The 144179-nt window shown below is 41.3% G+C and overlaps 5 protein-coding genes across 8 annotated transcripts in view; 2 read left to right on the top strand and 3 right to left on the bottom strand.

Moving 5' to 3' along the window:
* Positions 1–43862, top strand: part of frem2a (FRAS1 related extracellular matrix 2a) — a 69817-nt gene extending 25955 nt beyond the window's left edge. Inside the window, exons 4-24 of the mRNA XM_084374529.1 lie at positions 11133–11363; positions 16244–16369; positions 17623–17874; positions 25234–25383; positions 25493–25702; positions 26615–26812; positions 27235–27399; positions 27591–27773; positions 29298–29428; positions 29867–30025; positions 31501–31804; positions 33521–33652; positions 34022–34353; positions 38329–38521; positions 38615–38740; positions 38841–38968; positions 39060–39194; positions 39280–39406; positions 39871–40058; positions 40162–40308; positions 40822–43862. Coding sequence (XP_084230655.1) covers positions 11133–11363; positions 16244–16369; positions 17623–17874; positions 25234–25383; positions 25493–25702; positions 26615–26812; positions 27235–27399; positions 27591–27773; positions 29298–29428; positions 29867–30025; positions 31501–31804; positions 33521–33652; positions 34022–34353; positions 38329–38521; positions 38615–38740; positions 38841–38968; positions 39060–39194; positions 39280–39406; positions 39871–40058; positions 40162–40308; positions 40822–41370 — 4166 coding nt within the window. The 3' untranslated portion in view covers positions 41371–43862. The remainder of the gene's footprint in view (positions 1–11132; positions 11364–16243; positions 16370–17622; positions 17875–25233; positions 25384–25492; positions 25703–26614; positions 26813–27234; positions 27400–27590; positions 27774–29297; positions 29429–29866; positions 30026–31500; positions 31805–33520; positions 33653–34021; positions 34354–38328; positions 38522–38614; positions 38741–38840; positions 38969–39059; positions 39195–39279; positions 39407–39870; positions 40059–40161; positions 40309–40821) is intronic.
* Positions 43863–47276: 3414 nt separating this feature from the next.
* trim47 (tripartite motif containing 47) lies at positions 47277–56623 on the top strand. The gene is made up of 8 exons (XM_084372763.1): positions 47277–47528; positions 47899–48110; positions 51236–51281; positions 51468–51563; positions 51763–51987; positions 52331–52353; positions 52435–52556; positions 54238–56623. Exons 1-8 carry the CDS (start codon positions 47346–47348, stop codon positions 54765–54767), a joined length of 1437 nt encoding a protein of 478 aa, XP_084228889.1. The 5' UTR covers positions 47277–47345; the 3' UTR covers positions 54768–56623.
* Positions 56624–62145: 5522 nt separating this feature from the next.
* Positions 62146–92135, bottom strand: trim3b (tripartite motif containing 3b). 2 transcript variants are annotated; one of them, XM_084372724.1, is made up of 17 exons: positions 91890–92135; positions 74863–75038; positions 71948–72077; positions 71263–71373; positions 71002–71153; positions 69869–70049; positions 69525–69626; positions 69242–69340; positions 68093–68245; positions 67474–67852; positions 66771–66874; positions 66481–66648; positions 66181–66349; positions 65506–65547; positions 64764–64834; positions 64488–64628; positions 62146–64264 (listed from the first exon to the last, which is right to left on the bottom strand). In XM_084372724.1, exons 2-17 carry the CDS (start codon positions 75006–75008, stop codon positions 64112–64114), a joined length of 2301 nt encoding a protein of 766 aa, XP_084228850.1. In that variant the 5' UTR covers positions 75009–75038; positions 91890–92135; the 3' UTR covers positions 62146–64111. The 2 variants fall into 2 exon arrangements, with proteins under 2 accessions (XP_084228850.1, XP_084228851.1); XM_084372725.1 differs by lacking the exon at positions 65506–65547 and having other exon boundaries at positions 91890–92134.
* A 7628-nt stretch (positions 92136–99763) lies between these two features.
* fhdc3 (FH2 domain containing 3) lies at positions 99764–108181 on the bottom strand. Its single transcript, XM_084373578.1, has 12 exons — positions 108061–108181; positions 106503–107030; positions 106143–106204; positions 103934–104036; positions 103480–103565; positions 102901–103001; positions 102700–102770; positions 102457–102564; positions 102234–102304; positions 101973–102090; positions 101711–101875; positions 99764–101016 (listed from the first exon to the last, which is right to left on the bottom strand). The coding sequence occupies exons 2-12, from the start codon at positions 106968–106970 to the stop codon at positions 99973–99975; spliced, it is 2397 nt and encodes a 798-aa protein (XP_084229704.1). The 5' UTR covers positions 106971–107030; positions 108061–108181; the 3' UTR covers positions 99764–99972.
* Positions 108182–109029: 848 nt separating this feature from the next.
* arfip2b (ADP-ribosylation factor interacting protein 2b) lies at positions 109030–125126 on the bottom strand. 3 transcript variants are annotated; one of them, XM_084374626.1, is made up of 10 exons: positions 124829–125126; positions 122361–122471; positions 119407–119463; positions 116945–117053; positions 114703–114789; positions 114186–114301; positions 113863–114084; positions 113564–113721; positions 113133–113307; positions 109030–112655 (listed from the first exon to the last, which is right to left on the bottom strand). In XM_084374626.1, exons 2-10 carry the CDS (start codon positions 122457–122459, stop codon positions 112500–112502), a joined length of 1179 nt encoding a protein of 392 aa, XP_084230752.1. In that variant the 5' UTR covers positions 122460–122471; positions 124829–125126; the 3' UTR covers positions 109030–112499. The 3 variants fall into 3 exon arrangements, with proteins under 3 accessions (XP_084230752.1, XP_084230750.1, XP_084230751.1); XM_084374624.1 differs by lacking the exon at positions 114703–114789; XM_084374625.1 differs by lacking the exons at positions 114703–114789; positions 119407–119463.
* Between the last annotated feature and the right edge of the window lie 19053 nt (positions 125127–144179).

Below are 144179 nucleotides of genomic sequence, written 5' to 3'. Positions count from 1 at the left end.
AGGCGAACCCAAGACACTCGGTTAAATTTGTGGCAGCAGTGTTTTTTAGACACAGTTTTCGTAACTTAGCTTCCTTGGCTGGTCTACCACCATTGTTTTATGCATATGGGGCTGAACAAAGTTAAGTTACGGACATGTGGTGCGGAGGCTTTTAAACCTGGCACAGGGATGTAAGTCGGTCAGAACGGAAGATTATTTCCTCTGGTGGAAAATAGCGGCGGCTACGGACACGCTGCCTCAAATTCATAAACAACGACGTCGTCATCCATCACAATGTTTCACTGTAGACATCGTCGTATGCCAATTCGGCAGACATCATCCAACCCTAGTCAGCACTGTCCACGGGGCTTCATGATTTTATTTTGGGTTACGATACTATTTTGGGGTTTACATGCTTTAATGCTCAAAAAACACCCACAACAAAAACAACAAGTGCTCTGTTTTAGCTCCTGTCTCTTTAAGGCCTGCCATCCTGAATACCCAGTCTGCTCGGATTGGTCAGCTCACACATGCCTGATCCAACACCGCTAACAACAACAGAGCAGCTGTGCTAAATCAATTCTCATGTGCCAAACTAGCTTCTAGGCATAAGTAATGCAAATGTGTGACACTGAGACGTAGTGTGATGTCACAGAGTCAGGGAATTGAAGGCGGGTCTACTGACGAGGCGTTTCAGGAGCAGTGTTTCCTGTGGGAGAGAGGAGCTTCTGTCGGCGTGGACTTTGACCTTTTTAACTTTCAAGATCTTTTACATGCACAAGAACAGAAAACAAAAAAAGGAAAGGAAAAATAAATACATAAATATATAATAAATTAGTGAGTTACAGACAAATGTAATGTGATTACAGTAATGTGTTACTTTTAATGTGTTGCCCTCAATGCTGGTCTGTAGACGGTGAGCAAAGCAGGCCAGTGTGTCAGTCAATCTATGTCAAGCGGTTTTTATGTGAAGAGAAAGGTAAAAAGATTGAGATGCCATCAAATCAGATCAAATACAAATCTACATCCACAAATATACTGGTCTAGTTTGTGAATCATGCTTATTCAACTGTTTTCCTTCCTCAGACTTTAACTAGAAGAAACAAAGCCGCTGGTACATTTCGTTCCAAATTTGACGTGTTTTTAAAATTCAGCTCATCATCAAAGTGATTGTTCACCAAGTAGACTGTCTCAACATTTCTAGCGCACTGACAATAAGTGAGTATCCGGCAAACTTAAAACCAAAGTGAGCATCATGCCGGCTGCAGCTCTCATCAGTGCACAAACACGAAGTGGGCAGAGAACACACTGCTGGCTCTGTGCTGCTCAAACTCTCAAATCCAGCCAGTTACACATCACTGCCAGAGCTTTTAATAAGCTTTTTGACCAGCAGATGGAAGTGATTTTGTGTTGGAAACAACAGCCCAGCATGTTTTCCTGCTTATGCCTGAGCGTTTGAGGGGTTCGAAGGTTAAACGGATGATGATGATGGTGTTTTCCCTGGACGCTCCTCTTAGCCCTGACTTTGTCATGCTTCAGCGGGTTCGCTCTGGGAGAAGCAGCAGCTGTAAGCAGCTTTTGACTCTCATCATCATTCTGATACTTGTTAATCTTTGGGTCAGGTGTGAGAAGCAGTTTATGTTAGCTTTGAGACTTATCTACCTGTGTGTGATTCCTCTTGAAGCACATGAAAGCTTGACTCTCATCTCTTTGCACAGTTGGCGTGTGAGCACCTGGTTATCTCTGACCATACACACACAACTCAGACACACACGTTCACTTTCAAGCCCTCTTTTTGAACAGCGCCTTACATGATATGCCGACGTGGTGCTTAAACGCATCAGTGCAAAAGTGCTTTCCATCTAGGCCGACGTAGCTACATCCTGTTGAGCTGAGGCAGTTTTATGCATAAGTGAACGGTTGAAGTTGAAGATTAAAGAGGAGGAATATTTACTCGTAACAGTCAGAAAAAAATTTGATCTTTCTGCACGGCAACAAACTTAAGTCGCTCTGACCACAGTACTTCATCTCGTAACCCAAACAATATGTGTATATATGCTATTACGTACTTATTTCTGTGTATTTGTGCCTCTAAGTGCCCTGTGTGTTGAGGCCTTGATGATGAAACATGGTGAAGGGCAACACAGAATGAAAAATTGAAACTGATAAAAGTCGTCTAATAACTTTCATAGATTTCAATTTGCTGGGCTGGTGAACAGAAGAAAGGAGTGAATGAACCAATAACAGAGTGGCGACATACTTCAGGTGGACAAAATAGCGGGAACACCACACAGTGCAATGCAATCCAATACAACCCTGCCACAGTAATGGTCCCTTTGATTGATGTTTGCTGTGAACTCGTTTTAAGGCTGTGGTTTGTGTCGCCGTTATAAAAATGTCTCATTAAGCAGCAGAGTTGTTGAGGCTCTGCGCTCCCTCTTGCCACAGTGCATACCTTTGCTGTGATCTTGGGGGACGCACTCGACTAGCCCTCCGCTTCGCCTTGACATCGGTGATTGTCAGTCAGTTAACACATATTACCGATGGCACTCAAGTTGTAACATGACTCGTGTGTCATTGCCTTTGTAATTTTGATATACAGGTTAAGGACAAAACAACAGAAGCACATTTTGAGACAGTATGTTAAATATACTACAAGGAGTTTTTAACTGGTTCATGAGCCTTTCTATGCGCTACACAAGCAAACAGGGCCATTAACAAGAAGAATGGCCATTTCTAAATAGTTGTTATAGTTGTTCTTAATGCCTAAAGTTTGAAAATTTAAATATTTTTTTAGACCACTAGAACAAAGTTGACTGTGTTTCAGCATCATTACTGCATCCTGCAAACAGCTGTGATAGCCAAAAAAATCTGATTTCCATAATGTTCGAATACACCTCAAGTTGTTCTGTGATGTGAAGGAAATGTGAATGCTACAAACACATTCATGTAACCACTGACAGAGACACATTGTAAAGCACACTGAATGTAAAATTAAGCAATAACTATGAGCTGTCAGAGTCAAGTGCCAACCCTTAAATATTACTATTTATAGACCCACAGCAGAAGAACAGTGTAAGAACTGCAACCCTGCAGTCATAAACGTTGGGAAAGTCATCACATATGATCTTAGGTTGAAAATCCCTTTCAGTCAATGACTTGGTGTCTTGCTCGTGATGCCCCTCCAGGCTCACACTGCAGCTGTTTTGTTCTTTTTCACATTTCGGGGTTTTCTTTCCTCAGTCAGCAGTGAAGCACATCACCAGTGGGACTGAAGTCAGTTGACGGATTTGTCCAGTTAAAATCAGTCCACTGTTTTACTATGAAACCTCCTCGGCTGCCTGGTGTGTTTTTGTTAGGATTCTGCAACCAAAAGTGAATAAGATGTGAGAAAATAGTCAAAAAATGCCCATCACACTTTTCCGGAGCTAACTGACATAATTCAGTCACTGTTGTTGTCCTGCCAGCAGTCTGAAAGCCAAAGATGTTCAATTTACAATGAAGTTAAACTGAGAAAATCAGCAAATACTCACATTTCAGAGGCTGCAAATGTTTGTTCAACAATTAATCACTTACTAAAATTGTTGCCAATTAATTTTATGTGGATCGACTAACTGTTTAACCAGCTAATGGATTCAGCTCTTGATAGGGCTGCATATCTGCTCAGCCAGTGTGGATATCAACCCACAAAACACCTTCAAAGCTCAATGTCAGCACTTCAGAGTCGTTGTTTCGTTTCAAATCCAATATGCTGAAGTTGAACGAAAAAATAAAAAACATCAGTTCAGTAATGTTTCCTCACTCTATGTGCAAGCGTGTGTGTGAGGTGTGCTAATGGATGGGAGTGAGAAAGATCACAACAATACCGGAGCTGCAAATGAAAAGATAATTGAAAAAGAAAAAGTAAATATTTAAAGAGAAGAAAATTAGGAGAAGACAAGTGAAGGACAAAATGAGGTAGACACACTGCAGATAGATATATAGACAGATAGATAGATAGAGATCATTTGGATTAGACAGGGATGGAAAAGCAGGGAGAGAGACACCCGCCGATGTTGTCAGGGGCTTGCCGCCGTTACAGGGGCTAGCTGATGAAAGCCGCTGTGATGCCTGGCAACAGTGGAGGAGAGCTGTAACACATGCTCCGTCACAACAGGACGTGCAGGTAGAGAGGATCAGCGTCGGAGGAACGCGGAGATAAGATCAAGGTTCAAAGATGCCCCCGCCAAGCAGAGCTCAGGCAGAACGGGGCTGGAGAGCATGAGGATCAGATTGGATTCTTTTACCACTGTGTTCAAGATTACGCCTCACTTTCTCACTTCTTGAGAGACAGAGAGACAGAGCAAAAAAAAAAAAAAAACACGACTAATTCTTCATGGGTGTGTGCCCTCTCCCTCAACCTGCTGTGTCGTCCTCTAATTGAGTCCTGTCACGTCTTCCCGTCTCCTGCGACACTGTCCCACTGACTCGCCGGGCCCACTTAACCTGTCTCACCCGCTTTTTCTTTTCATCCGTAATCTCTCCTCACCTCATCTCACAGTGCACAGCGTTCGGTCCTTTTGCTCCTAACCTGCTTTTCCTCATCAAAGACACCATCTCTCCTCTTCCTGCTCCTTTACTGCCTCATAGCCCACGGTCTGTGCCATAGGCTGTGTCTTATATCCTTCCTTCCACCCACTCTCCATTTGTCAGTCGTCTCCTATCTGCCGTCTCTCTCTCTGTCTCACTCCGGTGCGGCGCTCATTCGCTGTTTGTTCTCGCTCTGTCTTCTTTTTCCTCACATCCTCTGTTTGGTTGTCACCCATTGTGGTGTATCGCTGCTGGTTCCTCTCCATCTTTGTCTTGTCACATCGTCTTGCTCTGTTCCCCACACCCCACACACAGTCCACGTATTTCCTCCTTTTCCATTTCTTTTCCTCTCTTCTTAGCTCTATGAGGACTATAAGGAACCCCATGGAGAAAAATGATGGAACTGAATTGTCAGTCTTCTTTTTTACTCCTTGCATAAGTCAAAGCTCACTTTTTTTCCTTCCTGCAGTGTCCTTTTCTGGTCTGTCCTTTCTCTGGGAGATAAATCGAGGATTGTTAACAAGATGTACATTTACCAGGTTAATCATCTCCCGTGGGACGTATTCCAGTCTCATTATTGTCACCGTGCAGGGTAGATGGAGATGTCATTTAATTTCGCCAGGAGAGAATAGAAACTTTTGCTCCCTCCTCCTCCCGAACCCTCCTTTCTGCAGCTCTCCACCTCAGCTGCCTCGATGTGAAATGACCTTTATGGTATAATGAGCAGAAAGGTACCTGCAATCATAAATTTTACGACGAACTGTATATTTTACATTCAGCTCATGTGGAATAAACTACAGTACAGAACAAAAGAAAGGAAAGTATGCAGCTATAAACAAAGTGTGTGTGTGTGTGTGTGTGTGTGTGTGTGTTTGGGATAAGCCTCGTTTGTATCTGCGAGTTTGTGTATGTGTGTTTTATGGAGACACAAGCACAAAGAGACTGTAGCTCTGAGGAAAAGCTCTATAGAGATCAAACGCCCCCAGGTGGGTATATATCTCCACCTGCTGAGAGGCAACCCCAATGCGACCCCCGGCAAGGCGAGTCTCTTCCCTCCAGGGAGTCCAGCAAAGGTGGCACAATAAGGGCTCCACCCTTTTAAGATCAACTCTTCTTCTGGCCGGGAGTGTGTATGTATGTGTGTGTTATATTTGATGTGGATCATCTGATCGTCAGGATGGAAAGATAAGATAGATAGGAACCATCTGCCATGAGGAAACTTTTCATAAAGTTGGGGTCTCTCATTATGTTGAATCATGTTTTTCAGACTACACACGTCTTGTTGAATGAAATTCTGGAGTGTGCGTGTGTGTACCGTTCAAGGTAGGAAAGAAATGCTGCTCACTGTGGCTCCGTATGCATTTACCTTTTACTCGGACAGGGTCCCTCAAGGATTTTTCCACTCAAATTTAAGACTTTTTAAGACCTTTTAAGACCACGTCCAATGAAATTTAAGACCATGAAATAATGCAAAAAAAAATCTGTCAGAATAACTAAGAATAACAGCATAACAAATAACAATCACTTCTTTTAATAAACAATACAGCGAGTGCGTGCGCACGCCTGTGTGCAAAAGTATTACAAATGGAGCATACAGCCCTATTAAACCCTGCTGCAATCTCTCAACACTAAGAAACAAAACAACTGTGTGAGGAGTGTGTGTGTACAGATACATTACACAAAAGAACAATGTCTTAACATATTAGATACAATCATATACAAAACACAATAACTGCAAGGAATGTGTGAGTGTGTGCGTGTGTGTGAGTGAGTGAACGTCTGTGTGTGCATGTATTACAATGGAGCTGGAACAGTGCCAACACTGTATTAACAATCAAAACCATAAAAACAACACAACTACAGTGTGAGAAGTGTGTGCATGCACCTGTGTGTGAATGCATTACACAAAATAACCATTTCTTCATCAGACACAATCATATATTAAACAGTAACTGTGCAAGGAGTGCGACTGTGTGTGTGTGTGTGTGTGTGTGTGTGTGTGTGTGTGTGTGTGTGTGTGTGTGTGTGTGTGTGTGTGTGTGTGTGCGTGCGTGCGTGCGTGCGTGCGTGCGTGCGTGCGTGCGTGCGTGCATGTATGTATATATCTGTGAGTGTGCCTGTTTGCGGATGTAATAGAGCCAAAATATCTTGAGTGGACGTGGTCACCAACCCAGTTGTGCAGATGAATGTCCAGCTGTTTAGTTTTTGTACTTTTGTTTAGACTTTCGTCAAGCATGACCACAAATCCAGACGCCTTATTGACCTGCTCGGTCAGTTGTTTGGTGATGAAAGGGGTCAGACCAAACTTAGTAATATAGGCAGTCTTGTTGCTCCCACATGTGAAAGTAGCCGTGATCTCTGAGTCGGGGAACATGACTTTGAAGGCCATATGTCCCATTGTGCCGAGCTTGAATTTTTTACGGCACAGGCTGCACTGAGCCTCCCACTCATTCCCTGGTACAGCCTGAACCCAGTCATATTTTAAGTCACTTAGCCACAATGGATTAAATCTGCACTTGCCCATCCCAAAGTTGCTGCGCAAGCGACGACCTCGGTGGGTCAGCGGCTGACTGTGCACGCTCCAACGTAATGCTGCGTTCTAGAAAACTCTGAACAGTGCATGGAAACGCCACCTCATGTCGGAGAAAAAAATCATTTTACAACGCAACGTTCCATGATTTTTTTTTGTTAGTTTGCTTAGTATACAGTTATGTTGTTGAGCTGTATCATGCAGATAAGAAAGGGAAAAAATAAGTTTGAGAATGAAATTTAAGACTTGTAAACAAAATTAAAGACCTTTTCAAGGCCTTAATTTACGATTATCAAATTTAAGACTTTTTCAATTTGCAGTATGTCGTAATTTTTGTTTAAAACATTCAAAAATTAACTACAAATATTAACAGAATGTGAAACACAACAGTTTTGCCAATATTTCAAAAAACATCTAAGTATTTTGTTACGGGGATATGGATTGAAGTGAACCAACTAGCCCATAGCCACATTCCACTTGAGGAGGGGCCAGTCCTATAGTAAACTACACCAATGATCTCCCGGTACTCCGAGCTCACAGTCTGGCCAGAGTTAGCTAATACGACTTCTAGCTGCACGGTTAAATGAGCTTGCTAGCTGACGGCAGCTACAGACTGTCAGCTGATGACTGGTGAGATGTTGCTGCCCATTTGTTTGAATTCAACAGGTGGCCAAGTCTTACACGCTGCTCATTTAACTTCAATCCAGCCCAGTTGTACGTGAATATCAGACAGAAACCGACTTAACATACTTGCGGTTGGGAGTTTCAGCTGAACTTGTGGAAGCCGTTGCTGTGTGCTATAGGGTCGGACTTGGCGCGGACCTCAAGTCCACAGGAGGACTGGACTTGAGGACAACCAGGACTTATCTCCAGCACCACAGACGAGATGAAATTTAAATCTCCACAAGAGGAATATGAAAATCCAATGGCAGATTGTCATGGAATTTACTAAGCACATTTACGCTTCCCATGGGATGAATGTGTTGAATCAGAACTGGATGTTTGACAAAACTTCTTTAACTTTATTTCAGTTTGAGGTCAAGAGAGAAGCAGGATTTTGAATTCAGCTGATGAACAGCATCGGTGGCCTTTTTTAAAAAAATTTTAACTGTGCCTTTTCACTGACCATACCAGAGGTTTGAGAAGTGAAGTGGGAGGCGGAGCGCACCAGGGGAGCTCAGTGAATGGAAGTGAAAAAATATTACGCACATAGCATTGCCCAAATGTGTGGGATTGGTTAAAGAGATGGTAATGGACTACATTTAGATAGCTCTTCGCTCGTCTTTCAACCCCTGGAAGCGCTCTATGTCACACGCCACTTTACCCATTCAAGCAATACAGCACTTTATATCCAAGGAATATAAAGGAAAGACTTTTTTGATATACTTGGTGTAGTCCAAAGTTATGCCCAACAACATTACAACAACATATTTTCCTCACTGAACTACTGTGTCTTAAGATTTCCCTGAAATGCTATTTTTTTTACATGTATTAGTTCAGCTGCATTTCAGAGTTCAGGGTGATAATGGCATTTCTTGAGAAAAAGCAGAGAGAATGAGAGAGTTGAGAAAACAATGCCTTGGTGCGCCACGTGAGGTTGTTGACAAAAATGTGAAGGAAAATGAAGTGAACGAGGGTAAATGGACTGTAATTATGAAACGCTTTTCTAGTCTCGCCGACCACTCAAAGCACTTTACAGCAGAAGTCAGCATTCACCGCTGGGTGCAATTTGGTGTTCAGTATCAGTAGCTGAAGGGCACTTCGACATGTTGACTACAGGGGCTGGGGATCAAACCACCGACCCTACGATTGGTGGGCCACCACTCTACCCCCTGAGCCGCGGCCATCCAAGGGTGTCATATTGAATTTACTGCAGGTTGAATGTGAGATGGTGCAGCATTGCATTAAGGTGGGCTCTGGTGGAAAAAACGGGTTGTTAATGGGACTTTGATTTGGTCCAAAACAGTGAGTCAACAGAGAAGTTTTTGCTGGACTGTTGATGTTTTGGTGTTTGGCTGAAGAACTTACCGCAATCAAACCAAACATCCAGATACTCAGTTTACTCTGAATCGTATCTGGCCAGTGACTCTTGACAAAAAACAAAACAAAAAACTGGCACAATGATGGACCCAGAAATCCAAGGCTTAACTCCAAAAATAATTCATAACCACCTTGAGGCTTCTAGTTTCGTGTTGTGGCTCCTTAATGAATATAATTGGTGAAAGTAGTGATGTGCGATATGGATTTTTTTCAGCCTGTAGCATTCAAGTTGAAAGAAGTTAGCCTGGTAGTCTAATGACGTGTCTTTTCTTTCTCTTGCAGGTCATAAACCAATGCAAGAGCTAAACAGAAATTGAACAGCAGAAGAAAATAATACATTAGCTTGCTCATTAGAGAATACATCAACTCGATACATTCCTCTGTATACACAGAAAAGTGAGCAAAATAACAAAACACAAAACATTTGGACCGAAATACTCGACTGAAGCTGAACTCCTTTTATTCCAGCCTCCCTGTATTTCTTTTATCACCGTTAGATTGCTGCACTGTATCCACCAGTTTCACTTTTTACATGCGTGTACTGTAAGTCCTTCCAAAATCCAGTTTTTACAGAAAGTAACAAAATAAAAGCATATACAGCTGCATCATAAACGTAAACTTTGCATGGGGGTCATTTACACAGCTGATAGCTGAACACAATAATCTCCTGCTTCTCATGGTCAGTACCAATAAGTTAACTGATAATTTAGCATTGTGATTTTATTAAAATAATTTAAAACCTGTAATTTATTCACACCTGAGGGTAAAGATGTAGTGAGCAGAGATGGATGATTTCATATTCCTCAGCTATAATAATACGTGTTGTGCTAGAACTTTTTCCTTCCTCTTGTAGAACATGTGTCGCAATTGTGTTGACGTCCTCTGAAACTGTATAAACCGTCCACACCGGTGACTGCATGCTTGTCTCTCTAGTCTACTAGTCACAGCAGTTCGACGTCCTCTCGTTTTCCTTCCTCGTCTTCTTCTTCTTCAATGCACCGCCTACTGTATCTTGTGTAGATGCTGCGCTTGTGAAGTCAGTGAACGCAATTTGGCTTCACACTATTGGCTCCATTTATCGCCTGTAATCTCACTGATACAGTATATAGCCAATAGTATAGATTTTTTCCAATAAGGTGTATGTATGACTGTGTAAAAATGTGTATTCCTTTGTGTACAATGATTTTCATCTTATATTTTTGCATACAGTACTCACCTCTCAGGTCTTACTGCATGTTTGATCTAATGTAACCGGTCTCATCTGCATGCGTTTGTCACATTCTCTTTTTCTCCGTCAGAATAAAGACAACAACAAATCCTTTTTACTTACAGCCACGTGCATCGGCCCGGCGTGCCTCCGCTCAGCTCGTTCTCATGAGGCGCCGCGAATGTAGACAAAGGAATATGAACAGCATATTTCCAGCTGTAATGCATTATTGTATGGCTCCTGCCACCTGGGTTTCCTTGATGTGTGTTTGATGTAAAACCCAGTGGCACCAGTAAGCTCTCCGACTTTGAAGGAGGTGTATCGATGAGCATGAATGTTAGATGGATTGTTGTAAAGTGGATTCACATGAAAGGGCTATTATTAATGAAAGAGACACTTGAAGAGAAAAGAAGGTGGTGCACACACACACGCAGACACACACATGCATGCATACCTCACCCTCGGGAAATAATCATGGTGGCTAATCCATCTCAGTAAGGTGGAATATGCTTATTTAAACGCTTCAGTCACAAATTCATTTCACACATTCCTCAGGCTCTGTAAGTGATCAGTGAAGAAAAATAGACGCAGCGCTCTTTTTCGCACCACTCTCTGAACAACATTAAAGGGTGTGAATATCTAATCTGTTTTTCATCTGTTTCTCTCCTGCCTGTCATCCCTTTCATGGTCGCTTTCTTTGTTTCATCTCCTCTTCTTCCTCTCTGTCACATTTTTTTAATCATCTGGCCCGCGCTCCATCCCTTGTATTTTTTATCCTTACGTCTGTCAATGTCTCTGTTTCTCAAGGCATCAGCACCAAGGATGGCAGCGCAAAGATGGAGGAGGATTTCAAGGGTAAGTCCCAGAGGCAGGTCCAGTTCAACCCGGGCCAGACCAAAGCCACGTGGCGGGTTCGGATACTGACTGATGGGAAGTACGAGCAGGCCGAGACCTTCCAGATTCTGCTGTCCGAGCCGGTGATGGGAGTGATGGAGTTCCCTTCCACAGCGACAGTCGAGATCCTGGATCCAAATGACGGTCAGTACTGCATTACTTACTCTACGCTACATAATGCAGAGATGGAATTTTACTGAGTATATTCACTCAAGCACTGTACTTAAAGTCCAATTTTGATGCGCTTGTACTTTACATGAGTATTTCCATTTTCTGCTTCTTTTGTACTTCTCCTCTATTACATATTGGAGGCAAAAATGTGTTAACATTTTTACTCAACTACATTTGTTTGATAACTTGAGTTACTGGTTACTTTGCAGATGATCAGAGAAAATGCTGAATATCAACCAGGCTCATCATAGGTTGACCCAGTGTATACAGTAGCTATATGCATACATTTAAATCTATGTATAATTTACTTTAACTTTTGATACTGAAGTACATTTGATTTCAGATACTTTAAGACTTTTACTAAAGTGCAATTTGTATGGGTTACTCTTACCAAAGTAAGATTTTGACAAAATATCTTTACTCAAGTATGACTTTTGGGTACTTTTTACATCTCTGTTATATAAATAATTATTTTCACTCAACTACATTTAACTGAAAGCTTTAGTTAAAAGATTTAAATTGTAAATAGAAAATATAATCAACATAATGATGATATAATGAGGGATGATTATGATATGATATTGTAGATTTAGCTGCTAGCACTATATAAAGTAGTAACATTTTTAGCTTCCCCTTTGCCAGCTGTAACATTCAAGTCATGCTGACACATTAATGCAGCCGTGGTTATAATCCAATTAAAATATATTAATCTGAAACAGGCATGATTTTGAGTACATTAAGATTGTGAGATTGCTTTTACTTAAGTCAAATTTTGTTAAAAAAGTACCCAAAGGTCATTCTTAAGTAAAAGTAAAAATATTGTGCTAAAACATTACTTTGGTGAAAGTGAAAGTCACCCTTATGAACAGTACTTGAGTAAAAAGTCCTGTTTGATATGAAATGCATCAAAAGTAATTCTCTGGCATGATGAATGTGAAAACAGCATTCTTTTGTCAAATTCTGCACATACACCTTTCTACACAGTGAAAGGCAAACATTCAGCTGTGGGAACAAGAGAAAAAACTTAAGTTAAAAGATCTGAGTAATTGTTGTGGTGACAGTATGATGGAGGTATTCTTTTCCACGGATACAAAATCCGAAATGTAGTCAGAGCATTCAGAGGATTGTTGTATCCTGGAAGAAATCTTTTCTAAATATTGAATACAGATGGAGAATACCAAGTGTTTTCATCTATAACAAGTTCAAATGAGAAACTTGATTGACAAAGATTGTGAAAAATGTGTTGTATCAGGAAATAACTCATCATAAATATATTTTTATTCAGTTTACTGTCTCTTTTCAATGTGGAATCCATTGTTAGAAATGATATTCAAACGCAATCTCTACTGACAGACAGAGCGGGAGATTGAACACACAGGTTAATAGAACCTATAGAAAGCAGTTGTGTTTGCTTTACCCACCTGACGGGAAAATAAGACTGCAGCTACGGCGAAGACATTCATAATGCACATCGCACAAAGTCCCAACTGCCACTCAAGAAGGCTATTCCTGTTACAACGCAATGAAAAATACATCACCCTTTACAGCATATCACATTTGTTGTGCGAGGCATCAGTCAACTTGGCACAAAGAGACTGAGCAATAGTCAATATAAACATTGTCTACTGTAGATATAGAGTCATGTCAAATCTGCCTCCTGGCAAGGAGTGGAAACACAGTTTTAACATGACAGCCAGTAGAGATTCATGATAGCGTTGGGTTTTTACATCACCGGAAGTGCTGCGGAGAATGCTTACTTCTTCTTGAAACCCATTCAGAAAAAGCAATGCATGTGATTATTGTTTTTGTCTGTAGTCATCGGACAAATGAAAGACAAGGGAGTGATTCTGCTGTTCAGTGATGGTAAACATTAGTCAAACTAATGATTAACTCCTGAAACTTCTTCTCTTTTGCCTTCTCTCATAAATAGTTTGTAGTCTGCCGTTTTCACAGGCCTCGTTCTTTGTGTCTGTGCCTGCAAATTGAAATGTTAATGGAATATTGAGCAGCGCGACAGACTGGCTGCTCCGCTCAATCAAGGCCAGACTTACTTCTCCTGCACTTTTTTGGTATGCATTACTCCACTGCTCGGTGCAACTTTTATGTAATTATAGATGTGCAACAAAGATGGAAACACTGAAACCTCCATTATGGTGACACGCAACAGCTGCTCTCATCGCTCTCCCCCTCTTATTTATCTTCTCTCTCTCTCTTCCACTCGGTCTTGATCTCTCTCTCTCGCTCCCCCTCACACTCTCGCTCTTCAATCTATCCTCCCCTGTGGGTTAATTATGGTGTGTGTGTGGAGGGCAGGGGCTGTTTTGTTTTCTGTCATCTCCGGGGATTGTCTAATGTGACAGAGATGTGCCACTCTGTACTCTAATGGGCTCTAGCTATGATTGTGGTGTGAGCTGTACTCCAGCTTCGCTCTCTAATGATGAAAACTGGCTTTGTCTGGTCTTCTGGTTAGCCCGGAGATTCCCTCCCCGGAGGATGTGTCAGCTAGGCTAATGGCTCGAGAGAAGGCGAGAGGATCGCTAAGCTTCAACAGAAAGCGTTCCAGAATTAAGGAGAGCGTAATAAGCTGAGTTTCTTCTAACAGAACGGACAGTCTCTCGGTGCTTGGAGCTCTTCTTTATTGTTTTCGTTTTGTTTTAGTTGTAAAAATGTGTACGCTATGCCATCATTCTCTGTTGGCCTGTTGCTACTTTGATTAATAGTAAGGCCTGGGCTTCTTCTGCGTTCGTTTGCTCGTGGTACACCCACTTAAAGTGCTGCAGCAGACACAAACTCTGTTTAATTACAGAGTGTGATAGCCCAGCATTCCTCCTGCAAAACTTTATGGCTGTCTTTCATATATAATCCATGCACAGTGCTGACTAAAGATGAAGGTGGCAGCCTGCTGTTTGAGTGTTTGCTGCGAGCAGCCCCTGCATCTTGCCACAGCGATATCTTTCTTGCTTCCTCTACAGCGAGGATGCTATACATCAGTAGAGCTTTTACTTAACTGCATTTTACACCAAGGTCATTTGCTAAATGATGAACTGTTTTCTGTCTCGTCATTTATTTTTTTTTCCCACTGATGGAATCGCAAGGCCAGCTGCATTCAAGCACATCTCTGTGTAATTATAAAAGCTTTGTCTCAGTTAGGATGTAAAATCTCCTGACTGCTATAGGGCACGTCAGATGGAGGACTGTGACCTGTGAGGCTGCCGTTGCGCTGTGTTTAGGTTGATAATGCCATCCGCTGGAGGTTTCTAGAGGCCTGTTTGTTTTACATTTGCACTTTCATTTTAGGGGTGTAACCGGTTTTACAAGCTGGTGTATGAGTGAAATGCACAACTATCAGAGCAACAACCACAGAGTAGAAACTGTTCCATCGAATATTCATGAAATTATCATCAATAATGGAGAAGTTCTAGTCATAAACATAAAAGCCAAACAGATTTTTTATTGTTTTTGCCAAGAACCCTAGCAAGATCAGGTGCGACTATACTCTATTTTAACACCGTCTGTAGTAGCACGTGTGGTTTTTTTCACCCTCCCTATGAATGTTTTAAAATGACTCTGTGTTTTCCTCTAGGAGGGTGAACTTGACCCACTTGGCTGAAAATGTGCTTTTCCTGAATCTTGTGTGGATTTAGAGGCACTGCTAGAGCCAAGTGTGAGGTGAAATGTGAAAGTACTGCGAGGAGAGGAGGTGTGCGGTGTATGTGTGGGGAGAGAGAGAGGAAAATCAAGGTATAGCAATGTGTGTATGTATGTGTGTGTGTGTGTGTGTGTGTGTGTGTGTAATAGGTAAGCAGTGGACCCCAATCCCCTGCTATGAGTCCCTGTACCCCCCTGGGGAGTGACAGATTGTAGGCAGTGACAGAAAAGAGAACTGGAGGAGAGGGGAGAAGATTGAGAGGAGAGAGAACAATTTAGGGAGAGTTACCGTGCGAGAAGAGAAATGTTTGACCCCCCGCGGTGCGTAAGATTGTCTTATGTTGATGACTCCATCCCAAAGAGTCATCTCAGGTGTTGATTTCTTTTTTTTTTCTTTTTTTACGCCGGGTGTTGAATCAAGCATCCAAATCTGTCTGGTTGTCGCCTATTTATCACGCTCCGGCACTTGCCGTTTTAATGCAAGTTCTTGTTGCGCAAGCAAAGCCACAAGTGTTTTTGAGGTTCCCATCATTCACTCACAGAGAGAGCGCGGGAGGGGGGACAAAGTCACAAGAAGATCTGGGACGAGCCGGAGCACAGTCCACTCTTTTAGTATTTTTATTGGTCCCTGTGCGTCTGTGGAAAATAGCTCCAACACTTATTGTTTCTATAATGGCAGTAAGTTCCTCGCTTTGATAGATGATGCTTTCACTGGCTCTCAGTCTCTCTCTCAATCACAAACTCCTCTCAGAGACGGAGAGAGCAGTTGGAAGTAGAGAGAAAGAAAATAAGAGGGATGGTCTGGCTGACCCTTTGGAGTACAGAGGAGTCGTCGATATGTGAAGCTCCCAGCTGATTCACTCTGAGGAGCTTGCATGTGTAATTGTCTGCGACACACCAGGCAGTGAGAAAAACTTCCTGAGGGGTCTCTTTGAAGAGCACCTCTGGTTGCATCAAACTGAAAACTGTGATTGGGAGTTATTTTTGAATATGAATAAGCACGCCACAGGACCACCACTTCAATAGATCCGAATAAAAAAATGTCAGCTGCGGCTCGCTAATGCAGAGCGAGAACAAAAGCCCGTATCAGTCCTTGATGGCCTAATGTACTGTGGATTTTTGCAGATTGTTATACATATCATTACCCTTTTCCTTTTTTCCCCCCTCTGACTCCCTCTGCTTGCTCTCGTCTCTCTTCCAAACAGAGTCGACGGTGTTCTTCCCGGAACAGATCCACTCAGTGGAGGAAGATGTGGGAGAGCTTTTCATCCCGGTGCACCGCAGCGGAGACATCAGCCAGGAGCTCATGGTGGTCTGCTACACACAGCAGGGTATGGACTAGCCTTTTTTCACCTCATCTAACCCGTTAACCCTCAGTGTGCCCTGCCTGCCTGCTGCCTTGCTGGCAAGACTGTTCACGTCTGATGGTGAATGTTTTTAATTTAAGGCTCAGTGAACAATGTTTGACCACATTTGCTGAATCAAAATGTTACGCAGGTTGTGCAAAGAAAGCAAAACAGCAGCTGAAGAACAGCTAACTGAGATGTATGTTTGGACCACAGATTGTGCCCTCTAACTATGCTAACCATGTTGTTTTAATGTAATGTTAATGCTTATCCAAAAGGCGATTTGAGGGGAGATGTGCTGGGATATCATCAACCTTGTTAACCTGGCATCCCCCCTCTTTCTTCCCTCGAAACAGAGAGCGTACCAGGCAGAGGCGTTGTTTAGTTATACATGTTAGTCATTGATCCGTAGACGGGGCCATAGATTAGTTAGAATCTATGGCCCTGACCATGGCTCTGAAATATCAGTAGCCTTAATTATGCCGCGTATTGATAAATCCATGGCGCCGTGTGTGGTGATGAAGTAGCAGACAGATTTGTAGTCGTGCCTTTATCTCACACTCCGATCCTTCCGTCAGTTTTGTTACTCAATTCTTTGCTGTTTTGCAGCCTGTGTGGTCCGTAGCATAGTGTCACCGTTATGATCAAAGTAAGAGTAAGAGGATTATGTAGACACACTGCTGCCTGTAGTACTCCTATGTGATTTCTATGATCATGAGAATACACACCCACCGAGCCATCCAGCCAACATTCAAATTGCTCTCATTTTCCGATCAGGTGAGAGTGACAATGTGTACGTGCATCCTCATGCAGATAAATGCCGGGAAATAGATTTAGACAAACACGAAGGCGTAATGCATAAACTGATAAGCCTAATGACGGCACTGTTGTTAAATGCCAAGAGACTGTAGTGGCTACCGCAGGTTTGATTTTGAGAAGACCTGTGGGGGTGGTCCGTTCCCATGGCGTTCTGGCATTAAAACTAATCCGCTGACTCATGCGATGGTCTTACTGTAATTAAAGCTTACATTTTCACAAACCGTAATAGCTACATTAACAGTGTGAACGAGATTAAATTGAAAGGAAGTGGATCCATTACAGGAAAAAAATTGCCTGTCATATTTACGGGGGGCTCAAGTATTCTGATGCCTTTTCACGAACACGTTTTAATCGTGTGTTTTTGATAATTAGCACATTTTAAAAGCACGTTTCGCTGTCCTCACCTGTTCCCTCTAAAGGTTCCGCCACGGGGACAATTCCCACCACCGTCCTGTCCTACTCGGATTACATCTCCCGCCCAGAGGAGCACGGCAGCATCCTTCGCTTCGACAAGGGCGAGAGGGAGAAGCAGTGCCGCGTGATGATCATCGACGACTCTCTGTACGAGGGAGAAGAGAGCTTCAACGTCACCCTGTCCCTGCCTGTCGGGGGGCGTCTGGGAAGGCACTACCCCACGACGAAGGTCAACATCTTGGAAGATATGGATGATGGTAAGACGGGGCGATTCTTCGCTGCTAATATGCACGTATTAATGTGTCCGTTTTGGCTGCAAAGAGAGGCTGAGAAGATTTCGTCAACGTTTGCTTGGTGTGTGTATGAGTAGGGCTTTCAGGTGAAACACCACATGCATATAGACGCGGACAGAGACACGTAAACACAGCGTGCGGGTGTGAATTCACAGTGCTAGACGTTCTGCCATTCCAAAATTGTCATCAGGGGCTTTATATCGCAAAAGATCTCTCAATTAAAGTTGTTTACAAACTTTCTGGCTGTTGAGGCATACAGGATGCAAGGAAACACCTTGACAAAGACAGCACGCCGGCAGCAGACAGATGGAATCAAAGTCCCGTCTCGCTGTCAGTCAGACAGGTTTTAATTACAATCGAGACTCACGCGGCAGTCCAGAGGGACTACATTATCACTCATGTCCCTGGTCTGCTTTCATCCTGTTAGAGCATCACATGGACAAAACAGATTACATCCTCTGAAAGGCGGAGAAATAGAGTAGAGGATTTATCAGGGGAAGGAGAGGCCTGCTGGGAAATACCTATTCCAATCTGCAGGCCCTCGCTAACATTTCATTCATACTCTGCATTGATTTACTTTGTAGACTTAGTGAAATTGAATGTCTCCGCTCCAGCTTTTTTTTGTTAAATGCCATGCTATAGACTGTTACAGTGAAAGTTTTTCAAGGGAGCACTAGTCAAATACCAGCGATGCAGCGCTGCGTCTTTAAGACAATATAGATGGTGTCAAGGAATTCTTCCCTGTCCTTACATCCACTGTGGAATTCATTGTACAGGCTTCTAAGCTCACCCGCCATTCTGCCGTCTTTACTAGGAAAATGCAAACTGTAAAATATGCCCTGGTTGTCTGTGAGTAGACTCAGAGTAAGACTTTAAGCCCCACGGTGCTTGGCAATATTCTAAGACGAGTTCTGAGGAAGATATATCAACAACAAAACAAGATCTGGTTGACCTACATCTATTCCAACTGGGCGTAAATGACTTGTTTTCACTGACTACACCGCTCCAGATGGATGTTTAATTTTAATTTTTCTATTTCTACGCACCTTGTTTAGTGGAAATTTACTTCATTACTTGTCGTATTCTGTAGCATCTGCAGTTGGTTGCCATCCAAAATAACTTTACAGAACAGAAGGAGAAAAGTTTTTCAGGCACTCTAGGGGAGAGCGAGGAGAGGAGTGATATTAAAAGCCACTGAGTACTGTGCTCAAGTACAATATTAATGTTTTAATGTAGATGAGTATTTCTGTTTACTGTTTAAATATACTCTATTACATTTCAGAAGGAACTAGTGTACTCTTTACTCAGTTTGCTCATTTATTTGATAACTTAAAGGTCATATTGAACACTTGTAGACAAATAATTGTTTTTTTTTAAATACATCTACAGAGCTTGCAGAAAGGTGCAGAATAAAAGTATTTATTTTCCTTAAAAACATTATTATGATTGTTAATCAATAATTAAAAAAATGTTCGTCAGGTCCAAAATGATTGTTTTGTTTATGTCTGTGTAAGAATTCTGACAGTCGGTCTCTCAGCCGACAGTATCACACAGTTGGTATCACGTGGTATCTGTGTGCGATCAACAGCCTTGGTCGTTGCCAGTTTGTGGAAATAATGTAAGAATGGCTGTAGTATGCGCCCAGTATACTGTACTGCCCTAACATTAGCTTTACCTAAAGGTTAACTCCACCAATTTTACACATTAAAGCGTGTTTACAGGTGTTTGGGAGTACTCTATGTGAAAAAAGTAGTATGAAGGTTTGTGGCTCTAGAGAAGGCTTGCATCTAATCTGTGAAATTGGCTCCAGTGATGTCACTCAGTGGCTGGTTGCATTGTGGGTAATGTAGGCGCCAGAATTTGATTCGATTTCGATCATTTGTTTTTAAACTCCAACGGTGTTATAGGACTGCTTCTCACAATATGGCAGCTACATTACCCACAATGCAACTCGGCCACTGAGTGACATCACTGGAGGCAATTTTATCAGATTACATGCAGCTTCCTATGCACCTATGTAGTACTATTTCTCGAGACCTGTAAACACACCTTGATATATAAAATTGGTGGTGTTGCCCTTTATGGGAAAGATCTGAGTACTCCACCACACCACAGCTTTTACCCCTTCTTCAGATTGGAAATAGGAAAAGCAGATTCATTACACCTGGTACACCAAAATTAAACAATATTGCGTTGGTTAATAAGGAAACCGACAGCTGAGTACGGAGGATCTGGTTATCACCAAAATACTAGTTCAGTCTTCAGCAACACATGTTTTGTTGTATGTGGGCCAGGCTGTATTTCCAAGTTCGGATAAAAATCTTTGAAAAGTAAGAATTCTTTCACAGACATTTGATCCTCTTCCTGTCAGAGTCTTGCTTTTTGTCAGCTCTTTCAATCAGTTCTGAATTGTTTGTAGCGGAAAGAACAGTGTCAGAGAGGGGCTGTCATGCTAATGCCAAAACTGCAGACTGGAATAAATAAAACAATGACAACTTACTACCGAGAACTCATTTAGGGATACAAGCAATTGTGCCAAATTGGATGTGTGTGTGTTTGTGTGTGTGTGGACGCATCTTGGGGCTAGTTAACAAGAAACATGACACACAGTCTGATTGTTAGTAAATTGTCAGAAGACTTCATACGTGATGCTGAGTTCAAAGGAATGGAAATGTGTTTGTGAACGCCCAGCTCCAGTGGGAGATGATGTGTCATTTTTAGCCTCCCGGAGGATAATACACTGTCTGACAGTGCTCTAATACCTGCACCCTGGCACTCACACCGCAGCCTCCTTCACATTGGCGCTAACCGAACTCGCCCAGGAAAATAGCGAAACAAGAGTTACAACGCACTGTGTGTGCTTGTGCGTGCGGCTGCCTGCGTCTGCCGCGCACGTGTGTTTACGTGCATGCACGCCGAGGTAATGTTAGACCTCGAATTCTAGTAAGTGGTGAGAAAAGCACTTGTGTGACTGCTGGTGCTCTCTCTAGCCCCATTTTTCCTTCCCCCAGGTCAAAGTCAAGTTCAGTCTGCTGTTCTCCTTCCATCTATTTCACCGCCACTACCACTTACTCTCCCTCACACGCACACACACACACACACACACCACACACTTTCTCTCACTTTGGATGAAAAAAAGACCCAGGGGTGTCTGCTAGATTTAGTGCTTTATCAGATTAAAGTCTACAGTACCTGTCTCCCTGAGTGTTGCGCTCCGCATGGCTGCACAGTCTGACTCAAAGTGAGTGTTGTCATCTCCTTCTGCCCTGCCAGGGAGAGAGGACAACTCAGGCCCTCTCAGCCCAGTGCATATGGCCACAGCTGAGTTTGTAGAATTGTAGATTAGCTCAGAGTATTTCTTGGAAGCCCTGTCCTTCATCTCAATGTTAGGCCAGCTTTACTGTTGGTTACACTTCCCAAAAGCGGCAGATTTGCTCACTCATTGCTCATTTGTACATTTTGTACCCGCTGTAGATTGAAAGTGGGTTTTTTTTCTACTCCAGGAGGTAGATTAGAGCGGTCATTGTATGGCAACACATTACATACTGAAACCAAATTATTTAAATTTTATATTATACATGCATGGCATCTTCCACCACACATCCTGAATTGGCTTACAGGCAGCAAAAACGTTTCTTCATTTTCTCCCTTAATTTGGCCTCCTGTTACATGCAGCATACAAATTAAATTAGAAAGAGACAAGAAAATTAATAAGCCAAGGATTTGCACATTACCATGCAGTGAAACAAAAATCCATCCATCCATGATAAGCTTACCGATATCAACACATCTAAGAGTGTTGTTCCAAACCTGTTTGGCCTGTGACTTTTAAAATGAAGAAGTTTCTATTCATACTGCAAATGTAATCATGACAATCAGTGAGGTTTCATTTGAATATTTGAACAAGGCCTAAAGAGGTCAAACTGTCCAGGATTTAACACCAAAAAGCAAAGATCAATAAAAATAAACATGATATATGAAGCATAACAGATTTTGAATGGGGAAAAAACTAACTTATATACAGTATATCTCTATGAAAGTTCCCCAGTGCCTCACGTTTAGCGATATAGTTGTTTAAAACTGCAAATAAGCCTCATCTAACAAAAATGCACTTGTGTTTATATTTTGAGAAAATAATTGTAAACCTTCGATAAAGCCAGGTTCGAAATTATTTTTGACATTTTAGAATCGAAACTTTCTACAGAGTGAATTTTGGATTCACTCTGTAGATTTTTGGATACTTTTTTTAACTCCATAAATCAGGAAATACTGTCAACAGCCATAAAAATCAATTTTTTCGACATGTTGTCACGAATAAAATGCTCAGTAAATGAGGCAATGAATGAAATATGAGCAAACTCCTCCTTAAAAACCTTCAGAATATAGATTGGGGTAAAGCTGGAAAGTTTGGTGCATGAATATAAGCGCTACTGAAGTGGAGATTCTGGCTCAGAAAAGACATTTAAGTTAGAATGGCATTCAGTAGACATATTTAAATCTGCGAGATCTGGATCTTATTTGGATATGCATCATTGTACTCACTCATAGATACCAGCCACCTAAACACACCAGATTTTTGTCATCAGAATCCATGCATTATTCCCTGAGAAGCTACTCCTGAATCCATCCCTTTATCTGATCTGCACCAAAGGTTAATGGGGTCTACTCTCGGCCGAGGCCCACCATCCATCCATGTTTTGCAGAAATCCATTCAGTAGTTTTTGTGTAATTCTGCTGACAAACCAACAAACAATCAGACACGGATGAAAGCATAACCTGTTCGGCGGACGTAAAAACTTTAAGGTAAAATTTCATGAATTTCAGACTAAAATTGGTGAATAGGGTACAATTTTTAACTAGTAGATATCACAATGAACCCTCTGCAGTTGATTATTTACATTAAGGCAATTTAAATGTTCTGTGTAAATATGCACATGAGGCCATTCAATTAAAATGCACTGATTTGCTAAAACTTCCAGAGCAGAATTCTGAACTGGAGCACCTGAAGGTTCATGTTTGATGTTTCCTGTTTCGACATGTCCTAACCCAAAATCTCAAAATTGACCAGTGCGTGAAAAAACCAATGATTCCCTGTCGCGTCTCGTCTTAATCATTGCCCAATTCCTTATATGTCTGTATTTGTATGAGAGTTTATAACATAAAAAAGAAAAGCTCAGGCTCAGGGTGATATTTTCTTTTCCTTCTCCAGAGGACAGCTGAGAATGCTGTGTAAACTGTATTTAAAGGCGCAGTGACACACAAATGGCTACAGACACCCACACATAGTAATTATCACAATTTGGCTTTACACCTTCCTCAGACCTCACACATGCTTCAGAGTGCTAAACCGCAGACATGGCCCCCGAGGGGAGAGGGGACGCAGTTTTCACTCATCAGACATCACTCAACGTGGTGTCAAGACTTTGTTGTCCCTGGGCGCTGTCGGGACACGTGTGAATGCAGACATGTGTATTAGCACTCGAGCAGAAGTTTTTAACACGCGTCCTACATGTTCCTCTGTTATTATCGTAGCATGTATTAATGCAATAATAATCTGCCAAAACAACACACTTCTCAGCTCCCTCACTGTTTGGAGTATTTTTTTTTTTTTATCCATTTGTTTTTCCCACCTACACAATCTGTAATTTTCCTTTTACTCTGCCTTTGTGCAAACACACACATTCTATTTGCATTACAAACCAGCGCTGCATCTGTTAGGTGAAGTGAGTGTGTAGGAGGGGAACATATGCGGGGAAGACTGATAGATGCATTGAGAAAACAAGTCTTTGGATGCAGAGAGAGGACTTCAGGCTGCATTTGATCTGTGATACTCGCTGAATAGATTTGCCCTGGGCTGTCACTTATTTAAGTTCAGTTGAGAGTCAAAATGTAGCTGCACTAAATTTTCTCATTCCTTCGGTTGTGTTGTGTTCTTAGCCTTTGTTATCCGGCCCAGTTAAAGTATATAAATAAAATATGAAAGCATATATATATATCAGTAATGTGAATGAAAAGGAGAGGAAATATCTCTGGACTGCTGCAAGTGTTTGATCATGACACAAAAAAATTACAATACGCTTGCTATTTTTGGATTATGTGCCAGAATATAAGAAAGGAGCTGAGTAAAAGAGAGGCAGCTTAAAACAGACACAGAAAAACTTTTATTCTGTCAGTTTTTTTGGACTTGACGGCCGGGGGGGGAGGGGGAGGGGTGAGACAGATGAAGCTGTCAAATACACATTGGACTGCCTCCACTTTGCTGCCTCAGGAAACAATGCCAGTTCAAACAAGCCTTTGAGCCATCTAGGGGGCCTCTTTCTCTCTGTCTTACCATCTCACTATGCCACATTCAGCGAAAGACACACACGCACACACACACGCACAGACCTTGTTTTTCAGTGCTAACAGCATCCTTTTTCTGTTGGAAGTAGTTAGTGTTTCCTGTCAGAAGAATGGTAACAATGAGGTGGGATGAAAGGCCAGGAAAGGTTGAAAGGTCACGCCTCCCTGCAGTTTAACTTCAGACTAATGGGCTGTCGCTGTTTGACCTCTGTGTCCGGCTGCTGGCTTTTACTAGCGAATCATGTCAGACTGCGGGTGGCTGCTGACTGCTCTAATGCTACCACAGGTGCACACGTAACGAGAGGAGACAAGTAACATTAACACTAAACAAAAAAGTAAAGTAACACGGTCGCAAATATGAACCCTGCTTAAAAGGTGGGTCAGATGAGGTTGAATTTCATTAATAAGAGTCGTCAGGTGCAGAAGGCAACATGAAACTAAAAAGGCCACCAGTTCCCAAATGTGTACTGATCAATGTAAGCTCCAAAAAATTTTTAATGTGCTAAATAGTCCTGAAATTCATGGCAGGATGTCGGACAGTTAAAACTGCATCAACAAAGAACAAGCACGGATATCACAAGATGAAACATGATGAACATGTAATGTAGAACCAGATTACAAGAATTAACAAATATTGCTAATTTAGAAATATAATACGTAAAATTTCTGCATTAAATTAAAGGTGCAGTATGTAAGACTTGGCCACCTGACGAAGTCATACTCCAAACACATAGGGGGCAGCATATCACCAGAGTAACTGCTACTAACAGTAGCTGCTGTTAGCTAGTTAGCTCCAAGGCCCCAGGAAGAGTGCTAAGCTTTGAAGACAGTTTTTGTAGTGGCCAAACCGTGTTACTTATACCCAAAAGCTAACATTGTGAACAAAGTTTCTGTACAATGGTAGATACATTTATGGACGTCACAAGCCTCATGAAATGACTTGTGTCACTATCATCCTTTTTTGATTTCTTTGCCCTCCAGCTCCAGTGTTTTACTTAGGAGAGGTAGAGTATCATGTAGATGAGAGTGATGGATATCTGGAGGTCAAAGTGTGGAGGACTGGAACCGATCTGTCCAAGACTGGCACCATCACTGTCCGCTCTCGCAAAGCTGAGCCTGTCTCTGCAGAAGGTAAGCTCCAGGTCATACAGTCAGCTGTTGCTTTTGCTTGATTCCAAATGATTAATCATCTGCTGGCCCTTCGTACTCACTGTCATCCTCCTCTCTGTCCTTCCTGCAGCTGGCATCGACTACGTGGGTATCAGTCGTAACCTGGACTTCGCCCCGGGAGTCAGCATGCAGACGTTCAGGGTCACCATTCTGGATGACCTGGGACAGCCAGAGCTGGAAGGGATTGAGCACTTTGAGCTTGTCCTGCGTATGCCAGTGAACGGCATCCTGGGAGAACCTGGGAAGGCTGCAGTTTTCATCAATGACTCTGTGTCTGACTGTAAGTGATGTGATTTACTTTTACCTTTCAGTATTTTATCAGTTTATTTAGTTTTGAGCATGGCTGTTGGGATGGCAATGTCAGTCTTTCAGTCTGTTTGTTGTTGGTTCAGATGACTTGACCAGATATGACTTTTTCTTTAGTAATATCAGCAGGTTCCCATTTTTGCTGCTTTTAATGGAAAGTCTTGACAATTTTTGGATGATACACCACAAAATTTGGTAAAGAAAATTTGCCACTAGCAGTTTTCTGAAATACATCAAATCTACTGAATTGTAATAACTTCATTCAGCGTCAGAATTGCAATTTGTCCGCTTCTTCTGTATGTATGCGTCATTACGTTACTATCATCCTCATCAGTACTTTCATTTTAGCACTAATTAGCACATTCTACCATGCTATCACGCTAAACTAAGGTGCTGAGTGTGTTAGCATTGTCACTGGATCCATGTTAGCATACTGATGTTATTACTTAGCTCAAAGCACAGCCTCGAGCTGTAAGTTTGGCTGTTGATTCCTGTTTCTCCTTACTGTTCATGTTATATTTGACTGTTTAATTGAATATTGTTGTTTCAGATGTCTTATGTTTGAATACGGATTATTGTAATTAGGGAATATAACTTCCCTAAGTGTTGAAAAGGGTCGACGGCTTAGATGTTTTTCTAGCTTTTCATGGCAGCCAAACATAACACAACAATTTATTTGTCACTTTTCTGTCACTGTGTATTCATAGTTCCAAAACATTAATCACCAATGTTCGGTCAGAAAATGCTTGCGACAGCTATGTTATTTGATTTGCTTTTAAAAATCCATTCAGCCAGTTAAATTCAGCCCAGACAGCACAGGAGACATGATTACTCCCTTTGTCATACTGTAAGGGACCATTAAAACCCTCTTGAATTCTCCTGACAGTGCCAAAGGTCCAGTTCCGCGAGGCGGTGTACACCGGAGAGGAGAGTGACGGCCAGATCACAGTGACCGTGTACCGCAGCGGCGACATCAGACACAAATCCACTGTTCGCTGTTACACCCGTCAGGGCTCTGCAGAGGTCGCCTCTGACTTTGATGAGCGACCAAACACGGATGCATCTATCATCACCTTCCTACCAGGTGGTTCAGTAATCACATCACACATGTTTTCTCTCTCTCTCTCATGTTTTTTAAAGATTTACCTTCTGTCTTGAAAGTGATACCTTTACACCTTTTTAATGCAATAAACAGCTCCAAACTGTTTTTGGTCACACTATTTTTGCAAAGTCAATAGTGTCTTGCAGACATTGCAGGCGCTTGCACGATTTTTCCACACATTACCTACCGAGCTGTCATGTTCAGTATTCTTTTTACACAATATGTGCAAACAGCTTCCAAACACTCTGGTGGAACAGAATAAAGAGAGACAAAAAATATATAAATAATATGTTATATGCTGTGTAAAGTAAAAAAAAAAGAATTATTGTGGAATTTATTCTATCCTCTCTTCCACTTACATTTTTTGACATGCCCCGTCATCACCATCTCACTGTGCGCTCCAGGCGAGGCAGAGAAGCCGTGTGTTCTGTCACTGGTTGATGACACACTGTACGAGGAAGGAGAAGAGCTGCGTTTGGTCTTAGGGAACCCGAAGAGCGACTCACAGTTTGGCGCATCAGTGGGAGCTCTGAACGAGACCCTGGTGAAAATCAAGGACACGGCTGACAGTAAGTGAGATGAAGAGGCGGGAGACAGAAGTGGAAAAAGTAGTTAATCCAGCTTCTTATTTGTCCGAATACTTGAGCGGCTTTGGTGTTAATTTATAATTGTCGTCAGCAGTGATTATTAGGGAAGTGATATTTAAAGGTCAGTGTGTTCGCACTGTATTACATTTTTTCTTCCTTCCTGTGCACTTCAGAACCCATCATCCGTTTTTCTGAAACCAAGTTCAGCGTAAGTGAACCGAAGGAAGCCGGCGCCGTGGCAACTGTGAGGATCCCTGTGGTACGAGTGGGTGACACATCAAAAGTGTCAGTGGTCCGCGTTCACACCAAAGACGGGTCAGCAATCTCAGGAGAGGACTACTACCCCGTGTCTCAAGGTAAACATTCACATGTCCTCCTACGGCTCTCAGGGTTACAGGTACATTGTAGCAGTTTACTGTTAAAAAAATGAGGAGATACAGACGTTTTAAATCTTTAAATCATTGCAGGTTTTGAAATGTAATAGGTTACAGATTACTAGTTAACCTTTTAAAGATGTAATAAGTAAGATAACCAAAATAACTGATACATATTTTTTCTCAGTAACTGTACCAGATTACAATTACATTTATTTACATAACAGTGTTACATGTAATTAGTTACTCCCCAAACTGACCGTGCCACAGTAAAGCAACATTATGTAGGAATTGGCATTTTGTGCGATTTGGCGCCCCCTACAGTTTCTGAGTGCGACAACACTGTCGTGAATACAAATCCCAGGTCTGTAACAGTAAGTCAGACGTAATGTACTACAAACAAAACTCATTACATCATAACAGTTTTATGTGTATGTATGTGTATGTCAAAGTAAACATGTATGTAACGCTGTGAGCCGACCCTCTCAATGAAGTTACATAGTGCAGAAACAAGTGATAGCAGGGCGGAGTGGCTGACACAGAGACACCCTTCACTCTATAACAAGACACTGTACCATCAAAATGATTTTCAAGCTGTTATTTTAAGGTGAAAAAGTTAAAAAGTGTTGCTTAAAAATGTTAAATTCATGTCCTTCCTCATAAAACAGCACCACTTGTGGTCAAACACTCCACATGACACATTACCTCTACTCTATTACTGGCCTGCAGATATCCCCTGATATATTCCTGTTAAGCATTTGTGTCAGCTAACAAGAGAGGTTTTAAAACAAGGCTCCCCATAGGAATGTGAAATTAATGAAAGCAGGCATGGGGATTTATTTGGGCGAGGGTCATTGATTTCTAATTTCATCCCAAATGGGGAAAGGTATTTTTTGCAATAGTCCAGTGGAGGGTCATGTAATTTTTAATTGAATTTCAGTATTTTTCATGCTTTGTCAGCAGGGTGAAATCTTCCTCTCTATCCACCCAGCTTTCAGGGCAGTGAACCTTTCTTGGCTTCATCAAGGCTTGAAATATTTATGTGAATACTTTCAGTCTATTCAAATCATACCTGCCCACCCACCGTTCAAATAGTGGCAATTTCCCAGCAGTTTTGAATCACACAGCGTTGAATTTCTCATTTTTTGCCCAATATTTTCTCAGCGCAGCACATTTCCAATGCAAAGCTCTGTTACTTATCTCGCAAGGAGATAAAGCCACCTTTAACACTATGCAAATGGAAACCTGCAATGCTTTTTAGCTAAGTGATATATTCCTCTGAAGCAATAAAACATGATTTGTGCGAACCTGTGAGGCTTTTTTCATTTCTTTGTGGAAGCTCAATTCAGCAAAAAAGAGGGAAACTTTATTTTTTATTTCACCTGACAAAAGTTCATCAATCATCAATGCATTGCACTTGTTCTAATGATGATCTCTTTAAAGGTGTATTGTGTGTTGTATAAACATGTAGTCACCTTTTCCCCACGTGTGTGTTTGTGTGTCCAGACATTGAGTTCAAACAGGGGGATAAGGAGCATGTGGTGGAGGTGGAGGTGCTCTTTGACGGTGTCAGAGAGATGAGGGAAGCCTTTACCCTCCACCTGAAGCCTGATGAAAACATGGTGGCTGAAACTCAGGTCAGGAATGTGTTCATGTCTCATCATCACACAGCAATCGCGTGAAAATCCCTTTTATGGAAGGTCAGCGTGATGAAAAAATAATGAGATGAAAAGCTTTCTTATTTCTGATTTGACCCAAATTTATCCAGGTCATTCCCTCTGAGATCAGGGATCTCTTTTACAAGGGTGTCTTGGCCCTGAGAACAGCAGCACTTTACTGTAGTTGCAGCCGAAAAAGCGATGAAAACATTTCTCAATAAATAATAGATTATCTATGAAAACAAAACAGCATGCAGAGGAAAAGGAGGCAGCGTGAGAGAAATGAGAGCGAAGGGTGAATAGGAAAGCCGAGAATGAGCCTTGACTGTGAGATTGTAAACACATCCAGCTCTGTGATCACCTTAATCATTTTCCCGCCACGTCTCATTAGTCTTCTAACCTCCTTTTATGGAACAGGTAACTAAAGTGATCGTTTACATCGAGGAGACCAACAGCATGGCTGATGTCACCTTCCCCTCCCTGCCTCATGTGGTGTCGCTGCTCCATTACGACGACGTCTCCAGGACAACAGATAATCTCCACCCACCAGCTGGCTACCCCGTCATCTGTGTCACAGTGAGTCAAACTTAAAGGCACGCTATGCAGGATTTGTCTTGCTGAGTCTCATTCCCGCATCATCGTTTACCAAAGCTTTGGCTTGGTGGCTTGCCAGCGCTCTGTGTTTCTTCAAACCACTCACAGTCGTCTTGGGTGGAGCAAATAGTGGAGCATGAGGGAATTTGTTTTGCAGGTGGGGAGGCGAGCCATGGCAGTGAAATGGCCAAATCTGTGCAAAAGAAAAGGTCAAAACTGATAGCTTGTTTTGGCTTGTACCGTTAGCGACAAGGTCAGGATAACTTGTCATTTTCAGCATGTCAGTTACTAGCTCGGAGGTTGCTGTTGTTGTTTCCCCTTACCTTAGACTGAAAGCGGTAACACGCAGATAGTGAAAAGGCAAAGAATGTAGACTAAAATCGACTTAAGGCTCCTTTATGCCCCCCGACGTACAAAATAGATACATCCATAAATTACTTCCAGGCATCCTGGCATGGATAATGTCACTGATAAGAGAAAGTCAAAAGCGGAGGCAGCGTTGTAGACAGAGATGTACTGTGGGGACGTTAAATACATCACGACATGTGGACACAACAACATAGTAAAATACTAAGAGAATAAGGCATAGGGCAGTGTCTCTGTAGACACAGACACCACCACACAGTTCTTGTGGGTCAAAAGTGATGATAGAGAGGGAATTAAGGGAAATCATGAATAGTATACCTTTTAAATGATATCCAAGCACTCAAGGGGCTCAGGAAATATCTTTGAAATTCAATTGCTCGCTGTACAAAAGCAGTGCACTCGACAGACCACTGGTAAATGTGTAGGATTTCTCTGTAATGAGGAGGCAGGCCCTAATCAGGACCCACATCCTCTGGGAGTGAAGGGCACATTGTAATCCCTCAGGACCCATCCCTTTTCTTCTGCCAAAGTTAAACTGTCCTTCCGGAGTCAGCCGGTCCGTCCTTAAAAGACATATGACACAGTTTAGTAGGCCACAGTCCTCATGCTTTCATACACAGAAGAAACACTACAGGCTCGGTGAGACATTCAAATGGATTTTCGTGATGTGTTGAGACGTTTGCTTCTCAGGTGACTGCTGTGCGTGGTTTGTTTGTTTGTCTGTGTGTGTGTGTGTGTGTGTCCGAAACAAACAAAAGGAAGTAGTCTTTTCAAAATTGAAGTGTCGAGTGCTGCATCAGGAGACACAGTGTCAACAGGTATAAGAAGGATATTCACGGACACCCGTCAAAAGCTTGCAGCTCAAACCGAGATCCCTGTTTATGTAATTCTAAAAAAGCATTTTGAAGATCTTAAATATGAAATCATGACGCCCTGAAACATCTGGATGTCCTTGGCAACAGTCACAGAGTGGTTTTTGTATTCTGCTCCTCTCTCTCCTTTTGTCCTCTGGCATCTGCTGTATCTTTCCCATCTCTCTGCTGTCCTGCCCACCCACCCACTCCTGCTCTCTTTCCTTATCCATCCTCTAGGCTTGCAACACAAAATACCCAGACTACGACAAGACGGGCTCTATCTGTGTCAGCGAGCACATCAACAATACCTTGACCCGCTACCGCTGGCTCATCAGCGCCCCGGCTGGCCCCGATGGCGTCACCAGTCCCATGAGGGAGGTGGACTTTGACACCTTCTTTACATCCTCCAAGATGATCACATTGGACTCAGTCTACTTCCAGGCAGGCTCCAGGGTCCAATGTGCTGCCAGGGCTGTTAATACTAACGGAGATGAGGGTTTAGAGCTCAGCAGCCCCATTGTCACTGTCAGCCAGGGGGAAGGTGAGGACAACAATGAATGAATGAACAGCCATTTCTGTCATATGTTGCCAGTTTTCTTGGGGGGGAATTAAACAGAGCTTTGGCCTCTTGTAGCAATGAGAAACAAAAGGGCTTTGTTCTTCAAGCATCATGAATGGTGCTTCTGAATGAAGAGTACCTACTGTAGGGTACAGCTGCACAGCATTATAAGAAAAATACACATTAATCACTGGAAAACAAGTAATGATGATGCAGCCTTTTTGTCTATTAGCTCTGTAAGACTTCACTGAATTCAGTGATTAAAAAGTGGTGTATTCAGTATTCAGGTCCTGCAACAATGCCACAATGTAAAAATACTCAATTACAAGTAACAGACCTGCAATCAAGATGTTACTTGATATAAGTAATTAAGTGTTATAAACAGCACTGCAGAAAATTGCCCCCTTTAAGTGTAACAGTGATAAATATCCTTTTTACTTGGATTAGGCATTAAAGGTGCAATATGTAAGCAGAGATATCTACTGAAACTAGCCCTGGCTTTGGCCGATCCAGAGCTCCTTTGTTAGTTACTACAGTACAGACGTCCCCGTCATGATTATTAAAAAGGGAAAGTAATGGATTCACAGTTTTTCAGGAACAACTCATGAAGAAAGAAGTTAAAGATGAGGACTGACTGAGAGATACTATATGAATGAATCATTAGGTAATGATGAAGTACTTAATGAGTTGTTTCTGATTCACTGTCAATCAGCCACTGAGTAGAACTCATCCATTTGTACTTATTGGGTAACTCCAGTGTGGCACATGTTCAGGGGAGTGCGACTGCATGTGTGAAACAAGTAGTATAAAGCCTTTTGTGGCTCCAGAGGAAGCTGCATGTAATCTGATAAATTGCTTCCAGTGATGACACCCAGTTGCATTGTGTGTAATGTAGGCACCAGGTTTTGAAAGCAGTTTCTTGTCTAGCATTGCACTTTTGGACTCGATATGGACACTTAAAAAGATCAAAATGATCAAATGATCAAAAATGAGACAGCAAAACCAGAGACATGACATTTTTTATTTACCTACATTACCCACAATGCAATTTAGCCACTGAGTGACATCACTGGAGGCAATGTATCAGATTACATGCAGCTTTATAGTATAGGCTTTATACTACTTTTTCAGATATGCAGTAGGACCTGTAAACACTTTAATGTGTGAAATTGGTGATGTTACGCTTTGACTACAGTACTTGAGTAAATGTACTTAATTACACTCCACTGAGGATACATTTAGTGTCAGGCCCTCAGACTGAAAGACCAACAAAAGCTTTGTAGACCATTTAGCAATTCAAAACATTATAAGAAAAGGCAGAGACACCATTTTCATTTCATAATCAAACGACGCTACAAGCTAATTACATTAAGAAAGAGTCAGACTCTCAAACGAAGAAGTAAAAGCTCAGTCGTTTGCCGTTGCCATGTTATCACTTCTACCGCGCTCACTCCACCTACACATTTTGAATGCACCAGACACACTCTCTCAGGGTGGTCACTAGGTATTCTTAGAAATGTGGATATCGCTACCTCACTCAGTAATAGTTCAGGGAAGTCATGAGAAATATGTATTTAACGGTGTATTACAGTATAACTTCAGGTGGATTGCTTAAATTATAATCAACTGTGTGGACATTCAGTGTGTCTTTTTCCCTCCAGTCTGTACCTGAGTTCAGTATCTCTCTGTCGTATAAAGGTATGTGTCAACCACGTAAGATGGGGACTGTTGGAGCCGAGCCTTTCTCTGCCAAGCTACGCTACACTGGAGCAGAAGACCCGAAACACCCCAACCTCATCAAAGTGACTGTCACCATGCCTCACATAGATGGTAGGTAGGAGCTGGAAGCGGGGCTCGTACCAAAGATGAAGTGAAGTGTAATGTAGTGTGTGTAATATTCACGTCTGGGGATCCTCAGGAGCATGACAGCCAGAATATAGATCTCGCCACGTCGCATCGAACCCCGCTAGAAACCCTCCAGCAAACCCCCCTACTTAACATTCCCTGCTTGATTTTTAATCAGTTTCCTTCCTCCTCGTCTCCTCCAGGTTTCCTTCTTCCTTTTTTCTCTTGCTCCCCTGCTTTTCTTTTTACCGCTCAACAGTTTCTTTCCTCCAAGTTTTTGAAATAATAATTCATCTCGGTATCAAAGGTAGTCGGACACAGCCAGAATCACATCGTTTTCTTCTCGCCCTGCAGGCATGCTTCCGGTGATCTCCACTCGTCCGCTCATGAACTTTGAACTGACTCTCAGTCCCGACGGAACTCGGGTCGGGAACCACCGCTGCTCCAACTTGCTCGACTACAACGAGGTCACCACAGGTCACAGCTTCATCACCGCTTCCACGCGCAGCCCCGAAAGCATGGGGGATACGGCGCCCTATCAGTTCAGCAGCTCTCTGCGGGGGAACAGCACATTGCGCTTCTACAGGAACCTGAACCTGGAGGCCTGTCTGTGGGAGTTCACCAGCTACTACCACATGTCTGAGCTGCTCACTGACTGCGGAGGCACTATAGGGACTGATGGACAGGTGCGTGTGTGCCTTTTTGTGTGTTTCTGTCTGCATATGTCCACAACGTATAAATTCCAATCAAGGGTTTGTATGTACATCTGTTTGCCTGTGTGTGTGTGTGTCCGCCAGTCTATTTACAGCCCTCTGAATGAGGGGCTCGCACAGACAGAACGGCACCGCGTCTGTTTGCTTGCGTTTTACGTCTCATTCATCGCATGTTTGTGTGTGTGTGTTTGCCGGCTCTGTGACTGACAGCTTTTAGTGTGCGTGCACACATACGCAAGCGGAAACGTACGCAGTCAAACAAAAGCACTGCCAACCTGTCAGCCGGCCCCTCAGTGCTCACCGGTGCTATCAACGTTGAGCATTAAAGCTTAGATTAACAAGAAACGTGTGAAATCCTGAAAGGAAGAGTCACTTTTATTCTTTGATATCTTGAGCACACCTACATCCTGTCAAGGTTTGGAACAGGAATCTTCGTTCTCTATCAGGCAGGTTTCTCAGTTTTTCTTTAACTGACTTGGTGGTATGACAGTTGAGCTCACCAGAGAAGTCAGACTTTGCTGTTAAATGTTATATCCGCCTGTCAGTTAGATACTAACAACTGCCAGTAGCTGTTTGCTGTTGTTGCATCATTCCAGCTGATGTTGAAATTGCTGTTTGTGTTGTCTACTGTACAGAGCCGCTGTATTCTCATGCTCCTTGTTGTTATTGTGGATCAGGAGACCGACCCTTGCTTCTTTGCTCGTGTCCTGCTGCTCCTTTGTGTTCCTCCGGCCTTTGATCCGAGAGCTTCTTGTTGACGATCGGACCGCTGAGTGTGTGTGTGTGTATGAGAGCGATGGGGTTGGAGAAGAAGAAGAAGTAAGAGATTAATTTACTTGTCCCTGGTCACTGCGAGAACGGCTTGCACACAGTTGCACATAACGCCCGTCATCCGCAAGACCTCAAGTCCACTTCGTTAGGGGACATCACTGTCACACTGTCACGTAGGTTATGGCGAGTTTCTTTTTTTTTTTTTTTTTTTTAACAAGGGCTGCCAAAAGAAAAAAAGGAGCTGTCAGAACCGTGCAGTGGCACCGGGGTGCACGTATCAAAGAGCACAGAAAGAATTAAACAATTCAGCTACCTCTGAAGTACAAAAGACCATATTTAATGTTAAAAAATATTCTTCTGACTGCAATGTCAAGATGATCACAGTTTTATTTTTTGTCTGGAGAGTACATGCACTAATTGGAGGCTAAACTCAGTTGAAAATACCAATGATCGTTTGAATCTGTGAATATTTGCAATCTTTACTCTTTTTTTCTAGTCAGTATACGTTTATTTTATGTAGTAAAATTATGGCTTTGTCAAACCCCAGGGCTGAGTGTTTGTCGCAGCTACCAGTCATTTAATTTCTCATTTGGATGCTGATTCAGCAATTTCTACAACTTACTCTACTGAGACCTCACAGCCGCTGAGATGGATGGGGTGGATTTCAGCTGTGTGCAGCGAATTGCAGGAGTTGAGATTCTCTCTGTTTGCAAATATATATCACCAGACTCGTGTTATTTTAGAAAATGAGTTTGGATGGTACAATATGTGTAATCAAGTGATAAAAAACATCTTCTGCCAAATTGCTTTTCTTAGTTTCTCTTGCCAGTTAATCTCCTAGCCAGAATTCAGTTTGATAATTATGAAAAAAGACAGATGTTTTCATTTCAAGCAAAAACAGAGATAACACAGTGCCTTTTCAATCTGTTTTTAAGACAAACTCTTTGGCTTTGTCGAACTTGTATTGGCACAAAACTGTTGAAGTAATGTTGGCAAACAGCGACACCTGGTGGCTGCTTTCTGGAAAGACATCCAAGATGACATGGAAAGATTTGTGCAGTTGCGTACTCACATTTCTCTACGCTGAGTTAACTTTTTTAAAGACTGTTCACCCAGTTCTATTTACTGACATGCAGCTCAGCACAGCAGTTCATCTCTCATCCAGGATACACATCTCAGAATCAACCAGTCAATCACCATTTGTCTGGCAACGGCAACACTGTCATTCATACGATGACTATAAAACCAGCAACAGCAGGTAGCATTAAAATATGTATCATTATTGTCTTTGAAATATATTTATTTATGTATGATTTTATGTATTCAGTAACTCATTCATTCATTCATTTATCATGAACCAAGATTACAGTATAACAAAAAGAATTGCCCTTCTTTACTGCTTAGATTGCTCAATCTTACAGGACATGCCACAGAAACTCATCAGAAATTCTGCAATTAGATTTTTTTCTCTTTTGCAATTTTTGCAAAATCATTCCAAGTGCACAAAATGAAACTAAAGTAATCCCAGTTATGCAAAACAAACTACACATATTTACTTTATATTGGTATGTACTGTTTCTTTACATATCTTTTTGGGATAGCTGCTGATTCAGGAATAATGCTTGTCAACCCTTCTTCTTCTTCTGCATTTGGCCACGAGTTCTCATCAACATCACACCGTACGCTCTCTCTACAACACACCCGTGACAGAATCTTTTTACATGCCTGATACATCCCTGGCAATCCTCTTCACACATGGTCAGACATCCAGCTTTCATTTTATCCAAGAGGGACGTCTGATGATGTGGCTGGAGGTCTTAAACTTTCCACCTCCATGAGGAAAATCATTTCTCTGTGATGTTGAGGAATGGATAGTAAGGTGGAAGGAAAAGCGACGCCATCCTGTGGACCAGTGAAACACTACACCGTCACATACGGTTTTAAAACGTGCAGTATTCTTCCTTCCTCATTTTCTCACCTGACACAAATCTTTCATAGAGGTCTTCAAGGCGCTCAGTGTTTTATGTCCCAATTAGGAGTTGAAGCGTTTTTATTTTTTAGATATTGATGTATTATTGTTATTATTATTATTCTAATCAAACAGTTGTTACATTACTTAAATTATCTGCATAAGGGGTGGATGGAAAATAATTACATGACGTCTCCTGAATACCATGAAATTTAACACAGTGACACAGTCCAGTGCGGAGAGAGAGAGAGGCTCCTCAGCCGGGTTGTCCTATGCTGACTCCAAGGAGGAACAGATTGTCTGAGAAAACTCTTTGAGGGACTCCTCCTCATTAAGTGTAATACCTGCTTTAGTGATAAGCATACCAAGTATGCTGGACTCGTCTGGTATAAAGCCATAGTTTGGTGATGAGCGAGTTTGTTGTGACATGGCTGATTTGTGGGCGTATGTAAGGTTAGCGTTAGGTTATATTCTTAACTGGCAATTACATGTCAGTGCATCTCAGGGGATGCAGCGATGTAATGTGACAAGTACTCTTACATATTACATAAAGTAATATATTACTTTGTTATAAAAGTAACAAGTAATTACTTTTTTTGAGCAACAACTCAAAAAGATGTAGTCGTCGAACACATTTTGTGTGAAAACAATGAAAACTGATCCACGCTTTCGACCACGCTGACTTCCGTTGTGCTGACTGTGTCAAAAGTTTTGAAAAAGCGAACCAAAAATGTTTTTGGTTTTTTTTGTCAGCTTACCAGATCAAGGTGTGTGCATATTTTGTAGATTACACTTCAGTGCTTCAGGGATGGTCAACACCAATAATCGACTTTTTAAATACTTCGAAAACAAAAAAAACTGAAATCAAGATAGAAGAGAACAATACAAGCCCACATCACTGCCCACTGTGGTTTGTCGTGTACAACACGAGAAGACTTCTCTTCATCTTTGACAACACTGAGTAGGAGTGAAAGAGTTCAGGCACCTTGTGGAGGAGAACAGTGTGTTCATGTGGTACATCTTCTCAGTACTTATTATAGCTTATCGACCTGCAGTCACCCCTTAATCTGACAGGATAACACAGTTGTTGCTCTACATACTGAGCTTACAGCTTCAACCATGATATCAAATAAATGAACATTTTACCCTGTCAATGCTGACTTTTACTTTCTAAGTACATAATGAGCCTAAAGTTTCCTTCTTTACAGGTGCTCAACCTGGTCCAGTCCTACGTGACCCTGCGTGTGCCTCTTTATGTGTCTTATGTGTTCCACTCCCCCGTGGGAACTGGCGGCTGGCAGCACTTTGACCTGCAGTCAGAGCTGCGCCTCACTTTCGTGTACGACACTGCCATTCTGTGGACGGATGGCATCGGCAGCCCCCCTCAGGCCGAGCTCCAGGGTAAGTTCCCAAGAGAGAAGAGAGAAATGAACATGAATAATAAATCAAAACTCTTTGTGTTGAATCCAGTGTGTTTGTGTGTGTGTCTTTCAGGTGCTTTGTATCCGACCAGCATGCGCATCAATGAACAGGGACGTTTGGTGGTAAACTTCCGCACGAAGGCACGTTTCAGGGGCCTGTTTGTGGAGTCTCACTCTGGAGGCAGAATAAAAAGAGCTGGTGAGATCAGTTGTAATAATCCTCAGTAGTATCACCAACACTGAAGACATGTATACATATAAGTGATCAACTTCTCGCTCTCTCAACATCTGTTACCAAGCTACCTCCATGTCATCCATGGTGATGAGTGTGGACCACCCCGGCCTGACCTTCAACCTCACCTTAGTGAGGAGTGAGCCCACCTACAACCAGCCAGTCCAGCAGTGGACCTTCACCTCTGACTTTGCTGTAAATATAACCGCATACACTGAAACATCTGTATATGTACATCTGTGTGCTCGACTGACATTTGAGTATCCGTCACTTCTGCTCCATTCAGGTGAGGGACTACTCCGGGACCTACACGGTGAAGCTGATCCCCTGTACGACAGCCCAGAATATGGAATACACCATTCCACCTGTTTGCAGTCCCAGAGAACCGGTCACCTTTGATCTGGACATCAGATTCCAGCAAGTAAGGCGATCTTTGTTTGACCCTTAAGATCCAGTAGAAGCATGTTTCTTTGTTACTGGATGTTTTTCTTTATTGTATTCTGTAGGTGAGCGACCCTGTTGCAGTGGAGTTCAGTCTGAACACTCAGATGTTCTTGCTGTCCAAGAGGAGCTTATGGCTCTCTGACGGCTCCATGGGTTTCGGACAGGAGAGTGATATTTCCTTTTCTGAGGGTAAGTGCCCTCTTGCCAGACTTAAAGACTTTATATTCTGTGTACAGAGAAGATTTAAAAGACTATACCAGGAGTTGTAGATGGTTTTATCACCTTAACTACATTACTGCTGTCGATATTGCAAAGCATGCCGATATGAAAGTCAACTTGCGAAAAATATAGCCCTTGCCAGGGGCCATTGAAAATCTTGTGGTGGCCAACAAAAGGTGGTAGGTCAGACAACAAATATGCAAACATTGACGTGAACTTGGTACTTCTTGTTTCTACATGGAAGGCAGAAAATAAATTGAAAAGCAACGGTATGGTATCAACATACAGATTTGTAGTTCATTGGCTAAAACATAGAAAACCACCAGTATGGGCATGGCATTTTAAATTAATTTCCATTAACATATTTTCTATATTTACCAGATACCCTGTCCTTCTAGGATTTATGAATATAATGTTTTCTCCCTTCATTCCAGGTGATACGATCTATGGTCGTGTGATGGTGGATCCTGTGCAGAACCTGGGAGACTCTTTCTTCTGTAGCATAGAGAAGGTGTTCCTGTGCACCGGTGCTGATGGATATGTCCCCAAGTACAACCCCACCAAGTTTGAATTTGGCTGCCTGGCTGACTCCCCGTCATTGCTCTATAGATTCAAGATTCTTGTGAGTTAATTCAGGTTTTTGACGATAACTGCGATTTCAGTAAATACAATCGACACAGAAAATCATTTTTCTTAATTCTCCTCAATCTAACACACCTCACCAGGACAAGGCTCAGCCGGAGACCCAGGCACGCGTGTTTGGTGATGTCAGTTTTAATGCTGCGCTGGCAGTGGACGATCCATCAGCCTTGTCCCTCGTCAGACAGCCGGGGTCTGATGGATTTAGGTTGGACTCTACAGCCATGTTCCAGGTATTCTATCTCTAACTGCTCCTCAGAGCCAATGACTGTTAATTGTGAACCAGCAGCAGAGTAGTAACTAACTAACTAACTGTCATTGAATATATGGAACTTCAGAAAGCTTTATTGTGTTATTGTGGGTTACTGTTGCAAATCCAAACAGATTTACAGCTATATGGAGATACCTTGGAACATGCCACTCCATCATTGGATGTACAGTGCTGCATGTTTCGCTTCAATGTTATGTTATTATCTTATGTTATTTTGTGCCCTTTGTTGTGTGTTGGAGGACCAAAATGGAAGAGAGACATTAAGCTTTAATGTTATTTAATCCTCGATGATTGATTACTACTTATTGTATTTTTAATCATCACACAAATTCAGTCAATTCCAGTTTCCAAAGAATCCAAAGTCTATTAATGAGTCGGTTTAGCGCCCTCAGGTCCATCTTATCAAAAATGTATTCTTTTTGCAAGATTTACTCAATTTGGAGAACAGATATTCATAATTTTGTGTTTTCCTCAGGTTGCTGCAGGACGTGAGTGGTACATTCACACCATTTACACGGTCCGCTCCAAAGAGAATGCAAACAGAGGCATCGGAAAGCGCAGCTTAGAGTACCACTCCCTGGTTGCCGCAGGCAACGAGCTCGCCTTGACCTCATCGAGCGGCAAAGGTCATCGCTCCAGGAGGTCGGCTGGCGATGAAGCCCCACAGGTCGCTGAGGATATCGGAGAAGACAACAACCGCGGCACCAATATCATGCACATCGCTCTGGACCGCACCAAGCGCCGGGCCGGGGGGTCGAATGAGTTGTTTACCGATGGGCTGGAACCAAGCGAGCTGAACGCAGAGGAGGAAGAGGAGGGTCTGGTGACTGTTGTGGGGGCGCTGGTGGGGCTGCTGCTGACTGTCCTCATTATTGTCACCATTATCCTGGTGCTGAGATCCAGACAGAAGGATGGGAAGGAGGGATGGAGGGAGGGGGTCCAGGAGGTGGTGAAAGGGTCCGTCAGTACAGAGCCCATGTTGGTGGTGAGGATGCAAGACTGCCACAACAGCTCAGAGGTCTGAGCGATGGATGCGTGGATGGACAGATGGACAAAGGGATGGAGATGTGGGGGCTTTTGTAAAACTTTTCATTTTTTTTAAAACTGGTATTGAATTACTTTCATAACACCAAAAATCTGAGATTGATCATATGCGTTATTAAGTGTGTGTGTGCTTGTTAGTGGGGGGGATTTCTACCGTATCATTTACATACCTTGGTCACTGCAACAGGAAAACAGCACGACAGTCCTGTGCGCTGTCTCCACTAAACATTCCACCTTGTGCTGCTAGTAACGTGGTATTTCCTTTCTCTCTCACACTGGCTTTGTGGTGTTCAAGTGCCTGAAGCAGCTTTATCCCTTCAGGACAGTCCCAGTCACAAGGAGCATATTTCTCATAAAGCCAGTGTCACACAGGCCAAGTCTTAGATTTATCTCGGGTAGCGTGGGTGTATCTCGGGTAAAGGTGACGAGATGATGTCAATGTTCATACAAAATCGCACGGATGTTATCGACCTGCCCCAGTGTCAGTCTAAAACTTCACTGAAGTTTCTGAAGTTCTGTCTCCCAAAAAGATTATTAGTAACAAGACCATCTGCGCTACAGCTCGAAAAGGATTGAATAGATTTTTGCACACATATTGTGCAACATATTACAAGAATTTATTTCATTATGGATGCAAAATCATTTCCATTTTAATCACCAATACCACCTGCTTTCCATCCATTGATAATATCATTTAGGAAAATATTGGGGATTTAATGGTTGATATTGGACCTTTTATAAATCTTGAACCTACAAAACATTTAAAGGTCCAGAGGGCAGGATTTAGGGGCATTCACATGTTTTCCTTTAGTGTGAAATCACCTAAAGCTAAGAACTGAAGTGCTTTTGTTCCTTTAGAATGAGCCTTTTATATCGACAGAGGGAGCAGGCCCTCTTCCACAAAGTTGCACCGCCATGTGTCTACAATAGCCCAGAATGGACAAACCAAACACTGGCTCTAGAGGGGACCTTTAGCATTTTTCACCTTTTTTTAGCAGCCACCGTAGGGAAGGGTGAAACAAGGGGCGATCAATTGGTTGCATTCTGCAAACACACCCCCAGATGCCACTAAATCCTGCACACTGAACCTTTAAGACTGCGCCGCATTAGGTAGATTAATACTCATTGTGAGACGAAGCGTGCCTTTAGGCCTGCAATTTTGTCTGGGAATACTTGCTGAGACAGTCAATCTGGATTTCACATTGTGTAATGAAAAATGTAAACCCCACTGGTTTCTAATGTGGGAATTCAACCTTCAGAGCTCACTTATCAGAGTACAGGAGATGAACACCACTGCTGTCAGAATTTACATTTATGTACCGGCTCATCATTTTATTCATTCACTGTGTCTACTCTTCTTTATTCTGTATCCCATAAGATGAGGAATGTTTTCCTGTATGTATTGAGCATGTCTGTTGCTGCTGAGTTTGGGTTGTTCCCACTGTTTTTTTTTGTTTTTTTTTCTAATATTATTTCTATTTTTGTATCTCAGTTATTTACATTGTCATGTATCACCACAATGTTTACCGCTATCCATCCTCGCAGTGTTGTTGCTCCACTGTGTATTTCTGTGTAACACTTAAAGCAAAATGATGCATTTTTTAAGTAACACTGGTTAAGGTACGTGTGTATAAAGACACTCATCTCAGGAGTTATTTCTTTTACAGCGAATGGACTGCGTGTTGTAACACGATTTACTACTGTTGACTGAAGCGAATCTCTGCAGAGCCACTTTTCACTTCTGTGTTACACTGCTAATAAGTGTGGTGCTGTGAACATGCAAATGCTGTACTCACATCCAATGATCCAATGACCCGTATTCTTCTCACATTATGTTCCTGTAAGCTTTATTTGTCACTAGTGCTGTGTGGGATTTCAGTGTTCTTCTGAGTCATGTTTTTCGAACAAAGGATGCAAACAAAATAGCTGCTTACAAATCAGTATGTCACCACGAGAAATGTTACGTTCGAAGCATTGGATATAATCTTGCCGTCTCGTTATTTTGTTGATATCACTGGTGAAATTTCTTGTTTACATGTGTTGTTAAACCTGTGTCTTACTCTGCTTTGGATATACAACATGCTGAGATCAGTGTTCCTAAATATTTGTCTTAATATGGTGTCGTCAGTCATCACTGTATTATTATTTCCAGTATTTATCAGGGCTAGCTAATGTAATGAACATCAGCTGATGTGTGATTCAGCGAGGAATGTGATGCTGAAACCCAGGCTGGGGCTTTTTTTTTCTTTTGGCCCTGATGAATTTGAAAATAACACCATATCTGACATCAAATGCACTTTTTGAGTCACATCCCTCACATGCCAATCCGAGCTATGCAATGTAATGTATACCCCACAGCCAGTTATCCCCATGTATATGACAATTTTAGCACAAACAATCAAACTTGATATTCAGTTTGTGTCTTTTTATGAATGGGTTTTTATGTATATGTATTTAAGAATAAATATTGTTGCTTAATGGTTGTTGTTGATTGACTTATGCAGAGCTCTAGAGTTGAGATTTGAGGATTTGAGTCAGACTTTGCTTGAAACTGGAAAGCAAAAACATCCTAATCTCATGTTTTGACCTGGTAAATTCTTGGATAAATGAAAAATAAATAATGCACAGACAGGAAATGGGCAAGCTTTGCACATCAAAACAAAGACCTTTAATATTTGATATGTTGCCTGTTGAAAGCACTTGGTCCAGTATTTCCATTTTAATGGTCAGCCTTGTTATTGATATGAAACTTGCCCTGGAGGTCATGAGACCTGACTTGTCTGAAACAAGTTAAAAACATCTGTGATATAATCTCACCATCTGATTATTATGAATGATTTGCCTACATTTAAAATGTGTGCTTATTTAAGGTATTACATATCTGTTTTATATGTGCTGTAGGCATAACATTTTTTGATTTACATTCATTGGCAAATCATAATAATCAGTTGGTGTGGTTATTAGGAGATGAAAGAAAAAGACAGAAATGGTATTCAAATTAATGAATAAACCAATCCTTTCTCCTGATACAGAAACGCACCAGGAGACAGCTACCCTCAACCCATGACGTACATTTGAAAACGGGCCTCCCACACTCTACACTGAGCCCAATCAGTGACTTGCATAGGGAGACTAGTTCAGCCTGGCTTCTCTAATCACCAGCTGTCCTTGTAACACATTTCAGAGCTTATTAATGTTAGTATATCTAATTGCTCAGTTAACAACAAAGTGTGTGCAATATAGGTGGTGCGGCATTAAATGAACTATCAGAACGGCTTTAAAGGGTCAGACTGAAGAAATTCTCCCTCTGTGAGCTGAGAGAGCAGCTTCAGATCCCCTTGTACCCTAAAAACAAATTAAAGGCCTACTTGTTTGCAATGAGTTGCAATATGTAGGAATTTTAGCTCAACCATTCAAAAATCAACCAAAATTATCGTCAGAATGTAAAGACATAACATTTTTGACATTATGAATAATACAAAAAGTAAATTACAAAATTGAGGATTTGTTGGTCACAAAGGCAAAAGCTCTAAGACGAAAAGAGGGAGCCCCTAATGTCACTCTCTTCTTCCTTTATATACCTTCTGTCTTACAGCCTCCTCACTTTCTCCATCAGACACTAAGTTCATTAAAATGATATGAACAAACAGAATTTGTCAGTGAGGCACTAAACCCTCAAAGGCCTTCGGACAGAGTGCACCGGTCTCAGAACAGGTGCCACACAGGAGGTAGTGTAACAGATAGTCAAACCACAACTACCCGTAGGTGCAGGCATGCAGTCATCCAAGACATTTTGGACGCGAGGCCCCAGATTTCCTGTTGCCCTGTTGATCAGTAAGGGTGTTTCGAAGACATACTCTACTCTCTTTATCAGGTTGAAATAAAATGTATAAAGTTTTAAGGGAGGTGGGCTTGGTTGGGTCTGAACCTGCCAAAATTAAAATGGATATCATTTTAAGACACTAAATTAAAGAGTAGAAACAATGCATTGTGTCAGCAGCCCATGTAAACATCACAAAACAAAATTATATTATTTCACTGCCCTTACCAGATATTGGGCTTGTTACTGAAAATGTTCCCTACTAATAAAGAAAGTCACACCAGCGACATCAGACTACCAAAAGCTTCACATAAAATCTTAAAACGGATGTGAGAATTTCTTAGAACTGAAAAGAGACAGTGGACTTAACCATGTTATTTCTTCATAGTTCTTCAGGAAATAGGTCAAAAGAATCAAAATGATGTCATCAGTGTGATTTTTATTTAAAATTAATAGACTTCTACCACACAGTAACACCAGTGATGCGTTTTATAATATTTATTTGCAATTTGATTTTTTATGTCATGTCTATCATATATTTGAGTTGTGTATACGTTATTGCATTTCAAATGGTGGGAAAGCATGGTTTTGAACTCATAATTGATTAAAAAACAAATCTTCCATCAATCCAGACTGATGGCCCAAGAGGCAGAAATTGTTGTTTTGTTGTGGTAGTAACAAAATATATCATTACCATTCACCTCACATATAATCGTTATCTTTCCATCTAGCATATTATTACCATCCAACAGTCATCTTACATGTTATTACTGCTTTGAATATGTGTGAGCTATGGTCTGACCTGGGCATGAACTTGTGTAGGTTACAATCCGACATGGGTGAGCTGTGACCTCGGCTAATTTACGAGACCTGTGTGGGTACAGAATAAACCTTCCCTTCTCAGGACACCTGTGAGTTCAAGGTAGGTACTGAGGTATTTTCAAGGCCATCTCATCTTCCGCTCTGAACATCCTGAAGTGTATGGGCTGTCGTCCTCCAAAGGTGTCGGCGTGTAGTATGTTGATAAAATAATTCTGCGGAGGCAAGCTGGGTGAAAGATAGAGCAATCTTTATTGAAACAGATCTCAAGCCAGCGTCCGAACCAGAGTGTGCACCCCCTGGTATTCTCAAATCTCGGCAAAGTGATGCCCAAAATGCTCTGCCCTCTGCTCTATCAGAACTCCTCTCGAACCCTCAGTCTTAGGAGATCAACCAAATTCACCCCCCGTTCTTTGGTGTGCGGGTCCTTTTTAGAGTCTGTTCACTCATACCTGCCTATTTCCTCTAATTGTTCACTTTTGGGAAACTGAGAGCCCCTCTATCCTGTTGGAAAGGGATTGGTCTGCATAACACCTCTATATAATATCTTTCAAGGGAATGTGTTGAGGGACTATGTAGATGTTATCTAAAGTTGACCTGCTAGTCTCTCTATACTTAGATGGAAATGTATACATTAAATCAAACCTGAACCTCTGAACTGGTCACTTCTTGGTGTGGGCCTCTTCCTTCAGCTACTCTCTGACGCACACTACAGGCTAAGGAGTTGTTGTTCAGGACATAAGACCTTTACGTCGTCACCTTCCCACATATACTTTAAGGGAAGCATCTGGTCCTGTCCCATCCTGTCTTGTCACTCAGCGCTCAAGAGGTATAAGAAACACACAGACACTACAATCCCTTTTTGTCTTATTATCACAGTATTATTCTATACACTTTGACAGAGTTGTCAGAGCGCTGCTTTTTGAGCTGAAAAAGATTGACTCTGTTATTCTCTATTTTTCTATTTTTTATTAAATAATACAAAGACGCTCTTTTGTTGATCCATCCTTTATTTGTTCACCTCTCTACAAGGGTAAAATATGAATATACAGTGTGGTATTAGTACCTTTAAAGGGAGACAATACAAGTTGATTTTTGAGTATTACCTCCACATGAGTTAATTATCACCAAAACTACTGATTATTAGCCTTTAATACAGAGAGAGAGAGGGAGAGAAAGAGAGAAATAGAGAGAGGAATCTGATTGGTTAAGAGGGAATATGACGCACCACAAATGAGGCCGCTTCCCTCCCACCTCCTCCTCCTCCTCCTTCACTTCCTGCTGCGGAAGTGTTGTGCAGCTCTCGGCTTGTCAACATGGCTACCGCTGGAGCAACTGGAGACGACCTGCGGAAAGAGCTCACATGTGCCATTTGTTTGGATTTCTTCAAAGACCCGGTCATACTGAAATGCGGTCACAATTTCTGTCGGTTCTGCATCTGCATGCACTGGGATGAAAATGGCGGAGACTACGGCTATCAGTGCCCCCAGTGCCGCACGGTAAGTTTATTTAGGTTGTCTGTGTTTGCCACCATGTTTTCTTCGAAAATTATGTCGGTGCACCTGCGACAGTATTACCTTGAATTGTATGGCAGTGAATTTATTGTAGCCGGTTGACGACCTTTTGAACGGTCTTAAATAAAAATGACATTAGCTACGCAGTGCATTTTGGGGCTAACGTTGCTAGTAGCTAACGGTAAATTAACAGCAGGTCGGCTACGGTAGCTAACTATCACGGACTAACTTTGTATTTCAGCGAGTAATGACACTGAGCAAGAAAAAATCTACTGCAAAGAGTGTGATGCTGACTTTGGACTCGGTTACAAGCAGATTTCTGCGTCTTTCTCCGTTTCTTTCTTTGTTCTCTCAGGTGTTCAGCAAAAGGAGTTTCACCAAAAACTACCTGGTGCAGAACCTGGTTGCCAAACTGGACGATCTGGACTGTCTGGGGTCTTGTCCCGCACAAGCTAAGCCCGTTAAAGTCGATGGAAAGTGTGAGCAACACGGAGAAGAGCTGAAACTGTACTGCCAGACTGATAAGAGGCCCATCTGTGTAGTCTGCAGGGAATCCAGAGCACACAGGTTGGTCGTGTACCCGCCTTTTTAATGTAGGAGAAGAACATTGACCAATTTTTGGGTCGGCAAATTCATCATTCACCTCTTCAAAAATCAGAATCAGGTGTAGCTACTACTAGCAACCTCGGTGGTTGCATAGAAACCAGGAGATCTGATGTCTTAAGAAGCAGTGTTTATTGACTTGCTTGATCAAGGAGAATAATAGCAATCAGTACAGTGTGCAAATCGCTACCATTCTGACGAGCATCCCGATCAGTGGCCTTCTTAACTTATCGCTGGATGTCCAGATAAGGTAGTCTAATCTGAAAAAGGCTGCTTTCCATAGGCCAGAGTTACTATGTTTACTTAAGAGTGACCTGGGTCAAGCTGTACGCTATACGATATCTTTGTGTTGATGCACATAGACTTCTTTAGTGAGAGGGACAGTGAAACCTAAAACAGTTTCTCATCAGGTTGACAAGTTGGTGTGATGAACACTGGAACTTAAGCATCAGCAGGTTTCTGACCATGCCAAGTAGCTATTTTGGTGCATTACAAGAAAGCATATTGTTTTGTCATGCAAACACCCACACTTGAACGTAAATGAGATAACTTGGTCCAAGTCTAATCTCTTTGCCATGACATTTTGTCTTCGTGAAAAAGCCACCATTGTTCTGATGAAGAGATGCCAGGATTTGCCATCATTTATTAGCCTTACCTAAATCACTTGTTTTCTCTGTTCCACAAAGCATAGCAAACTGAATTAATCTCACGCCATTACAAATCAGCAACAGCAGGACAAACAGCTGTTGATGCACATATTGGATTTTGAGAGGGTCGAACGTGCCCCTTTATCACTTCATAATTACATCAACAAAGTAAATGTTACAGATGTCAGTGTTTGTAGAAAATGAGGAGGAAGTTTGAGTAATGGTGCAGTACACCAGAACAATCACCATGTCTGATAAAGAAAAAAAATGTCCAGAGGGGTTAGATATGGGATGAGGAAAATAATGACATAAAAGTGACACGGATGTTGGAGGTTGGATGGAAAGTTCCACTACAGTGAATTTTTCTAATAGAAGATATATTGTTGCACCTTCACATGATCAGGCCACAGCTTTAACAAGAACATAAACACTGTTGTAGCACCAGATGTAGCTAGCATTGCTCCTGATCTATGGGTTTTGTCAGTGTTGGTGTCCGGTTGGAATTAAAACCCCAATCCAAATGCACAAATGCATCCTACCTACTTGTTGCTAATTTCTACCAGCCACTAGGGGTGTAACAGTACACAGAAGTCATGGTTATTTAAATGAGTTGACAGTTCAAGGACATTGGTTTCAGGTATTCAGGAAGCTTGTTCCACAGGTGTGGAGCATAGAAACTAAATGTTGCCTCACCTTGCTTGGTAGTGCATTAAGCAGCTTCTATAATGTCTTTGGCCCTGTCTCTCTTCATATCTACAGGCTGCTTTAAAACAGCAGGGGTACATTGTTTTTTTTGTTTTTTTATGTGCCTCTCTCCGGTCATTAACATATCTGGGTGATGCCGTCTAAAAAAGCATGTTTCATGTGCCACACAGCTGATATGAAAGAAGCAGGCGAGTCCTTTTAGTCCGGTGTCTAAACTGGACTTGCCATGCTTGGTGCACAACAGTATTCTTTGTCTTGTTTCATTGTCTTCTTCTGCTTTGTTGTCTAACGGTGGTTAGAAAACAGCTTTTAGGCGCATTACTGACACTTTCTGGCTTGGGTTATAGATTAGAACTGTTCCACACATCCATTGACATACGCTTTTAGCCATATGACAGGCGGTTGTGCTTGTGAAAAATGCGAAAGGCACTCTCTAGATCCAGGGTTTGGTTTGTTCGTTCTGGGCTACCATAGAAACATGGTGGTGCAACATGGCAGACTTGTGGAAAAGGACCTGCCCCTCCTTTTGATAAAAGGCTTATTCTAAGGAAACAAACACTACAATTCTTATTTTTAGGTTATTTTTCAAATATTATATTACATTTCTGCCCCTTAATCCTACACACTGTACCTTAATCTTATACATCTCTAAACCTCAACAGTTAATCACAACATTGTGCTTTAGTATGTTGCCTTTAGTAAAATTTCCAGATTGTATTAAACAACTGGTCATGTAAAGTTGGTTTAAAATCCTCCTTAAATTAACTGCATTGTACTTTTTGTCTGCCGTACATATCGGCTCTTAAAATCACTTATCCTCAGCCAGACTGCAGCTTGATACACAACACAGGAGCCAGAATCGGCTTCATCTTGAAATATCTGTGTAGGTGTAGACGTTGTATAAATCTTGCCATTTACTGACATCCACATCAAAAACGGGGAACATGCTCTTACTTGCGTCTAGATATTTTCCTTTGTAAAAGAGTTGGCTTGTTGAAACTACAATAATGTACAGTATGCTTTCAACCCATTTGAATCCATACACAACATTATTGACTGTCTTCGGCTTTTCACTATCATGTTTAAGAAATGTGTCCTGGACTGCATTGTGGCTGTCTGATTGGGCGAAAAATGTTTTAAAGATACAGATATTTTCCAGAGCAGAGGTTTTTTTGATATATCTAAACAAATTCAGATGGACAATACTGGAGTTTTAGCAAATGTCAGGGCTGGTGAAATTTTGTCAAGGGTGAATTGATTGCTAAGCAACCAGTCACATGGAGTGTTTTTTACTCGCATTTTTTCATCATGCACCCACTGTTGTTAAAATGGATCTTGGGAAAATTACTCCTGTGTGGTACCCTGTGGAGTTTTTACCACTAATGGTAGCAAAGTTTCCCTGCGTGGGCCCCCTTTTTGTTTGTATTGTGCGTAAGGACGCACATGCTTGACTGTACAGTTCACATCTTTTTGGTGGTTTCACACAAGGTGTTGGGACACTAACAAATGTAGCACTTCACCAGCATAGACGCCAGATGAAGAACACTGCAACTTAACTTCTGCTTTTCAAATGTTTTACGATGAAGGAAATGCACTCAACTCTGGTTGTTGGACTTCAAGGATACACACAATGTTGTCTTGCAAGAAACACTGAAGGGCACTTGAGTGTTTTGGGGTTGGAGAACACATTGTTCTGTAAACCACTAACTGCCTAGCCATTTGTTTTTATTATTTCAGACACCATGAGGTAGCACCAGTACCAGAAGTTGTGAATGACATGAAGGTAAGTCTAGATGCAACCGTCTGTTATGTGTACATGTGGGATTAGAGATGGTATGGCCTTTGCTTCACATCTTAGTCACTACATCTAGAATATTTACTTTTTTTTTTTTTTTTTGTTGTGGTTTTGTGTTATCATGATTCATTATGTCTTGTTTGCATGTGTCTTGATGTACATGTTTTGTTACAGATGGAGTTGAAACTGAGGCTAATGGAGCTCAACTGGCAGAAGTCTCAGTGTGTGAAGGTTATAACGGCTGATGAGCGCACCAAAAGTGAAGTCAGGGTAGGTGGCCTTTTTTTGTTTTTGCTGGTGATGTTAACATGTTTGTGGGCCAAGCTTTAATTTACTATATTTTTGGTTCAAATGATCATTATTTCTATTTTCCCTGATATTTGCACTGAAATGTTAAAACTGAACACACACGATTAGCACTACTCATCAAATCCTTCATTCTAATCCCCTGAACCGCTTTGTCCTCCAGATGAAGAAACAGAGACTCAAGGAGAAGATAGAGGCGGATGTCGGTGCCTTGGTCCAGTTCTTGCTTGATGAGAGGGACTCCCTGCTCGAGAGCCTCGATGCCGAGGAAGTGGCCACTATGGCCGTCATAGATGACAACTTGAAGATTGTGGAAACGGAGGCGGCAGATGTGGACAAAGCTATAGCTAATATCCACAGCCACATCAGTGGGAAAACTAGCTTTGAGGTCAGTCTAACATACCTGCTATCTGATTCAGAGGTGACTTAAGTCTCACATCACCATACCTCTACTAGAGCTTTACAGTATGGATAACCCTTTTCTGTTAGTGTTTATATGGCAATGCATTGATTGCTTTCTTTCAAAATATCTTGTAATGGTAGATGGGAACATTTGTATTTGGCATTTCTCTCTCCCTATTGGCATGAATTAAGGCTCCATTATCATGTTGCTGTTTGAATTGCATGCGAAAAACCACCGTGACTGTATGTAAACAATATTCTCTTGAGACTATAAGAATGATATAAAGTTTGTTCAATTGTAATCAAAATGCTTTTTGTTCCTCTAACAGAGCCTTGCCGACACATTCAATGAGTAAGTAGCTTACCATGTATTTAATGTAGACTGATAAAAATCCATTGGCTTTTAAAAACTTCTAACATTTTTCTTCCACAGGGCCATCCATTGCAAGCCCTTCACATCTCTGGAGCCAGTTAATTGTCAGACTGAATTTACAGACTTCTCAGGGCCCTTCCAGCTTATCATGTGGAAGAAGATGATGCATGTGCTGCATACCAGTGAGTTTACTCTTCATACAGAAGCATGCATTGAACACACAAGTGTTGCCATTTGAAGTCTAAGGCTGTCAATATACAGAAAAGTTTTTGTCTGTAGCATCATGGTGCAGTCATGAGTGCTGTTGGGGGCGGCATGCGTGTGTATGTGGAAGGAGGTGCACCCACGCTTTCTTAAATTATTAAATAATATCATACAATAGGCCTATATACACCTCCACTGCTTCACTTTGTGTCGTATACCTTCCATCCTTTTTGGCATCGCCAGGAAACCATAAAAGTGCAATGGCATGGCTCAATTTTGGACAAATTTGTGCGGTTGTGTTCATGATACTAACATTCATGAACCCATGAATTTGGCTGGCTGTCTTCACTGCAGGGGAAAGCCAGCAACGATCCTTTCCCAGAGTGTTCAGAGAGGATGGGCCATACACAGATGGTTCTATTGTCAATGTGTTTGTGAGAGGAAGGCAAAGGAGGGCCTGAACGAATCAGTGCCCTGCGACCAGCTCAGCAATGTTATTGTCGTGTCTCGATTTCTTATTCTTTGTTGTTCAAAAAGGTTTTTCAGAGTTTCAAAAAGTCCCCAATAAAAAGGAAATAATCTCCAGGAGTCCTCCAAAGCTGAGTGCAGTAATGTTTAATTGTCGACAGTTAAAACATGAGATCTCTCAGACAAAAGCTCATCAAAAAAGACCCAAATTCTCAATACAAAGTTTCCTTCTTATATTCACTAAGATGAGGGTTGGGCACCATGGTCTATCCAATCCTTGCCCTTTCCTTTGTTTATGTATCAAATTTTGCTGACTCAGGTATTTCCCTGCACGAGGCTAAACATGTGCCCACCTCCATTGGTCAAGACAACCTCCTCACTGGGCATACGCTTTGAAGTCCCTTTGCAGCTAGTATCCTGGACTTCCCCACATCTCATCTACTGTGCTGCCACTTCGTGGCCTTGTACTATCTGTGCCTCCACTGTGCTGCGGCTGTGAGAGGCTTTTTTAAAAAAAAATTTAACTTAAGTCTCCTCCTTGACATGTTCCACTGCCCTACTGACTGCATTTCTTTTAAAAGTAATAATAAATATGTGGTATATTTGGTTACATGATTTCACTCTTACATTTGTGGTTATATTTCACTCCAAGTTAACACAATTCAGTAGTTTAATCATCAATTCGATCAATAGGTGCATGTTCAATCAACTAATGCAGAGCAATACATGTTTTAACCATTCGTTTAGGATTCATTCACATTTTGATTAGATTCTTTAACATCTCATTACTTGTTACCAGTTGTCATTAACCACTAACTACTTACGGTTATATTACACTACATTATGAGATTTCTTTTTTTCTTTTCTATGTAGATATTGTGGTGAGCCGCCACAAATAAATCAATGTATGGGAAATGCTGTTGAATTGATTGCATTATGCATACAACACACACATACTATATTCTACATATTTATACTAGGCACATTTGCATGTAGAATTTATTATATATTTTGGATGCACTAATTCATATGCAGTCATTAGCTGTACTAGAAGTAAACCGGAAACACGCAGCCCCAAAGAACATGCATTCAGTCGAATCAGATAACAATAGTTTTGTTTTTTATTATAAATGCACTTCCAGCTTGGCCTAATGAGCAAGGTGAACTAATCTCTCCCTGTCTGTCTTCTAGTGCCTCAGAACCTCACCTTAGACCCAGACACCGCTCACCCAAACCTGCTCATCTCAGACTTTGACACAAAAGTGGAGGAGGGCCGTGTTCGCAACCAGGAGCCAGACCTGCCAGCCCGCTTCAACCGATTCTGTGGTGTCCTCGCCACAGCCCAGTACGCCAGTGGCCAGCACTACTGGGAGGTGGATGTGAGGGACAAAGGGGTTTGGTACCTGGGAGTCACCACTGAGTGCAGCAACAGGAAGGGCTTTGTCAGCCTCACTCCCTCCGCAGGGTACTGGAGCCTGTGTCTGCAGGACCGGCTGTATGCCAACGGAGAGCACGGGCGCATCCCTGTCGCCGACTACTGGAACTCTCCTCGGGTCGGCGTGTACCTGGACTACGACAACGGGCGTCTCAGTTTCTATGACGCCGTCACAATGAAGAGACTGTACATGTTTGACACCTGCTTCGAGGAGCCTGTTTACCCTTTCTTCAGCCCAGGGAAGAATGATCCTGGCAGCAGGCTGCAGATATGCCACTATTACTGAGAGAGAGAGAGCTGTTATGGGTGTTTAAATTTACTCATGTATTCCAGTGTTGTTCAGATTTACTGTTCGCAAGGTTTAATCTCACAGACCGGGCTGCGTGCCAGGGTGATGTTGACCCTTGGAGCCATGTACTGTATGCATTTGAGCTGTTACTTGTTGGTCTTACTGGTGTTAGAAAAATAAGAGTTACACTGAATAAGATTTACCAGGTGTCTCTGAGGTTCTGAGGTTGAACATTTTAAATTTGGTATCTTATAACCTAGACACACTCACTGTAGGCTTATACCCCTGACTACTGTGGCTGGGAGTTAGGTGAGGTGCTTTCCTGTTACTATCACTGTGTCTGCTGGGATGCAGATGCCTCAGATGCTCTTGTTGATTAGAGCATATACAGCCCTTATCTTATTAGCAACTGCTATGCCATACTACTGTACATAAACTACGTTTTTGCAGGGCAGGGTCAGTGCTGGACATATGAAGGACATATGACATAGTTATCACATTGATAGCTGTTGACAGTTAGGTTTCCCTCAATAATTCAAGACTGAAGAACAGTCAGTAGTTGCTGATAGTTATCAGAATTATTTGACTGAAATTGTCCGGTTCGTACTGGGATTTCAGCTCTCAGACAATAGTTCAACTTCCAGGAACAATTTGCTTGGGGTTGTTTGTTTTGTTGACGTCAGCGCAGATGATTTTATCTTCAGCCTTTTTTAAAGTCATCTTTTATTTTAGATTCTGTATATTGTTGACAGTTTTTTTTTTTTTTTCCTCTGTATATTCACATTTGCACCTTATTTTATGTAAGCAGTGATACTGAAGCTATAAATTCATGTCGTTTTGCTTTTTTCAGGTATTTTAGCCTGAAATAAGCTGATATTAAAAAGTGAACAGTTACAAATAAGCTAATTGCAAACAGTAAAGTTTACAGCAACGTCTTTCAGTGAGTAAAACTGTAGATGTGCTCTACCTTTTTTTTTTTTTTTTTTTTTTTAAAAGATATTCCATCAACATTCTCAGCCAAGAGCCTGGTGGACTTAAACAAAACCCTGTGGAAAGCTGAATGATGATTCTGTTACATCCTCATCCCTTTTCGGTTTGCTTTTTTTCCACAAATTACCTGCTGCATTTCTTAATTATATTCTTTTAAGTAATCTTGCTTTAGATTATGAATAATTGTCGAGTTGATCTTCGTGCTGCAAGTTGGTCCTGGCATTTTTTGATTTATTTTTTTTTATTAATCAATGCTGTTTTTACTTGATTTATGAATGTAAAAGAAATACATGTGTCTGGACAATTATATATATTTTGTTCTGCCTTCATAAGCTTAGTTCAAACATTCTTATTTGAGGTTATAATCTTTATGGATTTTAATTTTTGTTTGTGCAGTTTGCACAAGTAAGATGCCTACCATTTCACAGTCGTACAGTGACTTTTTTTTTTTTTTTCCCCTTTTCAAATCTTGTATCGAGGAGCACAGCAGAAGCATTTACAGCATGGTCAATGATATTTTCTCAGAATAGTGGTCCCCACAGCCAAGCTCAAGTTGCTCCATTTTCAGTTTAATTTTAGGCGTCTAAGGTGTTCTTGTGTTTGGACTTAAACTCTGTGCTCGTTAACTTTGGCGTATTTGCTGATAAATGTTTTGTCTACGACTGCATACCTCATTTAATAGCTATACATACTTAAATTGCAAAATTCCGTTCATGTATACAGCTTAGCAGTTTTTGGGCTCTGTCTTAACAAGTGTGACCTAAAAAATTAATCTTGGTAGTTCCTGTTTGTGGCCCTTTCACCTGCTATGACTGTGCTCTGTGTTTCTCCCACTTTACAGTGAGATTAAAAGAGGAAAAAGACTGGTGTTTTATTTCCCTTATTGAAATAAGACCGTAACAAGCTCAACATTGTCTTTAGGAAGGCGTTATGTTATTTTTTTTTATGCTTTACAGCATCCAAATATTATAACTTCTACCATTTCCTTGTTCTGGCTATTAGATGGTCTATTTTGTGCAATATATTAACTAAGCCCTTAACCTTTTTGATATGGTTGAGTACCTGGTAGTGGCTCCTTTTGTGCAAGTCCAAAATTATACCTGTCAGAAACACAAAAGGAACTGACTCTTTGCAGTGAGCAGTAGCTTTCTCAAGAGGACTATTGCTCCCTGTTTGCTATTCTGGTCCGACATCCTCATTTAACCATCTGAGACAGTTTGGCGTTAATGATTCAGTTTTCTTACTGCGGGAACATTTAAGGAGGAGGTGAGAAAACAGCTCTCTCCATCATCTCCTCCTCCTGCTTTGGTAATGACTCAATAGTGACTGTTTTTCCAGTCTCATCGCAGAGATGTGGTGTTAACAAAGGGCTGTATAAATAGTCGTCCATACAATGTGATACAAATACATGAATGTGAATGATATGTCTACTTATTAGACAGATTGAAACTAAGTTTATAAGCTGCAGCACTGTCCTCGCAGTGTAGGACAGGAAAACATTTCTGCATTATAATGAGCACAAACTGTAATAGCTGCTTCTGACCTTATGCAACAGATTTTGAGCCTCAGTCTTTTATGACTCATTTGGTTTACAGTTAGGAGTCTGAAGATAGCTACTGACATTTTTTAAACGAAGATGCAAAATATGAGGAAGGAGTCTTACCTTTAATAAAATAGTTTTTTTATGGTTACACTAATAACCACCATTAATAAATTGTAAACTTATTGTTAATCAAACTTAAGGTAATAGTTATTTTGCTGTTAACAATGAAATGCTTTATAAACCATTTATTAATCAATTAATCATCATGAAGTTGCAACTAATGTTTATAAATCTTCACACAGAATGGTTTATAAAGCGTTTCAATGTTTAACTATTGACTAAAGCCTAATTAACTACACATTCATCATTTATTAATGATGTTGATTATAAAGTGTTTATACAATTTTAATAAACAAACTGACCAAAGAAAATTAAAAGCTTAAATGGCCACTCATGTTTTGCAAAACATTTAAATGTATATAAAATATATTTAAAATGACCATTACTTTTTCAGTGTCTACAGCTTGGAACATGTTTGCAGCTAATTTGACAGTATTTCAGATCTCCACTAGAGGGCAGCGGCGTTCAACACGAAAAGGCTCGACAGGATGGGACTCAAAAGCTAAACTACTTTCTCTATATTGGGAACATTCAGACTCATCTCGACTGAAAAGACACAGACAATGCTCATGCCAATAAATAAAAAACATGAGTCACAAGGCCTACGTACAACGATGTTTTTCGAGGAGGGGACAGCTCAAGTGCACCAATTAGAAAAATCATTTTTATGCAGAAAATGAAATGGAAAAACCACATTGTTTTCATGACTGAATAAACAGAATAAACAAACGGACCTCAAAGGACAACACAGTTTCACACTGTTTTACTTTGTTTATATGTGACAGACCCTGCCACCTTTCTAGTATCAAACAGTGAACTGGGGACCTTATTTTCCTCTGAGAAGTTTCTTTATTCAGTCATGGAAAAAAGTTTGTGGTATCACCTCATTAATACTGTCAATAGTTTGGATTTCTTCTGCAAAACTACATAGTGCCCCTTTGAATGTAATGAGAGAACACAAAGTGAAAACAGATTGACTAATTAGATATATATATTTTATGCAGAAAAAGAAAGTTCCCTGAAACCATTAAATGTTTCATTTGTTTGATTGCAAAACAGTTTCAACTCTCCATGGTGTGTTACAGAAATCAGACAAGGGGGAACTAAACAGGTGCAGCAGACGTATTAAATCATTAAAATGTGATGAAAAGTATATATCCTGAAAAGTATCAAATAAAACATTATGATTTATATTTCCTATTTTCATTCAAAATATGAATATTTGAAATTGAATAAAATATTCAATTGCTGACTTGTTTGTGTCTGTGTACAACTACTCCACGGGGACAAATTAAGTTTTTTGAATTGAATTGAATAGAATTGAAAAAATCATCGTTAAGTGGCGTTGTTATGGCTTTGTTGTGGCTTATCGGATCAAAGCCACGCAGAGCGCTCCTCTCTTATATGAGTCTGAAATCCTGACCGACTCATCCTAAAGGTAGGGATCTTCGTGCTTAATCTAAACTACACTGCTCAAAAGGAGTTAGGGATATTGGGATAGTTTAGTGTTTAACTTGATTGCTTATTCTGTGACATATCTGAATTGTTATTTTGTGTTTTGTGACACATTTCATGACTTTTAACTAACTCATGCATATGCACTCATATCCCAATACACCTAACTCATTTTGAGTAGTGTATGTTATATTTGAACTGTATGACATCTTTTTAAATTGCTGGTCCCTGTTTTCACTTTCTTCTCTTTTCACACGCACACATGCACACACCGTACATTTTTTTCACCATTTCCCCCTGTTTCTCTCGACACACTCCTCTCTCTGTCTCTTTCTCCTACTTCAACTATGTAACAGAGCATCAGATGGTTTTCTTTTTAGGAATGAAAGGTTAAGTTTACCCAGAAATGAAAATAATCTGCTGCTCACCCCCATGTCGATGGAAAGTCGGGTGAAGTTTCATTTCTGTTCACTTGCTATGTTTTTGTGTTTTTACACAATACTGTTTGCATGGTATACAGTAGCTTTACTGGGATCATTCTCTTGTTATAGCTTTCCATTTTATGGCTAGGTGCTTCACTTAAAGGATTTTTTTGTGAGTTCTTTTCAGTTACGTTTTCAGTTGAGGATTGTCTCAAAATAAGTGCTTAATTGGTGGCTTGGGAAAGGGGCCCTCTAGTGCATATCTTCCTAAAGGTGCTTTGTTGTTCTCAGTTGTTGGAAGCTGTCAACTTGCCTTCTCAAATTTAGTCAACTTAAAACATTGAGACAGCCCGAGCACGAACTTCCTCAAGTTAAAGTGAAACTCTAGCCAAAATGCAACCTAGGCTTTTTTTGTGAAGGAACCCGAGTCAAACAAATGCAAATGTTGGAGGCTGATCTTTGCTGAATGGAGAGTGGTGTCACAATCTGCATTTTCTTCTATTTCGCTCTTTCAATTCTGTTATTTTAAATGTCACGATGCCTTCAGTCCTTGGAAGAAGGTCCCTCTCGTGCAAGTCTTCCCAAGTATCCCTCCAATTTATCCTCATCAATGGGGTTTTAGAAGGTTGTTACTTGCCCACTCGTGGGAGCTGTCGTGATACATAGTTTACTGTTTTCTTAACTGTCATACTTTCTGCTTTCATGATTGACAAGATATCATAGCGTTCTGGAAGAGGGTCTCTCTGTAGTCAGGTTGAGGGCTGAGTGATGCTTGGAAAGACTTGCACGAGAGGGACCTTCTTCCAAGGATTGAAGGCATCGTGACATTTAAAATAACAGTTTGTAAGAGCGAAATAGAAAAAAATGCAGATTGTGACACCACTCTCCATTCAGCGAAGATCAGCTTCCAACAATTGCATTTGTTAGCAAAGTTTGAAAGCTGCTTTGGGAAGACGGACCACAGAGAGACCCTCTTCCAGGGCGCTATGATGTCTTGTCAATCATGAAAGCAGAAAGTATGACAGTTAAGAAAACAGTAAACGATGAAAAAGATTGTGACACCACTCTCCATTCAGCAAAGTTCAGCTTCCAACAATTGCATTTGTTAGCAAAGATATATGTATCGGTGATGTGACTTTTCTTCACTGCTCAACTGTCTGTTGTTTTGTGACCTTTGTTCTTTTCTTTCTTTCGTTCTGTCAGTCTTCTCTCTTTTCCAACATCTTCTGTTTGATCAATGCCTTCTGTTCTGCCTCCTCAAAAATCTCTACTAGAGGTCTTCCTCCTCGATAAGTTTCCTTTTTTTGTACTTTGTTTTTTGTGATTAATTGTAAAATCTTAACACCTTTTCTGCTTTTGTGTGAGTGGTAGCTGAGTTTTGTCTTGAGTGTGTATATGTAGTCTGTTTTCTTCCCAGATCGACAACAGAGGTTTTGTGGTTGAGGTCCTATCGGCTCTTGTGGCATCTAAGTTTCTCTGCATCTTTTCTATTTTACTCACAATCTGTAATTTTTTACACGTCTTCATCCTTGAGAGTGTTTTCTTGCATTGTGTTTTCTGTGATTAACTGCAAAATCCTAACACCTTTCCCCCCTTCTCTTATCTACTTCTGTGTGAATGGTATCTATGAGTTTTGTGTGAATGTGTAATGTCTTATTTACAGGTTTGCAACTTAGGTTCTGTGGGAGAGGTCCAATCGACTCTTGGGGGAACTGGAAGTTGCTCTGCATCTTCCACTTTTTTTTATTTTCCTGACAATCTCTAACTTTTTACACTTATGAATAACAATGTCATTATAAGTGTTAAAATAGAACTTGTTCTCCATTGCAATTAGACCACCGCAATGTTGGTAGTATGGAGGACTAATTCCTCCTCTCTCTTCCTGAGGTTTCTCCCATTTTTTTCCTGTTAAAGGGTTTTTATATGGAGTTCCTGATTTGGACCAAGTTTCAGAGGATGAGAGCGTTGTAAACCTTTAGAGTTCTCCGAAACAAACCTGCCTTTTGTGATTTATAAATAAAATAAATTCAACTAGAGTTTCTATGTGAAGTGTATATGTTCTGGGTTTCCTCCAAGTGCTTGTTTCCTCCATAAAGAAATTAACAACCTGGAAAAGTTACAATAGTTGCCAATGTGTGTGAAAAACTGTGTTTGTCCATCCATTTTTCTTAGCTTTGTAATTAGCTTGGCAGCCTTTCTAGTCACAGTATGTGTAGGGACAATTTGTAATGGTAACTTCTCCAAACACCACTGGTGCCTCCTCTTCGCTGCTGTCAGCCATCAGCCATCAGCCGTCATTTCACTGCCCATAACTGTCCAGCCCATTCACCTCCACCTAATCACATCCCGATCTTCAGCCATCATCTCCATCCCATCACCAACACTGAGGTCTAGGTTCCATCATCCTCCCACTTAATAAAATGGACGTACAATGGGGCCTGATTGCCAAAGACTCTCATCTGATGTGCACATTTCAATAAACATTAATTCATTTAAAACTCACTGTCCTGATTGAAATGACTAAAGAAAATAAGGTCATCATTACTACGACCAAAGATATAAGTTGAAATGGCTGCTCATGTTTGAGCGTTTCGTAGTAAAGGATATATAAAGAAAATGACATGTTTTAACAAACTGACCATGTTTGCGGCTAATTTGACAGTTTTCCAAATAGCCACTAGAGAGCAGGAGCGTTTCACAAAGAAAAAAAGGCTTGACAGGATGGGACTCAGAATAGCTAATCAACTTTAAAAGGCAGTTGAATATTAAGATTCCCATCTCGACAGAAAAAAAGGAATGCATTAATAAAAGTCTTCTTATACAAAAAAGATAATTTGCACAACAGTTCATAGTGTCATTCTTTAATATTTACAATCATACCTTTGCCATGATTACATAAATGATTAATTCTTGTAACACTGGCCTCTGGTAGTATACAGTAGGCTTCACAAGATGGTTGATGTGGTGTTTCATTTATATGTGCTTCCTTTATTTCACACGGATATGAGTTGGTCAGTTACAGGTGAGAGACAGACATAAGAAACAAAAATAGTAACACAGTGTTCAAATTAAAAAGAGCGAGAAAGTCAAATCTGTCATTATTAGAGAGAGTTTTCCAATGAAATGGGAAATGCCGATGGAAATAGAGAACAAATTACAGATCAATCAGACAGTTTATTCATAAAACACAGGTGAAAAACTTGCTGTCACTGCATGTTCGCTGGTGTTGTGTTCGTCTATGCAGAAAACCTTCAAAGCGCTGAACTTACCAACATATGAATACAAAACTCCATGATAAAGGTGCTTCTCAGCTACAACAAGAATATGATTGTAAAATACAGTACACTTTTTTGATTATGTTCAATGATAACTATACACAGAGGCATATATTACTCTTGCAAACTATATAACTCTTATAATATTTGTATTTTGTGCAATGTTCAACATCAACTTACAACAATACGTTTTGGCAGAAGGAGAAGTTACTGATGTGAGCTGTGGGAGGAGGCGAACGAGAGAACGGCTGTCAGTGCTACGAGTTACAAGGCCTATGTACAACGATGTTTGGCAAAGAGGAGACAGTTCAAATGCACCAATTAGAAAAATAATTTGTAGAACAAATTATGTAGAAAATAAAATAAAAAATAAATTAAGTCCTTTGAAAAAATAAAACACAGCAAATAATGTGTATACAACTTTGCTCCATTGATGTCATTCAGCTGGCTACTACTTGGCATGACCCTCCACTATATTAACATGTTCCAGTGTTGAAATCCTTGATTCGTTAAGAGCTGGAATAAGTAGGCTATATAGTGGAATAACATGGACACCGAATCCATATATACACCTAAATATGCATATGTACAAGTACATAAGGTTGTAGATATGAATACACAAAAGTGCAAGAACCAGTGGGGTTAGATATAAGAAGTGTGTTTCTGGTTGGAAAGAAAGGAGATAAAGACGAGCTGGAAGGGACCGAACTTAATGTTAAAGAGCTGGTTCAAAAACTGTCCACTAACTGTTGTGCTTCTTGACGCTTGTCTTTGGGTACCAACGCAAAAAAACTTGCATATCACTGATGTTATGATTCAAAAGAGAAAAAGAAAAGATATCCTGTGAGACTGATAAGGTGCAGAATGAGAATAACAACACATCCCTGTCTGCATTGTTTGCTGATGAGAAATTGAAGGCAGTGACAGCGGGGTCATTTTTAATTTTTTTGGAGCACACACAGACATGCGACAGTGTTCAAGGAAAGGCCTGAGCATTGTTCAGTCACAAAGCATCATCATACTGTGTCTCGCTTTGTTTGCTGGTTGCTGGGAGTGTTGCCCATCTGTGTTGCCGCTCAAAAAATTGCTATCACCAACTTCAGACTGGCAGGCTATCTACTGTTGAGGCCCCACTTGTAAAAAATACCCAATAAGGAAATACCTAATGTCAATAACATGATTTTTTACTCCTTAGTTGCTTAAGTTTAATTTATTTTGAAGCTTAATTTCCCCAGGATAGTCTTCTAGAATTAATGTGACTTCCTGCAGTAATTTTTGGGATACCTAGCTTATTTTATCTCTAAAAAAAAATTGAATTACACTTAAAATGTTGGGGTTGGGTTTCTTTGTGTTTCTCAGATGTATTGGTCTCAAGCTCTGAATATTACATTTTCAAAAGTATATACAGACTAAATTGATTTGTGGAACCTGGGGCCACTGTAAAGTGTGCTGGCACACTGCAGCTCTATATCCAAAAGCAATATGTGATGTTAATTTGTCTAAGCAGGAGTTGTGTTGGTGATGTCTTCCCTCAGCCTACTGCAGATATCTGTAAACCTTAAAGCAGTGGTTGCCGGAGTCGGCAACAGCCACATGTCCATCTGAGGTGAGGGCGAGGCCCTGGGGGCCGTACAGTGGGTCTGCTGACGTGTTGATGTAGGATAAGAAGGAGCCTGTGCTGTCAAACACCTGGAATAGGAAAAAACACAAAGGTTCATGTTCACGTTGCATTTTTAGAATCCAAAAATATGACGTTATCAGTCATCAAACAGGTATTGGCCACTACCCAGAGCTTTATGTAACTTTTTCTTTGGGACCTAAATATGACTTCACTGTTGATAAAAACCAAGCTGCATTGAGGAAAAATAACTAAAAAGTTGACAGCAGGCAGGCTGGGTAAAGCCTGTCTCACCTGTATTCTGCTGTTGCCCCAGTCAGCTACAATGATGTTTCCGTTGGCGTCCACGGCCACACCAGTGGGAGCATTGAACTGGCCGTTGCCTTCCCCATGAGAGCCGAATTTGAACAAGAACTCTCCATCCGCGCTGTACACCTGGGACAGGAAGTCAGCGAAAACATTTTGTCAACATGTCGTTGCGCACTTTGATCCAAACAATACAGAAAATGTACATACTGTATATCTTTATGAAGGAGTACAACATTAGTACATTAGCGAAGCATCTCTTACCTTCACAGAGTGATTGTGAAAATCGGTCACAATAATTTCATTCTTGTTGTTCACTGCAACAAAGTGCGGACCTAGACGAGGAGAGAAGAAGGTTATTGTGGAAAAAGAAACACATTCCTGTAGCTTGCACCGTTCCCTTTACTGTTAGTAGACCGTAAACACAGATTACAACAAGTGGTGCCTAAAGCTGCGATTACAAAACCTTGTTTAATCAGATGGTTAGCTGTTCTGTTTTGCCTGGACTACTTTGACAGCACTCTATTCATGCATTAGATGCTTTAACTTGAGTTGTTTCCCCATTTCTTCAGAATGTCAGAACACTACTAAAATCCCCAACAGCACATCTTGTTGTCCCAGATATAGACGGTTACAATAAATGAATCATGGGTAGCTATTTGGGTGAAAAGAAATCTTATTGGCTGAGCTCTAATAATACTGATTTCCTCGGTTAGTTTCATGGCACTGGAGTCGGAGCAGTGGAAATCATTCACACTGATCTTTTCAATCGCCACTTACACAAAAAAACACAACGCACAATGTGACAAAATGTTGAGTATTGTAATAGCAGGTGATTATTACAACATGTCTGTACTTGCATATCTGTGATTATTATTGTGCAGGCACAGCGTGATCCAACAATTTGGGTTGTCAGGAGGTCAGACACATAATCAGGGAGTCGGGTTAGACAGAGGGCACCGCACTGTGGGATTAAGGTTGCAGCAAGGCCACACTTAGTACTTACTGAAAACTGAGCCAGATTTATTAAAGTTTGGGCCAAGTTTTTCTGGATTGAAAAAAACAGGAGGAAGAAACAGAAAGAAAGAAAAATAGGTAGTCAGAGATAAAGGATAAGCATAGAAGAAAATAGAGTAGGTCGGTCAGCACAGGCGCAGTGTGTGGGGGAGGAAGCAGGGGGCGCTGTATCGCCTGGTTTTGCGTCCAAGGAAATGTTGACAGGCTTATACTTTTTAACAGAATGTAGCATGTGATGTGATGTGTTGATATAAAGACAAAAGAAACACACACACACTTCGTCATTGGGCTTAATGTTGTGGTCACTGCCTTATACCCATTTTCAGGCCTGGTGTGCAGAGATATTCATATATAACCACATATTGAGTGTTAAGAGTTATTTGTGTTGTGTATTTATGTGGACAGTTTTGGAGAGGAAGACATCTGTCGAATGAGAATGAACCTGGTTGAGATATTGAAATACAAGAATAATTTTAAAAAAAATCCAAAATAATATATATGATGTTTTGTGTTATGAAATATTATGCAAAATATGGGAAATGTTATGAGGAAGCCTGGTAGACACTGCTGCCTCACTCACAGGTACAGTCAGTTGAGAGAGAGGTCATTGTGAGCTCCCTGTTAACAAGTGGTCTGTTGTTTCACATTCAGGCCCCGTGCTCACCTGCAAACTGTCTATCAGACGTCCCCCTGCCTCCAAACTTAGTCACCAACTTCCCATTGGACTGAAAGATGAAGACGCAGCAGGCCTTGTTGTCCACAGTGATAATGTGTCCATTTTTATCCACAGCCACGCCCTTAGGACCCATGAGCCGGCCTGCACCAATCTTATTCTGCGAGGGAGGAAGACAAAGGCAAAGAATGACAAGAAAGACTTTTTAAACAAGCGTACAGCATGTCCTTTTTATGTACTTTCTTTCAGGAGCAGTCAGATGTCTTTACTTCAGAAAACTTGAGATCACACCTTAAACTTCCCATCAGAGGAGAAGATGCTGACCCATCGATTGTCATAGTCGGCCACCACGATGTCACCATTCATGTCCACAGTGACGCCCGTCGGTCTCTGCAGCTGCCCCGGAGACCGACCTCTGACCCCAAAGCGCATCTTGAACTGGCCATCATTGGAGAATACCTGTAACCAGTTCCATCAGAGAGCCCCTTGTGAGTGCAATTCATCCAGAACTACAGCAGTATTCTCCTAATCTATGTGATTGTACTCGGTTGCACTTAAATGCCTCTTTGTGTGCGTCTCACCTGTATGCACTGGTTGTTGCTGTCGGCCACCACCACTCTGCCGTTACTGGAGGCTGAGATTCCCTGCAGATTTGTGAACTCCCCTTTTTCTCTGCCACGAGTACCTGACGAATAAATAGTAACACAGTCAGTGAATGTGCCATTTGATTTCACCCTTGTCTCAGTGTGTAATACTTGTACTTAAAGGCTCATACTGGTGGTTAGGGACTTAAAATACTTGCATTGATACACAATAACATAAGACTTCAAAAGGCAAATAAACTCATGTTTGGGTTCATGAACTTGCAAAGACCTGACAGACCTGCTTGAGGAAGGTAATCCTCCGAATTACGAACGTTGCCGCACCTTAATTTATTTATAGTCTGTGGAAGTAGGCAGCCACTAGATTCTCCCTGTTAGACATCCATATTTGTTTTCAGCCTTTGATTATCTGTTTGCATACTGTAGGTTGTGAATAGTGTTTTCTATGGAAGTCAACTCCTTCATCAGGTCACAGCAGGCTGATTTTCAATCTGTGTTCTACTGGCATGACATGAAAACAGTAGATGCCTAAAGGAGAAGATGCCAATCTAAAAGTTTAATTAAAAAAACATGTAAAACAACCAATAGGCTTACTTTATGGAGGACATGTTGTGCTTTTCCCACTATGACATAGGTCTACATTGTATTTGGACTTTTTCTCCTGAACAGGCATTTTTCTTACCCACTCTGTAGATGAGCTCATCCTCGATGGGGTTCTCCTTCTTCTTGGTGGTGCTGTACATGCTGGAAGGCCGCCGCACTGCTTTCTGCCGTATGTGGCCTCCTGTCCCGCTGGGAGACTTCACCCTCCTCTTCACGTCGTCTGGAGATTGCGGCACATCTGAGGGCTTGACCGCCCGCAGCCGGAAGGGGCTGCCGCGTATCGGCTGGCCGTACAGCAACAGAGCGAAAGAGTACTCTCCCTCAGAGCGTACTGTGTAGCCCACCTCATACGTGCCGTTCTTATTGTCCGCTATCTCTGTCTCTGCAGCCCGACTCCCGTCTGCAGAGGTTATCTCTGCTTTTAAAATAGCATTTCCTGTCCGCACCAGCTCCCCATCCTGCAGAGAGGTCATTGATTCAATTCCAGACCAAATGAAGACAATAAAAACAATACACATTGTTGTAGCCTCTACAGACACATCACAAGCTGCTAACACATTTGTTTTTGATAGAAATAATCCTTTTTAATTGCCTTGGCGACCACCTTAAAACAACTGACATCTTGAAATAGAGCAACATGATGAAAATACCATGAACTTTGAACTGAAATGTGCAGCTAAATAATTTTAAGACGGTACTTTGTCTTTTGTCGTCACGGTGATGGTGTGGTGCTGTCCAGTCGCTGCGTGGCGGAGGCCCTCTCCCGTGGCGACGGAGGTGTGAGCCACGGCTGCTGTGGTGAGGAGAACGCCCAGGTTCTGGATGGAGCGTCGCAGACCTTCAGTCTCCACCTGGAGCAAACAGCACACACACCATACGTCAGTTTCCGTTGCCCACTGGGACAAAACTGTAGCTGATGAAGAAAATAAGCTAAGGACTGCAAACCAGAGATAAAAGGAGAGAGAATATTGCAAGTACCAGAGGAATGAAATAGGGTAATAACATATTTTTTAACCTGGGCCCTATGTCTAAATATTTGGGAGTGTAAATAACTCGTGTTTTGGAATTGGTCCAGGAGATGCCTCGGCCTGCATCGGTAAAACAGGCTGTGAAGTACCTCAAGTGCAACTTTAACTATCGGAGTAAGTCCACTAGAAGTTTCATTTCTGCCACCAACAAGCTGAGATTCTTCTTCTAAATGTCTGACCCAGTGGTTCTCACACTTTGACACGTCAAGGACCCCAAAACTGACACAAATTAGACCAGGGACCCCATTTGATGAGATTTTGTCTGGGTTAGAGATTTCTGCCTTTGAGAACTACTGGTCTCAGTTTTTATCAAAGGACTTTTTAACAGAGTGATATAATGACTGTTTCTGTTTAAACACAAAGGACCTTACTCTTCAAGTAAAAGGTCTGTCTCTGTAGGGATCCTTTCAATAATGTTGTAAGACCACAATCCAAGCATGTTTGTGGCAGACACACTTACTTTAATGGCTCAATTACCTTCAATGATTACTTACGAGTTTTAGCCATTGCTGCCACAAAATGGGCTACTGGAAGATCTACTGCACCAATTCCACACTTTTGTGGACCTCGTTAACTGTATGTGTCATTTAGATCCTAAAATATTTAAAAAATATGGCCCAGGTTTAAAAATACTGGAAGAACCCTTTAAGGTGTCATTATGAGGCTCTTTTGGAAAAATGACATATAAATTGCTTTAATCTCTCATAACGATTGGACCCCAGCTGAAGTGACAGCTGGCCCACATTTTTTAAAGAACAAACTTCATCTTGAGATTATAAGTGACAAATAATTGGTATCAGAATAAACAACAGTAGTTACCTGACAGTCCAGGTGTGCATTCTGGTGTGGTCTCTCTGGGAAGTCATGTCTGGCCAGCGCCGTTACCCGCTCACTCATCTGCTTCTGAACAAGCAGCACCTGCACTTGCAAGAGACACGCATTGTTCGGTGCAAGCCATTCTCTTACAGTATCAAAACATTCAGTTCATTTGCAAGATGAGCTCACATCCTGCTTCACAACTGGAGCACTTTCAATAGCTGACTCCCACATGTGTTGTAACCTGTTTGTTAGCGTGCTGGTACAAATTAGTCTGCCAGCCCACCTCAGTAGCACTCCCGTGGCTGAGAGCCTGCTCCGTGAAGCTGCAACTGCTCTGGATATGTTCCTTCCCCTGGAGGAGAGATGAGAGCTGAGCCTGCAGGACCTGCACTCAGGTAAGTGGAAAGATAAGGGAAAGAAGGGACACAAAAGAGCAAGAGAGGAAGGGCGGAGAAGTCAAAACCATTAAGGTCGGCAGGCTGAAGTGTGTTGACAGGAATGTGAGACATGCGGCAGGTCATGTTCCACTACCTGTTTGTAAAAAGGTCTGTGCGTGCAAAGATGCAAGCGCACCTGACACAGTGAGCGCATGCTCTGTGTGTGTGAATGTGTGAAAACACAACTAGCCTTCTGTTTAGTGCTGCAGATGTTCTCCAGGTCCGTGATGAGGGCCGTCTTGCGCTGATGCAGCGCCCGTTCCAGCTCTTCAAACGTACTGGTAATCTCCACGACCGCCTCGCTCTTCCTCTCGTTCAGCTGGCGAGAGATCTCACTCACCAGCTCGATGGCTGCTGTTAGCTGAGGGAGCCTGCAGGCGGACACAATGTGAAACTTCTTTCAAAAATGTTTTAAAATACACAAAGAAATGAATATTTAAGGAGACCTATTGTGCTTTTTAGTTTTTTCTTTTCCTTCAGCGTTTTATTTTTTAAGGTTCTTGTGGATATAAAAAGTCTTGAACGTTAAAAGTCTGCAATTACAGATTATGGATTAAGATAAAACTTTACAAATTCCCAAGACGCCCAGCAGATTAACTGCATATGTAGTTACTATAAACCAGCTTCAACATTAAAGGGTCACTATGTAGTTATGGAGAAGAAATTCAAACTCAGAATTAAAGTATTAATATAAACTCATAAATATGTTTTCTTCATAACTGAATAAACAAGCTGTTCTCAGAGGAAAATAAGGTCCCCAGAACACTGTTTGAAGCTAGAAGGGTGGCAGGGTCCGCCACATGTAAACAAAGTAAAACAGGATGAAATTGTGTTGTCCTTAAGGTCAGTCTGTTTATTCAGTCATGGAGGAAGAGAGTTGGTTTATTTAGTTTGTTTAGGCATAAAGTACTTTCAATGAATTTCTTTCTCTTCAGATTAAAATGTCTTCCCCAGAACTACATAGAAAAATGAGCAAGAGAGGAAGAATGTATCAGTAATTATAATCCAATAATACAACATACGTTAATCAGAAACATTCTATTCTGCACAATGAGTTCTTTTACTTTTTGTACTGGAAGCACACTTTGACACTTATATTTTTATACTTTTACATAAGTAAAATATTACAAACATGACTTTTAGTTGTAACAGAGTATTTCAACACTGGTGCTATTGCTCTTGTACGTAAGCACAAGATTGGAGCACTTCCTCCACCCCTGGTCTTTGATGGCCGATGCCAAATCTAGGCCAAACGTTGAAGCTTTTGAACACCTGATGTGAAGCAAATATTCTGAAAGCTTCATCAAAGTAGCAAGCCCCCACCTGCTGCGTATGGCATCCAGCTGTGTCTTCAGCACAGCCTTGTGCTGTTCGACGACGTCCCGCAGAGGCACAGTCACATGCTCCCGGTGTTCACCCTCTGTGCAGTCCAGACACATGGCTGTCTCACACGACTCGCAGTAGAACTCCATCACCTGCAGAGGGAGACAAAAATGCTCGTTCACCCTTGCTGGGCTTTGCAGGTATCAGTTTCTGTTACATTTATTATTGCTTAAAAACAAAAGAGGTAGGTAAACTTCTCACCTTTCCCTCGTGGTTTGGGCAGCAGAGGGGCTTCCCTGCAGCTGCAGCGCTCACTGACTCCAGGACGCTGCAGGCCTCTGGCCGCGAGCACTCCGGATCTCGTTGAAGGACCTGGTGAAAAACATTTAAAACTTTTTTAATGAGCAAGTTTCAATAAACATTTCCTTTTATGAGTATTTCTAGGAGTGTCTTATTTCTGAAAGTGGACGGCTGAATGGTGACGGAACAAAGGGAGAGTGAGGTTGGGGACTTTACAGTAACAATATATGCAATATTAATATTAATAACAATATTAACCTTATAAATACTTTTCTCTTTGTCTGAATTTCCTTGTAGTCTGCTGTTGCGTTCATGACAAGAACAAACATCCTCGTTGTACTTTTATCTACCCCAGTTCTAACCTTAATCATCAGCCCTACATGCCTGACAGAAACCACATAACCTCCAATTTAAGCCTCTTGAAGAATAAAGGACTGTCCACAATTACCTCATTCTGCAAAAATGTCCTCCCTCTGTTCTACACCAGGAAACATTCACAGACTCTCCGTCTTGAGTTCTGTCTGTAATTGTTTTAAACAATCTTTGCTTCCTTGTTTGGTTTTATCTGCATTCTGTCTTTTTTTTCCACCCAATTGGTGTCTGACTAGAAGTAAAAAAAAAACAAAACACAGATCAAGAGTCACACCTCCATGAGATTAGTGATGAAGAAGTTGTTCTGCAGAGCACAGACTCCTTTCTCCGGCAGGATGGACGTCTGCCGACACACTGGGCACGAGAGCGTCAGAGACTCCGGGGGAATGTAGTTCTGGAGACAACTGGAAGGAGGAGAGCAGGAATTAGTGTATAAAATCTTCCCGAGTCACATCCAGTTTACCAATGAAGTGGACAGGGAGACACTAGAGGGAGAGAGCTGTCACCTTATCACTATAATTGAGAGGCAGTGCCTAAATAGTGCTCCTGTCACAACAAATACGGGGAAAGTGTGAATCAGTCAATACACAGGACCCACTGCCTCAGGAGAAAACACAAGTTTTCTCTTTCAGTAAGTGAATCTCTGGCTAAATAGTCCGCCTAACAGAGACCCAAAGAGACAGAAGACTTTAGGTAGAATATGTTTGTGCGCTGCCTATTTGTTTATGCTTGAGGAGATCTGACTCATCCTGGCAGCAGTCGATCCCACCGGCCCCTACAGAACGAGGATACACTGCAGGTTCAATTGCCCCTCAGGAGGCAATCTATTTAACATGAGACACCCCCGAGCCACAACCAAACCCGCAGTCAGCAAAAGTTCAGCTGCATTATGCAGATTACACCGCACTCCTGGCCTTCAGCCCGGCTGCCAACCAGCACGTGATGCGCTGACGTTCTGTCATCACTATATTGGTTGTTAATGCCACAAGAAACCTGAGGTCAGTGTCGGGGATAAGCCTCTGTTGTCGTTGTACACAAGGATGTCTGGCAGCTGCTCGGGCTGCACGCTAACACCGTTCTGTTTGATTTATGACACCACACAGGCCGGCAACAACCAAGCCTCGGTAAACTGCAGTCGTGAGCTTTTGAGAACAACGGAGGGCTTTGACAAAAGTCTCTGTCTACCTACCGCTGTGTCAACACCACTGAAGCGCTCTGAGGCCTGGATAAATTACTGTTGCTTTGTCTGACGCACAACCAGCTGGGGAGCACAGGCTCAAACAGTTACTGTATGTGGTGAAAAGGGCGCCGGTGGGGCCACAGCTAATGATTATTTTCATTGTCGTGCGAGTTATCTCTTCATTTGCGACTGCTTGAATACGTTGTCACAGCTTTTATGTGAAACCATAATTTTATTTTGTGGAGTGCCAGCCTGGGGACAAAAGTTGTTGAGTCACACATAAAAAAGCCAACGCAAAAGATGTATGCCATAAATGTAAACCGTCTTGTTCGTAACCTTAAAGGTGTAATATGTAAGAATTTTAGTTGACAACATTAAACAATATCTAACAGAATTTGAAGAAATAACAGTTTGATTTTATAACCTCTATGTATTGTTGCAGAGATATCTACTGAAGCTAGCATGCTAATGTGCCAGCCCCTGCTCGTCACAATGACTGCCCTCTCAAGTTGGAACAACAACCCGGAAAACTTTAGAAACTTTATATCAAAGTCATGTATTGTGTAGTCATTGTATAGTTTCCTTTGCTCTTCCTTGTCAGAATGAATGAAAACCATCATCTCCACTGCTTTTTAAAGATTTCAAATGGTATTAACGCAAGAAAAGACACACTGCTTTTCCAATAAATCACACTATATTGAAAATGTGTAATTAGAGTTCATATCTCCATTACAGACACAACATACTTAAGTGTTCTTTGAAAAAGACAAAAAGTCTCTAGTTTATTTCAAAAAGACTTTCCCGATTTGAAGGAAACAGAAAACTTAGCGTTGTTGAGCTTCAGTTATAAAATGTTTGGAAATAGTAAAACAATTGACATCACATTTTTCTAGAATTTCTTTATTTGTCCAATAACAGTAAGAAAATATACAGTATATACAGCGCACAAGTCGTAACATGCCTCTATTGTAGGAAGATGTCATTTGTTTTGGCATGATTTTAAAAAGTAGCATAACCCACAGCAAACCCATGATCCTGATCTCTTAATAGTGCGCACGCAATTAGGATATCAAGAAGCAGCTGTACTGTAAGTTTGCGTGCCCAATGACAGATAATTACAGGAAGAGGACAGGGGGAGCAAAATTAAAAGAGACACAATACCACCAAACAGACCAGGCCCAGCATGGGTTAGCCAGCTCAGACCTAAAACCCCCTAAAACTACATCAACCCATGCGGTATTAAAACATCTGTCTGGCAACATCATGTATAGCTCCAGACAAAAATCTGTTCACCTCAGCAGGGCTCCACATCACATGCCATCCAGTTAAACCGGGGATTAAACTTGCCCTCCGGTGGGCAAAATGCCCCTCACACTGCATGGAAAAAGGATTTATTGCATTCTCTGCTGGCTATTCCATAAATATTTGTTTGATCGTAGGTTTAGAAGTAAACCAGTCTGTAACATAATCCCAGTGCCTCCCAACATACCTCCATCGTCATTCTCCATCCTCCCACCCTGACCTATAACAAGCTTTCCAAAAGCCTCCTCTGCTCGGCACAGAAAGGCCCCACTAAGAATCGCCTGAGGGGGAGTCATCTTTCTGAGGAACTTTAGATTGAGTCATTGTGATTGTGTCTCCCAACAATGAGCCTTTTCTCAGACTGCAGTCCCTGATGCTGAGGAATGCACTCATCCACAGGAGCCAGCGAGGAGAAGTGCTCTGAGCTGTTTAATTGAGGGAAGGGATTTGCAATAGATGAGGTTCCTCTATTAGGAGACATGTAAATATGACAAGAATTCTTCAGTAATAGGACAGGAGGATCAGGACTGGTGGGGAAAGAGCTTTGTTAACAAAGTGTGTTGTCCCACCTTGTTTGCGGGGGCCAGGCTACATAGCAGATGGCGTGCGGAGACTTGGGTTTGAGTCAGGTTTGGCTTGAGGGGAGCGTTAGGTAATTAGGACTTTTGCCAGTTGTCACTGAAGTTGACAGCACAAATGTTAGTTACCTTTCGCAGAAGGTGTGCAGACAGGGCAGGACCTTGGGATTGCAGTAGTGATCCAGACAGATGCTGCAGACCAGAAACTGCTTGTCTATCTGACGCACCACAGGGCTGGTGCTCCCAGCCTCGTGCTTCGCCATGGCAGAGGACATTTAAAGCCACGGACAATGACAGCGGTAGACCTGCGGAGAGACAAAGAAAAAAGCACTGAATGTTAGCCTGTGTTTCGTCTATAAAAGCTTTTGTTGAGAGTGTCACTTTCAGGACCATTAATGCTCAGCAAACTTTCGACAGGAGGTACCAGGAACCGAAGTTAACAAAGCTGTTTAATTCCTTGATTAGCACAAAAAACGCGTCCATTGTTATTTCTGGGTTAATGCCGAACAAAAGCCAGCTGAAAGAGAACTGTGTGAAACAGAAGCATGCAACAGTCCTGAGTGTACAGCCAGCAGCAGATGTAGACAAACCAGTACGGCCTTGTGCCTGGCTTTTAATTAACATCTCAGCTGATGCCAAAGCAGAAAAATAAAAGACAATCCACAATAAAGCATTCAAACAGGCTTTAGTGACCTCATAGGTACACAAAAACAATCTAAAAATATACACTCCTCAACTCCTTAACCTTAAACATCACAACCAAACGCTTCCAACCATAACCATTACATTAACCATAACCTAAACCAAGTCTTGACCTTCAAACAGCCGTTTGAAGTTGTGATGACAGGTAAGGATGTCCTCACTCTGCAGGTTAGAAAACTTGTTTCAGTCCTCATTATGCAGCAAGTACACACACACACACAGACATGTGACTGAAATCAGAATGTGCTGAGTTGAGTCTATGTTTCCTTCTATTTGTGTTTGTCACTCTGTTTATACTTACAAGTCACTGGTGAGGTGTCAGACCTGCTAAACTTTGTTTTGGTTCATACTGTAATCTACCACCAGAGCAAACTGTCTACAGTAGGGCTTCACAATTTACCCAAAATAATTAAGGGCAATATTGAAACTGCAGGAGTTGCATTTCTTTCGATAAAGGTAGAATGTGTCCCCGACATACCATTATAAATGAAGCAATGTGGTGCTACAGAGTTGCCTGGGCCTACAAATCGTCTTCTCCAGACCCACGTTATGCTCAAGTTATCAAACTAACTTTATCAAGTTATAAAGTGGTTTGACGTGCAGGTTACAGTCCTGCTTTTTATTTGAGTGGTTGGAAACTCTTTTGCTTAAATTCAGAGAAGAGATCATATTGCCTTTAAACACAGATTATGTAACGCTGTGATCCTACCCTCTCACTGAAGTTACATAGTGCAGAAACAAGTGATAGGAGGGCTGAGTGGCTGTGACAGAGACACCATTCACCCTGTTACAAGACACTGTACCATCAACATGATTTTGATGTTGTTGTAGGGTAAAAAGGTTACATAACGTTGCTTTAAGTGTTACAAAATATGCAAAACTGGTTTAAGCTACATCTAGAATACATATTTACATTTTAAATAAGACACTGAATAAATGCCAATACATACGTGTCAGTGACAAGTGAACTAGCACCAAAAAACTGTGAGTTGACCAGAACTGAGAAGACCCGAAGCATTACATAACCTCATCCATTATGGAAGTACAGCTTGCAAGGTATGGATATTCTGCCTAGCAACACAAACCAATGCTGTTTCCAGTGTGGCCCACTTTCACATTAATTAGTGCCAGCCCAAACACATGTGGTGTAATAATTACAGTGGTATGTAAAAAAGATGCTACTACAGCATCTTCTCATTGCTACAGTATGCGCTGAATGTGTAAATGAAGTGGGAAGATGTGGTGTTAAATGTGGAAAAACAAAATCAACACAATGACTTTAAAGTAAAAAAGTGACAATTGGCTGTGACAAACATGTATTTGTTACACCTCACTTGCCCTACGGCTTAAAATCGTCACCTTTGTTTAATACCCTGAGTGCCATTTTTATCTCTGGTTGCTAACTGGCTTCAGCGATGTAGTTTCTCAGTGGGTCAGCACTTGTATTATTCATGTATCAGACGCAGACATGCACTCACATGCTCATACAAATTGCAGGGATGAGCGAATAGCAAGATGTGTCTCAAACAAACACGGCTGGGCTTAAGATATACAGTAGTTATGAACATTATACAATCAATGAGAAGGACACACACACACACACACACACTCGAGCACAAAAAACAGGCACTGGTAATCATCATCCTCCATCCCCCCCTCCCGTCTGCACATCTGTCACTGCAGGATCTAATACATGCAGCACTCAATCCCCTATGTCCCATCTCCGCTCATGTCCTATTGTCAGTTGTTGCCCACTGCGCACACACGCTCACACACGCTCACACACACTCACACACACACATAGAGGATCCAATGACATACAATCTCTAGACTGGGAGGGTGCAGGTCACTTCTCAATCTGTCAGCCATGAGAACGACCAACATGTCACATTCACTCTGAGTTTAGGGTCAGGCAGGTTGTCTGATGGAAATGATTACCGGTAAGTAGCTTATGCTTTGTTTGAATCTAAATGTGCATTGTTCTCTACAAACCCTGTGCTTAGAAACTGGCACTTCAAGAGTATCCAGTTGTCTCTGATGAAAAGAAGCTTGAATGTCTGTCAATAGAGCGTGGAACTGAAGAGGGATCAACCGCAGGATGTGTGTGTACCTCAGTACAGTTCTCACAGTTCTCTGTCATTTTCTCTCTGTACTAGAACACACTGATACTAATATCATCTGGAATGACGTCTGTCTAAATTTAGAAGTGTATAAGTGGGAAGGCCAGGAGGCAATGACAGTGGAACTAAAATAAGACCAGGGGTTTTAGGACTGTGCCTGGGTCCATTTGTTTACTGTTGGTTTTGTTTTAAAACACATTTTATCGAGTGAATCACAGTAAAAGAAGAATCTGGAGCCCAATAAATCCCAAAGAAGAATTCTTTCTCAAAACATTGGATGGAAAAAAAGGTCTCAGCCCATCTATTAGGAGTAGATTGCAGCTATTAGTCGATTTGTTGATTGAAAGAAAATGAATAACCAACTATTTCGATAATTGTCTCAGTCATTTTGCGTCTTAAAGGGGTTCTGTGGAACTTCTGTGTTGTGCTGGAAGCCAGTTGTTTCTACATGCTAGCAGACTCCATTTCTAAGCTAACATTAGCTACTGTTGCTGTCTGCTAGCAGAGCGGTGAGAGGCACAGAGACGAGGCATTCGAGTGAATAAAGTCACATCCTCACAGAAAATCCAACCTGTCCTTTACGAAGAAATCCACAGTCCAACAGCATCAAACAACTTAAACACATCATCCACAGGCTTATATAGGAAACTGAGAGAGACAGGCAAGGCCTCATTTTTTACGTCACATTACAATCCACTCACTACATGGTGATTACTACATGGTAAATTGATACAAAATGTTGCAGAGCCCCTTTAAATGCATGACTTTGCCGCTTTTCTTCTGAAGAGTCTTTGGGTTTTCGACTGTTGGTTTGACAATTTTTGGACATTTTATAGAGCAGGTCAGCACAATATGGTAAAAAAAAATCAGATTGCAATTATTATAATTGCTATATGATTGGCGATCAGTTGGAATGATAAAATTTGCATCACAATTTAGATTTTTGCTGAAAAAATCATGATGATGTGACATTTGTTGGTATCTGTACCAAACAAACATGATGTTTTACTACATTTGGAGCGCAACATTCGTACACCAGTGCACCTCACTACAGTACTTCATTAAAATCAGAGCTCGACCGACCGGGAATAAAAAAATCCAATATTGATATTTCTGCCAATATACAGACGTATTTTGCAGTGATCCCTCAAATGTGGTTATCAAACACTTGTGACAAAAATATATAATGGAGGCAGGATATTTACTGTCTAAAATGACAACTCAAACAATAAACTTAAAATGTAATAATTACTCCACAGTCTCAGGATGATCAGTAAAAACTTCCCTTTGACGCATGACAGTCCTTTAACAAAGCACTTGTCTTTTTCTCTTGTCTGTTTCCGCTTTACTATCAAGTTGAGGGAAACCTAAAACGCATACGTGCTTCAACAACACACGTGACAGTCATGCATGTATGCACATGAGTGGCAGGGTGCTCGTGTTCATGTTTACAGTTACGTGCATTCAACAGACCGTGTTTTGAAATGGCCCCAACTTCATTCATTCCCACTTTAACTCCTAAGTAGGCCACGATTCCAAGTGTCGACGCTCTAAAGCAACCATGACCGGTTAACTTGACAGGCAAAAGAGAAAAAAAAAGTGAGTGAGGACGTGCAGATTTTGAATTTGGGGCCCTGCAGTTAAAGGCAGCAGGGTGGGATAAAACCAAGCCCAGGCAGGACTGCGGGAAGCTTCCAAAAATGATTCATGAGAGGACACATCCTGCAGAGCTGTCAGCTTAAACCATCAAAATGAAAAGTGTTATAATTCTCAGACCATTATATGTGCAGAAGTAACAGCGTTTATGTTTCCGGTGACCTTAGCCTGAATAATTCCCCAAACTCTCAGGATTACAGTGTTTGCATGTGTATCTAATTGTTTGTGAGTGTGTGTGTGTGCAGCATGTTTGTGTGTGACAACACCCGTGGAGTTAATGCACAATGAGTCTATTCACTGCTGGCTTTACTGAGCACAAAGTAACAGTTTTCTTTGTCTAATTCAGCGCTGAAACCTCGGCTGTTGCTTTACTGTACAACAGGATCCTCGCAGCTCATGTGTATCTCTTGTAACACACACATGGGGGGAGAAAAGGGAGTAGGCAAGACAGGAAATGAAATGTCCTCTTAGCGGTTCAACAGGAGGCCAGGTAAAAAGGGAAAGAGAGACACTTAAACAGCTCTTCTATTCGCTGCTCACTGTCACACACCTGTACAGCAACAAAGAAAATGTGCTGACAGCTTGGACAAACGCACAAACTCACACACTCCTTTCTGGCAACAGCTGAGCTCACACTGAAAGTCAAACACGCACAGATGCAGGACAAGACGCAGAGAGTTGACTGAAAGACTACCTACTGTCAGAAATGTGGAGTAGACCAGTCTGGAAGGCTCCATGGCAGCATTAAAGAATCAGCACACACCCTGACTCACACATGCACGCCCACTTCCCCCCTCGGCCCTGCTGACCACTCTTCCTTTTCCCCTTTCCTTCTCTCGCTTTTCCCTTTTCCACACGCTGAAAAAGGCCAAACAGTGATGACAGCAGAGGGCGGGACTGCACATTTAAAGTCCCTCCTACTGTCTCTGCTGTTTACTAGCATGAGCTGACTGCGTACCCTCCTACTGCCGCGCTGTGATTGGCTGGGAAACCTAAACTAGCAGGGATGAGGGATTGCATCATGGGCCAGCAATTCAGTGCTGGCCGGAGGGAGTGAGAGGTGAGGACTGAAAGAGACAAGAAGAAGAAAAGTACGACTGTCGAGGCTGGAAAGACAGAACCCCGTCGCACATGAGGCGATGATCTGCCGCCTGATTATTCAGCGTGTTCGCTCTGATAACGATCAGATGCAGCAGATGACGGGTGACGATCATCCAAAGGTTTGGCTCATTTGGCCTCCAGTTACAGTTATGAAGAATTACGTCACTTCTCTGTCAGCCAAGTACACACACGCAAGCCAAACAAAGCACAGAGTTATATAATTCATGATGTCACCTTTAAAAAGAAAATCTTAAAATGAGAATTTAAAGCACATGCCTCTCCGTCTAGCATTATAGTATCAAATTACACACATGCATGGATTAAGAAACACCCTTAATACCAAAAAGGAGATTATCATTTTGAATTTGAAGCAAAATTTCTTGTCGCAGGACGTTTTTTTTGCACCCAATCCCTTGAACGCCCCGTCTCTTATGAAGTGGTCAGAGTTTAATCCGGAGCAGGAGGTGACGATCCTCTGACAAAAACATCAATCTCTACAGTTAATCTGTGCGGATTGAGTCCAGCCCTCCCTCCCTCCCTCGCTTCCGGCTCTCCTTCCTCAACGCCCACGCACACCTTTCCAAAAATCCCATCGTCCCAAGCCAGACTGCTGTGATGGGTGTAACAGGACATAAAAGGATAAGATGATGAAAATACCACTCAGAGAATTACATATCAGTAGCTGTCTGCAGTGGATTCATTCTTGATTCCCCCATACGGACATTTATGGCAGTGATTTGCAAGTTTTTATATTGCAGCAGCCTCTTAAGCGCTTCCATTGTTTTAAGTAGAAACCATTGTGGTTCTAATACTTTTTATAACTCACAAACAAGCAAGTCAAAATGAGCAATCTGAAGGACGTCTTGTTTACGTGCTCCATAGTAAAGTAATCAGAGAGAAGGTATCTGACATGACCAATATACCAAATGCAGCACTCCAGCGTGGGCAGCCCTCTGAAGAGGACTTTAGTCATCCCTGCAGTGAGCACTTATTGGCTTACCGCTGCGCTTTCTGCTGAAACGACAGTTTTATCACAATATACGACTCCTGCAGTTATTAAACGAGAGGAAGATGGACCACCAGCGGCACCGGTGATGAGTCTCCTGATACTAAAGCACATAATATGAAGGGAGTACTGTACAAACCAAAAGACCGTAGATCTGTTACGCAACTGTTACGTTACATATTTCAAGATATTAAAGGAAACGTTCACTCAAAAATTCAGTTGTAGCCTCTTCAGCCCCATGCTGATGGAAAGATGGGTGAAATTTCTTCGTCCATGAAACATTTCTGGAGCTTCACAGCAAAACAGCACTGCAGCATTCTTCTAAACAACTGATGTAGATGGGGACTTGTTTTAACACGTTTAAAAAACAAGCAAACAAACCCCACACCACTCGTCTCTGGAAGCCCCAAGATCCTAAACTGATTTGAGAAGATGTTATTTACACCCTTTTAATGCTGAAGTCTTCACTTTAGCTGCTAAGCTGAAAGTCTGAAGTCTGAAGTCTGAATTCTGCGTCTGAAGTGGACGCAGCTCGACCGCATGTGTAAATAAAAAGCTGTAGGGAGGCTCTATATATTTGTTTGTTTTTTTAACATTGATTATCTATGAGAATGCTGTGACGCTGTTTTGCTGTAAAGCTCCTGAAATGTTTTATGGGCCACGAAACGTGGCTCGTCCTTCCATCAGCACGGCCTTGAGTAGACAATGACCTAATGTTCATTTTTGGATAAACTTTTCCCTAAAAGGTTTGTATCACCACAACACAATTTTGCCTTTTTTTGGGAGATGTTTCATCACTCTATTAATAGAACAGCTGAAGAGAGACAGGAACTGGGGTAAGAGAGAGGATATCATGCAGAAGAAGGGCTGCAGCCCGAATTCAAACCTTGCACCTCTGCAGCGATGACCCAGCCTCTGTACACGGGGCACATGCTCTACCAACTGGCCTACCGGGAACGCCCCTTAATTTTCCCTTTTATTCTAAATAAAAATAATAAAAAGGCTCCAGCTATATATGGCTCAAACTCCATATAATGCTATAAAATAAAGAGCAACTTGAGTGTGAATTAAACAGTAGAAACAAACGCAGTGCAGCAGTTTACTGTTGTGTAACATCAACAACCGAAAGAAACCGTTCTGCCCCAGGGTCTGTACAGTAAGAGGCGGAACAATAACAGTAATGATTTTAATAACAATAATGTTCTCAGGATATCCAACAAGAGATCCCCACCCACCTCGGGCTGGTTTAACATTTGTTGTTGTGTGCCTTGTGGAAGTCACACGGCAAATAATGTGACAAGAAAGACTCTGCAAGACTGAGAGTGAGCAACGATGGTAAAGGGTGCTGCTGTGCTTGCACACACTGATGCCTTGTTATTTTTTATTTTTTTGCTTGATCTTTGGTTTTATAAGCTTTCTCCTGCCTGTGCTCTGAAACCTCATGATTTGTATGCACAGAGAAGGTAAACTGGGGAAGATGTGGCGGAGAGAGAGGTGAAGTGATGACACACACATACTGAGTGACGACAAGGTCCTTGTGTAACAGGGTATGATTGGGGAAGTTATACAGTGATACCATGATGGTGTTGTAGTCTGACAGCTCCGGGCATGACACCATCCCACACACACACACACACACACACACCTAGTCAGTGAGCTGTTTCAATCTATTATACCTCACCTCTGCCTTTCATCCTTGCAGCGATCACACACACAAAAACACCACACCTTACTCTGAGGGTTTAAACCTTCATTTGGGCCTCACAAACATGTATCAGAAGAACACACACCCAAATAGATGGCATGTATGGAGCAGCCTGCGTAACCCTCGTTAGTATGCTCAGCAAGCCTCCGTTCTCCTGCGCTGTCCAGTCTTAAGCCTCCACATACATATACTTCTATATATAGAGCTATCAGTTCTCATCCGCTTCACACCACTGGCAGGCACGTGCTCTGAGCTGCACACACACTGCGAAAGAGTGCAGGGAACCTCAGATGACCAGCATAGTAATGACTCAGAAACACTCGAGAAGGATGCGCATGTAAACATTTACATGTTCCTGGCTCCAGTACATGTAGTCCATGTATTACAATGGTTTCCAGCCTGTGTGGTTACGTGCACAGTTAAGAGCAATAGAAGAAGGCTGACCTCTATAACGTTGGTGTTTTATTAGGGACTTGTATGCAAGTTTCTCTGCTATTCTATACATGCAAATACATCACATTTGCATCATACAGACACATTTAAGGGCTATTCAGACATTTGAGACAATGCACGCACTCCTGTAAGAAAGAGGCTTGTTGCTGGCAGCTTGTAGTAAACACGCAGGTCTACTGTGCATGCAAATCACTGATTGATTGATGGGTTGAAAAGAAAATACTGACGCTTCCTTTCAGAAGCTGTAGCAGCTCCCCAGCTGCTTTACACCACAGCTGGCCTCAGGGGAAGCAGGTGTGTGAGGCTAAATTGTGTGCCGAGTGCTCCACTTCACACCAATGCTTTACGTCCACACAAAACGGACGCACAGGCTTGAGTTAAAAGTATCGAGATCACAAAACAAGGACAGAAAAAACAGTGTAGAAACGTAAAGATAAGTTAAACTAAGGAGTAAAAGTATGTCACAGAAATAATTTAAGGAGCACTTCAGTGATTGTATGCTTGAAGTTGAATTCGATTGTTATGATGAGTACTGTACACCCTGTGCATACAGTTATATAATGTCCTCTGTGGCTCTGGAGCCAGTTTTATTGAAGTTGGAGAAAATAACCTTGACGATGTTATAGTGATGTCATCAGAGGGACCTCCGTTTCAGCATGAGACCACAAATTTATAATAACAGAAAGACTGAATGTATGTAAATGGAAAAAGCTGCTGTGTACTGTATCCAGTGAAATATGCTGCCAAGTTGCATCATGGGAAATGTAGTCACACTAAGCACTAATAGTCAAGATATCTCAGCCTATACTGCACAGATTTTGACCATTCTTCTTCATTCTTCTTTTCAAAATACATTTCACAAACCCCACCATTTTTACTGAAGTGCAATATAAATTAACTAAAAGTATCAACAGCATGTGAAGAAATAACAGTTCTCACATTATGAGAATATACGTCCAGTCTGAACCGCTAGCTGCGAGGCTAACTAAGCTAACTTGCTGATGGCAGCTACAGTTAGCAGCAGGTAGCAGTTACTCTGGCGGCATGCTGCCTCCTATTTGTTTTGAGTATGAATTTCACAGTCAGCCAATTCTTACATATTGCTCCTTTAATCGTTTTTGTCTATAAAATGGCAAAAAAATGTTAAAAATTCACGTCACAATTTCCTGGATTCCAAAGTGACATCTTCAGATGACCTCTTCTGTCCAACCAACAGTCTCAGTCAACAAAGACTCACAGAGAATCAACAAATCCTTACATTGAAGAAACCGGAAGCCAGCAAATGTTTGACATTTCTGCTTGAAAAAATAACTTAAATGATTAATTGATTATCAAACTAGTTGGCGATTCATTTCGATTGATCGCAAAAGACTAATCAACTAATCATTGCAACTCTAAAGTCAAGTACAAAGATTTCCATCCCTCACACCTCTGAAATAAACCACAAAAATAATGCAGTGTTTCTGTGCAGTCATTGAACCATTTCATCTGTCCTCATTTCCACTCTGTTGCAAACAGAACTTCATCAAGAGATGCTTGACATGAATAACATCAAGGCGAGCACGAGAACAGCAGCTCGACTCCACTGAGCCTTGAGAAATAGATGCACGGGCAGCTCAGATCAGGAGATACAGGCCCCTTCACATCTTGACGCAGAGCCAGTGTGCGCACACTCTCACGCTGTCACAACCTCTTGAAATCTGACCAAATTTGTGGGGAATAAAGAGGCAATCCCTTTTTCTTTCTGCTCACATTTGTGCTGAATTATGAATATCAAACCCTTGACATTGGAATTCATTATTTTTGTGTTTTTAAACATCAACAGAATTTGCATGGGCAGTTATAAGCCTGTAAACAACTGTATAAGCAGAAGAAATAAACAGATTACATAATCCCTTTACAGCGTACATTCAAACATTTAGCAGTTAAATACAGTCAAAGGGAATATTACATGATGCACAGATTTTTTTACCCTCTTTCTTATCCTAACCGACCCTCTCGCTCTCCCAACAGAGAGAATTATTTCAGTGAAAGAGGAGCATGTGCCAGAGGGTAGGGGAGCTGATCCTGAAATAATTTGTTTCTTTAAATAACTGAGGGAATAGACGCTTTGAGCTAAACATATATTAACATAAACAGCTCCGTGTCGCCTGGCGTAATAGAACCCCGACCACAATGGTGTTTCAGGTGGGGTGAAGTTTAACAGACCTTCCGTGTCTTTGTGCGAGGGCGTATCTATTCATGTATGTAGGCATGGTGGTGTTTGTCATCATCTGGGTGCTTTTTGGAAAAGAAAAACAAAAAAAAAGGTCAAAAATGCAGTTTATGTAAGAGCCAAATATTCAGAAAATAAGCACAACGATCTCAACAGAAGAATAAAAAGTCTTAGCCATGAGCGTTTTTGCTCACATTCCTCTCACATCACAGAGACACACACACAAAAATCAAACACGGTGAAGGATGTCAGAGATAAAATACAGTTTTGTTTTTATGTAACATGCCCCGGAGTTGTCAGGAGCTGAATAGCCTGCCTCAGTGTAAAAGTCAGTTCTTTTTTTTCCTCATGCTGCTCATTCTAATCAGGCCTCGCGAAAAAAAAAGCCCCTCATCGAATCGTAAATGTGCGTTACAGCTCGGATTCCTAACAGGGTGGAAATTCATTTACTTAAGGGGATTAGAAATTCCATAATTTGTTCGTCATGCTGATAGGTCAGCAGATTTATGGTTTGCACATCCGTCAACCTCTGCGCATGAACCAGCAGAACTCTAAACCACTTTGAGGGTGGACAAGAGAAGAGAAACTCCTTCCAATATAATGCAATCCAGTCCAGCAAGGCCCCAGAATGACCATGGAGTTGATAAAAAACTTTTGCAAAGGTAGTGTTTTTTAGCAGTGCTCCTCCTATCTAACAAAAAACAATCATTTGTCATATTCAGTGCAGTTTGTCTTATAATCAGTGTGCTTGGAACACCAAAATGCTGCTATGAAGGAAGGAAAGGAAAAAAAAAAGCAGGGAGGCCTGTCTGCTGACTAACACATTACAACGCATGTATTTATCCTGTATAGTGCTCTGGCAAGGATGATGTAGTGGATGAAAAACGTCGCAGAGAGGTACCTTCTCCTCGCACAGCGGGACTGACTGACATAAGCGCAGCTAAAATTATCAGCTCGCCTGATCTGAGCCAAGCTGGGCAGGAATGTGTCACAGGAACCGCCTGAATCAACATATTAATACACGGCTCACACTCCAGCACGCAAGCACACATGAACACACACAGACACACAGGTGCACGCTCAGACTCACTGTCACAGAGACATGTCAGTGGGAAAAATACGAACTCACAGAGAACAAATTAGGATTTGTCCAAACACAGACACTGACGGAGTTCAGCTACAGGGCTTCACAAATCAAATCTGTTGCATTTCTCTTTTGCACAGCTGAGCTTAGAGCATGATGACAGGGTTTATTTTTATTTAAAGAGGTTTGATTAAAGCTGATTGGAAGTGGTTTTAATTTGATCCCAAAATGGCATTCAGACACTCCAAAACCTCATCATTAATCCAAAGTACATGGCTACATTACAAGTTTTCTGTTTATCTAACCCTCTTTGCCCTGTGGGTTCTAAATGCACTGCTTGTTGTGCCCTAGCCTCAAACACATTACATTATAATCGCTTGGAATGTAATTTATTCAGCCAAATGTAGACAAAGATTAACATTTTTAGCATTTCTCCCCATTGTGAAAACTTATGACCAACTGCCACAGTCTTGATTCTAGTCTAGTCTTACCAATAAAATATTTGCATTTTTTATTTCTGCAAACCAGATACATTAAAGGAGACATATTATGCTCATTTTCAGGTTCATAATTTTATTTTGGGTTACAGGTTTACATGCTTTAGTGCTCAAAAAACACACAGTTTCCTCAGGCTGTCCAGTGCTGCAGCACTGTATTCCCCCTCTTTCTGAAACACTCTGTTTTAGCTGCTGTCTCTTTAAGGCCCCTTCTGAATACCCAGTGACCTCTGATTGGTCAGCTGACACACACCTGACCCAGCACCGCTATCAACAACAGAGCAGCTGTGCTAAATGAATTCTCATGTGCCAAACTAGCCACGCTGTGTGACATAGTGACATAGTGTGATGTCACACTGTCACAGAATTAAGGCGGGGCTACTGACGAGATGTTTCAGTGTTTTCTGTGGGAGAGAGGAGCTTCTGTTGGTGCGGACTTTGACCTTAACGTTTCAAGATCTTTTACATGCACAAGAACTTTTATAAAACACTGAAGGAGAGGAAATAACTGAAAAAGCATAATACTGTAGGTCTCCTTTAAATTTCTACATTTAATGCGTATCATATCAACATCTACAATACATGTTATATCACATCCAGACGTGTATATCTGACTTTCATGCACAGAGGAGAAAGGAGCTGGTGGTAGTCTGACACCTGAGCAAGACAGCTGCCAAGTAAGAGACCACTGTTCCACATGGACTTTCAACATTTGAAAGCACAGACAAGACGTTTTCAGGAGGTGTTATGCCGACAGAACCAGACAGTTTTTATGATACATCTGAAACATTTGCAGCTGAAAAACTGCTATTTTTGACCAGATACCGAGAGAATTTCCAGCAGTGTTTGTAGCGATAGAACCAGGTAAGTTTTTTTTGCACCTAAACCAAACCAGCGTTGTCACGACATAAAATTGCAAACTAAACAAAAAAAAAATAGAAAGTTTAACATGTACAAGTTTTGTAGGAACGTACATTGCCAACATTCATTCTGGCAACTGGGTTGGTGGTACAGCAAGAAGAACTCAATTTAATGGTATTATTCCATACTAACAGAAACATTCAGTGCCGACATGAGGGACAGCGTGCCTCCTTTAGGAAGTAATGAACCAACACATGACTGGTTCAAGGATTACGATCAAGACAGTGAACACAGGAACATCAATAGTGCACTGTTTTAACAGATCAGTGAGTTTAACTAATCTATCCTTTAGAACAATAGCCTTATCTCTCCACTATCACAGAAAAGGGAAATACTGGAGCTATACAATGCCCAATGGGATGGTAAACATCTTCATTGGGCCTTTAGATCATAATTAATTAAATTGAACCATCAATATGCAAATCTATGTAAAACCACAAAGGTCGGAATTGCAGGCTGTTGTCTCCCTGATCAACGAATATGACCAGAAATGCAAACTTCTTGCAAATTTCTCTCAAATGCGTAATACTAATGCATTTTCATGCCCTGTACTGAGATTTACAGTGTTTGTTGTTGCAAAATCGGTCCCTATAGCAGTTAATAAAATGCTTAACTGAATCTAGAAACAGACCAAACCGGGTAAAACAAGAGTGTTTTATTGCTGATGTTGTATGAAATGCTAAAGAAATGGTGCAATATGGCCAGTGCTATTACTGAGCCCCCCCGAGGGATCCATCTAAATATATCCAACATGACATGACTGCATCTCTGAGCTTGGACTCTAAGCTTTCACCACATGGCTCTCCCCCCACATGGCTGAGTGTGCTTTGGAAAAAACCTGAATGCCCGCAGCCGGAGCGCAAACATGCACTCACATATTTATTCTACACGTAAACACATGTTTGTGTTTGCACATATATGGGCACACAAGGTTATTTCGTTACCAACAAAGTGAGTGACATTAAAGTCAGACAGCAGCTGTGCCTGCACAGTCTTAAATGTTAAAGCAAGTGCACATGAAGCACATAAAACATAACCTATGAAAGTACAATGCACATAGACATTGACACCATAACATGGAAGAAAAAACAAGCCTGTAATCAGACAGTTAAATACAACGATAATGAAAAGTTGGAATGGGATGTTTTGAAAAAATCAATAGCTAAAGTCATTAACGCTATATTCGCCTTCACAGCATTAACAGCGGAGCGTTTCAACAATTAACCCGACCAGACTCATACAGAATTCCCCGCTGATGCTGTTACATCTCTCAGAGGAACTCCTCGAGCTTTGCTCAGACTTTCTCTTCTTCAGACTTCACAAAGTTGAAACTTAATGAGTTGGAGCTGCACTTCTTTGATTTTGTGCCAAAGCACAAGTTTGTCAGAAAGACTCCCCCCCCCCTCTCTGATGGGCTCATATCAAAGCAGCATAAAAGAAAATACATTTCTATATCTATACTAGCACAAATATTTTCCTGACCATGCAGAGTGGAGGAGGAATCCTGCTGCTGTAACCCATGGCAACATGATCACCTTAGAGCTGATCGAGACAGCAAGGAGGACGAAGAGAGCGGCAAACCTTCACACATATACAAATTACAACTGTCACAACCAGCAGGGTTATTGCTGCTGGCATCATGTAATTTGTCACAGTGCTGGATGCCACAATTATCTTTCATCCACTTACAGAAAGATGTCATGAAAAAGAATGTGTATAACATTAAAAAGCATTTGAAGGCAACATTTTAAATTGCGCAAACAGCCCAGTGGGGAGAATAACATGTTAGCAGTTAACGCTCCAGCAAACCACGGATAAGTTCAAATGTGTATGTGTCATACATTTTGACATTTCTACAAAACGTGTCATAACATTTGCATTACAAGTTTATGACCTGACTTTCATATCAGGAGGTGGAAGGGACAAGGTCAGCAAGCCAGTGACCACAGTTCGAGTCTGTGTTTCAACATTTGTAAACGTGACACCAGGATATTTTTATGGAGACCTCAGGACGATTTTCAGCCGCTGACCAGACATTATTGACTATATTGGCTATCTCCAGCTGTGTTGTGGCGAACCAAAATAGGTATTTTAAGCTAAAACGTGATCTTTGCAATGGTTTTGTGCCTAAACCTAACCAGGGCATAAGTATTGCATTGTAACAACAGAACAATTGAAACCTGATCCAAGAGAAAACCAAAGTTGCAACATACAGAAACAGGAAGTCGGGTCAGCTGCAGTCACATTTGTGGCGACAAAACCAGGTGTTTTTAATGACACCATGGAAACATCTCCAGCTGTGTTTGTGGCGACCACAACGGGTATTCTGAGAAAACATGTGATGTTTTCCTCACCCTAACCAAGTGTGCCTAAACCTAACTGGACCAGAGAAAAAATGAAGAACAAACATGAGTTGAGTTGGCACAAAGTCTTTCATGGAACACACAATAGCCAGTGTGCATCAAGTTATCTGATAATCCAAGCATGCTGATGACTCTCCAACAATGACACCCACATCTTAAGAGAAACAAGCCAGAGTGGTGTGTGTATGACAGTTCTGACACAAATGGGGCAGAAAATCCAGTAGTTGCAGTATTGGCGACCACTCAGTTAATCATTGAGTGTGTGGTTTACAGTTTACATCCCGGCTCGCCTGACTCTCACCCCTCCCGCTCAGATCCTGTGACATTCCTCCCATGCCAGCTGGACATTCCAGTCTCCACTTCCCCCCACAGCGACCAGAGGTGCCCCTGGATCATGATTTCAACCCCCTTTTTTTTTTTTAAATAAATGTCCTTGTTTGACATCCAACAGCTTTTCTGCACACATGCACAAGAGTGCGTACCTCTTGTCTTGTCTTGTCGGCGTTCTATTTAAAACGCGAGCCTGGGGACAAAGTGAGGCTCTGCTCACATCGTACAGTATGTTGGCACTTTAGAGCGTGAGACTGTACTGTGAAAGGGTGAAACTGTGAAAGACGAGGTAAGAGTTTTGCTTGAAGCTTGATGTCGATGCATAATTGATACTATCCAAGGAGTTCTGAAAGGTTTCTCTGGGACTGACAGGTTGTAGAAATTGCTCGTCCATGTAATGAATGTACTTTGAAATGACAGAAATCACCAAACCTATGGACCTTTGAAGGTTTTTCACCTGGCTGTGATGGTGTTGAATAGAGTTTTCTATAATATGAAGTGGACTCAATGATATTAAATGGTCTAAAAAATTGTCATTTTAACAAAACAAGCTCCTATTACACACTCAGTGCAGCCAATACTTTGTGAAAGACATGCTGCATCAAGCTGCAAATCATCATTTCAAGTGTCCCCCTGTCTCCCCCCCATCACCACACCACCTCTCCAGCACAGATAGCTGCAGCCTATCTCTCCACTCATCTATAATCACAGCCAGGTCAACCCCACAGAGCGTGTCTAACATACACAAGCAGGAAACAATTTCAGGTTATGCTGCACGATCTAAACCCAGCACTGGCCAGCAAATGGCCCACGACAGTTTGCATACAGACTGCATAGGGTGTAGGATGAAGTCCAGGTGGGAGGGGAGAGGGAGACGTGAGAGGAGGAAAGGTTGGCACCCTCTGCCAAGGGGAGCAGGGTGTGATGGGAATATAGTGGAGGATGAAGGAATGAGCGAGGGGGATGGCAGGAAAGAGCGAGGATGGGAGGAGGATGTACTTACAGCAGGTTCCTGACAGATGAGGGAGAGGTACAGGGAAGTTTCAGCGCGCTCTCCTCCACAGGGAACCATATCCGTCCACAAAGCCTGACATCGTTAGAGCAAAAAGCACCTCACGCAGAGAGTCTAGGAGGGGAGGCAGGAGCAGGGCGTGTGTGTGTGTGAGTGTGTGCGTGTGTGAGTGAGTGTGATCCGGCTTTAACGCTTGAATGTGTGTGCTGGAGGGAGGGAAAGCGACTGAGGGAAAGAGAAAGAGAGAGAGGCTCTTTGGAGGCAAGAGATACAGAGAGATTGTACGAGCTGACTGGCTGGTGTGAAAATGGGAGGGGGTTGAATTGACCAATAGTGTGAGAGACGAGCAGAGTGAAGGGGAGATGGCAACAAAGAGACAGAGATTTTTTATGTTTTTTCTAATTCCTGCCCTCACTCTCTCTTACCTCTCCTGTCTTGCTCCCTCTTTTTTGATTTGTGTGTAAGCTGAAACTATCAAACAAAAAAAGAAAAACGGTGACGCTTCATATGAGAGAACCAGTCAGTCAGTGTGATGAACAGGAAAAGCAGCCCAGTCACTCTTTCTCTTTAGAGAGTGTAGATGCAGGGTGACTGATGGGAAAAATGACCAAAGCCTGCCGGTAACTCAAATGACAAATGTGTACCTCTCAAAGACAAAGGCAGAGAAATGATTGAGGATGTTTGATATAGGGTTCAAGGATGACTAAGAACGCTGTTATGAAGTTTGCGTCTCTGTGGTGGCGAGGAGAGGCTGTGTGTGGACAAGACAACTGTAACAGTGCTGCTTGTGAGCGGAGGCATGGGCAAGTGTGTGCGGAGCGCCTGTGTGCATGCGCATGGGGGTGGGGACCAAACCATCTTCCCAGGATTTTGCTGCGGGAGCACCATGTTGCCATGGAGACTGCATCCAGTGCAGCAGAACATGCAGATGGCTGCTCTCTCTCTCTCCCTCTCTCTCTCTGAAACAGTCCAATTTGCCTCTCATCCCTGACCAGAAAAATCATAAAAGCTGCTCTCTGGTGCAGGTTTAGAAAAACCCTCCAGGTACAGACAAGCTTTTGACTCAGCGTGCAGACAAGTATATATTATACAGAGGAGAAAAGGTCCGTCCATCTCCTGTGATTTCAAGGAACCGCACAGGAAATACTGCAGGACTTACACCGCAAGAGCATTATCTGATATGCTCAAACATGCGTTTGGAAAGCATACATGTTCGTTGTGATTGCAGCTCATGTGAAGCTCATTTGAATGCAGACTCAGAGGACATATTGTAATGTGATGGCTGGAGCAGTAAAGGTGACGCAGAGACACTGTGGTTCAATCAATATCTCCACACTGGTGGTCCTGATTTTTCAGAGCATACAGCGCTCTCAGATTAACTGTCTCACAGCACTTTCATTTCGTGTCACAATATTGTGAAACGTATAACTTAAATCTTCTGTTTGTCTTTCTCTAGCCTTTTAAATCTTCCTCACCCGATCGTCTCTTTTCAGCACAAACTCAGCTGTAAGTCTGACTCATCACTTTGTCAGTGTAACAATATATAAAGCTGACAGGAACCCACAGTACAAGGACAAGGACAAAAGCACAATTTACAACTCCGTAGAGATAATCTCTTAGAATATTATTACAAAACAGTTAATAGTTGTAAAATGTTAATATACACACACAGCAGAAAAATGTAATTAATTACACTATAATACAGTCTGTTTATCCGTAAATGTTATTTTTAATCCAATTTATGTTTGTCCCTTTTTCATTGTTCACTGTCAAGTTTATATCTGCCTATGGTCTATGGACATGAATGAGATTTTTCCCCACATATGCGCTTTCCACATATTTCCTCAGCTTGTCTCCGTATGATAAACAAATAAACCCTTGTTTCTATAAATTGAACTTGTTCTGTGTATTCACCAATTAACAGACTGACTCCAGAGCTAAAGAATCCATTCATAGTGAATATTAACCTCTGTGATTTGACAAACTGTGGGACCAGTTGGCTGAATGTCATTGCATTCATTCATAAATGTCTGTGGCCTGCAATGTAAAACTGGCAGAAAAATAGTTTTGCGTTAAAAGTTTTATGCAAAGGTACATACTGTAGCAGGCTACATGCTGCCTGGTCAACCGTGTCAAGGAAGTGTGGATCGAAGAGATAGGGAGTCAGTTGAAAATGTCTGGTAAGCTTTGGGAAAATGTTCAGCAGCAATGTGAAGTCACTTGCAGGTAACTAGCTTAAATATCTGAACCAAAGAGGCCCCAGTCTTCATTTTCAGGAACAAGAACTGTTGTCAAAGTTAACGTTCCTCTTCTAGATATAAAAAGGTTTAATGTAACACCACCACTCGAACATAGTGGCAGCTTTCTGTCCCCCCAGTCTCCACTCGGAAATCTTTTATTAGCTGCTGTACTACTTATGAGAGCGGACGCACTGGCAGATCATGGTGGATTTTAAAATCGGGCTAAACCCTCGTGAATGTGGTCAGATGGGTATTAGTCACGGGAGAAAGAGAGTAGGTGAGGTGTGTGGGGGAGGCTGTACAAACTGGGTGTGTTAGACTTCTGACTCTGCTTCTAGACCTAGTTTGGTGTCGTTTGTGCGAGGTGCACATCACTCCTCATTGTTTAAAGGGAAGATTGTGCAAATAATAGGAGAAGACGTGTTATTAGAAGTTCTTTTTTACTCGTATGATGCTAAAACTTCTCTGGTCATGTTTTTTGTGTCGGGAAGTTTTTTAAAGTGCGTAAAGTGGTAGTAGTGGCAAACTGTGCATTAAATATAGGGTTATATTACTAAAACTTTGTTATCAGACACAAAAATGAAGCAGCTTATTAGAGCACAGTGTATTTTTTTATTGTTTAGTTGAGACATTTAAGTGTGCGTTTGGCTGTATTTACCTCCACAGTGTGTGTACCTCGTGTACATATTGTGCGTCTTTCATCTCCTTTTTGTTCCCCATGAACGTGTTTACTGCCTAATGTATTATCAATCTAAGTATTATTCATATATGTAAAATATTATAATATCATAATTTTCAGAGCAATATTTTGTCTAATAGGTGGAGTTGAAACAGAGCCAGTGTAAATAATGTTATCTTCTCTGAGCTTAGTGATCTCATACGGAATACATATTCCCTGGCAGGGTGCATTGTGGAGGTTCGGTACCAGGCTCAGTCCAGGAGCTGACTGCGCAGAGAGCTGCTGTCTTATTAAATAAGATGCTTAATTTACACATATTACAAGTGAAAACTCAATAAGTAAGTGAGTAAATGTGGCCCTGAGGCCTTCTCTTGTTGTCCAGTGATAAAACAAACTCACACACACAGGCACAGGCATCTTCATGCTCAGTTAGACTGTTACTGTCGAGCTCCCGTGACCTTAAAACAATTGACTCAACCAAACCAACCACAGATGATAAAGCACAAACATTACAGTCTGACCGCTGTAAACACAGTGAGGAGGCTTCTTCCTGCAGAGGAGAGACACACAAATCTCAGACTGAACCCCACGTTCCAGACTACCTGCTACATCTATCGATTGACAGGAAGCTAATCTGGCTTTGGTGTCATAAAAGCAGTGAAATAAAACAATTGCGCGGAGAAGACATACATATTGACGGCTTCGCCATCCGTTCACCTTGCTGGCAGTGATGTGACATTTACCCTGCTAATCAATGTGCTGCTCCGGCTCCCTGACGTTCAAGCCCATCTCATCAGCGGAGACAGAAAACAGCATGCATTCTAATCAGAGCGGCTACAGCTGGAGCAGGAAGGACATTAACATCAACACGGAGCGAGACTATCTAAAGGGGACTGATGATACAATGAATGTTTTATGTTACCTGAATGACAACAAACCACGTCACTGTGAGAGATTGAGATGTCAGGAAGGTACTGGTGATATTACCTGTGTATATGAACAGGGTCAGACAACAGATTCTTACATCCTTTGTGTGTGTGTGTGTGTGTGCACTTACCCATCCATTTTACTATGAACAGGCTGAATGAAGGTTAGCAGGTAAGTGTCCTAGATTCTCCAGATGCTCCTCATCTGTCCTGTGCAGGAAACAGATGGATTAACAGACAGACCTGCAAACCAGAAAGAATCTAAATTACAAAATAGATATTGCACAGATGTATTTTAGTGTCAGGAACACAGCATGGCATCATAAAACATCTCACAGGGATTGTGTAAATTGTTTTGTTTGTCCACTCTACTGTGGACTCATTTTACAGCCACTTGAACATGAACTGTGTCACATGCTTTCTTTTATAAGCTGCATTACTTTGGTCCAAATTTCACAACTATGACCCGAAGTCCCGAAGTAACACAATGAAAGAAGGCATGCATGGTTTTGGATTTCTTACACTTGCTGTAATAAACATCTAAGATCTATTATTATCAGATGGGGTCCCTAACCCTGGGACAATAAAAGGGGCCACGTGGTCTATTTGTGTCAGTTCCAGGGTCCTTGGCATGAAAAAGATTCAGAACCACTGTTTTATAGGGCCAACTATTATCCTGTGGAGGGTCTTCGTGGATGTGTGCTGGATGTAAAAGCAAGAAGTTCAAAAGTGGAATGACAGAAGCCGGTGGACCAAAGCAGAACCAACCTCTGTTGAGTTGCACCATCTAGTGACTGACCGGGGACATCATCACCTGCAGCATCCTAACGTTTTACTGAATGGTACTGCTATATGTCCACTTGAATACTGTGCATATAATCTGCAATGCTGTGGTCTCACCTTTGGCTCCTCTTGTATCTGAAAATGTAGAAACGCACTCTTGAAGTCATTAAAGCCAAAAAGCCAAATCACATAATGAGCTGTAAGAAAGAAAATCTCTTGTCTTGTCTTAGCAGACATATGAAACATTTATGATGTCCTGACATCTGAGAAACACGCTGAGAAGTGACGTGGGCTGTGGTACTTTTGGACAGAGTTATTGTGCCATTGTGCGTCAATGAGTGGACAGGAATGGACCGCACCAACAAGATCAGTCGTATCTCCAACACGTATCAGACCTCGTGGCGCAACGGTAGCGCGTCTGACTCCAGATCAGAAGGTTGCGTGTTCAAATCACGTCGGGGTCATTTCTTTGATTTCATTATCGAGTGAAGTAAAGATTTATCGATCGGCTGATTTTCTGGACACAGAAACACAAATCGGAAAATGCAGAAACTGTCATCTGCTAACACGATTAGCTGCGCAGCCGATTAATTATTCTAACGTCACACATTTGAATAGGAGTTGTGGCACCTCAGCTGGCAAACATTTTCAATTAGCAGCCATATTTATGTAAGATTATATTTTATTTGAATTTTAAAACCCGATTCTTTTTTAGAGGTTTCACTATTGTTTTTAATGCTCAGTCAGTTCCTATCAATGGGAGTGCTATGTGGACATGAGGCTTGAACAGTAGTCGACACTTGGAACAGAGCACACACAGGCAGTGTTGTAAAAAGTACTCAAAAGTCACACTAAAAGTACAGATATTGTGTTAAAATAATACTTTGGTAAAAGTGAATGTTACCCCTTCGAATAGTACTTGAGTAAAAGTCTTAAAGTGTCTGACATTAAATGTGCACAAGCATCAATCATACATATATTTACATGTATGTATACCATGGATCGATGGCTGATTAATGGATCTGATGATGATGTTTCTTGTTATCAGATTCAGTATTTTTCTTTCATCAGATTACAGATACATTTCATTAAAAATGTACTACTTTAGCTCTGATGCATCATGCAATCAGCAAAGTAAATAGTAACTAGTTATCTTAAATCTTTATCTATATATATCTATATATATGTATATTTATATGTATATGTATATCTATGTATCTATATCTTTATCTATATATATATATACTTAGTTACATTCCACCGCTGGCAACAGGTCCAGCAGGTTCAGCTTTCCTTTACAGAAGTGTATCACAGAGGCTGCACACTTCAGTGGAGTTGAGAGTGTCAGCTGAGAACCTAAAATGTGATCTAAAATGCATCTTTGGAAACATTTCTCAGCGCATCACGAGTAGATTCTCTCCAACCACAAGTTTGATTACAAAACTTGTAAACAGCCAAATTCCCCGACTGTGGCTGTCATGGTGGATTAAGTTTATAGCACACTGTGATGTTATGATACCAAAGAGCAGGGAGGTAAATTTCAGCAGGCCTGCTTTTTGAAACAAGCTTTTCCTGCAAGACAATTTTTCTTTAGGTCATTTTTAGATGCACACAGACTAAAACCATTGAAAGATTTTACTAAGTTTACTGATATATGTCACAGGTGATCTTTGAAAACAATATGAATCTACCTTTTCGCTCCAGCAGCCAGTTCCCACATTAAAAAATATCCAGGATTGTCACTGTTGTAAGTCCTACTGAGCTCAGCTCTTGTTCATTTTCCTCCTGATTCCTCTGTCTTGGCTTCCTCTCTCCTCTCACATGCTCTTCTCTGCTCTCTGCTTAAATGCTTTCTCACAATACAACTTGCAAGTCTCCTTCCCTCTCTCGGTCCAAGTTTCCCCCACGCCACCGCCTTTCTCTTCTCTATTCATACCCGTTTCTCATCTTTCACCGGAACACAGACACACTGATTCTGACCGCACAGCTGATTAGCATAGCCTCGGTGACTGAGAGACAGCAGGTCACCTCGAGTCCTCAGGAGCTGACTCACATGAGACGGTCCTCAGCAGTACACAGTGTTGTATCACAATGGCCTGATTGTATTCTAGAGCTCTCGTTTTACATCTAACAGGTCAGTCGCTGCTGACGTAGTGCTCAGCTCCAAGTACCAGACTGTTATCTCTGCTTGTGCACAAGGCCATGCTTTGAGTTTGTGTTTGACTAACAAGAAAGACGGATTGCATGCTTATAACTAAGTGAAAAAAGCTAGCTTTCATTGTCAAAAAACAGCCCATATTTTCCCCTCTTTTCTTCTATTCATTGAGCCCCGTTGATTCGAAATGCCAGGCGACTGAAAATGTCCCTATTGAATGCTCGCCAGTGGGAGGGATGGATGTGGGAGGACAACAGAACAGTCAGAAAGGAGCCTGTATTGAGCAGTTTGTTCAAGAGAGTATTATTACACTGTGAGAGCTCAAATGAAATGGCTGTAAACAAACCCTGTTGCCCAAGTAACACAGCTGAATGTCTCTTTCTCCTCTTTCCATTCGAAATCACAGCTACTGCTGAGCAGAGACATCAGGGTGGCACAGTGGTGGAGGGACAGATCAACTAGAGGCCAAAGGAAGGCCTAGCAACACCCACTGTGGGTTCACCAACGGTAATGTGTCCTATTTAAAGTTGTTGTACGGACAGAAACAGCAAAGAGTTTGACCTTTAAATGAAAATCCCTAATTCTTCAATGTGATTGCTTTTGTCTTCATGGTTGTGTTGTTGTACATATCGTAAAAGTTTTAAATCCTTACAACCCAAATCCAAACCACAACACTACTAAAAGCGTTCAAACCCAAATCCTGAAAGTATCAAAACCCTAACCCTAAAAGTATTAAGACCCTAACCCTCAAACCCATATCCTGACCATAACCCTCAGCTATGGTCAGGATTTGGATCTTAAAACCCAAACCCAAACCCTAAAAGTGTAGAAACCCTTACCCTTACCCTGACTGAAACCCTAAATCCCTCTGCTACCCCAACCACTGCCTTCCAGCCAGACTGATGGTGGGAAGAAATAATAGATGAGTGAAAGGCAAGTACTGGAAACTGAGCAGGGGTCACTTAGGAGACGTGAGCACCAGTCAGACTTTCAAGGATAACATGAAAAGGTAAAGGATAAGTGAGTAATTTCAACCAGGAGAACGAAGAGCATATTCCGTATACAAGTAAAATTAAAAAAGGTAGAATATCACCCTTTATTGCACAAGACAAGACAAAAAGACAAAAAAAGAAGGTTTGAGCCCCACAACCTTCACAGTTCAAAGCAAGTCCCCATTTGCCTTGGTTCCATTGAAGGAAAAAAACAGAGCAGTAAAAAAAGACAAACACATTTTAATCTAAAACACACAAAAATGACAAAGCTTGGTCTCTGTCTAAATAAAAAGTTTTAATCAAGTATTAGATCCTTTGAAGTTTCGTTCTTCCACATTGCCAGGCCTACTTCTGCCTCCAATGCGTCTGAAGAAGGATATAAACCCTGAAGTGCTCACTTGCCCGTCTATAAGGCCGACTCCTGCTCTTCTCTCTCTCATACTTTCCGTCCTTGATCCAGAGGAGTATGACCGCTGAGATATGCTTCTCTGGAACAAGTCTCCCAGCCGGAAGCGGGATGCTGGAGATGGCCTGGTTTCATCCATGGAAACCGACCTGAGCATTGGACCCTGTGACACAGCTCTCTGACTGGGGCACTCGGGTAGAGAGGCGGAACCGACAGATGGAGATGTTTGATTGTCCTGGCTGGAGGAAGTGGGGAGATGATTGTCTTTGTCACTCTCCCAGACTCCATCATCAAGGTCATCTCCAGCAGACATTGAGGATAGTCTGCGTCTGTGAGCTTGTCTGTTTTGCTGGAGTTGGTTTCTTTGGGGGCAGGTAAAGGGACTTAGGATAGTCCACGGGGACCCTGCATCCCCATGGTGGGCAAAGAAGTGGTCTCTGGTTCTAGGTTGAGGGGTGCTTGGGGTAGCTGGTGTGTTCTGCTCTCCCTCTGACCGAGGAGGAGTGCCTGAGACTTTGTGTCCATTCAGGCTGCTTTTGCTGCTTTGGTAGCGAAGCACCTTCCGAGTTATCTCACGCATCTTCTCAGCTTCTCCCTCATTGTCCAGTTGCTCATTCTCTGTCTGCAGTTTGGGTTGCTTCTTCTCAGGCCTCTCTTGTCTAGTAGGGGGCGTAGCCTCAGTTTGTTGTACTGATGGAACGATCAGAGATCTGCGCTCAGAAGGGGATCCTTCGACTGGAGGCAGCGTGTTCTTTTTGCATCTGGTTAATCCCCCTGGAACGCTGGAGAGAAAGCTGTGCAAGGCAGACTCCAAACTTGAAGAGTCCTGACCAGGCTCGCGTCCTGGGCAAGACACTGTGGAGCGTCGTTTAACTGAAATACGCATGCTCTCCGACCGCCGGCGCCTCTGCTCTGATGCCTCTCGCTCTCGGTTCTCCTACAGTCATGTAAAGAGAGGATGTATTAAAATCAGATGCAACTAAGTGCTAACTTATGACAGAGTACCCCATACAGGGTCCAGTGTGGGGGATTTAGTGGCATCTAGTGGTGAGATTTCAGATTGTAACTTAAGAAATACCCCTCTTCTCAAAAAGTGAAAGATCCTCTCTAGAGCCAGTGTTTGGTTTGCAACATGGTGGACCTCTCCCTCTGTTGATATAAGGATCCTCCTCAGGTAACAACACAATGATTCTCATCTTCAGGTGATTACACACTAAAGGAAATGTATAATGAATATCATATTTCATTTCTGCCAGTAAATCCCATAAACCCTACACACTGGATCTTTAAAGCAACACTATGTAACTCTGAAATGATTCTGAAGAAAGTCAGTCGATTGTTGAGTCTCACTTCTAGGTCATCAAATAATGATGCTTTGGGTTGGAATCTGACCCATTATCCCAAAGCGTTTGTATTTGATGATCTGTGAACGAGACTGAGCACTGTGACGAACTGGTGACCAGTTCAAGTGGACCCCGTGACTCGCCCAGGGGCCAAGCTCCAGCCCCTAGCGACCCTGGATAAGTGTTTGGTTTGTTAGAATGAGAATCATCAATAAACTATCTTTCTCCAGAAAGGTACACAGTGTTGCTTTCAATAAAAAGCAACATTATAATTCTTTCCATACTTACCCGTACAGCTGTGTCAAACCGCTTGCAAAATGAATGAAAGATGGAGCAGCACTCCTCCAGTTTGAAGGTAGCCGGGTCTTCACAGAAGTACTCAGCGACAGTGTTGCTCAGAGCATTCAGCTCCTGGACAGAGGACTCCACATTGGCCAGCTTGGCCTCAGCCCTCTGACAAATGACAACATGTAAGCATATAAAGAAGAACCGAACAAAGTATTCAGAAGCTCATCTTGGTGCTTTTCCAACAACAAGGGAGTAACTTTACCATGAGGAATGTTTCCATTTGTTGTAAGAGGCCAGGCTGTCTGCCGCTGTACAGTTTCACTTCCTCGATCTTCTTGACTTCTTTCTCAAAGTCTGTGATTACCTCGTCTTTGCAAATTCTGTTAGCGAGCAACATTATGCATTGGCATTACAAAACTGTCCATCTAATCAACCAGATTCAACATCAGATTGAAAACATCTGACACTGTGGTTAGTGAACAAACCAAACCAACTAGATTGTCAGGGTACTCATGATAGATACCTTGATGCCATCGCAATGTTTTCAAGCTGGCTGGAAAAAGTCAGCAACTCGGCATCGATGTCCTCTGCTTGCTGTAGGTGGAAGATAAAGGATGGGAGAGCAAAATGAAATAATGAATTCATTACAAATCAGTTCAGGGACATATCATGATAGCAGGGGGTTTTCAATGATTTCAGAAATATTTTATTCAGTGAGCATCTGTCCCAGGGCTCCTCCTCCTCACCTTGGCAACATAGTGCATAAGGTTCATGCCAGGCTTGTTAGCCTTTGTGTCTGCCAGCTTGAGCAGAGAGGTCATCCTGAACCCAATGGCATTGGCACTGTAACCACCCTGAATGAGAATTATCACAACTGTCATTTCATCAGTATAAGACATGCTGAGTAAAACACCTGGGGCAGCTTTGTATCAAGATATAAGACATTAATGTAGGCGATAAAAGCATAATTCTTAAAGAAAGATACCAACAGCGTTCATGTAATTCCCGGCTTTTAATACCAGCCGAATGACTGAGTGGAGGTCGTCACAGTCCAACAGCTCTGAGGGGAGAGAATTAAAAAAAGATGGAGACAAAGAACCTTTATATAACTGTCAAATGAGAACTGGGGGTGTAAAAGAGATCAATGTCGGGATTGTGGGCAGCTTTGGTGGACGTATGTGCAACGTTACCATTAGCTCCTTTGGTCATGACGGCAACAGAGTTCTTCACCTCCTCCATAAGAGGAAAGAATTCCTCCCTCAGCACCATCGTTTTCAGACGTTCCTCATAGCTGAAAGAAGGACACATCAACACAATGCAACTAACTGTTGTCCTTTTATCAATTTTATTACCCGTTATGAAGTCGAGATGTATTTAGATGAGGTCAAATCTTCAAATTGAACATCAAATCATACACACAGCACAGATTTCCTCAATGAGTGCACATGATTTGATGGGTCGTATGTGGTGCAAGTGGCAGATTTATAAGAATAATATGTAAGGTCACTGTTCATGAAAAGAAGTGTCAATATGTGGAAAAATATATTTGAACATTTGGTTGGCTTAAACAACATGCAATCAAACATTTCATAAATGTTTGAGTTTCTTACTTTAAGCAAGATCCATGTGAGCTTCAAGTCGATTAAAATGAAAACATGTCACACACCTTTCCCAAAACGTTTTCAGCTATGTTGCCTTCATCAAGGTGGCTCACCAGCCCGAAATACAATTTCAAAAAGGGAAAGGTCTTTGGAAAAATCCACACTCACCCCGGCACTTTGACCAGCTGCACCATGAACCGATCAGCCTCAGGTAAGGTGGAGAGGTTCCCTCTGAATGACAGCAGCTGCTTCACCTGTGCATTGACACATTCTTATTAACATTGTATTAACCTGTAGATATTACAAGATGAAATTGTAGAAAAAGGGGAATTGAGGTGCGCATGTATCAGATAGTAATCAGGGTAGGTAGCATGACTGACCAATATGAAGCATTTGCAGTAATGGACATGATATACTATTACACAATGATAGCAAACAGCTCCTTTTGGTCAATGTCTTTTTCTTTCAAATAGAGAAAGATGTGGCATCTAAAAATAACACAGCAGGATAAATGGCTTTGTGGTAGTTCTTATTCCAAGGCACTTAAATGTGCATTAGACTCATTTAATGCATATTGGACCAAAGTGAAAAGATGAGCAGAGAAGAGTGGATCTGTCATCACCTCACTTTCTTCTGGCAGCAGTTTACAAAGCTCTCTGAGTTTGCCCGTCCCAAATCTGAGCCAGTTCCCTTGACAAATGTCCTGCACCATTTCTGTCGCTGGCCTGCAGAGGGAGACAAAATAACATCTGTAACAAAAGGGCACTTGCGCAGCCTAAAATACTGCTACAACAAGCATCACTTATCAAACACGATGAGTTCTGCAAAGTCACGCTGGTTGTTTTTCGACCTTGCAGGCTGCCACTGGTTTCCATTCATTTCAGATTAGTGTGAAAAAACAAATTACAGAGACTTCAAATCTGCTGTGAATCATGTGCTGCTTTATTTGTTCTATTTTATGTTGCGGTTCCAGATCACTAGCTGATGTGAGTAAGCCCTCAAGGTGTTGTATTCAAGTGCAGTACAGTGCAGTGCACCTAAGACTAGAGAGGTGGCTGCTAAACAGAAAGGCAGTCACAAGGTCAAACCCTGAAGACATGGATGTCATTAAAATAATTATGTGAATTTTGCAGATCTGTGGTAAGTTACAGATTTTAGATTATGCAAATGTGTGCAGCGAGGTGCCCTAAAAAATAATGTGGTCTTTGACTTAATAATTTAATTATGAAGTTTTTCACATTTTACTGTTGTGTTTTACTGGAACTCTCTTCTGACGTAGCGGGAAAAACATAAATGCCTGTTGAGATATTCAGCCCGCACGTCACACTTGAAATGCAACAACTTAAACAGGGGAGTTTTTTACAGTGCCCATCGAATGTCAAAATGACTTCACACAGCATCATCAAGTGCGCTTTCGTCACTTCCACAACGAAACTAATGCAACTTGAATTTGACTAAGATGCTAAAGCAGACATCATTACTGTACTTGGATGTTGACACACATTGGGAGGTCATTTGGTATTCAAATTGAGAGCTGGGTGAGCCTTGCACCGAAGGTGATATCATCTTGATAAGGTTCAGACACAGAAACTCCAGTGCTGAGGAAAGTAGGTTAAACCCTCTACTTAACTTGAAACCTCATCTGAAAACTATATATCGATACTAGCTGTTGGAGCTGTTGGAGCTGTTTGGAACCAGAGAGGAAGACTGAAGACACATAATCTAGGTTTTATTTACAGTTATTCTCCTAAAACGAAGGTATTTGGAGTAGAAGTGGAAATACAACATTAACATGTATCAAGTATTACGTTACATTTTGATTTCAAGTAGGGTTAGTGTGTTAATAAAACAGCAATTTACAGCCAATTTCATCATATTATTTGTTTGATATATTTATATTGATATAAATGAATACAAATGCAGAAAATAGCATTAGGTTTTTTATCTGGAGCCCACTCGATGATATTGTTTTGGACTAATTCGTCTAATTAACTTAAATTACTCCTGCCTACAATACATAGTGTAAGCAGTGGTCATGCTCAGGCCACCTGTTACTGTTAGTTCACCAACAGTTCACAACACCACTGTGTATTTTCCACAAAGTGCCAAATCATTAGCAAATACTATCGGTATTCAGTATTCAGGATACCTGACCCTTGAACTTCAAATGAGCTGGTCATAACTCAACACATAACCGTAACCACAGGGGAGATGTAAAGGAAACACTCATCCATCACCGGTCCATGAGCCCCAGCGAGCACAAACGGCTGTGTTAGTAGTTAAGTAGGGACCCAACAGGCAGTCATTCCCCTGTGGCTACACTTGAGACTGCACTTTTTAAAGGAAACAACTACTACATAGGAAGAATCACATAAGCAGCTGCATTACAGTGGTAAGAAAAACAACATGGCTACACACCCGCTGGATGTATCTTCCCTAACTTCTGCTCTGTTCAGCCTCACCTATTAGGTCATGTTATCATTCAAGTATTAATAAAGTTGGTCACGTTTGTTGAAACAAGTGTTTTGTTCTCTGCTACAAATGAACGCTCTCAAATGAGGTTTAAAAAGGCATTTCCATTTATTTGAATATGGTCCACTGAGATAAAGAGCCTGCTGTCTGGGTAATGGCTGGCACAGTGGACGGGAGTCAAGATCTGTCTTTCTGACTCTGCCGACTCTGGGTTTGACATGACAGGAATGTCAATTTGTTCTCAATGTTTTTCAATCTTTTGTTTGTAAATCTGATGTTTTCTTTCACTGAATCACACTCATAGACAGTCATTTTCACCTGTATTACTGTGTTTTAGTTTGAAGCTCAGCAATCCTTACCTCTTGAAATGTTTGAGGAAGATCCCAATATTCATGCTCTTTTTAGAGTCAAGGATCGTGACCTAAAGAGAAGGAAAATACCACTAATCAACAAGAAGGTCTATAAAGTCTAAATTCGGTTTGATATTGCAAATAATGTTTGAGGAAGCAAAAACACTCCCAAACATGTTTCCACTTCAGCGAGTTCCTCATCGATGACATGGTTGGTGTGGAACTTTTGAAAAGCAGTTCCTATTTGTGTTTTATAACTTCCCTTGCTAATTAAACATTGGGACGGTCAGTATCAGTTACTGGAACTCAACCTTCACTGTATCTAACAAAGTTTCAAATAAGACCCGAGTGCAGCCTTTACCCATTTACCTGAGGCTCCTGAGGAACCTCCGTGCCATCACAGTTCTTCAGACCCATGACCCTTGAATTGCGTATCGAAGCCCGCTTGTCTACGTGACTGAACAGCTCCTCCATGCTCCGAATATCCAGCACGAGGTCCCTCTGCTGCCGCTTAGACGTCCAGACATTCAGTTTGCCCAGCACACGCTGGCTGGGGATAGTGTCCCAGTTCAGCTTCTTCATGGAACGTCGATTGTCACTACGGGAGCCGAAAGGAGGGGGAGGAAGAAGACAAGGTGGAGGTGGTGGTGGAGGTGGAGGAGGAGGAGGAGGAGGTGGTGGTGGTGGTGGTGGTACAGTGGTAACACACATGACGGGAGGCTCAGGAGAAGATGATGAAGATGATTGGGGATCTGAATCTTCCTGAGCATCCAGTGAAGAAGGTGGAGAGGAAAAGTTGGGAAGCGAAGCAGATTTTATAATCAGCACTCCCTCCATCTGTATCTCTCAAATCCAGAAGATGATAAGAGCAAGTGTCCCACTGTTGGCCACTCAGATCTGAGGAGACAGAGAGATATACATCTATGAAATATGCAGTGTTTCAGACAACAGACAGCCAGAGATGTGTGTTTGCCTGAGCACATGCCACTGTTAAAGCCATGGAGGCTATTCAATTCCAACATATATCAACATCACAACCAAGTGATCAACTTTATAAATCAACAAAAATTTATAAACATCATGTTTGTGCAACTGCTGCCCTCGACAGCCTGCCCAAAGCCTCTTTGATTTCAGCAAAATGCCCTTACTCTTTGGTCAAAAATCCAAGAATTTAAATATTTAACCAAAGAATTTCCTTTATCAGTTTTGTTTTTACTTTTCAATAATTTTTTTTTGAAGGACTTGTGAAATGGCAGATATTACTGGTTGTCAACATTGTATTATCTCACCTCACTCATAGAAAGACATCGTCAGTGTTGTGTTTGCCCTCTTCTCTTCCGTGATCTAAAGTACAAATGAAATGTCCTCTCCCCTAATTATGGTTGTTCCATATGTCGGATGCAACACGAAACTCCGTAAAGAAAATCTCATTTTTAAACGTTTCCTTCCTCACAGCAAATGTTAATTCCCCAAATAACTTGAATTATACCTTGTCTTACTCATTAGAACCCAGAGGTGTATTCGGCATAGATGGCATCCTGCAAGCAAAATATATAGACAGACAAACTTAACTTTCTACACCGTCTGATGCTGAAATCCGCTGCTTATTTACGGAGAGGGTAGCTGTAGAAAATGACAAGCGTACCAACTGGAACTAAGTGCGTTTATACTAAAACATAGCCTGCTTGATGAGATGCTGTATGCCGATTATATGCGTTGACGCAAGAGACTCCGAAAGTGTTGTCAAAATATGTTTGTGCGTTTTCTGACGAACACGGCATCATTCATTTGACATTTTTCAAACCGAGTTTCGCTCTCAATTCTTTACATTCAATCAAGGGCTTACATCCTCACAACAAACATCCCTGACTGAACCAACCATCCGGCGACAAAAAGGACGGCGGTGTTACAGATGAATATCACTCACCGTGTTTTTAAAATGTAGGCAGGCTGTCAGGTAGATCCTCACTCAGATCTGACCTCGTGTTCCTGCACAGTACCACAGTCAGCCCGTCTCACCAGCAGCAGTCACAGGTGACGGGATCGCCTCCACCAATCACAGTCAAGGCAGCTTCCAGGTACGGGGACGCCCTTTTGGAAGGAGGCAAGGAAAAAGATGGGGAGCTGTTTGCTTCCATTTGGTGATCAACATGGGTTTAACCGATTCTAATACCCCAAAAATATAAATAAATAAATATATTTGATATTTAAATGTAATATTTATATTTTGCAGTGTATCCTGTTAGGCTAGATAATGTGATTAACAGTCCTTCTACACTTTTACTTCAAACACCACTACTACTGTAGATAAAGAACGGCAGAGGAAAAAGTTGTCATATATTCATAGATGTGCAAAGTTAACAGCACAGCTGCAATGAAACAAAAAAAAAAAACATTTGTAGCAAAAATTGTAAGAAATTTTAAAAAAAAAGTAAATAAATAAATAAAATAAAAATATGAACACGAAAATAATCATCTGTAATGTGAATGTAATGATTGAGTGGATAAAGGCACGCATAAGAACATGTAGAGCAGTCTGGTAAGTTACGAAAATGACTCACATTACTGTAATGCAGCCTTTAAATCCAGGAGAAGATAACACTTATACCATATCGCTATAATATGATATTCAGTCTCATATCACAATAACGATATATTGATATATTGTCCATTTCTTGTTCCAGTTGTCTCGATAATAAAACAAGAGTATTAATTACAGGAGGCAAATTTGATGATGGTTGATCAAAATTGTTAAAATACCTGTGTACAGTTGTAATCAAAAGCTCAAAGTTTAATGTGACTGAATCAGATGGTTTCTTCATGCAACAGAAAGCCCAGTGGCCTACAGTGCAACACATACTGACATGGAGGAACAAAAAGAAAAAAACAGCCAGAGAGCATTTGAAAATGTGTACTTTTAATTTTGTTCCCTCGGGGTGGGGTGGGACTTTTCAGGTCTGAGTGAGGAATGAAGGCAGAGTATCACATCAACCAATGACACGGCTCCATTTATCATCTTTAAATACCATTATGTGCAATCATTCATACATACAGTACAACACACCAGCTCAGCCTAGAAAACATTGATTGTACACAAATAAAACATCTAATCTTTATAAATCTCGGTTCTCTCTTGGCAACAATGTAAAGACTTCTATCAGAGTGACTTAAAACTCTTGTCACGCTTTTTTCAATTTACTGGAGGTTTCACAACTATGAATCAAAATAAAAATCCTATTGCCATTCATCTTGGTGTTGGGGTTAGGAATTTCAAAGGGGCAGGTTCGGGAAAAAGGGGAGTCACATTTAGTTAATATTGCTGTGTGGCGGTCAAACAGACCAGGAGCTGGCCAGTGAAACTGCAATTTTACATCTTTCTGAGTGATTTTTTTTCTAGCCAGAATAAAATACACCCATTTGACATGCTGACACACAAAAATCAGAAAACACAAGCCGAATAAACCATAGAATCCATTTCTTTTATCTTCTTCCATCAGATCCAGTTCTTTTTATAATTGTCTTTAAGAGTGCAGCATTAAAATCGACCCATATCCTTGATTCTGCTTCAGCCAGTTTCTAAATCATAAGCATGGCGATGTGCCAGTCCATGCGAGCTGGAACGCAGAAGGCCAAGAGTAGAGCATCAGTGCATTCACACATATCTGCACATGTACTTTGGATCGCTGCCTGCCATGCAAATGCAGAGGACACATGAAGCTGGAGGACCAGTAACTGATAGAGCTCTCCCTTCTGTTACGAGTGAAATTCAGCATGGTAAAACATTCATGATACTGGATTATCTTCACTTGACGTCACAGAGGGTTTACACTGGGAAACTAAAACATTTTCTATCAATACATGTTTCGGAGTAGAACAGTTAGAGATTTGGTTATCCTGAGGCATGTCCATCTGCAAAATGTATCAATGTCATACCCATAGATTGAGTCATTTGAACAAACCAGATGTTTTTGTGTACAATATGTTGATTCCACACATAATTAACATAATAAATACACTGATGAATAACAATTCAACATTACATATGCAGTACCACGCTGATATTTTTTTTGTAAAACATCCTCTTAATTGTCAACAATGGATGATTGTTTACTACCATCATACTAAGACAATGTTTCAACTAGAGGAGATAAAACAAATGATGAGTCATTAGTGTTTTCCCCATTCCCCAACAATTACTTTACAAGATTTTATGTCAAAATATCAGGATTAGTAATATTAGACAGCTACAGTAATCTTCAGTGTGAAGAAAGGTAACCAAAGACAAACATATTCTGTTTCAGGAGGGCTTAAAAGATATGACCCTTGATGTCAATGTCAACTTCAAGGTACAATATGTAAGAATTTGCCACCAGCTGAATTCATTCTCTCAACAAACAGAAGACGGCATATCAACAAAAGTAAACTGCTAACTGCTGCCAACCGTAGCTGCCATTAGCTCAGTTAGCTATACAGCTAGCAGCTTGAACTGGGAGCTTGGAGCACCAGGAAACCGTTTGTGTGTTCACTTCTAGCACTGGATCTTTGGACGAGGACTGGGGCTAGTTGGTTAGCATGCTAAAAATGCTTCGCAACAACTTCATAATGTCAAAACTGTTATTCCTTCACATGTTGATAACTGACATTGTTTTCAAATACATTTCTTACATATTGCACCTTCAAAGGTGCATTTTGTAGTTCTGGGGAAGAAATTCTTATCAGAAGAGAAAAATCTTCATTGACAGATTTCTTTATGCCTAAACAAACCAAATAAACAAACTGTCTTTGTTTTCATGACTGAATAAACAACTGACCTTAAAAAGGACAATTTCATACTGTATTACTTTGTTTATATTTGGCGGACCCTGCCATCTTTCTAGCCTCAAACAGCCTTCTGAGGACCTTATTTTCCTCTGAGAACAGCTTGTTTATTCAATTATCGAAAAAATAAATATTTCTGAGTTTGTATTATTACCTCATTAATGTAAATTTTTTAATTCTGAGTTTTAGTTTCTTCCCAAAAACTACAAAGTGCCCCTCTAAGACAAAAACAAGTCAATGCATCAATGCTAACAGAATGTAATGAATTCCTTTCAAATTCAGTCCGTTAAACAATTAAATAATGGAGTGAATCCATTCAAGTGTGTTGGATCTTAACTGACTCACATACCCATCAACGGTCCTTCAAAGTCTCCTCAGTCCACATTGAAACTAAACAAGTGATGTTCCTTTAAAAAAACAAACAAAAAAACATGAAAACATAGCGAGGGTCATCATCCAATAAACATCTCTTTGGGTAAATAAAAAACAATTAGTAAAGACCCCAACCAGTATGACTTTGGGAAGCTGTGGCAGTGTTCCTTAAAATGATCGTTGCATATTGAAGTCAAAAGAATTTTCAGGTTAAGACTGAAAACTGTAGCATTTCTCATAATTACAGACTAAGCACTGCAATACCTGCAGTCGAAAACACCGGCACACTTGGCCCAAGCGGTATACTGTCCTTCACTCTGAAGCATCAGACATACAGCTGACTAGAAGTGGAATAATTACAAAATAAACACAGATAACAGTCAAATTAAGCAAAAACTATACTAAAACACAACATTGTGTTCTTTTAGAAGCTACAAACAATCATATAATATTTATTTCAAGAGTGAAACAGTACTTAATTTGAAATGTACATTGATTTGAAATGTCTGATCATTCCTTTCCAGTGTACCACACAAATCCCCTTTGTGTAAAGTTTGAAATCTTTTAGTTAACGTATCCTTCTTCCCTCGAGGCCACATGTTCATTTAGTACTTTAGCTCATATGTAAGGAGGCACACTAGGAGAGCGATAAGGTCTGGAAGAGTTTTGATGTAGCGTTTGGTCACATTTGAGTGTGTTTTATCTGTCTGTGTTAATAACATGATGTGGGGTTGATGTAACTCAGAGCACTGGGAGCACTTGAGGAATACAATAATGGCCATGGACATGACTAGTACAAGCTCACACAGCAAAATAGTGTTGAGATAGAAGGCTGAGTCAAATAGGAGAGAGGGAAGGGAGAGATGAACAGTTTCTCTGGGAACAAAGCACAAAGAGAAGGTTAGAGTGACAAAAAGAGAGTTGGGAAGAGGCACTAAAAGCCCCCAGACTGTTCATAAAACTGGCCACTTGGTTTTCCTGCTGCATCGAGCCCATTCATCATTAATACCCTGCAATTCATCTGTCCAATCCAGCCACACGCTCATCTCACATCTTCATCCACCCAATCATCTGGAAGTGTATCCCTATGTAGTGGTCCTCTGTAAGTAGGGGGTTTCAACAGGTAACAGGTGGAGGTGGTTGAGAAGGAGGCTGCAGGAGGTCCAGCAGACCCTCTTACTGCTCCTCTAACCAAGAGGGCTTGTCGGCCCCTGGGGGCCTCAACTTTATGTTGAACTGCTTCAGCGTCTGCTCCAGCTGCTGCTGGTTGCCAGCAAAGTACGCCGAGATGGCGTTATGGAAGAGGAGGAGCTGCTTATGCATCACCTTCACCTAAAATAGAGAGAAACAGTGAAGCTTAGAGACTACATCAAGTCACACCTGGTTGTTAGGGTTAAGCTAGTACTGGGCTGATACAAGTATCCAGTACTGATAATGTACTTTTTACAAGTACAAGTGTCATCTAAGTAAAATATGCCAATTAATTCTCACTGGGTAGTTCACTGAGGTTCATTCAAGTTTATAAAAATGTGCTCTGTAAAAAGTTCTCTTTGTCTTGTGATCACTTACAATGATCTGAAGCTCAATTCTGTGGCTGTTCTCTAAGTTTCTAGTAAATAATAAATATAAAGACATCTGATCAACCCAATAGTGATTTGAGGTTGGTCCCACCCACTCAGCTTTAGGCCCACCCATCCCGAGTCTGAATTCAAAAATAATTTAGTGAGTTGAACGGATACAGATACTGGTGCACAGTACTTGCTTATCTCTACCGGATGTAGGCTTTTTTCACTGTGAAGGCCCACTAACCTTATTCTCCTCCAGGAACTTGAGTTTAATGATGACGTCGGAGCGGAGGCGTTCATACTTCTCCTTCTGGAGCTGGTACTGTTCCTGAGCAGCATCGATGCGAGCCATGGCTACAGCGTCCCTTGGACCCAAACTCAGTTCCTCCAGGTCTGACCGGTAGGCATCAAACTCCAATCTGCTTACAAAAGAGGGAGCGAAAAGTTTTAAGTTTTACTCTTTATTATAAGAAATGGGATCCAAATATTGGGATATATAAATATGGACGACATGACAGCTCATCATAAGTGAAGCCAAAACATCTTGAACTTGGTGGATGGATACAGCAGTCAGAAAAGGTCAATAATTAATTCATGATAATATCAGTATTTATGTGTTTAAGGGTTTCCAGTTTCTTAGATGAAAAGAGTAATTAATGTACTGCATGTCCTTACCTGGCATTTTCATACATCTTGATTGTCATCAAGGTGTCCTCCATGGTCTTGTTGACCAGTGTGTTGATGCTGGACACAAAGAAGTTAACGGCACCAAGTAGAGTCTCCCCATTCTTACACAGCAGCTTCTGAGTCTCTGCATTGTAGCCAAACTCGTCCTACAAAAGGCAAAAACAACAGAACATTAAAAGTTTTAATGTGATAAAAGGTTGTCTCCATAAACCTAACCAGTAGGACCTCGTCTGATGCTATTCAACGTTATAACTAAAGATAAGGCTATATAGATTTTGAGGTCTCACCCGTAGCTCTGGAGATTTCTGACTGAGGTCAGCAAAGGTGTCACCCAGTGCATGCTGCGTCTGCACCATGTTGTAGAAGTGGTTGGTCAGCGCTCTGGCCAATCGCAGCACATTCTCATATTTCCTTTTAGTGTCTCTCAACACCTCAATCTGGGCCTCCAGCTCCAGGTCCACAGTCCGGGAACCCCGACCAAAACGCTCCGAGATCATTTGTTTTGTGCACTGGAACAATGAAGGAAGACACACGGAGGCATTAGTACACAATGCAAGTCCTTTCTGTGACTGTATCGCACAGCATGAGGACATGGGGTGGCTTCAAATACCTTGTAAGTGTTGATGCCCCACTTCTTCATTGTTTCTAGTTTTTCAACAGCAACACCGCGGGTCGATTCCTCTGCTGTCATTGACGAGCTGCTGCTGCTGTGGTGCATGTTGGAACCTGAGAGATAAGACCCAAATGTAGAAACATGAGGACATTATAAATACACATGAGCAAACAAGCACCTCAAGTAGAAAACAGAAAATGCTTAACTACTTTTAGTGCATCAAAACTGTGCTTAAAATGGTTTCTGAAATGTGTCTGCTATCACCGCTAGCCCTTAAAGCACTGTAAAACATGCAAAGGAGAGAGATGCGAGTGATTAAATAGCAGGAGAATCCGGAGAATCAAACAGGACGGAAACACTAATAAAAACACCAAATCTTTTTATTGACTGTGTTAAAAAGTGAATATACTGTAGACTTCAGGGATATTTTGGGTCACTGCTGAAATGGCAATAAGATTGTTCAATGATGAGCCTGTTTCAACCTTCAACCTCACCCTCTTTCCCTTCCCAGTACCTTTGTATTCATGTGACTGGCTCGCTATATGGCAGGTGAAAGAACTGCTTGAGGGAACGCTACTTCGTCTGGCCTTCATACGCAGGTCTGTGACAGTGGATGGATTGTCGGGTGTGGGTGAAGGAATGGTTAAGGGTGTGTATGAATCAGGGTAGGGTGTGGGCATGGGATTTATGTTGGGTTTTTTTTTCAAAAAGGGGTTTTTCATCAGGAGTTAAAATGAAGTAATTATTGAGATAAAAAAAATGGAGTGATAGCGTAGGAGGAAGATGGTGGGGAGGAGCAGAGAGATTCAGATAAAAGGCAGAAAAGCAAGACGACAAAAGGGAGAAGAGAAGGATGTGGGAGGGAATGGTGAGGGAAAGGAGGTGGAGAACAGACAAGATGAAAAGACAACATTTAGTGCATGACACTCAGTGAACAATGCAGACAAATGAGTGATGATGAAGATGGGGGCAGCATGAAATGCAGCATTTGGATCAGCCTTTCAATAAATAACAATAAATGGAAATGATTAACATGAGACAAATGAGGACCCCCATCATAAGGCTCTCCTAAGAACATCTTACCTAGTTTTTAAAACAAATACACACCGTGATGGACATTACATTGGTTTCTGTTTTGCTACGGATGTCAGAGATCAGCTTAGTGAGTTATTTTGGGAAAACCTTGAGAAACCAACAGAAAGTAAAGGAATAATTTGTAAAAGGAGAAAAAAAAACTACAACAAGCTCTAATAGAAAAAGTCCCAATATGTCCAAGATCAAAAGCAGAAAGCAGAAGTGAGTGTGCTGCCCTTCTCTCCACTGCTAAAGGGAAAATCTCATGAAGATAAAAGGACAGAGAAGCTGGTAAAAAAAAAAATGAGATATCCATCATGTGAGAATTATCCATTAAAAATGGATTTCAAAGCCACATTATATGAATTGTTTTAGAGAAAAAGTTCTCAATTACCAGTTAAATTCAACCGTATTTACAGACTGGATGTCTCATTTTGGATATAAGTTCTCCATTATTAATAATAATAAGGTCTAAGGAGCCACCTAATGCTGAAACTGGGATCCTTTTGTTAAACTCTGCATTGTATCGCACAGCAGGGCCTGAGAGAGAGAGTGGGACAAAGAGTCAGATATATTAGTATCAAATAATTAGCAAAGAGAGTGCTGTTATTTCCTTTGACACTGTGCTTAGAGCTTCACTGAAGTCAGCGCTTTGAACTAGAGAAGTACATTAATCCCTCAGTGGGACTTCAGTATCACACAACATGTGAAGAAACCACAAGTCACTGTGTACTGGAGTTATTCAGTATTCAGTGTGAAGCTATTTTGTAAACTTAACAGCATGATCTTGGCTGCTGATGAAAGACAAGAAACATCATAGCGATTAATGGTGAGAATCGTGTCTGATGAAGGGCACCTAAAGAAGAGTTATGTTAAACCATTAAAATAATGCAGGGGGCTGTGTTGGTGGGGGAGAGCTGTCAGACATTTAAAGAAAGGTCAGTTTCCACAGAATCAGGAGTTTTAGGGCTCAAAATATACATTTTGCAACAAACTATCACTTTTTTCTGGTACTCAGATGGTTGTAAAAATGGTGGATTGCTAATACATCAGTTATATCAGAACTGGGAAGTATATTTCATCAAAACAAGAGCAGAGAACAGCACTGACAGCTTTTTATCCATGCAAAAGATGCTTTCGTTCTCCTCGTCTGGCTTAGGTTTAAACTAGGTTTTACCAACTGGCTCTGCTGCTGGCCTTTCCTACTGCGTCATATGGTTCATTGATCTGAAGATAGCCCTGAGATAGACAGTGATAGACAGATGGTTCGTACAATCATCTGCCAAGTATTTTTTGAAAGTGCCTGCCCTTTTCCAAACAGTTTGAAAGGGGGATTTCCAAGTTGGTATTGTGCAACAGACAATCTGGCACAACAGGTCATTCTCCCATATCTCTACATAGACAACAAGCCACTAAGGCACATTTTCAGATACAGAGGAGGCCTAAGCTAGGGATGAATCAGCACAGAAATTGGCCACCAGTTACAGCAAAATTAACTGCAGCATGATCTCATGGGAAGAATGATTGAAGGCCCCAGTAATCAAACACGTGTGCTCTGAATAAACTCCTGAGTCAGAGGCGCAGCACAGAGTCAACAGAAGAAGTCAAACTGCGACAGTGACAGTGCAGCTGAAGAGAGACTTGAAATATATCGGAGAGAGAGAGAAAAAATAAGACTCTACCTTTGATTGAGCTGGTGGGGATGATACCCTCTGCTGTTCCACCATAACCCCCGGATACAATGCTAGTCTCATTGAGATTGGGACCCGATACCATCACCTGCTGTAGGTCCTGCAAAGTGGGGAAATTAAAAAACAAAAAACAAGAACAAAGGGAAGGATAGAGGGTTTTGGGTAGGGATATGCACAGTAGACAGGAGATTATGACTTGAGTGTTAAATTTAGACAATGTCGATTAAAGACTTAGTCACTAGAGGGGGACAAACACCACTATGTTAGAAAGGTTAGTGAGTACACACAAGGCAGTCCAACTACAACCACTTATCTACAGGGAAAACCATAATGTGTTTGACAGAAAACATACCACTTAAGTGCCCGTCAATAATCAACTTGTCTAATGACACTGGACCAAGAAAGAGGACCACAAAAGCAGCTGTCATAGTCAGTCAGTCTTACTCTAAGCAGTGACTCCACTGATCTATGCCACAGGAACTGCTACAACTATTTTCTCCTTCCAAAATAACCAAAAGCTTCAGTAAAGCTCTGCATCACGAGGTGAAATGTGATAAAAGCCACACAATCCATCTTGTAGACGTTTTCCTTAACTCTAACTCATTGTTTTCTTTTGTTTGTCTTGCTGTTCAAGTATCAGCTCTTTGGTGAGGTATTTATAAAAAGAAAATCTGTCCTGAACAGGTTTCTCACTTTTGCAAACCTTATATGAACCTTGTTTCCTACAATAAACAGGTTTGAATTAAAACCTGCCTGTGCCGTGAGCAAGCCTCTTATTTCATTCTCTACAAACACTTGCACAGTGACTGAACTATGGGCAAAGATCCATATCGTAAAATGTAAACAGGAGCATAATATATAGGATACTTCCTGGACCTTGGGCTAAGATGCTCAGTAAGATTGTGATAAGGGAACTCTAAGCTCTGAAAGGGAGGTGGCTGTTTCCTTTTTTCTAAGTAAACACAAAGAGTACGCTTGATGCTACTAAAAGGAAGTAACAATGCAACTGCTGTGATTTGTGCTAAACAGCATTCTATGACGAATAAACCAGCATGAGGCAAACTATCTATTACGGATGTATGTAAGGGCTGGGAATCTGTAGGCACCTCACAATTTGATTCCAATTCAGAGGGCTACTAAGTGATTACAAAGCTATTATCGATGCTTTAAAACATTTTGATTTCTATAAATGATTTTTTTTCACTATGTGACTACATCCGACTTTTAAAACATTGTTTACTTAATAATTCATAACTAACTGATGAAATTACCTCTATAATGTACTTGCTCTGCCATCCTCACCAAAACTCAAGAAATAGCGTTCCTTAGAACATAAACCAGGCGCACATGCAGTCACGTTTCACCAGCCAATTGGTTCAGCCTTAAGGAACATATTACAGCTGCAATGATTAATCAATAAGTTTTCAACTGTTAAAATAATATTTCGGTAATTTATTAATCGGTCTTTAAATCGTTTTTTAGGATTTATTTTTAAGAGAAAAAAGTTTAAAGAAAAATGTTTTACTCCTTAATGACAGTAAACTAGGTTAAGAAAAGAGTTAAAACAAGATATTGGAGGATGTCTTCTTGGGCTTACGGAGACACTGATTGTCATTTTTCACCATTTCCTATCATTTAATAGATCAAACCACTAATCGTTTAATTGAGAAAATAATCAACAGATTCATCAACAATTAAATGTATTGTAAGTTGCAGCTCTAGAACGTACAGCCCAGTCTTGCTACATTGTTACAGGCATTCATAATATCAAGAATAAGGTTTTAAATATGCGATTATTAACTTTTATGCATTAAGACAACATTTTTGAAGAGAGAATCACAAGCTTCTAAGGATCGATTTTCTCTCTCACCCCTAGACTGCTCTGCTTCAGGGCCTCATCTGTTCATAGTCATGGTCAGCTCTCTCTTGACCGCCTTGCCAAAACACAGCTACATTTCATAGTATCAAGACAGAACTGGCACAGCCAATTCACATCAATATTCCAGCTGTAGTATGAGATAATGATTATTAGTATGACACCATGTTTACTTTTTCAACCGTCACCCCCTAAAATAGAGTAATCACACTCAGACATCACCCAAGTGCACACAGAATCTATGCTAGATTAGCTCACCACAATCTAAAAATTGAATGGAAACAGACTGTTACGTGAGATGTGTTAGCTGTCGGCTATTTTGTTAACACTACACAATTAGAGGGATGACTCTCAAAACATGAATGAGAGAGTCCTTCTATCTAGAGTTAGTAGGAGCCAAGTTAACAGGCAGCGCAACTCGAGCTGCACAGTGGTTTGCCATAAAAATGAAATGTCTGACATTTAAACCAACGTAGTGATGCGAGGCAATTTAATGCCGCACAAAGTCAAACCACTGAGCAGTACTACACACCAACATAAACACACACACACACACATGCACAAATGGCCTGCTCACCCTGGTGCCTCTGGAGCTCCCTAACTTCTCATCTAAGCTCCACTGCAGTTTTGCAGCCTGCACGTAGATGGAGGAGGGGACATCGACAAACACAAGAACAACAACAACAAAAAAAGAGAAACAAATAGAAAAGGAAAGGAGACAAAAAAGAAAAATCCATGACTGAAATCATGAAACAAGATAGAACGATGTAAAAGAAATCCCAGAAAAATCATTGTAACGTCCACAGACAGCAGGGATGTAGGATGGAAAACAGTGATGAGTGATATCACAGCAGGTCAGGATTTAGCTGCTTTGTGTTAAGTTTTAAGCAGATCGTCTAATCCACCGGGTGTGAACATGTTACTTCATCTTTGCAATGATATTTTCCATCACTGTCTGAACACTGATTCAAGTGCAACACTGAAAAAATGAAGACAATCATTTACAAGACATGTAAAGACATTTAAAGTAACTTTAACAAAGATAAATCAGAAAGAACACAAACACCCAAGAGCCCAAAATATAATTAGCTATATAAGTCATTCATTTTGGGTCATGTATCAGAAGTAACATGTAACCTTTCAGCTGAAAGGACTTCATCAAAGCAATAGTGCCAATTTCTGTAGCTTAAGGTGACAGTTTTAAACATTTAACCTCTTGCCAAGATTTAACCACAGACAGTGAACCAACAACCAAAAACTAGTTATAAAGAAGGACAAGGCCTGTTGAACAACATTTTCTCCTTCATTCGCTCCATGTGCATCTTTTTTTAGAGATCTGCCTCATGTTGTGGCATCTGTTCAATGAGGAAGAAAACTAGCACGGACACCGATTCCTCCTTGTATGCAATGTTGACACAGAGCCTGTTGCCTGAGATGAAGGAAACTAAAGCACTTTTAAGTCATCATAAAATAATATGGTTGTCGTATCTTAACAGTGAGGTTTGGAAGGCTTATAAAAATCTCTGTTCATGTATAGAAAGCTGTGACATGATAGATACAGGCTGGACAGCAGATGCTCTGCTTTAAAACGCCACAAACGACCCTTTTCGAAATAACTGAGCAGCTCTGCAATTCTACAAAAACACTACAACTGGGATATCTCCAAATTAATAAAGTAATCACCTCTGAGAACTTGAGTTTAACAGTATAAGCATCTTGAAACACTGTTGATTGACTGAGCAGACACCAGTGAAGCATCTGACGCTTTTGCCAGGATCCTGCTGGCAGTCGATCCTATCCCTGTCGCTGTCGTGCTGCCAGTCACCCTCCCCTTTCTGACACAATCACAATGCAACAACATCTGAAACCAGACTCCTGCTCTTCCTTCACCTGTCAGTCTTCGTCTTTATCTGAAAGAGCGACACAGACTGCTGCAGCTTTGACTAAAAGTGCTGCACAGTAGATATCAATCTGATTTCAGAGGGCTTTTACCCAAGGACAAAGCACAGCCAGTTTCAGATTAATTGCAGAGTTGCCATGACAACCGGGTAATATCCAGCTCCAAACAGTGCAGCTAAACACTCCTCATACATGAACACATTAGACTGGAGGTAGCCACACCAAACGGGTGAATACTTGCTTCACTGTGCAAGCTTGGTGAGAGGGTAGGAATTTGTTTTACTACTGGAGTGGAGCCACTCATAGTTTGGTGAGCAAACAACAAAATCAACTGCGAGTGCTTCATCCAGGATCTTCATCTGTTTGACCAACAAGGAGTGCCTCGGGTCGCAGGAGAATAAACAAACTCATTCCACTTATCTTACCCTGCAACTCCACTGTTATTTCATTCTAACTGACTCTGACTGAGACACTCTGAGAATGATGGAAACAAAATGTTAAATATGCTTTGCTGGAGTCTTCGAAAGAGGCGTTTCCGTAAATGAAAAGTCCCCACCTGGCGAGCAACAACTACATCTGAGTTATTATTTCAGTCAAATCAAATATACCAGAGATGTGTCTTACAATCCTGAACAAGAGGCCACATGAGCTGCTAGAGGGAAGAACTAGTTCACAAAGAGACAGATGGTCTCTAACACCTGATTTCCCAGTAGGATCGCTTTCCTCAGTTGTAACAAGGCAGACCCAAGGATTTCTAGCAATGTTTGACAGGTAATAGGTAATACGACACTAGTTAAACCCAGGCGGAGAAGAATATTTACGTTCACAACAAGGGATGAAAATATATCCGGCTCTGAGCAGTTGAATACAGATATATTAGAGTGAGTGAAAACCTCAAGTGACTGGCCACATTCACACAGCCAGTGTTCCAGACTGACAACTGTATTCACTAAGAAGTACTCAATATTACCGCAGAGTGGTGCAACAGTGTGAATGGTATTAAATGAGCCAACTCACTTAGCTAATCTCGTGATGGCTGAGAACAATACCCATGACCACAATGTCAACTTCAAACAACTGACGCCCCACATTCACCCATCATCAGAAATACCGCGTGATGACATCAGCTGGCTCAAGTATGTCGGTTTGATTTTCTTCATGTGCTCTCATGTGAGTGATACAACCTTTAGGGACAGTACTGTCCCACTGAATGCATCACTGAATACATGAAGTTAAGGCTATTGTTAGAATTTCCTTAAGAGAAGGCAAGAAGAAAAAAAAGTGGGTGCGTGATGAAAGCCAGTGTGATCTCATAATAAAGCAAAGCCTTCAAAAAAGGTACACTTAAACCTATACTAAAACTCACAATAAACATGTACTTAAAACTAATAGAAGTCTTTAAAGGGTCAACAATTTATTATCTCTGTATTAACTCTGTATTATCTGTCCTCTCTTCTGTTAGCTGCGGTTTGGATTTGAATATGTAAATGTTCTTCTGTCTGCTTGGGATGACACGAACAGTTTGCACCCTCTTTCCAGGTATAGTCGTAATAGCTTTAAAAGTGTATATAACACAGGGTGTCCTCAAAATGTTTCACATACGAGACAGATTCAGCAGCCGACCTGACCCACCTGTTCAAGGCTGTCGTCCTCTGGTAGTGTCCCTGTGTCACCATTACTGTTGATTGGAATCTCCATTGTGGCAGCTTTACTCATAATGCTGTCTGTCATAATGCACTATGTCTGCGAGAAAAAAGGAGAGAGATGTGGATTCAACAGACACCTGCAAGTGAAAAAGGGCAGAGATGGAAAAACAGCCAGGCCTAAATGCTGCTTTGAAGAGGAGAGACCAACCAGTTTAGTCAAAACAACCAAATCATTATTCGGCAGATGGGAATATAATTGCCACAAACAAGCGAGAAGGTGGTTTTCAAAGAGCAAGGCTACTGCTCAGCATAAAAACAACACACCTCTCTGAAGGACCCCGTGCGGCACTACAATGAGCTGTCGTACTGAAGTGGCCACTCTACTCTACAGCTCGATTACAGCTCCATATTTTAGTGTGTCCACTCCCTAAAAAACCCAGACTAGAGGAGGGAGAGCTAGTCTGCTCCACATTCACACAATTCATGTTATACAATCGCATATGCAGAACAACAACAAGAAAAATGCTGGACAAGCAGTGATATAGCTCCGATTTTTGACTTGGAGGGGAATAATGAATTCTGAGCTTAATGACTTCACTCCCACAAACACCAATGTTTTGTACATGTATGTGTGTGTGTGGGGGGAGACAAGGCCAAAATTAAATTTGAATGCCTAATATTTGTTGCTTATCCTGGTTTTCACGCTGCAGAGCAGGGTGTCGATTACACAGGTAAACATCACACCTTGATAAAGTCTTGCATGTACAAGAGCAGCGCTGCATAGGGAGAAATATAAAAGCCAAGAATACAATGGGTGATTCATTTTGCACTTGTGGGTGTTTTGTGGCCTTTTGTTCTTTAGGCCAATAGAAAAGGCCTGGAAACTGAAGTGATAAGTAATGTATGGTGATTTTATTCAGACTATTAAAAGTTGCTTTTAGGTGAAAGAGGTGAAAATGTAACATGTTTGCACATTTATGTAAGTGGCTGCTACAAGATGAATCAACATTGGTTTGTTGGTTATAAAAAATGTGTCATGTTTTCAAGGCTTCACAATGTAATTCTGAATATTTTATTATTATCATATGTTTGTAATGTAATTTATGATTGAATTCTAATAAAAGGTAAGCATTTAACAAGACTTGTACATGTTTTTAGTTATTACTGTAGTTGTTAGTATTTGATGCGTCTTCTCACACTGTTGATTTACTTTAAAACACCACTTAAAAGCAGGAAACATGGCAGGATTTACAAGACATCACTTATATGCAGCATATAACTAATAATGAATGTATGGTAAATGTATGTGATTGACAAAAAATAAGGCAACAATTCAATTAGTTTGAAAAAAAAAAAAACAGGAAAAAAAGGTTGGTGTCCTGAGATTTGCTCCACGTGGCTGACTGACTGAACATAACTGTATGGCGGGTTGATGGCAGTCACTTGCTGGCACTGATGAAGGCAGGTACTTGCACAGTTTGTTTACATTTGCGCTGACCTCAACTAGGAGGGCTCTGCCATCAAAAACACACAGTTGGCCATGCCCAATCCATTTCCTGAGGAATGACACATCTCTGTTTACTTTGGACAATGGAAGTTGTGCTTCTCTTTCCCAACAATCCTCAACACAGTAACACTCTTCTAGGACAGCTTACTGCACCTCTGGCATGACATCTCCTTCATATTAGCCTACCTGATCAAAACAGATTTAACTTGTAGTTTTACGCCCACGAAATGCAGAGAAAAGTCTGCTTAATGAACTGAGATTCTACACTTACAGTACAAGGCACTCAGTTCAGCTTTTTACCTGACTAAAGCTTGAAGTCTGAGCAAATAAGTTGGCTGCTTTGCATAACATCTACATCTGAAATAGGCCCTGGTGTAGTTGTGGTATATTGTCAATATGAAAGGCTGTTTAGGGTGTTTAGTTATTGACCATTTAGCAGCCCTAAATGTGCTACAACAGAGATACTGCACTTTATTAGTTATTGTCACACCTAAAGGGAGATACAGTGAGTAATGGTTTACTTCTTTAGTGACAGACTAGAAGGTTTGACTTGAAATCAATTGCACGATTTAAACATCGTGGGAGCCATGACAGGTGCACCAGCACAGGTGCACAGTCTCCAGCAGGTAACGCTGGATGCAGCCCCCCCGGTGGGTTCAATCTGCCCAACATAGTGAGGTTTATTCAGGCCGGAAAAATAACATACCTTAATAGCTACTGGTTGAAAATGTGTATTACAATGAAGCAGCTTTTCAAGCTGAAGAAGATTTTGCTTTCTAGAAAAGGCCTGCTTCTAGTTCACACATGCAGCTGTTAAGGGGAGGCAGGTTAACAAATGGTAAACAACCCGCTGAGTTCACTGCGCCTAGCCGGCTTGCTAACAGAGTCAGACGTGTAGAAATCCCTCACCCAGACAAGATCAAATATTTCCAAACGCTTTGACTTACGGTGTGCTTGGTCCCGTCGTAAAAACAGGGCTGTTCGGGAAGCTAGCGAGCAAGCTAATAACAGGCTAACGGCAGTGCATCCCAGTTCCTGCGCGGCTTCGAGCAGACTGATGTGTCTTTTGTCAGTCCGAGGAAACAACTGTCCGTGGGAAACAACGTAGCGCTCTTGTTTAAGAATATTTTAATGACACAGCCAGGTAAAGTCTTGTTCTCAGTGCGTGTGTCCTCTGACTCCTCGTAAATAATCCTCTATCTTCTTTTTTAATGCCAGGAGGAACGCTTTACGGAACTGACGACACCAAGGAATTCATTCTGCAGACGCGCTCCCAAAAAGATTGTCTATTTCCGAGATGATGGGTCACTCGGGCAAAAACTGTAGCAAGTAGCTTGTAACATTTTTAATTTTTGTGTTTTAATATTATATGTATTTAGTTAGTATAGTTTAGTTTAGTTAGTATAATGCTTATATTTATAATATAACTAGTAGCCTAAACAATCTGGCACTATCCGAGCAAATCTGTTTGCCTGCCACTGCATGTATGATATATGCGTTGAGGGATAATTCATAAGCCGCAGTTAATAAAAACGATTTTACTGAAAGTGCGTGACATTATCATAAGTGAACTAGTGGTTTCAAACGCAGAATCTGGTGTGAACATCGATTTCTACACATATTTAATGTGATGTGTGCAGGCAACCTTCAGTAGTTTCACAATGAGTGGAAATTGTAGAGGAGTGAGAGTTCTTGGTTTTTCCATCTTTCGGCTGTAGCCCATCTTTGGGAGCATCCTGCAGGTGATGTGTGCAGGTTACAGCCGGCTGCTGATCGCTGCACATTAACTCAGGTGAGCGTGAGAGTTAAGTGCTCTGGTAATTGTGCCTCAAGACATGATAAGACTAATGACCTCTCTGAATCCAAAGGTTGTATACAAAAAGTATTATTCCAAGGAACCCTGCCCCCTGTGGCTGCTATAGTATAGTATAGTATAGTATGTCTCTTTTTAAATTTTTTTTTGGGGGGCTTGAAGAGAGTGAATGAGACACGCATGCAGCAAAGTGGCATTAGAATTTTTACCACCTAGGTAAAAGGTATAAATTCACCTTGGTCCTGGGGGCAGAATAACCTACCTTGCATAAAATTATATTCTTTATCTTCGAGTATACATGTAAGTTTTTTCTGAAACAGCCTTACTGCATGCTGTAACAGCAAAAGATCTGTACTGTCTCCTCCACATAGATAAAGGACGAAGAGAATACCTATTGTATAGCAACAAACATGCAACGCCCCATCCCTGCCCAAAGAGCCAGCTTATCATTTACATACAGTAGCTTGATACAATGGGGCAACGACTGCAGTGGGGGTATGCAGGGGAAATGCTTTTGCACAAGAATTAGATGTATTATTATCTTCACACAACACCATAATTGCATTTTTTAAAAACACATTAGTGAGGACATAATGAAACAAAAGGTAACCCCCATAAGATTTGTATTTGTAAAATTTGTTTCAGTTTTCTTCCCCTATCTCCTTAATTGTATGTGTTTGCAGTGAGTTTTAAGGTTGCATATTCGTTATCTCAATCACTTGTGTGGTGGTCCTCCTTATATTGCTTTTAACTTACAAACCTCAGGCTGTGGCTAAAGCACAACAAAGCTACAATACCGCCCTCTGTGGGTACATTTTAGTATGTGATCTCCTGGTGGAAAAAGGTGCTGGGGCACTTTGTCTTGAGGCTTTTCCTTCAGTCTACTGAGCATTTCCATAAAGATCCTTAAAACACACAATAAAACAATTACAACATATCAAGTAATAATAGTCCATAAAGTCTGTACTGAGGTCAAGAACATGCTGACGTCAGAAAAATAATTTGAATCCTTTTATTTGCTTGGAATTGAAGCAAATGTGTCATGTTTGAATGAAAGGATGGTAACAGCCACTATACACATGCCGCTGTCCCAGTCATAATATAGATCTCATGCCAGAGAACAATGCATTATATTTGTTGGATGTTACAGTTCGATTCAGCCTTGAGGTGACTGATGACAGAAACATAACACGGGCACATCAAGCACATACTTCTTGCACTTGAGTATGAATGGACCACTATGAACAATGTCAGCAGTGCTGGACGAGATCCTACAAACACTGGCGGGCTGAGGGGAGTCACACAGCTTCTGCAGTCACTCAGAGTCTGAGGAAGGAGGTGGGAAGTGAAGGCGAAGGGAAAGACTGAATGTTTTATTAATGAATAAGATTGGATGCTGAAAGAAGCGTGGAGCCAAAAGAAACTCTCGTGGTATGTTTTGGAGGGGGCGTGAAAAGCCATATGGGAACGTTTTGCTAATGGAAGTTCGTTTGAATACGGTATAAACTTTCCAGCTGTTGGTGTGTTTTTTGGTGCCAGTCTGCATCACTACCTGTCCCAGTGAACATGTGTCATGCAATTTCTTCTTTTTCTCTATTCTAAATAGATAAAAATAACTAAAATGTTTTAAATCTTGCAAACATCTAACATGATGAGCCACAGCTGCTGCTACTGCAGATATGTGTGTACAGTGTGGTCTGCCCTGAGTTTATAGCCTACAGCAGAGTTATGGTTTTAAATATTTAATTCACATAATTTAAATTCACTTTCAATTTTTTTTTTTCAATTCAGTTTAGTTACAATGATTTTATTTAGTTATACATTAGTTTTTCGTTACTTTCAGTATGAGTTTTTTTTTTTTTTATGGGGTGGTATTTGTTAGAACACTTTGTAAAGACAATAAAGCAGCCATGTTGACATCTTGGTCTCAGTAAGTGACGTGCTGTGTTGACAGATTTTGACCAAAGTGACAACGACTACAACTAAAGGTTTTTTATTATTATTTTATTTTTGTTAACAATATTGTTTTAGTTAATTTCATTTTTTCTAAACTCTTTTTTTTATTTCAGTTAACTAGATTTTTCACACCTATGGTTTAATTAGTTCCACGTGTGTTATGCATGAGAATGGAGACTGCAATACTTGACAGGATATAGCAACAATAATAACGAAATGGCAAAACAAAAGGCATCTATTGTCACTGAAAGAGCTAGAAGGTGGACCCAAATGCAAGAGATGACACGCGATCAACAGCATAACTCTGAACTGAAAACTGGACTTAAATGCAAACAAAGCTGATGAGGGGATGAGGTAAAGCTGGAGAGAGATGGAGAAGCACAAGTGAGAGAACAGGAAAGAAGCTGACAGGCTGGGAAGAACACTAGGAACAGGGCAGGGCTAACGAGGCTGATGCAGGGCAGGTGTGAAGGGTATGTCAGGCTGGGAAGGAGCACAGGAACACAGGAGGGAAACACAAGTGCCAAGATCCATGAAAACATGAGACGGAAATGACAGGACCATGACACCTATCCTCTTTTGCCTTTAGGCTCTAATGGACACCAAAGTCCACCAAATCCAAATTAATCACAGCATTTATTGTCTCCATAAACTAGAGTACACACAATTGCAGGTTGGTATGTTAAGTAAATCCATCCCTGGAAAACATGAAAAAACAGATATGCCATGAAAACAGCTGCATTTTACAAATCCAGGACCATAATTCATAGCTGCTGTTTACGATTTGTGCTTAGTCCTCTGTGCTTTTACTTTAATGTACATGTGGAGGACTTTCACTGCATATTCATGTAGAATAAACACATCAATTAAACTCTCACTTGCTGTGACTATCCTTATGAAAATTTAGCACTTGAGGAAAAACACGTGAGGGCAGCAGGAACACGGAGTACTGGAAGGGCAGTGACGTGTCACTGCCTCCACGGAAAATGCAGAGTTAGCAGCGTGTGGCACAGAGGAGGTCAGTACATGTTTTTCTGTTAAATGTCATGGTTGTAGAAAGTAGTGGAGAAAGTGTTTGATGTCTTTAGTCAGCAACCACAGGAAGCGTGAGTTTGGCCGAAGAAGGACTAGTTACTGGAATCAGGGGATGTTATTCCTTACTCAGCCATTAGTGAGCAGACTCACCTGTTGAATCACATGAAGACTCACGCAAATGTAGGGGAAAGTCTCATGCAGACACTTTCACAACACATGCAGATAGACGCCGTCTCCACAAAATTAGAAATCACTGCGTTTCACATTTTTGCCTCTCCTGCACATCATTAAATACTCAATAAAAAGCATTTTTGGTCCATTTTATACCTGATATGCCCTCATGATGGCACCAAATCCCAAACATAAATGCAGCCAATTTACAATCTCATCTACAGTATACAGTATATATACACAAAGAGCAGACTTCCTATAAGCCTCTGCAGACTAACAAGATGCTTTAGCTCTTGTCATCAAAGAAACGAGTTCAAAAGCTGATGAAGCACATCAGCCTGGACATCATCTCTGTAAGGGAGAAATGATGTCGACCACAGCAGCTTTTACAATCATCTTCATCATCGACGAGATGACTAACATCCTTTCAGAGCTTCACATGTGGGCTTCTCAGCTTATTGTAAACAGGACACTTAATGAACATGCCAATCACTGCCAGACCCTGAGCGAATGATATTGATGTATGGTCTAAGAGGCCACACCGGCCTTGATTGCCTTTGTCCATCAGCTAATCAGAAATGCTGCTAATAGACTATTGAAGTGTTTACATTGTGGAGAGACGCCCCACCCTCTTCTCAAACAAAGACTGTTTAACCTCACGCTGAAGCTGTGTGTGAGCCACTAATGATGCTGTAGACACAATTCTGTGAAGTAACCACACATGCGCGCACATTTTCTGTTTTGTATTTTAGGGTCATATCACTGTTTAAATATTTTGACCGACCACGAAGCTACCGAACGCAGAGGTGTTCCAGTCCTCTATTGCAACTAAAAATGCCCCCAAAAAGTCCTTCTCATCTGTTCTGCATCAGGAGCAACGAAAACACAGGCCTGTGCCCTGAGGTTTGCGGGGCCCTCTGGAGCTGTGAGCGAGCCATTCAGGAGTCACCCTGGGTAAATATTACAGGTCACTGCCGTTAAAAGTTTTTCTTTTTCCTTGTAGGATGTCGTGCTGCTGTTTTTGTAAAGCGTGTGTGGCTGAGCTATAATATTAGCACAGGAGCTTTCAGGGCGCTGTAGTGTAAATCCTGTCCTTCCGTTTCCACTGATGAGTGACTGAAGGTTTTTACAGTTAGAAACACATTTCCAACAGATAATACTACATATTTTGCAGATCTCTGTATTTTTATTTTTGGTTATGTAGAATTGAATATGGTTTAACCATCATAATGTTGCCATGTTAAAACTAATGAAATGAAAGTTTATTCCTTACCTCGGAAACAGAAGTTTAGCAAAAATCTGTAACCAAAGGCCCATCTCCTAGCTTACTCTAGAGTTTTCGACCGCATCACACCTGCTTCCTCAACAGTAGTGCTGAGACGGTCGTGAACAAGTCGGCTCTGTGAGTTGGCTCCTTTAAGTTATGATGGCCTCATGATGGCACCAAATCCTAAACAGTATACAGGATAAGTACACCAAGACACCAGCTTTTTCCAAAGTTTTCGACCACATCGCACATTCTTCCTGTTTTGAGCCAAATGATCTGGAGGAACAACTGACACATGAGCTCATTTGTCATCATATGATCTAACTATGACAACCTGAGCAAAAGTCCAGGGGGTCAAGAACAAAGGTAGTGAGTGGACCTTTGTTAAACTACTCGACCTTTATGCTGTTAAACATATATGGCTAAAGTTTAGATAACACTTTAGATATTACTATTATTGGACCCTAACAAACTTAATAGATTGTCAAATATTAGTGCTGAACTTTAGCTGGACAATGTAATACATGTAATTGTCCACTGCACATCCTCAGCAAGTACTGTACAATTGAGTGTTTCCATTTTCTACTACTTGTTTCTTCCATTGCACTACCTTTGGAGGCAAGTATTCACTTTTTACTCGACTAAGTTTGTTTGATAACTGTTGGGTGTAACACCACTGTTGTAAATACAAATCTCAGGTCTGTAACAGTTTGTCAGAAGTAATGTAGGCGCTACTACAAACAAAACTCATTACATCATAACAATGTTACATGTTTAAAACTTGTATGTTGAAGTAAACATGGATGTAACGCTGTAATCCTACCCTCTTACTGAAGTTACATAGTGCAGAAACATGTGACAGAGACTCCATTCACCCTGTTACAAGACACTGTACCATCAACATGATTGAGAAGCTGTGATTTTAAGGTAAAACAGTTACATAATGTTGCTATAAGTTTCTTGTTAGTTTGCAGTTTGCACAAGTCAAAATGTACATTTTTAAATTAATTTAGTTTATTGGCAACAGAATGAAAATAAATGGATGAAAAACACTGATTCTGATCATTTAAAAATGCATTTTTTTGCCAGAAAATTACTTTTGATAATTAAATATGTTAAATATCAGATACTATTCGTATGGCTTCCCCTCTAACATGATATCTTAAGCCTGAACACTTCGGCCTTCACCCAAAGCTGTATTTTACTTTTAAACCTCAACTGACAGATTCATTAATGTTGTTAAGAAACGTTATTATCAGACTAACACATGATAAGTATTGATATTGATGCATGTTGAACATGATATTGTTGAGGTTGGTCTCTCACACTGTAGAATTAGTAATTCATGCGGAGGCTTTTGCAAATTTGGAAGCATTCAATGGTCCCATGTGAGCCAGAGATGTTATTAATGCTTCCTGAGTTTATTTTGTTTCTGAAACAAGCTACCTGCACTTGGCAGAACACAGCGTAGCTTGTTAAAAATCCACACGAACAATGTACATTCGCATAATGGGACACACACACACACACTAACACACACACAGCTGTGATCAGAAGTGTTTGTGTCAGTTGCCAAGATTGGTGTTTTACAGCTGCATTTGTTCCTGAATCTGCTGGTTTATGGTGCGCTCCAGGGTCACGCACTACATCTAAACACTGCCAGAGTAAAAAGGGGAGCTTGCATGTACCCCTTCACCTAAACCCTGCCACACACACACACACACAGGAGTGAGAGGCCTGCCCACACACACTAAGCAGGCGTGAGCCACATCAAAGCAAACACACTAATCCCAGCAGGAAACAGGGGATACATATAGGGCCGATCATGAAAGGGGGAAGAAAATGCGTATGAAATAAAAATAAATAAGAGCTATCTTCTAAACACGTACGCCAGCTGTAGTTAATCTGGAGTAAATGAGAGTCAATAGTCTCCTAAACTTTGTTTTTACTGAGGTGATTTGTTTTCATAAAGATCTGTCCAGCAGTCGTAATTATTGGATTAATGAGCTCATGTAGCATCATGTCCAATGAAAATTAAGACAGTCCATCTCATGATAAGCACAAACAGAATAGATCATTCAAGCCTATAAAAGTGGAACACTCAGTTCTGATTGATTTTTCTTCCATGAGCAAGATACAAACACAAAATGTGACTTTTTTTGTAAATGGTCGAATTCATTTGCAGAGATGAGAAAAATGACATGATCAACAAAGGATGACTCTAAAAATAACTCATATCTGGTGGCTCCTCTCAAACCAATATTTCAATGCAGTGTTTAGGAGTTTTGAGGACCTCCAACATATTGTGTAGTCTGAGGAGTCCTTTTTCAAAATCGGGGCGCTTAAAGGCACCTCTTTGATCTCTTTGTATGTCCCAGGGTTCTTTGAAACTCTTCTAACGAACCCATAATTTTTGCAGCGAGCCTGAAAGCCCCTAAACTAACCTCAGGGCCTTCAGGACGTTTGAGCGCTGCGGGATCACTGTGGGCTTCGATCACAGAGGAGGGAGCTGGGCAGCCACCTGGTGGGGCTGTGGGAGAGGGGAAATGGACTGTAATCAAACAAGCCGCCACAGAAACACCGAGCGTTCACTGGGTTTATGAGGCAGTCACATGCAGTCAACCACTAACAATGAAAGAGGAAACACCTTTTTTTCACAGACATTCCACGCTGCTCTTTGTCTTAAAAATATGTTTTACTCCTTGTCTGATGTTATCAAACTAGTCTGATAAAGCTACCATGATAAATTCCAGTGAATGAATGAGTGGAAGTGCATTTTTGTGGAGGAGGAATTAAAAATTGTGACACTGCTTGATGTGTCATACCTCGATATTTCTACAAATTATTCACTTGTGACTGCAGCACCAATCAGCTCTGTTCTCATATAATCCTTTCACACACACACACACACACACACACACACACACACACACACACACACACACACACACACACACACACACACACACACTCAGACACTGGCACTCTTGGTTTTCTTTGTGGTCTCTGTGTGAGCTCCTCGGTGACATTAACATTATTCAGCCTTACGAGACCCATTAGGCTGACGGCACAGTGCGTCGACTCCAGCCTGGTTCGGTGTGGAGCTTTCCATTACGCTGGTCAGTTGGATCAGATGGGAAATGCTTGTAGGGGGAAAAAAAGAGAGAGAAGACAGAAATAGGGCAGATGAACAATAGTACAGACACTTAAGAAATAAGAGCTTAAAGGAACAGTTTGCCCAAAATGAAAATTCAGTTCTACTCACCACTATGCCGATGGAGAGTTGGGTTGGGTTGAAGTTTCCACACTAAGGGTCTCAAAGAGAGTGAATAAATTGTTAATTATGGTTATGTAAGGCTTATTCCCCACTCGTATGCATTTATAAAGTGTTACTTAAGGAGGAGATGTTTTCAACTTTCCAATAAGGGTTACAAAGATTCTTAATAAATGGTTGATTATGGTTAAGTAATGCACAACACTTTGTAAGTTAGGCTAAGGAACATCTTTTTGATGATAAAGTAAAATAAAAAAGACACTTACAAAAACAAACAGTTTACTGCTAATAATTCAAAAAGCTAATACAAATGGGTTAGCTGTGAACTTCATGACATAAGCAACATGTTAGTTAACATGTTTATCAACCATATGCCATTAATTGTTAGAACCTTAATTAACCCTTAATAAATGTTAACAAGAGATATTTGTTAACAGTTACTTAATGCTTATTATTGCATTCATTAAGTGTTAATCAATGCATATTACTGTATTAACTAGTATTAATAGCATAAAGGTATAAATTAACACCTTAGTTAACATGAACAGTGTTAGTAAATCATTACTAGACACCTTAGTTAACTGTTAGTTAATGTTTAGTTAATGTTAATGTGTTACCTTTCTTCCACTGTTTTTTTAGGTTTTAAAACAAGTCACTAGCTTTTTCAATTGTTTAGCAGAACGCTGCAACACTGTTTTGCTGTGAAGCTCCAAAAATGTTCCGTGGACTGCAAAACTTCACCCAACTTTCCAACAGCAAGAGGATGAGGAGATAATGACTGCATTTTCATTCTCTGAGAGTGTTGTTTTTCAGTCTTGGAGGCATCCCACCACCAAAGTAAAATACATGACCTCATCAACAGTAGGAGTAGCTGCTCTGAGGCTACATCACCGAAGATGGATAATTAAAACCGTAGGAAATTATCTGGCAAGGATAAAGAGTGGCAACTAAGCTTAAAGTCAACATTTACTCCTGTACAGGCCGTCCAAAGATATACTCCTTTGTGTGCTGTGGCTACATTTAATCTGATATCCAAAGTTGCATTAAGTAATGTGCCCATCATGCCAAGAATGTGTCTGTTTACAAGGCAACGCCACAATACGAGCCTCACTGGGACGTTTGTGTTTAAGGGTAATGTCCAAATTTATGTCAAACGGACCACTGACAGGTCCACTGTGATTACAGGCACTACAACTGCATACATGCACATAAATAATGACAAAGAAGCCTACTTTTCCCCAGGCAAATGCACCACTTATTATATGCTTACTTAATCTTCGCATATTTATTAAGTCTTGAGAAAATCCACACAGAAAAAAAAGCAACAAATCACAAAACAGCTGCATCTCTCGTTCCAGTGGATACACCACTGTTGCCCTCCCTTCACCTCTGTCACCCCCTCTGTACCTCCAGCTGTAGCAGCAGTGCAGCAGGCCAGATGTTTGGACATGGAGGTGCAGAAAGATCCTCTCCAGCCACCCCAGAGATTCCCAGCTTCATTTGGTCTTCGTGTTTCAGACTGTCAACCCCAGTGCCAGGCGCCGTGTACATGACGGAGGCCTGACAGACAGGCTGCTGTCACTGGTCACGGTCAGTGGCGGCTGGCGAGAATGATTTAGAGGGTGATTTGTCTGCGTATGCACGCGTGCGCGGATGCATTCACGGTCTCCTGACATCATCTTTTACCATCTAGAATTTTTTTTCGTATCCATCCTTTCGCCGTGCAGCATTTCTTTCATTCCTTTTCACAGACGCTCTCACAACACATGCACATCAACATTCCTCTGGAGCATATATGTTGCTCCGGAGATATATTAGTCTTTTTTTGGCAATGCAATTATCCTGTAAATGTGTAGTTTATATCCACATGCACGCAAACTCAAAATGGAGGGACAAAGATGTTTGCTTGCATCATTGTTCTGCAGTGCAGTGAGTATTTGTAAAGACTACTGAGTACTGACTTGTGTTTTGTTAAGTTCTACAAAAACACAAAATCCCATACTCCTGCGCTTCTTATGAGTGCATTAAAATGTAAACTGGTTTCATGGGATTTTTATTGATATGGACTATATCCTCCCCTGGTGTCAGCGTAATGGAAATTCCGTTGTGATATTTACTTTAATAATGGTATTTTTCCGTGTGGGCTTGGGGATATCTGTTGGAGTTCGTGCAATCAGTCACGGGGAAGAATTGGTCCATTCCTCTTGGGCTTTCCCCCCTGAAATGCGCTGAGAGAAAGATAGATGCGACCAGCCCTTTTAAGCCATTAAGAGGGTGAGCAAACATCCCCTCACAAACCCTTTAAAATGACAAGACCACCTTCCCCTACCTGCAAAAGTAAGCAAATAACCTCTCCTGCTCCTCCTCACTTTCCTCATATTTCGTCCTCCTGATTTCAGCGCCAACATCTCAGAGATGATAACACATAAAGTAAAAGCCAGTTGTTGACCTCTGCCTCCTCGAGCTGCTGTTGAGAGAGAAGCTGACATCCGTCTGCAGACACAGGATGCTGTTAATGGTTTTGAAATGATTCAGTCCAGATAGTCAACAACAAACCTTAAAGAAGAAAAATCAATCACTTTACTGGCCAAAAACTACAAATATACAGCCCCCGTGCAGCAGCATATAGGGAGCAGACAGCTCATTCAGTTACCTGTGATGGGGGACCTCAAATATAATCTCGCCTGGAAGTGAATTCCTCGAGAGGGTTTAATTTATAGACAGCTTATAAGGATTTAGGTATGCAGGGGGCCACCGCCACCCAAACAGCCACTTCTTAAGCCTCTCTACTGTGGATAAGACTACTCATCAAAATGAACTTAACCGTCAAATCTTTTAAAATAAGAGGCCAACAATGGGGCGAACTCATTCCAGAGATTCAAAACGTTGACCTCTGTATCTGTGTCACTGTGTCTGCCTCCGTCTGTCCCTCTCCTCTGTGTGAAATTCAGGGCGAGAGCATTTGCAACCCCCAGCGTGAAGTGAAAGCGAGTCAGACTTGGCACAGTAGGCCGCCGAGAGTTTTACTGGTCAGACGTGAGCCCTCAGGCCCACCTGCTTTCTCTCGCTCTTGCAGATTTTTACACTTTCTCCGTTTTCCCCTCCTCTCATTCTTGTATTCCCTCCAAACCCAATTCCATGTTTTATCCCCGGACTCCTTTAAAGAACAGTGCGCGCAGAGGATCCAGAAAAGCTTCTAAAGATGAGAAATAGTTGCATTTTTCAAACACTACAGCATCAATATGACACGTTTGGATTGAAAGCACCACATGTGACATTGTAAAAAGGGAGAGATTGAGAAATGATCTGAGAGTTTTCATTGACTCCCTTTTTGGGCACTCGCGCAGAGACTGAGGATTTACACAAATGTTTTATTTGGGAAAGAGACAAGATATTTCAAATAGCATGTCAAAAAATCAAATTGATATTTTATTGTACACAGTGAAAACACATTGCATTGATAGAGAAAATTTGAAGGGGAAAAAGCAGCCTCAATGAGTACCTTCAGTTATATATTGTATTTCTGAGGGATGCACCGTATAGATTTTCTTCAGCTGATAACCGCTAACGACCTGCTTCTCACGGCTGATACAGATAAGATTTGTGTATTTTAAAAAGAAGGTCACAACAAGTGTGGGTAAGGCTAAGAGGGAGTGAGCAAATATGGATGATTTAATAAGTTGTGTGTTGTGTTCCCTCCTCCCAAACCCTTAAAGAACATGAATAGCAAATTGTAATCGTGTTGTATTCCTCCGAAACTATAACTCATGCTGGCAACGACATGTCTGGCTCTCTAGTCCACATTGAGTAGCTCTATTCAGGTTTCGTCCTGTTCCCCTCCTCCTCCTTCTTCTTCTTCTTCTTCTTCTTCGCCAATAATAATATACATATACATTAATATACATTTCCAATAGTATATATCATGCATCCCTAGTGTTTACATAAACTTACTGGCTCTCTAATCACTCTCACTGTCAGAATAACCTGGCAACGGCCAGAATTATACAATCGGAATATTCAACACTTTGACATAAAAAATAATCACAACAAAGACATCATTAAATACCCTCTCCTGGCCTCTTCTCTGTTCCTAGCCCTAAAACCCAACTATAGCAATCACATGACCCTTAACCGTCACTTGACCCGAACCGATACATAATCCTGTTTCTAACCTTTACCCTCTGTCTTGACCTGAAAACTGCCTCTAGTCAGACAAAAATGTCCTCACGCACCCTCAAGGTCTAAAACTGCTTCAAAAGTACAAAATCACACACACACAGACACACACATACACACACACAGCTGCATTTGAGATTGCAGATCAGGAGACATTATGTCCTTATATGGCCATGGTGTAATTTCTCTCTCAGAGCTGCTGGCTGGACTAAATCTCGGTGTGTTTAGAGAGTTTATGAAAACCTGTGAACTCGGGTTAGCACAGGACTAAAAGGAAGAAAAGACACCGGAGCGGCTCTTCCAAGGGAATTTATGCAGCCGTTGTGATGATTGCACAACCGTGGTGTGTCATCTGAGTGCAGGGTTGTAGTCATTCACAGCTGATCAGACCTGTGTCAGAGTCAACTTGTAGCATGTGTTTCATTTATATTCATTTGTTTCCACAGGTGATCATAATTAGCAAACCTCACATGTGATTTTGGGACTTTTTGGTCCAAATCCATCCGACCATCCTCTTCCAGCTGCCATAAAGGTTTCACTGCAAGTTAGTGGTTTAATACTTTCTTCTACAAGCTCAGACTTTCTCCTTTCCTCTCCTTCCTCTAAAACTCCACTAAGACGGGATGTTCACCGGATCAACTGTAGAGATTAAACCAATCGACGCTAGCCAGAAAACCGGAGTGAGCCCCACATTCTCTTACAAATCCTCATCCTACTACAGAAAGAAAAAGTTCAAGAAAAACAGCCTCAACTTTTTTTCTGGGCGAGCGCAGCTTCTAACAGCCTTTCATTGTGGCTTACTGCGAAAGCTGCTCATCTTAGTCCTGCTGATATTTCTGAGACATCTGTCCTTCACAGCTCAGTGTTTAAAGTGCCCCCATCCACATCCACCTCAACAGTATATCTAGGGTAAACCAGAAAAGGGTCTTACTATTGTGTATCCATCTGTGAAAGCTTAAGAACCAGTTTAATACCTTTGACTGCTTGAAGCTCAGCTAGATTTAGCCTGCCAGCGTTGAGATACAGCAAAGTGGGTTTTTTTATCCTGAATTTTAACCAAGTAAACTTCAGTGTCCTCTTTTTAAACCCCTCTATGAACTCTTCCTCTCTCCTTCTTTCTGTCATTCTCAAAAATGTGTCAAATGGCCAAAAGGGAAAAATCTGAATACACATAATCATCTGCTGCGGAAAAGCTTTATCAGCTGACAAGCGTGAATGTTTCTCTGTAAATGAAAGGATGTTTGTTTCTCGGGGCCTTCCACTTGTTCTCGCACATCATCATCCATCAGCGGATGTTTTTGAGTCGGAAACTCTGGGATCCTCATCCTTTATCGACTTTTCTGTTTTCCAGATTTTGAAGAAATGCGTCGTGGGAGACACAAGCACGCACAAAGTGATATATTTGGTAGTGACAGACTCAACACACCCAATGCAAGTTTTTCCCTTCCCAGCTGGCTAAATGTCATGAATATGAAAAACAGGTTGTGTTGTGTTGATACTTTTGAGTCACACTTGGTAAAAATATTTGTACCAAAAATAGATGTCTGATGACTCGTGCTTTTGCTTTGGCTGCGTGTTAGGATGGCCGGATTTGTGACCAGTGATTGAATATTGCATTCTCGTCTCTTCCTGCCATGCTCATGTTATTTTTTGCTTGATCCAAAAATCTCAATTTAACCTGTTCTTATTCCTGGCAATGTATGTAAAATGATCCTAAACACCTATCTCAGTTTAGCCCAGAGTAAATTAAAAGTTTTTGGTGAATCATTTGGGAATACAGGCATGGTTTTGGGCTCTTTTGAAAGGTTAAAAGCTGTTTTTTCCCGAGCTGTCAGAAGCTCTGTAAGTGTTTCTGGTATAAATCTACAGGAGTTTGAAACAGTGAATTATTTTTCTTCTTGCCAACATTTTTCAATGCAAAAAAAAAAGCCTACAAATGATCTTCAACTGCCCCTAGTAGCTGGAAAACTTACATGTCTTACATGTCCATGTCCAAATTAGACAACAAAATTGCTGAAAATGGACACTTAACACATGTTTTTCTCAGGGAATATCCAGGCTCCTGGCAAAAAATTGCAATTTTATGATCCAAAATAACCCTGTCTGAGAGTAACAGGGGCAAAAACCCTAAGTTTATGCATATAAAATAGTTATAAACAAATACTTAGTTGGAACAGCCTACTCAAATAGCGAAACACATAAGACTACAGAAACTTGCATACTTTGAGAGAGAGAGTGAGTCAGTTGTCTACATGATCACTAATTGGTTGTTATAGGCTCTAGGGAGGGCATAGAAGCTTATATCTGCTCAAATGAGCTGTCAATCAAATGGCTGCCAACTCAGGATCTCCGGTGTAGAGAGATAATGGCGTCTGCTGTGAAATGAGGATTGTTTTTTTACAGATTAAAGCATGAAAAAGCATTGCAGATTTCATCATTTAATCATGTATATACTTATACCATGATACTGAAATGGATCTAGTGGACATTCAAGAATAAGACAAGACAGTTCTCGTTTGTTTGTTTATCTGTTGATTGTATCTTGCTGCTGTGGTTTTATCCTGAAATGGTTTGCATGAAAATAAGTCATGAGAATCAAAGCTTTCTAACAATGTATGGCAGGACTATACACTGAAATGGTGGCGTTGGCCTTTTTTTTCTTATCTGTTTTTGTAAAGTTTGGCAAGCTAGCTGGATGGCGCCAAAACTGTCACGTTGCTCGTTGTTTTATGCAGAATTTGATCTGTTTGATGACAAATGCAGGACAGATAGGATCACACAGCAAGAAAGCTTTATATGACACAAAAGGCTAGTTAAATAAATACATTTCTGACTTCTTGTCTATTCTGGATGGAAACCCAACAGTGAATTGTTCTTAGTGTGGAAACTGCTCTGTGTAGGATCTGGATTCAGATTCTAAAGTGAATGTGCATCTGTTTTATGTTTGTCAAAACGCCAGAGATATCACAGACATTTCCAAGCCAACACTAATCCAACAAACTCCCCATAGTCACTCATTATGCCCTGATATTCTCAGGTTTTTGCAGAGATTATCCTGAAGAGTGAGAGCAGCATATGTGAAGGGAGAAGTGAGATATGTGAGGTCTTTTTTGGTATGTGATGTTAAAAAAAAAATGTTCAAGGTGATTTATGATTAAAAAGGAACATACTGGAGCAGAATTTCTTATTTCCAGTCAATGCTGCAGTCTAAACTTGAAGGTATTCAATGCTTTTTCTGACTTTCTGCACATTTTATAAGCAAATTTGCTCCGAGGGGCATCAGGTCACCGTTTTAGTTTGTTTTCTCTTCTCTCACAGTCACTCGTGTTCCTTGAGATTGCAGATCCTTGAAGCCTTTCTCACTCCTCTTAAGCACTTTGTATTTTGACCTTTGGCCTCTATACCCACATCACGCAGACCTCGATCCCCGGGGGAAGGCCAGGCCCCCGATTGAAATATAAAGCACAGAGGGACAAAGATAATTAAATTCATTCAAATAAAGAAATGGGACAGCAAAGTAACAAACAAGGCATGAGACTCTCAACATGTTTTCTTCTCTTGTTGATACACACTCATCATTTGTCACTTCATTCTACACATTTCTGTGTTTCTCAGAGGGGACTTGCTTACCTATTTGATCTGACTCGGCCGGCCAGATGTGGGCTCACTGCAGCCAGCCGAGAACCCCACAGAGAAATCCTCCTCCCTCGCATGGTGCTAACACACAGACAAGTAAATCAATATATGCATAAATCGCTCTCCTCACCACAACTGGACCCAAAGGAGAAATAGAGGAGAGGGGAAAGAGAAGGGCAAGTGTGCATCTCTTAAAAGAAAACCGGTCCTGAACCACAGATGCACGGGCTGGTTTTGCTTTAATGAAGAGAGCCTGTCTTTCTGAATTAAAGTACGCAAGAGTGAAAGAAAAGGATAGCAATCAGAAAGAGGAGCATCATCTCAGACAAAAAGACTTCATGACTTATTCATGCACCCTGTGTGGCTGGTTAGAGTCCCACGGGAAGAATTAGATGGGAGGCAGCGAACTCCATGAGGTCAGCTAGTAGGCAGACGCTCTCTGAGCGCAGTCTGCCCTCCACTGACCTGCAATAGCAAGCCAGAGACAGCCAGTTAGACTGCACATCAGCAAACACAATTACCTCCCCATAAATATACAGTAAATGTCTCTTTGGGACAGGCAGTCGACCACTGATTCATCATCAGCTCTTTGTTCAGCTGATGCTGCTCCAGACCCGCGCGGACTTCAGGAGCGTTTCATTCATTTTATGAATTATTTGTATGGATGAAGAAGCCTTTGTTCAATGCCCAACAACTCCACTCCCTCCCTTTGGTGTCTGCTGCTTGAAACTCAAACAAACCTAACATCAAAAATGGACAGTGTTTGTTTAGACAAACAAAAACATGGCCTCCGTTGGCTACGGGCCGCAGCCTGGGAGTTAGCCCAATGATTGCATTGGCTGCAGAGTGTGACAATACAAACCGTACCATGCAGGGAGAGGCAGGGAGAGGCAGCATGCTGGAATGACATTAGCAGATGGATATAATTCACTGTGTAGGAGCTCCCAGGGTTAACGTTGAACACACAGACACTTAAACGTGGATTCAAGCAGCTCTTGGTCTACCTCCAGCAGCACTAGAGCTGCAGCCCTGTGAGAATTTAATGGGACTCAAAATTGTGGTGTTGACTCAGTCGGATGGTCTTGGTTTAGTGCGGTAACTATTCATTACGGTAGTGCCCTAAGAGTCCAGCCTGCACTCAGCAATTCTGTTTGCTGAATTGATTGGAAGACTTAATGCTGCCATGCTACTCCGTGGCCGCTTGTGCTGCTGGGAAGTGTACAAAGTTAAAAACAAATGTGTCTTTGATAAATGTCGTCTTGGCCACAGAGAGAAGCATTTACATGATGCAACCTCAGAGAATAATGGTTTACTTAATCATATTATGGTCCTCAAAGCACTTAAATAAAGGGATGGTAAATAATATGTTTGTCACATGAAATGTGCCCTCTATGTCCTCATTACTCAGGCATCACAAACAAATAATAAAAGTATTCAGATGTTTTTTTGGCATCTGTCTTTTATCGCATCCCTAAATTGTTCCCCCTCTCTTCCCATATCACATTTAGAAATGAGTGCTTACTGTAGTGCAGGAAGAGAAAGCAAGCTGCCGTTACTGACATAAAACACACATGCACAAATACTGACTGTATGAACAACTGAAAATAAACAATAAATCATTTTTCCTATCACTAATTATTTCACGCAGCAGGATGCCCCTTCTTTGATGAGAGGATAAAAAAATAAATGTGTCAATGTCAATTGAGTATTTTCACATGTGAATGAAAGTTCCAACATATGAAAAGAAAACAATGTCATATGGGAACTTTACATTTTCACAAGCAATTGGCTTTTCTCACATAAAACTGAAAAACACCACCTGAAACACATTGCATGTGTGAATGACATACTTTCATATGTGACAGGCTTTTGTTTTCGCGTGTGAAAACAAAAGCTTGCACATGAAATCACATGAAATTTTGCTTCTTTGGTATTTTAACACGTGAACTAAAATTTTAACATTAAAAATTAAATGATGTCACATGTGAACTGGGCATGACCTCATGCCCATCCTCATCAGAAACAATTCCACTTATGTTGACTGAAAAAGCAGCTTATATTGTATTTACATTGGCGCCGACCTAGTGTCCAGTTTGAAATTAAGTCAATGGTAGTTACTGGATCATAACATTTTACCATGTTACAATTTTACCATGTTATGCAGAACTAAACTACTAACGTCGTTAAGCTAACATAACGGATATGATAAGATATGTACGTAACATACTGTACAAAGCTGATACAATCATTTTAACCCAAGCCACAATGTTTTCCTGAACCTAACCAACTGAAAAAAATTCCAGTACAGAATAGCATGCTCACATTCAAGTCAACTGTGTGAAGCTCCCACAAAGTAGCAACGATCATGATAGGAGATACAGCGGACGAGAGAGAAGGATGGATAGAAAGAGAAAGGCAATAAAAGTGTTGAGGAGGGATCTTTATTTAGTTTAGGACTCAGACTCTAAAGTGAAAGCAGATGGGACTCTCGTCTGGAATAGTTTCCACTTGAAGTCTTGGACTCGTGTTTGCTCTGCTCGCTGTTTCTGAGCCCGTTCCAGTTTTCTTCAACCTGTGTTTCTGGGCCTTCAACACGAGGTTTTGAACCACACGTAGGAACGTACACACAAATCCTGCCTGTGCTTACAAGAACTAAGGTACGAGCACTGGTACACAGACGTTTGAGCATTCCCTGCAATGTGTGCAAAGATGCTCAGGGAGAGAAATGCTTCATAACAAAGTGAGAGTTCGCTGTGTGAGGTCAGCAGGGTGGTATTGGAAAGACCCTCCGCAGTGACAGGGTGAGCGTGAGAGAAAGCCCAAAAGCAAAAACAATAAGATGTCTGGCTCAGCTAAACAATGCTGAGCGAGGTTCAGGAGAGGTCAGTTGACAGCGTTGCTGGACAATAACTTACAGTAACAGCTTACAATGCTGAGGCGGTTTATTTTTTTTCCCCTTTTGGATGACAA

This window comes from Pagrus pagrus (assembly GCF_965226575.1).
Source record: "Pagrus pagrus genome assembly, chromosome: 14".
In the NCBI taxonomy this organism is placed as follows: Eukaryota; Metazoa; Chordata; class Actinopteri; order Spariformes; family Sparidae; genus Pagrus; species Pagrus pagrus.
Note: the sequence above shows the minus strand (reverse complement) of the source record. Positions and strands in the feature narration are given on the sequence as shown.

Coding starts and splice junctions, on each gene's coding strand:
- arfip2b (XM_084374626.1), bottom strand. CDS start 122,459: ATGACAGACAGCATTATGAGTAAAGCTGCCACAATGGAGATTCCAATC. Junction 114,790..116,944: donor CCCCACCAGCTCAATCAAAG/GTAGAGTCTTAT, acceptor CCACTGTCACAG/ACCTGCGTATGAAGGCCAGA. Junction 113,722..113,862: donor AGAAATCTCCAGAGCTACGG/GTGAGACCTCAA, acceptor TGCCTTTTGTAG/GACGAGTTTGGCTACAATGC.
- fhdc3 (XM_084373578.1), bottom strand. CDS start 106,970: ATGGAGGGAGTGCTGATTATAAAATCTGCTTCGCTTCCCAACTTTTCC. Junction 104,037..106,142: donor TTCCTCAAACATTTCAAGAG/GTAAGGATTGCT, acceptor CTCCCTCTGCAG/GCCAGCGACAGAAATGGTGC. Junction 102,091..102,233: donor AACATTGCGATGGCATCAAG/GTATCTATCATG, acceptor GCTCGCTAACAG/AATTTGCAAAGACGAGGTAA.
- trim47 (XM_084372763.1), top strand. CDS start 47,346: ATGGCTACCGCTGGAGCAACTGGAGACGACCTGCGGAAAGAGCTCACA. Junction 51,564..51,762: donor GCACCAAAAGTGAAGTCAGG/GTAGGTGGCCTT, acceptor TTTGTCCTCCAG/ATGAAGAAACAGAGACTCAA. Junction 52,557..54,237: donor GATGCATGTGCTGCATACCA/GTGAGTTTACTC, acceptor TCTGTCTTCTAG/TGCCTCAGAACCTCACCTTA.
- trim3b (XM_084372724.1), bottom strand. CDS start 75,008: ATGTCCTCTGCCATGGCGAAGCACGAGGCTGGGAGCACCAGCCCTGTG. Junction 71,154..71,262: donor GCCCAAACCACGAGGGAAAG/GTGAGAAGTTTA, acceptor CTCCCTCTGCAG/GTGATGGAGTTCTACTGCGA. Junction 64,835..65,505: donor TAAATCTGGCTCAGTTTTCA/GTAAGTACTAAG, acceptor CTCCTCGTCTAG/GTCCGCACTTTGTTGCAGTG.